The sequence below is a fragment of the Strix uralensis genome, chromosome 1, assembly GCF_047716275.1.
Source record: "Strix uralensis isolate ZFMK-TIS-50842 chromosome 1, bStrUra1, whole genome shotgun sequence".
NCBI lineage: Eukaryota > Metazoa > Chordata > Aves > Strigiformes > Strigidae > Strix > Strix uralensis.
In genome coordinates, this window is record NC_133972.1 from 70,408,020 (window position 1) to 70,546,219 (window position 138,200).

At 40.0% G+C, this 138,200-nt stretch overlaps 2 protein-coding genes and 2 long non-coding RNA genes across 7 annotated transcripts; 2 read left to right on the forward strand and 2 right to left on the reverse strand.

Annotated features, from left to right (window-relative positions):
• The first annotated feature begins 5,067 nt into the window (after positions 1–5,067).
• On the forward strand, positions 5,068–67,246 carry RECK (reversion inducing cysteine rich protein with kazal motifs). Of its 2 annotated transcripts, XM_074870249.1 has the most exons (21): positions 5,068–5,194; positions 9,056–9,114; positions 16,167–16,241; positions 19,842–19,878; positions 24,943–25,028; positions 27,321–27,368; positions 37,303–37,336; positions 38,206–38,403; positions 38,802–39,069; positions 40,443–40,622; positions 41,578–41,790; positions 42,540–42,676; positions 44,938–45,078; positions 48,553–48,741; positions 54,983–55,105; positions 55,624–55,795; positions 57,831–58,023; positions 60,144–60,354; positions 61,569–61,642; positions 65,018–65,173; positions 65,994–67,246. In XM_074870249.1, exons 1-21 carry the CDS (start codon positions 5,116–5,118, stop codon positions 66,207–66,209), a joined length of 2,889 nt encoding a protein of 962 aa, XP_074726350.1. In that variant the 5' UTR covers positions 5,068–5,115; the 3' UTR covers positions 66,210–67,246. The 2 variants fall into 2 exon arrangements, with proteins under 2 accessions (XP_074726350.1, XP_074726355.1); XM_074870254.1 differs by lacking the exons at positions 65,018–65,173; positions 65,994–67,246 and adding an exon at positions 64,215–64,357.
• An 18,119-nt stretch (positions 67,247–85,365) lies between these two features.
• On the reverse strand, positions 85,366–107,931 carry ADNP2 (ADNP homeobox 2). Of its 3 annotated transcripts, none has more exons than XM_074870226.1 (5): positions 107,338–107,929; positions 100,526–100,686; positions 98,813–98,932; positions 94,617–94,706; positions 85,366–90,780 (listed from the first exon to the last, which is right to left on the reverse strand). In XM_074870226.1, exons 3-5 carry the CDS (start codon positions 98,918–98,920, stop codon positions 87,703–87,705), a joined length of 3,276 nt encoding a protein of 1,091 aa, XP_074726327.1. In that variant the 5' UTR covers positions 98,921–98,932; positions 100,526–100,686; positions 107,338–107,929; the 3' UTR covers positions 85,366–87,702. The 3 variants fall into 3 exon arrangements, with proteins under 3 accessions (XP_074726327.1, XP_074726334.1, XP_074726342.1); XM_074870233.1 differs by lacking the exon at positions 107,338–107,929 and adding an exon at positions 100,909–103,486; XM_074870241.1 differs by lacking the exons at positions 98,813–98,932; positions 100,526–100,686 and having other exon boundaries at positions 107,338–107,931.
• A 12,165-nt stretch (positions 107,932–120,096) lies between these two features.
• On the forward strand, positions 120,097–121,936 carry LOC141953823 (uncharacterized). The gene is made up of 3 exons (XR_012632018.1): positions 120,097–120,129; positions 121,642–121,751; positions 121,875–121,936. It is a non-coding gene; the product is annotated as an uncharacterized LOC141953823 (long non-coding RNA).
• A 3,582-nt stretch (positions 121,937–125,518) lies between these two features.
• On the reverse strand, positions 125,519–131,884 carry LOC141944151 (uncharacterized). Its single transcript, XR_012629174.1, has 3 exons — positions 131,733–131,884; positions 131,568–131,623; positions 125,519–127,359 (listed from the first exon to the last, which is right to left on the reverse strand). It is a non-coding gene; the product is annotated as an uncharacterized LOC141944151 (long non-coding RNA).
• Between the last annotated feature and the right edge of the window lie 6,316 nt (positions 131,885–138,200).

The window sequence follows — 138,200 nt, forward strand, 5'->3', positions numbered from 1 at the left end:
TGTCCACATTTTGAAGGGATCAATTTTCTACCCCCCAAACCCCAGAATCTTCAAGTATAGTCTCCCTCATTGTCAATTTCTCAAACTGAAGAAAAACTTTTTTCCTTCTATCAATCCCTTAATTTTATTCCAGAAATCAAACTGAAATGATCTTCCATCCCATTAGTGAGCCTTTTAGATGAAGGTACTCCACACACTTGCTAGCAACCCTGGCCTACATATAGTAGTTCTGAAGGTAGCAAATTGCTACAGTTACATTAATACATAACTCCATTATAGAGAGTAAAAAGCATCTGACTAAATAGCATAAATGTAAATGTATCTTGGTGAGGTTTTTTTAAGCATTACTTCTGGCATCACCTACTTCAACATGGAAGAACATGGTAATTAGACTTTACTGACACAGTTTTTCTACGTCAAAGAGAATGAACGGTCTTGATGCTTCCATCAGACCATAACCTGTTTTTAAATTACCCATTTCATAAGCTTTGTTATCAAGAGTATATTTTACTTCACTCAGCATTCTCATTTGAAGAGAAGCAGACATGTCTCTAATCCCATAACTGATTTCAGGGGTTTAAAATTTAGACTGACAGGTGACTTTAGTTTCAGGCCATTTGCTCTGTTGCGAAAAGTTACACAACGTAAAGCAGAGCCAGATTTTTTTAATGGTACCTTTTATGAACATCAAAACTTGAGATCTATTTCAAATTCCTTTCCAAAACAATAGAATAGTTTCTTAACATATGCCCACTGATGATGACAGAATCTTATTTACTTCTTTATTACCTTCATAGCAAATTGTAATTAATTATATACTCCACATTTATTTAATCACTTTCAGTTGGCTATCCTTCCAGACTTGATGTATGCAACATTAATTATTTGCCTATGGCAAGATTTTATGAACTCTAATATGCACCACATGTTCAACTTGCTTAAAATTAATTGCAGACATTGTATTTAGCATTAATGTACATCTTTATTGGCTTTAATTTCACATCTGTGTTGCTTTATATACAACTTTCTTTATCAGTGTAACTGCACACTGCTTCTGATGTGTAATAGCAGCCTCCAAACCTTGCTTTTGTATTTGTGTTTTACCTTTTGATATAATTCCAGTTGTCTTGTTTAAAAAAAAAAAAAAAGTGACTTGAAAATAAATTAGTCTTTCTTATTCATTATTTGAAAAGTCAGCTGAAAATGCTGCCTGATACCTAACGGGAAAAAAAATACACAAAGTAGCTAAGGTTTGTCTGAACAGAAAGGTCTGCGTGTTTAAGAACAAAATCTCTTTGAAAGAGGCTTTGTTGTGACAATCCATCCTTAGCCTGAAGAAACAGACAACAGCCTCACTTACTAGCTAGCAGGTTGTTAGGGACAGTCCCACAACTGGTCCCACAATTCCTACCAGTTCGCATACAGACATGCTTGAGGTAGCTGTAAAGCCCTACCTAGTTCCAACAGAGAGATGAAAGAGAACAAGCCTCAGCACAGGAAAGCTATTCAACGTGCACTAAAAATCTGGCACTGGCTTATCATGCAGGTATCTAGTTGTTGATATACAGATTAGACAAATTAATGCTAATTAGGGTAAGTCTACATATGTTGTAAGTACCTTTCCAATTGTAAGGTGTAGCTATCCTAAGAATTACAGCAAAGCAATTTTTTTTAAATATTCATAGCTAAAATACAACGGGTTTAGAAATTACCGAGGAAAATGCTACTGGCTTCCAGTAATGAGATAAAAATAGAAGCAGAAGGTATACAGGTGAAAACAACCTCTCGTCTGATAAAGTACCGTGTTGAGAGGGGTAGCTCGGTATAACGGTTCTTGAAGATCTTAAAAGGTTGGGAAGTCAATTCATCTGGTGCACAGAATTTATGTACATCTCAAAACAGATATAATAATATTAAATGCAAATATAGGACAGTATGTTTTCAGTCCCAAAAGTAATCTGTTGAAACCTATTGAGATATGCCACACTGACAATATGGTTCTCTGGATTTAACAAAAATGTGGCAACATTCTACTTTCTGAGAGGATCCTGATCAAGTCAGATCTCTTTCAGTAAAATATATGTTTGAACCAGTAATTCAGACCATGACTACATCAGAATCTTCACCTATTGCTGAGGGAGACTTCAACATAAAATACGGAGTAATGTTCAAACCTTTTAACATTTCAGCAATTTTTAGGATAAGGAAGCAGGATCAAACACTACTCAGAATAAAATATAATGAACTAACCATTCGTTCTAATACAAAAAACGTAGCTGAATGAGCCAGTTTTATTATATTCTAAGCAACAAGGAATACAGCATATAGGATAAAGTATTCCTTTTCCCTTAGCAGTTGACAGAAGCAGCAAAAAACAAGATCCATTTGCAGAAGGGTTTCTTCCTTATCACCAGACTTAAAAAAGTCTGCTGTCAGTGTATTTGTAGCAAACTGCTTTACACTGAAGCATTTAATTATTTCAAGCCCCAACATTCCACTTCTCATTGTTAAACACTGGGTAGGAATCAATTTCAGATGGGTTCTGTTCTAAAAAAAAGATATGCATGGTTTAACTGGAAAACAGTAGTCTGCAGATTCAACATTCAAACTCCCAAGGAACAAAAGTCTTTGCTTTCCGGAGCAATTTGATTAAAATTTATACTGTCCTTACTGAAAGACAAATTTTAAAAGCTTATTTTGCTTCTTTAAAGGAAAGGAAATACTTTCAGTGGTCTCAGTCATTTCTTCCGGAGCTGAAGTGGTGACTTGGAGTGACAGTGCAGAGCCTTTAAATTCCCAGACATCCTAGCATCTTCTCTCTGCCAGTTTGCTTGTGGGATAAATTATTCCTGATAATTACTTCACATGTAAGTGGCATTCAGGGGAAGCAGACTGCACAGCAGTTCACCATCATCCAAAATCAAACGAAATTAAACCATTTAGCATAAGCGGGAAAAAATGCATCTAATCGGTTCAGGACCCTTGTATTTTCAGCGAAATGAAACCAGCCCACATAATTTAGCCATCTGGCTAATTTTGCTTTTGGATCTGCTGCCACCTCGTGGGTTCATGACGAATTTTAAGTCCCGACATAGCAGCCAGATAAAAAGTTAACAAAAGTTCACCTTGGGTTTTGGGGGAAAAGCCCAGCTATTTAACTGACATGTAAGTCCATTTACATATAAGTGTCTTTTCTGTCCTGGTGTGAAAAGTTTTTTTTTATAATCTGGTTACATTTGCCACTTTTCAGTTTCTTGAATTCACAATTACAGCAACAATTTTAATTTTTTAGACTTCAAATTGAAATACAACTAAATGTACCGTTACTTCTTTTGTCTTTGCTCCATAAAGAACTATTGCAATTTAATTATTCTATACAGGTGTATAGGCAGATAAATAAGATACAAAACTTTTTTGTCTCATTGGAGTGGTCTCCTGTAATACCTTGGGTTTTTTCCCAGACCATTTATGAATTCGATACTGGAATTAAAGAGCACTGGGTTCCTACAGATTCTCCAGGCTGTAGAAGACCATTAATAGCTTGGTAATTTGTCAGACTGTCTTTGGAGGAGTTCATTAGGATGACAGATTGGAAAAAAGATATAAGCAGTTTGTGAGACACCAAATTTTGTGAGTTCTTAGAAAATTTCCTGGTTTATTATTGCCAGAAAATCCAATAACGGGATGCCAAGATGCTCACGCAAGAAGTCTGAAGCTGTCAGAAGCTGGTCCATTCACCTTGGAATGGTCAGACTTTGAGGCAAAATAGGTCAGTAGCTATGAAATGAGCTGTAACTTAAGTTTGCTTTGACTTCATTGAATAGCTTACATTTAATTTCTCTCGAATTCTAAAACAAACAAAAAAAAAGGGGATAATTTGGTCTCTACAGGGAAAAGAAACTGAAGAAACTGCACTGGTGGCACTATGGTACAGAGGTTTCTTCAGTTACAGACTCTTTTTCTGATTGCCTGCACTGTGGACTGACTCTCCACAGGCTAGATTGCCTTCCTGCTGCCCGGAACGGGAACATCTCGCCACTGACCCAAGCTGCAGCGTAGATGCAGAAAACCAGCCGACACCACCACACAACCTGAACGAAAGGTTAAAGAGGAGCAGAAGTAGTAGCAGCCCGGCAGAGCATTCCAGGTTCCCTGCCCAAGCTGAAGGCCGTCACAGGCCACACCGCAAGCCAACAGGGGAGCTGCCCGGGCAGCGAGGAGGCACGCTGTCACGGGGAGGGCTGAGACGCCTTCCCGTCACCTTCAGCCTGGACACGAGGAGCCATCCCCAGCTGCACAGCGGCCTTCAAACCGTGTTAAAACCTGCCTGAGCGCTTCTGGTACCCTGACCTTGGAGCAAGCGGCCAAGAGCTCATGACGAATGAAGCCGTTGCAGCCATGATGGCCTCCTCATCTCTGCATCTGGGGGGTGTCCTGCCCGCCTCAGGGGTCATTCCCACTCGGCAACCTACGCTTTGTGCTGTCCAGTTCACTCCTCCCACACGGTCACTGCACAAAGCCTTTTCAAGCAGAAAAGTGTTGTAAGTGGGCTTTACAGTCAACACTCTAAAAATAATGGGTAGAAAGCTATTAATATCGCCAACATTATGTAATCGCGTGGAGGTCTCTGCCTCCTTCACAAAAATTGTCTCCTAAATACTGTTTCTCCTCAGCCTCTTGTAAGCCATTCCCGCCCGAGCCCTCTCCCCGGGCATGCCCGTGACTGCTCCGGGGGTTGGGGGGCAGGAAGGCTGCGGGCTCCCGGCGCGCCCAGCGAAGACGCCGCAGACCCGGTGGCCCCGCGGGGCCGGGCCAAAGCGGAGCTGGCGTGGCGGCGGCGGCGGCGGCGACAGGCCCCGCCCCTCCCCGAGCGGGGGGCGGGGCGCGGGCGGCGGCGCGGGACGCGGCTCCCCGCGGCGGCGGCTCTCGCCCGCTGGAATGTCCGCGGCGGCCAGGCGGGGGGCGGGGCCTGGCTGGGAGCCGCAGCCAATGGGGGCGGCGGCAGGCAGAGCGGGGCTGGGGGGGCGGCACCGGCGGCGGGGCCCGTCCGACGGGCGGGCGGGGGTCGCGGGGCGGAGCCGCGCGGCGGGTTCGCGGCCGGTTCGCGGCCGGGCCATGGCGGTAACGGCCGCTCGGTGGCCCTGGGCCCTGCTCTGCCTGGTGGCGGCTGCGCTGCACCTCCCGGGGGCGGCCGGTGAGTTGCGAGCCGCGGAGGGCGGGAGCGGGGGGAGGCGGCTCCGCGGGTCCCTCTCCGACAACATGGCGCAGGGGCGAGGCCGCCCGCGGGGTGCCGCAGCCTTGGGGCGGTGGCGTCGCCCGCGGGGATGGCGCCGTGTGTCTCTCCTGCCTCGGCGCCGCTGCGGGCGGGCGGCCTGGAGCCGGGGGAGAGGGGGGACGGCGCCCCGGCGCCCGGTGCCCCCCGCTGCCCCCCGCACCTGCCCCGCGGGCGCCGGAGGCCGGTGGGCGCGGGGCGGCAGCAGGTGGGGGCCGGGGGCGGCTCCCCGGGTGCCCGCGGGGCGCCGCCGGGAAGGGGCAGCGTCGCCTTCCTGCTGTCGGTCCCTCTTCCCGCTGCTGCTGCCTCGGTGTCCGGCCTTCCCGCCCCCCACCCCGCTTCCCCGCGGAGAGCACCCGCCTGAGTGCGAGGAGCGGCAACCGGCCAGAGGGGGCTGAGGTAGCGAGGAGTGGGGTGCAGGGGTACGGCCACCTTTCCCACACCCTGCCTGGCAGTGCCGTGGCGATACACCTCTTCCTTCACCCCACCGGGTTACGTGACTCGGGGCCGGGATGTGTCTTCGGCTGTGATGCTGGCAGTAGGTAAAGTCCCGAGATCGGGGTTTGAAAGGGAGAAGATCTGGTGTCTTGTTCCAGGTGGGTAACACCTGACTTCTGGATTGCCGGATGACGTGTCAGAACAGCCCTTATATTCCGGGGCTTGTATTCCTTCTGGTTTTGCTGATATTTTCAATAAGAAGAATGTTATTGAACAAGATACTGAATTTTTTAAGCAGTGAAGGCAAGACATTTAATAGAGAGGGTAGTGGTAAAATAGTTTCCTGCACTAAAGTTGTGATAGCAGGTAGCTTCTTGACAGGACCAAAAAAGAGTAATGAAAAAAGAAGGCAGCACAAGTACAGACATTGGGAAATAGCCTTTAATAAATAGATCACGTTGGTAATACTGTCATGGGAGTAGAAAATACAAAATAGGTTGTACTTCAAAGCTGAAGACTGCAATCGCTGAGGCATTTATGGGCATTTCGTTGTTGTTCTATAGTTCTGATTTCTAGGGGGGGACAGTTTTAGGAAGAAGGCAGTAAAAAGTAGTGGAATGAAATATGACATACTCTAGCCGAACTTTCCCTTGATAAACCTACTCACATCGCTGAGATAGGAGATCTTACCAAAGAAGGAAGTGTGGATATTTCATAGCTGGACATGAATAAAATTTTGAAATGAAACCTGGAAATTTTTTAGTAAAACTAGAGAAAGTGGGAATGAGAAAGTAAGGGGGACTGACTGAAGGATGTCGTAAGGCATTTCAGAAGAGGTTAACTGGAAAGAGAACTGAGGAATTGTGTTTGGAATGGATATTGTTAATAACTTCCATTTGTGACTTAAGCACTAAAGATCACTCTGAGCCAGCTTAATTTGCTTCTAATTCAAAATACCATCAATTGATTAGGATTGTGTATAAGAGGAATTAAACGACCATAAAGTTCAGTGTATTGTTACTTCATTATTACACTCTCTGGTATAATTGGTAAGACATGAACTCAGCAGCAGAAGTGATTGAGAAGGAGAACTATCGGTGTGTGTTAATTCATTACAGGAGGGCTGAGGGCCACTGAAAACTAGTGGATAAAAGACCACAGAGTATTAAATAATCTATGTGAGGAGTGTTTAATAAAGTGTTGCCTAAGATATTCATGAATTCATATTGTAGCGACATACGCAGTTAAACATTGTCACCTAAGCCAATGTAAATTCTCTTTATGGTGAAACAAAACAACAAAAAAGTGATTGAGTAGCCAGTATTTTTGTTTGTAAGTAAAGCCTATGTTTAAGTGCATTTGGTTGAATTTTTTTTACTTATGACAATTAATTTGCTGGGTATCTTTTCATTGTGAAACTGAACATTTTCTCCAGCGCTGTGTTAATGTGCTTGCAGTCTGATTGCATAGGCACTGAAATTTAGAAACATTTCCGAAAATAAGGGCAACTCTTGCCTTAAAAAAACCCGTTCTTAGAAGTTAATGGTTTTTTTATCATTTTATATATTTCTCATACCATGGCTTTATAACAGGATTAAGAAAGTGCAAAGCAGAGCTTTTAAGTGAAATAGTAACTGAAGTTTGAACATGGTGGAGCATACTAATGATGAAGTTGATTCTTGGCACAGACGACTGGCTTTCTGAACATAGCGCAGGATAACCTGCAAGATCTCATGTGTAGCCATCAAATCGGAAAGATTTTTAAGCCATCTGTGTCATATCTCAATCCTTTTCTGTGATACTAGAAAATTGGCAAAAGTCAATTTTACAGTTTATTTCATCGTGTTGTAAGCAGGATTTTGGTGCTGTCCTCATTTATTACAGGAAATTTGCTGCATTGTTTCTAATTATTAATGAAAACATTCACGAGTTACAAGTCCTACTTTGGTTTTTCTTCTTTCCTTTTCAGGAATGATAATAATGCATTAAAATGTAGCTCTGTGCTGTAGTAGCCATTTAAAATTGTGACTGTTTGAGACGCCCAAAAACCACTGAAAAGGTTGTCTTTTTCCCTCCAGTTCCTTGACATTTTCAAGCTGAAATTTTCTTTTCTTTTTTAATGTCCCTTCAGTATTGGAGAATTCTGGTTTTGATGGTGGTGAATTATTTTGGTTTTTAAATTGGATATCTTCTTGTAACAGCTTTCAGATGAAAACGTTAGTAAGTTGTGAAATTATCAAGGAATTCACACCCAAGATCCTTCTTATTGGTTCGGTCAAAATCTATTTAGTAACTAGGTATTGTGAAATGCAGCTTTATATATGTGGTATCATTGTACAGTATTGCTTTTATGTTGTATCAGTATGATATATGGTCCACATATGGTTGAGCAGAAATCTGTAATCATTAAATGATCCTCTGTATGAAGATGTACGTGGAAGTAAAAGCTTTGAAGAAAACCTCTGTCTGTTTTCTAATACACTGTTCCAAACACTGGCCAGTGAGGATGAAAATGACTATCAAGGAGTTGTGCAATTAATTTTACATTGGCCAAGCTTAACTCTGAATGAAGGAGATGTTTGAATGGTAGGGGGAACAAAGCACAGCAAAGTATAATGTTAAAAATGCTGCTTTAAACCTTGGTGTTTTGCGACTTCTCAGTGTTTCGGTTCTCATTTCTTTTTCTGTTGATGAGTTCATATCAGTGTTTGCTCTATGACTTCCATCTAGTCAGGCAAAACCACTCTTAATCATCCATCACTAGTGAAACAATTTACAGTTTTATTCCAAGTTTTTAAGAAGCCAGAGTTCAATGAGCAGCAGTGTTCACGGCTGTGTGAAAAGGGACTCCTGCTCTGATTTCCTTTTCTACCTGTTCCTGCACTTTCCAGATTCTGTGAGATTATTCCATTTACAAAAGCATATAGTCTGTATGGAGTTTTTTGGTGGGTTTTTTTGTTCACATATTATTTTTTTTAATTATTATTATTTCTGCTGGGTTAATAAATTAAATTGCCTCATGCAGGAATTTGGCAGGTGCCAAGCTAGTGCAAGTTAAGCAGCAGAAATGCAGCTAGAAGCAGAAGGAAGGACAGTGAGATCTCCTTTTGGTGGCAGTGAGTGTTCAGGGGTAATTCTGTGAGACTCGATGAACGGATCCGTGTCAGCTTCAGAACAAAACTTTTTCATGTCTTTTTTTGCCTTTGGGAAGGAAAGTTTCTCAGTCATCTGTGGACCAGACAAATCATCCTGATAGGCCATCAAGTAGGTGTTTCTGTTCAGAAGTGATAGTTAAGTTCTTCAGCTCTCTTAAATATCTTTTTCCCTCCCCCTGCTTTTCCATAGGCTTGTCTTGTTGTTACCATGCAAAGGACAACTTAATGTGCCGGGATGTCTGTGAACAGGTAAGCTTGTTTTAAATTTGGTTTATCACTCAGAGTTACAATCATGCCTTTAGACAATGATGTGGCAAGATTAGGGTTATAAGCAAGTGATTTTCTGTGTGAATGCCATGTATGAATCATGAGATGTAATATTATTGTTGTTTAAATGAGAACGTAAAGGTTTAAAACTGTAGTCCTCTTCCCTTTTGTAGTGGAAAGCAGGTTCTGTTGAGGTCAAGAAGAAATAAAGATACAAATCTGAGGTCAGGATTTGGTCAAGTGATAAGCATGTTAGGAAATGGAAGGGGTGAAGGTATTTTACCCAATTTCTGGATCTTGTGTGTTTCCAAGTTTGGAGAAATTTAAAATTAAGAAGATGATGTTGGTACTGTTCTTTCCTCCTGCCAGTTCTTGTTTCTTAGCTAAGCATCGGAGATACTCATGATGATATATGGCTTTGTGAATCCAGCAAAAATCTGCTTACTTACTCTGTTCGTAAGGTAATAACAAAGAGCTGTTTCTGCTAAATTCAAGCTTGGAAAATACTTTTCCACAACTTATGTTTAGATTTGTACCTTTGGATAGTATATTGTACAGCTTTTTGTGCCTGTATTTATATAAATTTATATAATAAAAATGTTACATCAGTAAAGCATGCATACACATATACACAGTTTTTATATTAAAACTGTATCCTTACATCATACCTGCCCTCCTTTTGTTGTCTTCATTACCTGCTTTGGGGCTATTCAAGCACTAAACCTGGTTATGATTAAGTTTGTATTTATCTGTGATTGTACTAACAAAACTTTTTAGTTTAAATTGCACTTCTCGCTCCCTGATGTATTTATAGAACACAATCAAATCCCCTTTTAGCTTTTCTGTTGTTAGGCCAAACAAGGAAAAGTCTTGCAGTCTCTTCGCATAAGATACTCTCTCAATTCCTATAATTATTCTTGCAGCCCTTCCAGCTTAAGTTTATCTCTTTGAATACATGTAAGCAAAACTGTACATGGTATTATAAACAAAAGTATAGCACTTAGTCTTAACAATTGTGTTAAAACATGTGTAAGTAAGAGAAAGATATCCATTCCTCTATATAAACAAATTTAATTGGCAGGTTTAGTAGCTGCGTTGAGAGGGCATTTGGAATAATCTGTCCAATTCTTTCTTCTGTTCCATTTGTTTGAAGTTCCCCATTTATCATGTGAATTCCTGTTAGCTCTTCGTGAAAGGCCTTGAGCTTTTTACTGTCAAATTTCATCCCATTTCTGTTATACCAGTTCTAATTATTGTGTAGAGTTTCCTGTGTTTTTTGTGAGATATTCTGATCTTCTCTCCTCTGGATGATCTCTCTCTACCCAGATAATCAGCATATTCAGAGTCTTTGTGGTGAGAAATCTAGAACAAGTCTAAAGTAGGACTGGTGCCCCTCAAATTGTTCTATAAGGAGCTGTCTTAGTTACCTCAGGCTGGTAGCATCGTTTTCTGAATGATCCTTTGATATAGGCCAACAGACTGGCTGAAGGGGATGTCTACTATTTTTCTACTGACTTTCACGTTCTGTAACATTTTGTGCAGCACGATTCAAATGCTTTGACTCTGTTGATTCCATTTTGGAATGTATTATTTGATACTTAGTGCCTTGTTTGTAGGATGAAGCCTTACATACATGGGGGGTGACTGTAAGGGGACAGAGTTGACTGAATGATTTGCCTTCTTCCATCTTTCCAAACACCTTTTCTAAAATATTTGCCATGTACTTGTGCTCTTGTTTGTACCATCCTGACATGATACTTCAATAATAATTAAAAAAAAAAATTTTCCTCTTAGACTTGGTAGTTTGAGCCATAAAACATTGAAGTTGCTTGCCAAAGATGACAGGGAAAGAGAGAGCAGGCTTGGGCCCCATATTGCTATTTAACTAATGCTTAGGGAATGCTGGTGACCAGGGTGCACAGACAGGAATTTGGGCATTAACACAGTGAGTTCTTGTGGAGAGGGCCTGCAGGAGTTGCAGATGACTTGTGTGCAGCTGTTAACGTCCAGCAGGATAGTCTCTGGGTGGGCCAGCCACTCATGACATGTTCAAGGCCTTGACCCAGAGGGAGCTCTTGAGGAAGAATGTGTCCATCCAAGTCTTGGGCTGCAGGGAAAGGATGGTGTCTCTCCTTGAGTCAGTGGCACTTAAACTGTGGGGAGTCATGCTCTGGTCAGCTTTCTGAACTGTCAGATCTAAAGAGGCTGAGGATAGTAGCGTTGTCTCAGTGTAAATGGGAGCTAGACAAGCTCTTTGTGGGGAACCTGCAAGGGCAATAGCCTGACTATGCATTGCATGGAAAGAAGGGTGGCCAGAGGCTATGCTTAGTGGAGACTGAAAGTTTATGACTCCTGGCAGCAGGAAGAAGTTGCTTGGCCTGTCTTGGAATGTGTACTTACAGAACAGATTTGGGGCCTTAGAACAGCTGAGGAGAAACAAGCTCCATCAGGGACCCATCTTGGCCTAATCAACCATGCCACCAGGAGAAGGACTCCCTTCTGCAGGGGATGGAGGCACTCATCTGCAGTCTAAGGTGCTTTGGTTTTTAGGGGCTCAGATCTAGGATGTTGCAGAAATTGCAAGGTTTTTTTGACCCTTGGACTGTTACCCATTGGCTGCTCATCTACATGGAGACTGGTGATATTATTGAGGGAGGCCTTGCATGGGTAAAATGTGACTATGGCCCAGGGTAAAGGGCACAGGAGACCCGGTGGTGTTCTCCTTGATCCTGCCAGTTAAGGAAAAAGGCTTGATTAAGGAATTCTGCTAACTAGTAATTCAGATTCTTTAAGTGACCCCATTGAAAAAGAAAACTTGGATTACAGATTTGTTTGACAACTAACATGATTCAAACATCTAATTATTTTGCATTCTTATTAAGTATTATTCCAAGCTTAGTTTCAGTATCATCTCCTTTTTGTGATTATTTGGTTCAGTCTGTCAAATACTGTAGCAAGGAATAAGCGGGCCTGTCTTTCTTTAATTGTCATTTTTTTCCCAAGTTTATTTCTGGGAAGTTTCATAATGATAAGGTTCCTGGCAGCATTCATCTTTCTATCACTCCAGAGATCTCTATCCAGATCCTCCTCCAAGCATAAGAACAGTCCATCCCAGTCCTCAGGAAAACACATTGCTGTTTCAAGAGGCTAGCTTGACTAGAGAGAGAAGTCACGAACAAGCTTCAGTGTAGAAAGGCAGTATAGAGAAGGTAGAAGCAGCGATAGGTTATAAAAGAGGAATTCAGAAAGTTTGCCCAGCCATGTAAGGTTATATTGGGAAAGACAAAGCTCAACTGGAGTTGAGACTCGCAGAGAATATCAGGGGCAACAAGACATACTGTGGCAGTAGTTAAAGGCTGAAGAAGGAAAAATGTGTGGCTGTTGCTGAATGCAACATGTACTTTAGTGTCAACAAACACAGATAAGGCAGAGGTACTGAATGCCTTCTTTCCCGAGTCTTTGTTTATAAGGTCTCCCAGGCCCCTGTACATAGAGTCAAGGTTCCAGGTGAAGTACTACCAGTAATAGGTGATGGTTGAGTCAAGAATTATGTGAGAAAATTTGACCCATACAAGTCCATGGGACTAAATAGACTGCATCAGCAGGTGCTGAGAGAGCTGGCTGGTGTTACTGCAAGGTTACTCTCTATCATCTTTGAAAGGTTGTGGAACTTGAGGGAGGTGCCCAATGACTGGAGAAGGACAAACATTGTACCCATCTTAAAAAAAAAAAAAAAAAAGGCAAACAAAAAAAAAAAACACTAAAGGATGGTTCCTAATCCAGCAAACTACAGACTAGTAATCTTCTCTTAAATCTCTGGGAAAAATCATGGACAGAATCTTCTCAGAACACATTTCTGATTATGGAAGGAGTAAATAATGCCTGGCAAACCTGATTGCCTTTGATAATAAAATTAGATTTCTGAACAAGGGGAAAGGAGTGGATGTCATTTGTGTTGACTTTAGCAAGAGTTTCAACACTGCCTCCCTCAATATTTTTGTATCCATTCTAAGATAATACAGTTTTGATGGATGGACAATTAGAAGAATAAAAAAAATTGGTTGGATAATCAGGCTCAGAGATTAATGGGTCCTACTCTGCCTGCAGGCTAGTAAGAAGTGGAATACCAAAGGGGTCTGTCCTAGGACCTGTCCTGTTTAACATCTTTATTAATGACCTGGAAGAGACGACAGATTCCATCTTGTTGAGTTTTCAGGCAATGAAAGGAAGGCTGGAAGGAAGAGCTGATAATCTTAATGGCGGTGCTGTCATCCAGAGGGACCTGGACAGATGGAAGGAATTGTCCACAGGAACTTTCTGAAATTCAACAAGAAAAAATGCAATGTCCTGCACCTGGGAAGAAAGAATCACTTGCAACAGTATGAGTTGGAGGTTGATTTGCTAGGCAGTACATTTGCTGAAAAAGGACCCAGGGGTACTGATATAGAGACAGCAAGCTGAACAGGAGCCTGCAGTGTGCCCCTGTAATAAAAAAGGCATCAACCGGAACATAGCCGGTAGGTCTAGAGAAATGATTCTCCACATTTAGTCAGCACTTGTTGACCCCATCTAGAATACTGTGTCCAGTTTTGTCCCCCCCTGTTAGAAGCAAGACATCAGTTAACTGGAACAAGTTAGCAGAGAGTCACCAAGGTGACTGGGGGGCTGGCGCACATGACCCCTCTAGAGAGGCTGAGGGAACTGCCTTTAGCCTGGGGAAGGAGGAGCACCTCGGAGAAGCCTTCTGATACCTGTAGTAAGATTGATCAGAAGACAGAGCCAGGCTCTTCACAGTGGTATGTAGCAGGAGGACTAGAGAAACTAGAGAGTTCCAGCTGGTTATAAGGAGGAAGTTTTCCACCATGAAAACAGAGAGGCTGTGCATTTTCCATCCTCAGAGGTTTTCACATCCTAACTGGATAACACCCTGAGCAACATGGTCTGGTCTCACAGTTGACCCTGCTTTGAGCAAAAGGTTGAAATAAATGATCTTCTGAATTGTTTTATTATTCTATGGCCCCAGAAGACCCCAAATACTACTACAGTTCTTTCTTGCTCTCATTTCTGAAACCAGTACTATTGTTCTCTTGTTTTTCTTTCCATGGGTTTATCGTGTTGCAAATTTAGAATAGAACTGTAGTGTGTTTCTCCTTCTGAAAGATCTGAAATGCATCCATGTTTCAGTTCCTGTAATTTCCAGTTTCATATCCCACATTAATAGGTATGTTTCCATCCCTTTTGTTGTCCAGTTTCTTGTTTTAATTTTTGAGTGTTTTACTTAATTGGACTGCTAAAGGAACAAGTTCCAAAAAGATGATTAATGTGGACCAGAAAACAATTTAAAATGTGCTGAGCTCAACTTATGTTAACACTGCCATGAAACTTTAAAAAACAAAAACAAAACAAGAAAAACACCAAAAAGATTGATGAGGTAAAGGCATCTTGTAATAAACTTCAAAAATTCTGCTACGGTTATAAGGAAATGAGATGAACAACACTACAAAATGGTCTGAAAGACACCTGGGGAAAAAAGATAAATTTACATGATTCAGAATTGTGCATGAAAGTCAGTAAGTTAAGGTAAGATTTCTTCCCAAGTATAGCTGTACAAAATAATTTAAGTTGAAAGAGTCATTTTGTCTAACCTCATGCTCAGAGAGGTGCTAACTTCAAAATTAAATCAGTTTGATCAGGATCTTGATAGTCAGGTTTTTAATATCCTCAGTCATGGGCTTTCCACAGCCTCTCTGGGGAATCCGTTCCAGCACTCAACTATTCTTATGGTGAAGATTTTTTTTTTTCCTTTGCATCTAGTCAGAATTTCTCTTGCTGCAACTTATTACTGTTGTAGCTTATCCTTCCACTGTGCAACTCTGAGAACAGTCTGACTTGCCTTTTCTATAATACATCTTCAGGTACTGGAAGACAGGAATTTAGATCCCTCTGCTCCCTCTTAACAGGTTGAACAGATCTTTTTACCTTGGTATGTTGTAAAGTCCAGCATCTTTTGTGGCCTTCTACTGGACTCTCTGCAGTTTATCAATAACGCTTCTTGCACAGAGGTGACACAGAACTGGGTTTGGTATTACAGATGTGGCCTCATCAGTGCCCAATAGAAGCGAATGGTCATCTTCCTTTAACGTGCTGGCGGTGCTGCTGCTAATGAAGTGCAGTGTGCTGTTAGCTTTCAGTGCTGCACCCATGCACTGATGACCCATGTTCAACTTGTCATCCACCAGGACCCACACTGTTTTCTGCAAAGCTGGCTTCTAGCCAGTGAGTACCCAGCCTGTACTGTTGCATGGTGTTATGCCCAGATCATTCTTCTTGCCTTTCTAATGGATATGATGTTTGTCTTTCTTCAGTCACCAGGAACCTCATCCAATCACTATGGTCTTTCAAAAACTGGTAGCAAAGCTGTCTTGCAGTGACAGTGGCTAGCTTCTCAACATCCTCAGTTGCATCACATCCAGTCTCATGAACTTCTGGATGTTCAGTTTGCTTAGCTGGTACCTAACTTGATCTTGCTCTGCTGTGGGTAGTATTGATTTCCCTGTTAGTTTTGATAGTCTCTTTTAACTAGTCTAGGTTTTGTTCATCTTTGTTCTACAAAAATTACTTGTTTCAGGGTTTTTTGGAAGGAGTTTAGTTGCCTGAGGTCATGTAACATGTAGCAGAAGGCTAATTATATAAGCAGAGTTGTAAAATATTTTGATATGCAGGGCAGAAATCCTCTGTTTTTTCACACTGCGTATTCAATAGAAACTTTTTGAAGTTTAGAACACTTGAAGTGTTTTAAGAGGAAATTCTCATTCACTTTAAATATAAAAATTCCTTCATCAAGAGTGCAACATATTTGAAAGACTATAGATATATAAAATAAAATCTTAACTTTGCATTGTTTATATATTAGCTGTTAGCCAAAATTGTTGAAGGGTAGGTAGTAGTGAAACAAAACCCAATGAAATCAATTGAAAAAAGTATTCAATGTGTAGTTACATTCTATGTTTTAAGGTGTGTTTTATTTCTAACAGATTTTGTCTTCTAAGAGTGATTCCCGTTTGAAGCACTTATTGCAGCGAGCACCTGAGTATTGTCCAGAATCAATGGTAAGGCTTGCTAGTTTTTAACTAAAGAAAACAAAACTTCTTATATTAACAAAGTTTTGCTTGCAAAAACCAGGTTTTAAAATTACTTGTACTTTATTTACTCTCTGAGTTAGTTTTGAGTTGGTAGAACTTGTGTGTATGTCTTCAAGACTTTTCTTGTAATGAGAACTAGAAAAATTCTTATCATGAAATTTGATTCTTAAAGTAGAATTATTTCTTTTTTAAAGCTATCATATATTATGCCATTTTGCTAGGTATCCTGGTTGTATAACCTATGAAATGCAATGAAAATCTGACCTATGTTGTAAAAAATTGTGCTGGGTGCTTGTCACTTGGGAGTTGAGGACAGCAACATAAATGAGATCATGTGTTCCAGCTTGTGTATGGGACAAAGCTGTGGGGTCTTGATTGGGCTGAGGCCAGGAGACCCTCATAGCTGCTCTGAATGGTTTTTGCCTGTATCTGACAAACTGAAGTAATGCTTTTATTGGATAGTAAGATTATGGTTTTCTAAAAGTTCTCTAGTGTACCACTAAAAGAATGAAGAACATAATCTGCTTCCTGTTTTAGAGATTATCTAATTGGGGAAGAGATAAACACTATCATTCAGGAGCATCTGAAAGGGGGGAAATGATTGATACCATGATTTTTTTAACTCCCAATTACCATCTTTGTAAATGGCAAATTTAGTGTCCAGTGTGTATCTTAAATTAATATTGCTGAACTGGTAATATTTATAAATTTTTGTAAAAGACATCTAGATATAAAATAGTTAACAGTTCAACTTAATACTGTATTTGCTGTTTTCAGATACCACTTGTCTTTGTTGGAGAGGTGTTCTAGTGTCATTCCACAGATGAGCGGATAGGTTATGAATTTAAGCAGATGGTCTGTTTTCTGGAGCATTGGTTACAGTGTGTTGTCTATATTCTTTCAGATAATATGATAGAAAGGGTATTGCCTGGTATTAAGTCGTACAGTAACTGCCAATACAAAAGGCAACTGTATCTTAGAATTATAGAATCATTTGGGTTGGAAAAGACCCTTGAGATCATTGAGTCCAACTGTTAACCTTCTCATGAAATAAAGGAAGTCAACTGAATCAATGGGGTGGAACTAGTAGAAGTAGCAGCTCTTTACTCTGTTCTTCTGAGCTGACTTTGACTCTTACCTAAGTGGGAAACTCCCACAGATGCAGGGGAGGACAGTTTTAGGTCATTAGATACAGATCCATTGCAACTTCAGAAAGTCATTAATTCCTGTCATGACAGAATCACTGCATGACAGTATGGGTTGCTGTTTCAGTGTGATTGAACTGAATTTTTTGTTTTAAAGAACATGTTCAACGCTCTCATTTAAAGGCCCCTGTGATGGGTTGACCCTGGCTGGACACCAGATGCCCACCAAGCTGATCTGTCACTCCCCTCCTCAACTGGAAAGGGGAGAGAAAATATGACGAAAGGCTCATGGGTCGAAATTAAGGACAGGGAGAGATCACTCGCCAATTACTGTCATGGGCAAAACAAACTCAACTCAGGGAAATTAATTTCAGTTATTGCCAATCAAAAGGTCAGAGTAGGATAATGAGAAATCTGAAAACACCTTCTGCCCACCCCTCCCTTCTTCCCGGGCAAAACTTCACTCCCAACTTCTCTACCTCCTCCCCCTGAGTGGCGCAGGGAGACAGGGAAAGGAGGGGTTGTGGTCAGTTCATCACCTGTTGTGTCTGCCACTTCTTCCTCCTCATGCTCTTCCACTGCTCCAATGTGTATCCTTCCCATGGGCTGCAGTTCTTCAAGAACTGCTCCAGTATGGGTCCTTTCTATGGGGTACAGTCCTTCAGGAACAAACTGCTCCTACGGGGCCACAAGTCCTGCCAGCAAACCTGCTCCAGCGTGGGCTCCTCTCCATGGTGTCACAGATCCTGCCAGAAGTCTGTTCCAATGTGGGCTCTCCACAGGCTGCATCTTCCTTCAGGACACATCCACCTGCTCTGGTGTGGAGTTCTCCATGGGCTGCAGGTGGATATCTGCTCCAGTGCCTGGAGCAACTTCTCCCCCTTCTTCACTGACCTTGGTGTCTGCAGTGTTTTCTCTCTCACATATTTTCACTCCTCTCTCCCAGCCACTGTTGCGCAGCGGTTTTTACCCTTCCTTAAATATGTTATCATAGAGGCACTACTAACATCGCTGATGGGCTCGGCCTTGGCCAGTGACAGGTCCCTCTTGGACCTGGCTGGCATTGACTCTGTCCAACGTGGGGGCAACTTCTGGCATCTTCTCACAGAAGCCACCCTGGCAGCTGCCCCACTACAAAAACCTTGTCATGTAAACCCAATATACCCCTTAAGACTTGTCATGTGCCTTATTACTCTCTGCAGAATTTTCCTCTGATTTCATCTAATTAAGGTTTTCCTAGTCCTTACTTAAAAAATTCTGAATTCAATAACACTGTACTAAAATGCATGTAATCCTTCAAGGTTTTTCTGTACTCTTGTCATTTTAAATAATATACCATCATCATATTGTCTAAGTGTTGTAAGATGCCAGTTGTAGGATGTTAAACATCTAGCATACAGCGTATAGCAACTGACATAGCTTTCAATTCTTCAGGCTTCTTACACAGGGCACCCGCTATAACTATGATATGTACTTGTTACTGATAGTTGAACTAAAATTCTTACCTTAGATGGAATTATTCTTCTGCTGCCTAAACCTCCTTCTTCCAGGACATTTGTAACTCTTATCGGGTGGGTAACATAAGTACCTGTGGCAGACCAGTGTCTGACCTGAGATTTCTTTTATACTAGACCCAGTGTAAAGAATCCCCCATAGTCAGCTTGGCTGGTAGTCTTGGTAAGAACAGTAATGAGAGAGATAGGGACAGCAACTCTTTGGTAAGCTCTTCACCTTTTTTTTTTTTTTTTTTTTCCCCTGCCAAAAAAAAAAAAATTTACAGAATTCTTCTCCCTAATACTGTCAGCCACGTAGGTCATTTAGCAGGACCTGTGCTTAGGACCAGAAGTGCTTTGCAGCTGGGGCGAGCCCAACAGATCCCTATTGTAACTTTTCCTGTAAACTTCATGTACACGTATCTTTCTTCCAGGTATCTATCTTTCCCTGAAGGTACATTTCTCTGGTCTCTGGGGTACCTTAAAACCTTTTTATGTTATTTTGTGTGTGGTTATATGCGTTGTCTGGGGTTTTTTTTAAGCTGGTGGAAAGAAGTGCTAGGGCAACAAGCTTCTCCACAGGTTTTGGTCCTAGATGAATGTTTGTCTAAACAGTTGCTACTTAGTTCTCTAAACACTGGTGGACAAAGTTGACTAGCTAGCATATTCCAGGTAATCACAATATGTTTTGCACCTACAAAAACACTGCTATTGATTCCATACTCTGCAGATGGCAGCCTTCTCGTCAAAGCAAGTGGTACTCAACTTATATCATGTAGTGCTTCTTCAAAAGATGTTTTGGACATAAGAATTCTTCCAATAGGATATTTAAAACCGAGGGCAAAAATGCTGAAAATGCTGGTTTGTGTCTGCTAGAAACTCTCTTATTCTATAGACTTACTTTTGCTTAATTGCGTTTTCCTTTTCAGGGAGAAGTGTGGGGCTGTATAAATTCTTCTTTGCCAGGTAAGAAATACTAGTTTACTATTGAATTGTGTTGCTTTTTTACCATATGCATGTTTTGATATTGTGTCTACCACCTGCACCTATAGATTTCATGCTAATTTAACTTTCATTATGCTTCCATTATAAACTGTATTTGGTGTTTCATTTCCTTTAGTCTAAACTGGATTACCTGTGCATTTTTTAACACTTCTTTTCGCAGTTAGAAAATGTTTAATATGTTTGTATGATTAAACATGTGTGCTTTTGACACATCCAAGAAATAAAGTTTCTTTCCTTTAAAGGTTCTCCATTACTTTTAGTTTCAGTATAGTTTAGCCTGATCTATGAAATCATGGATTATTGCAATTTTGCTCTGGACACAGTGTAATTTGGAAAAAAAATTAGTGACGGGGGAAATAGTAAGAACTAGACAAACAATTTAAGAAGTGCAGAGTCTCAGATCAAGAACCAACCAGCTTGGTACAGGTGGATTTAGAAAGTTAAAGCATAATCACAAATTAAAAGGAGATATCAAAAACAGATTAAATTGGACTTAACTAGTACTATTTTATTACATGTCACTTCTAAAAGACTTTGAGTGAAATTAGCATGCTATGGTTGAAAAAGCAGTAGTGAGGAAAGAGGAGGCTGTAACAGTTTTATAGCATCTGCTCAGACCTCCCCCCACACCCTGACTTCAGAGGCAAACTGTTGATTCCAGTGCACGCAAAGAGACTTGCTCTCATGTTTTGCTAGTTTTACTTAACTAATAATATCTTTTAGAGTTGCAGTGCTTCTGTCTCATCTAAAATTTTTAGTTGGAGACAATACGTAATCTTCATTACAGCTGTCATAACACAACACATGCTAAATAATTTGGGACTCTGCCTCATAATTTACTACTTGATATATCGTTTGTGTATTTCAGTTATAGTTTGTGTTTTCTCCTCTTCCATCCCCACAGCAACTTGATTTTACTGATCTGTGTTAACATTTTGAAATTGTTTGATTTGCCAGTAACTTTATCACAATAGTTACCTTAAAATGTAACTATTCTCACAGCTGCCACTTGAGCTACCATTCTTTTTCACATTTGTTTCCACTTTCTTAAACACATCATGATGGTCTTCTATTAACTCTCTTTTATGGCTCATCCTCACAACACAACTCTGTAAGTCATGTTTTATTGTCCTTGCCAAGGCAGTGCTGTAAGCCTTAAATACTTAAGACTAGATGTCCGGGAATGTAAGTATTCTCTGAAAGAAGATTATTTTTCCATGTTTTCTGAAGGCAGGTATCATTAGTTTGTCAGTGTTTGTTTATTAAATCCAGTAGGTCTACAGAACATGTATTATTTTTTGGGACTTGTCTAAGAAATCAGTTTCTTTATGACCATGCACACATGATACTGTTCAAAAAACTGCTTAGAAAAGATGACCAAGGGACCCCCAGGTGGGGGGGGGGGGTGTGAGGATAGCAAACCCAGCAACCTGTAAGTCTAGATAACTATGTTCTGATTTTAAACTTTATCCTTTTCTGTAAGTAGACTGTAGAAGACTTCAAAGAGACAACATTCTGACTTGGGCTTTCTTGCATCCTTCTTGACACATGCAACTCTTCAACATGAGAAGCCTAGCTGTTTTTCACTTTCTTCTTTTCCAATCTTCCTTTTTGTTTTCCTCCCCAGTTTCCTCAGGATCACAGTGATCCAGCATTTCTCAGATATTTTCAGAATGTAGAATGTTTCTCTCATCACAAAATAAATGTATCAGAGATGACATTCTAATTTTTCATGTTTATGCAGCATTTTACCTCTGTTTCTGACTTCAATACTCTTGTGGAAACTGCAGTAAAATGTTTATAATAAGGAAGGAAAATGTGTTTATACTTCAGAGATCTGTATTGTACTTCTATCAGTTAATTTGGTGAATAATCAGAACTATCGACTCCAGTCAATTAATTGTGCACTGAAGGTGTATTTTCATCTAGAAATGCATGCATTTTTAATTACCTTGACTACAAAATTAATTTATAAGTTGGTATATTAAAATTGTAGTTCAATGTTTTTTTTGAAGATGTAACATCAATTTTTTTCTACACAAGCTTGTCTGCTACTTGTAAACATCCTGGGGAGAGGGCCGTTTGCTGAGAAAATACTAACTCTGGCTGAAATTTAACAGCATTCTTAATTTGGCATATATTTGTAGCTTGCTTCACTCTTTTATCACAATTTAGTTCCAGTAAAAATATGCCTGAAAACCACAGGCTCTGTATTGCACAAAATATAGATGCTTGATTATTCAGTGGTGTTTCACTGGTGACTATTCAGTGGTGACATTGCCCCTAAAGCTGTACAGCTGTATTCGTCATGTGTTTCCCCTGGATATAGCTGGTTATTGCAACAGAGATTTCTGGAAATCTTGTGTTCTTCTTGCACATGATACTTCTTTTGTTTTTTAGATTGCTTATACCTTACAACATCAATCCTACTGATAAATATTCTACCAAACATTACTGTTTTGATTGAAAGGAGTGTCTGTATAGCTCCACATATGAAAATTAAGCAGAAACAATTGCTACATTATTTTAGGCCTAAAGTAGAATGTACTGAGTAGTTGATTTGGCAATTAACTGTACATATGTAGTTAAACATATGTGCATGACTTCCATGTAGACATGGCATTTACTTTTGGAATTAGTTTGAAACAATGCATCAGATTCCAAATTTTTGAACATTGATTATAACTACTGATGTGTGCATAACAACCATCTCTAACACTTTCAAAAAGATGCTCAATTTCTGTAAAACTAATTCCTTACCCCAATTATGGAAGTGGAAGGTGAGCTGAATTTGCAGTTGTTTGTGGTCTTCACAGCTGCTTTGGACTAGTTTGAATTGGAAAGGTGAGCCAATACTCTGAACAGATGTAAAGAGGGTTTGGACAGTCTCCAAAAAGACCCATAAATCACTGGCCTGCAGTGCTTCCAGAAGGTCTGGACCATTCAGGTGGTACTCAGCCGCTTCAAACTGACAGAATGCAGGCTGTTCTTCACCTTTGCCTCTGCTTTCACCACCCACTATGTAATTCTACTACCTCGTGTCCAGCATTAAGGTTTTAATTTGCATTTTAATAAATGTCATTAATATTTTAATTTGCTGGGAAAATACGTTAATTTAGCTAAAGATTTTGCTCCTCCTTTATAAATTTACTATTAGTGTGTTTTCTTAATTTGCCTATCGGAGTGTCATGGCAGACTGATACTGGTAAGACTTTTTATGCCACCTGTGTTTGTAAAGCCAACAAAGCATATTTTAAAGGCAGTTTTATTCATTATAATACCTATTGGTGATTGTTTTCTGTTAATTGCAATGATTTTTAATGATTGCTTTTTTCCAGTATTTTCTTAGCATTTGAATTTAAGCTCACTGGTCTAACTCCTACCTCTTTCACTTCCCTTTCTTAAAGCTGGACATCCCACGTGACTTTTCTGAATAGGCATTTCTACTGGGCTTAAGAACATTTTTTTTTTTAATTAAGTGGTTGATTCTTTTCCTTCATACTTCTTATTTCTACATAAAGGATATAATTTGTGCGTGTCCTAAAATACTGCTTTATTTTTAAAATATTCATAACAAAAATGAGTAGTTCGTTTGAGCTAAATAATTCCACCCCTTGCCCTAAGAAAAAGAGTGTAACAAATTTGTCACAGCTGCTGAGCAGCTGCATAGGTTAAACCTTCCCTTTAATTATTTCTGTCTTTAAAGTTATATGAGAAATAGATACAGGAATGCATTCTTCTTTTATTTGATTTCTGATGTCTTGAAAACATCAGAAAATCTGTATGTGTGAATAGATTAAGAGGATGAAACAACTTATGGCAGCAATTTGCTTTCCTATATAACTTTATGGGAAGAAATGAGGATAATGGGAATAGTGAAATAAATGGAAAAAGAAAGGCAGGGAGATGGGAAACTTTTGAAGATAATTCTGGGCATGCAGCTGTGTTATTGGGAGGGATAAACTACAGAGGAAGTGGTGTGGTTTAACTCCAGCAGGCAGCTAAGCACCATGCAGCCGCTCGCTCACTCCCCTGCCTATGGGATAGGGGGTAGAATCAGAAGGGTAAAAGTGAGAAAACTTGTGGGTTGAGATAAAAACAGTTTATAATTAATGGAGGGGGGGCGGGGGCAGAAAAAGGAGGGGAAAAAAAAAAAAAAAACAAAACACAAGAAAAACAAATGATGCAAAAGGAACAATTGCTCTCCACCAACTGATCGATGCTCAGCCAGTCCCCAAGCAATGGCAGCTCCTGCCAACCTCCCCCTCAGTTTTATTGCTGAGCATGACCCCATATGGTCTGGAATATCCCTTGGGTCAGTTGGGGTCAGCTGTCCCAGCTGTGTCCCCTCCCAACTTCTTGTGCACCCCCAGTCTCCTCACTGGCAGGGCAGTGTGAAAAGCAGAAAAGGCCTTGACTCTGTCTAAGCAGTGCTGAGCAATAACTAAGACATCCTTGTGTTATCAACCCAGTTTTCATCACAAATCCAAAACATAGCCCCATACTAGCTACTGTGAAGAAATTTAACTCCATACTGACCAAAACCAGTACAGGAAGCTTGAAGAAAAAGTAAGAAACATATTCTGGGTTGACAAAGTTGGTAGCAACATATGCTATTGAAACCCAACAAGATGATGTGTCTATAGGAGATAACATTGTTAATTTTAATGAGGTTTTTTCCCTGTTGGTTTCTGTTTGCTTATAGTTCAGATCAGATAAATTATCAAACTCTCATACTTCAGTGAATATATAAAATGGTTTGCATAAAGCATCTTTAAACTCAGTGTATAGAAGATACTTCATAATTGCCAAGTTCAGCATTTATTAAGGCACAGACTTGCTTTTTTCTGGCTTAAAGTTGATTTGGAATGACTTCATAAATTGTGATAAAGATGTAATCTGTAAATAGGCTTTTTGAATGAGAACAGGATTATCAAATTTGAAAAGTAGCTGACTCATGGGCAGGGAAGGGAAAATGATAGCATAGTTTCTACTGTAATATGTACTGTCATCTTATTTTCAAAGGAGTTCTGAAGAAGTCTGACGGGTGGGTTGGTTTAGGTTGCTGTGAGCTAGCTATTGCTGTGGAATGTCGGCAAGCGTGTAAACAGGTAAGGCTTTCTAATGGTTTTTCTCTGGTTAATGTCAAATGATGCTGTGTTGAATTCATTTATGTATTACTGTTTATGAACTTCAGACTTAATGCATTTTTTTACATCACATAAACTCGTCTTAAAATTGTAAAATATGACTAGATACTTCCCAGGAAGTACTACTGCTGATAAATGCCAGCAACCAAATTCCAAAAACCAAAACAGTAAGTTTTAAAGTGAATTTTCAGTAAAAAAGTAAAAGCTCAAGTCTACTGAGATGAGAACCTAGTTAAAAAGAAGTAGTGGGGTTTTGGAGGGGATTTTTTTGGGTATGTATTTTCAACTGTGCTGTAGGACTAGGCTGCTTGCTACGACTTGATGAGCCTGAAGAAGAAATTTTAAGACCTTAGGGTTAGCGGTGCCTTTTTTTGTACATTCTGATTCCACATTTAATTGCTCAGTAATGAAGATACCGTTTAGATGAAATGTTACTGTGTTTATAACTTTGACACCACAGAAGTTCCAGTGTGAGAGCCGGCAAGCTAGATGCAGTGATGTCCTAGCACCACTGCACTTGGCAAGTGGAGCTAATACACTTAGGTTTGCTTTGTAAACAGTAGGTGTGTGATTATAGCTGATGAGTTCTAGTTTGTTACTTCGTAGTGATTTATTGACTGAATCCATAAAGAATCTGAAGCTCTCTTTGGTTATGCTAAATTTAATTTTTTTTTTTTTTGTCACAATCTCTACATGAAAGTTGTTATTTTAAAATAATGCTGAGTGGAAGGCAATATGTGGCTGTTTCGAAGCTCTCCTTTTTTGCAGTGTATTGTTTAGTGATGCAACATTGTGGTTACAGCTCCAAATAGATTTTTGTGCCTCTTCAAAGATGTTTTTGTTCATCAGATGGAAGAAAGTTGGTTTTGGTGTTGCTATATCACTATTTTTGCCAAGTAACAATTTTAAGCGTAATATATGAATATAACAATAACATTTTTATTAAAAATCTGTGAAGCAGTTTGTGATTATTTTTTTTTTCCAAATATATGCTTGTGACTTTAAAAACTTTTTCAAAGTCAAAGACCATATAATTATTTATCATAATCCTGGTAACTCAGCTCTGGAGCACAGATGTACTTAATATTCACTGTAATATCTTGCATGTTACCTGTGTAATTTTAACCTTGGACCAGCAGCCTACTGCAAATTGTTGTAATGCAAAAAAAAAAAGATGCTACCTTCACTCAAAAGCATATAGTGTAAACTATTTGACAAGAGATGAGCAGTGAGTACACAAACTGAGTAGTGAAGAGAAGAAATGAGGAGTGAGTAAACAAACTGGGTACTTTCAATCTTCTGAGAAAAAGATACATGTGTCTGTTCCCAAATTTGCATTTCTTAGCAAAGTTTTCGAGCTTATACTAACATTTGTTTTCCAGACCTGATAAAAACATTTCTGTTTATTGCAGTGTCCTATGAAATTCTGTTAATTTAATCTTATGATTGTTGTATCATTTCTCATTGTTCTCGGAATCAGATGCTGTATTGTTTGATTGCAGACTGCTGTCTCAGAATCTTGGCTATATTTTATACTTTAGCTGACTCTGGTTGCTACATTTCATATGATTGTCATTTAAACTAAAATACAGATACTTCCCAAATGTTAGGGATAATGGGAAATAGGTTTTGGAGGCATTGTGGAGACAGTGATATGATAGGTTCAAGGTCAGATTTTACCCTGGTATTTAAATTACTGGAGGGGGAGATAACTAATGTTAATAGTAATAATAGTTTTGAATATCTCTCATATGAAAAAGGAGCAAGAGGTACTCTACAGAAGAAGGTGGTCTGCAGTTTGAAGGGAGAATTTTTGCGGCACAGTTTGACAATAGGAACTGTAGGACTGTAGGTACAAGAGGGAGGAGAAGGGAAAGAGGCACATAAGTAGGACTGAGCATGCAAAATAGGGAGATTTTTATGCTCAAGTTCTTCCATTTCCTAAATGTTTCCTGTATTCTACTCTATCTGGTAAACCTTTCACAAAACCACAGCTGCTTTCTGTGCTTCCAGTATCAACTACCTTGGTGCAGAAATACGAGGTTTTGGTTTTTAATTAAATGTAGTATTGACAGTCATGATTTCTGCTTTTCTTAAAGATTTACATGGATTCTTTAGGTTCTTAAAAAGGAACTTTCTAATAGATTGTGAATCCATGGTTATCACAGTTAATATAAAGGTAAAATCATCTTTATTTTGCAACATGATTTTATTATTTTCTACTACAAATAGAGAAATTTATCTGTCTTTCAGGCTTCTGCAAAGAATGATGTTTTAAAGGTCTGCAGGAAGGAATATGAGGTATGTGTATATGTGTCTGGATATATCTTACTAAAAAGCAACTGGTTTATAAATTCTTTTAGAAGTGTCTTATAGAAGAGGGAAAGTCCAGCCATCTTATAGTCATATTTCTGGATATACTCATTTTCATACAAATGTAAATTACCTCTCTCTACAGTTTTTGTAAAAGTATGATTGTTTTCTGTAAAAAGGTCTTTTTTTAGACTTGCATATATCTTAATTTGGATGAAAAAGATGCAACTTGCAATCAAAATGGAGACATGGATTCCAAAAAAGTTTGTTTCATAGGAGTTCTGATGAAAGTTGGTATTCATTATGAGCATTCATTCCATCAGAAACATTTTGGCTTCTATAGTGGGAGAGTCAGTTTAAAAGTGACCTAAAGAAACTCAAGAAAAATAACCTTTTAAGTATCCTGTCCTAATGTAAATCATTTCAAATGAATAATTTTTTGTAACATCAGTGAAACTATTAATGCTTGAAATTATTCTTACTGTTCTGCTCTTAAAATTAATCAGGATATTTTCAGAAATCTGCCCTTACCTATATTCTTTTTAACACAGTTTGTAGAAATGATACTCTGCTAGGACTTCTTTTCTTTCGATCCATTTCTTAATTAAAAGCCAGATTCCTTCTCCCCCCTTTCATCTGATTTCCTCCTGCCCTGAGTTAAGTAGTCCTACATAAATTCTGCTCATAATCAACAGTTCTCTGTTCTCTTGATTTGGGCAGAAGCGTAGCAGGTTTCCTGTCTTTCCAGGAAACATTAAATTCCCTTTTTTATTCCCCTTTAGTCCTTTTATTTAAACAATCTACAGAGTATTTTCCTAGATTCTTCACTGTTGAAGTTACAATAGCTTGTTCTCTTAAAAATTAATTTTCATTTTAAGTAGTTCTGTCTCTTCTCATGCTATGATATGCTATACTGTCAACATCTGTAAGCTTCTCCTCTATTATGCTGGTCTGTTTCCTTCTTTTTTTCTGGATTTCTGCATTGCTGTAGGAGGTTGGCCAATATGGGTTGAAGGAGAACGGGAGAGGAAAGGTAAGAGATTAAAGAATGACTACAAAATGGTGATAGTCATCTTATTTACTTTTCCTAGTTCTTCTTTTTCCAGTTTCTAACCTGGAATTTTGAAAAGTGGGTCCTTTGCTCTTATTCAAGAGCGATCTCGCTGTTATTGTACAGAAAACTTTAATTCTATCTGTGCAACACTAAAAAAGAAAGAGAGGGAGAAAAATTGTGGAAGAAGGTATCAGTCTTCTAGTTGGTGAAGAAGGAAAGAACTTTTGATGAGCACTAGGAGTAGTAGATACAGATACTGTGTTAGGGATAGAAATCAAGTATCTGACATGGTAGATCTTCAGTTATTACAGAATTTTGTATGACAATGGGTTTTCCTGTGTATCTAGGCTTACAGCTATCATGAAATATAATATTTACAATGCTCTGAAGAGACCATTGGTTATATAAAATTGAAGTAAGTTTTGCCTAAGATAGGAGATTCCAAAAACAGCTACTGGAGGGAACCTGCACTTTTTCACACCCTAGTCATTCTTTCTCCTTGTTTAAAAAAAAACAAAGAAAAATTCTTGGTGCCTTGGTGAATGTGTCCTGCTCCCTCTGTAGTCTGTAAGTAGTTTCTGTGTCTGTGACTGGTACCATACTTTGTACTCAGTTGGGTTGGCTGGGGAAGAAACTGAACTGGGAAGGGAGTGGCCATTTAAAACTGAAAGAGATGACCTAAAATCAGAAACAGCCTGTGAATCACATACATGCAATGTCATGCATGGTTATCACCGTGCTTGCCTTTTTAAGAATTCACAAATCATTCACTAAAAATGAGGATCTAATTCGAGAATTAGTTTACAGTATAGAACACAGTGCTTGTTCATCAGCTCTCAAGTCTGTTACTGAGGTATTGAATATATAAGTACATGATATGTAAGTAAAAACTTGCTGAATTAGGAATATAAAAGTCTAATTCCCTTTTTGTAAACACTCTCATAGCTTTCCAACTTTCATAGCTTACTTATATACTCACATACGGATTTCCCAGAGGATTTTCACAAGCTTCTTAGAATAGTTGACTGAACTGTGCATAGTTCTTTTCTGTAATCTTTTGAGATTAGGGAAGCAACTTCATGAGTTACCCTTCAACTTCCCACTAAGTTAGTGAACATGAAGAACAAGGTAAGTCTTCAAGCGTAGGGCATAGGGTTCAGAGCAGTGAAAAAAAACCCAAACGCCACGCAGGAGGTGTGACAAATTTTGAAGTTGCTAAGTGGAGTCTCAGGTTGTACAGTAGCAGAATCACTTTAGCATTGATGTGCCAGCTTTTCACAAGATTAATTGAAGATGTTTTTTGTGCTGATCATATGTTTCTGGATTACTTGTACTGTAAATATTTATGAAGCTTGTGATTCTTCTAATTGGGAGATTTTACACATTTTTAGAAATTAATCATGTTGTAATAAGCTATTCATTTTTGGTCAGTCCATTGAAGATCATGCATCCTATTAAAACACTTTTTATTTCCAAGTAGCACTGCATATACAAATTAAAAAATTTAATACAACTTGCTGAGTATTTTTGAGTGTCACTAAAATTTGTGTACTTCATTTGCCTTCTTTTGAAAGATTTTATTTTGGTAGTTCTTTTTCCCATCCTCTGCTTCTCATTTTGTCATCTTCATTTTTTCTCTGGTTCTATGCATCTCAATTCTTTTATCTTTCACTACTTTTTCCAGCTTTGTGCTATCCTGTTCATCTTCCTCTAAAAAGAAGGTAGGTAATAGTCAAAGGAAGAAGAAAAAAAGAAGTGGTGACTATATGGATTGTATGTAGGATTTTCTGATTTTCCTATTTTTAAAAGTTTTGTATGAAGTTGAGGTTCATGTCTGGAGGAGTAACTGAAAATAGTTTATAAAGTTTGAAATAAGCTGTGAAGACTTTATTATTGTGTTTAAGATCACTTTTCTTTCTTCTGTGCATGGAAAGGGTAGTGCTAAAATTTCCATTAGATTGCAGCTCTTGAGTCTCTACGCTGCATACTGTGAGTTCACTTCTCTGCATGTTAAGAACTTCAGCTCTTACTTCATGTGTACTAAATAAGACATTCAACTTTCTCTAGTTAATTGGCATTATGAGAGCTTTGCTGCAGCTGAGTTCTATTAACATCTGCCATACGGTCAAAATATAATTGGAAATGTTGCCAGTTATTTAGCTTCTGCTCTTAAAACCTTTTTTGACACATAGTAGTGAACACTTCTGGTGTCCCTGGACTGTTTAAAGGTATTTTTGCTCTCAGAGATTTGAGCACTGTTTAGCTTAATCTGATTTTGTTTCCTTACAGTTTTTAAATACAGAAGCTTCAAATGCAGTGCCGGCAGCTTCAAGTGCTGTAGTAGGGATTCAGAAAAGTATTCACTGTGCTGCGGTATTGGCTTGTTTTATCTTCTAGGGTCATATGATCCTGCTTTATGCTGAGGTCTCAGTGAATGCTGAGTACTAATTACCCCTTCTGAAAAAAACAGTCAGCAGTTTTTAGCTCTTATTTAATTGTTTGTGCAGATTACTTGGAGACAATAGATTATAACTCAAGGAGCTGTTCAGGACATCATTTAGGAAAAGGTTCCAAAAGAGTTTTAATGAACTCCTAAGGCACATGGCTGTGTGTGGCCTCTGGAAGTACTACTTAGCGAATGCACTGTGGACTCTGACCGTGTACTACACATTGTAGCTAATATTATTGTCATCTGCTGGTGCTTTTTGTCTCTATTCTCTGCTGTTCAAAGAAGGTTGATAGAACACTCAATGATCTTGCCAAAATGTAAGTTACTGTGATTTTGTTCGACCTTACTGTACAAGTGTTCTCACTTCTTGACTAGTTTACATAATTGAGGAAAAACTTGGCCTTATTAATTACTGCCAGTTTTTAAAGTTCTTAACAGATGTGCACCATCATTTGATAACTTCAGATGACTCCACTAAACCTTAGTATGTTACTGACTTTACCTTCTGTTGATAAATTTGAAGATTAAATGAAGCCAAGGAGAGATTAACAGGACTTTCATTGCTGTTCTCAGAATGAAGCGTTTTGTTTCCTAGTTTATATGTTAGCTGTAGGTAATACTTCTAAATTGAGATGGCCTTAATTGGATAGGATCTGTATTCAAATATTTAACATGGTTGGGTTGCCCAAGACAACAGTACTAAACTTTACTTTTCTGCCAGTTAGTAGAATACAGATAACATGATCATTTTGAGGAAGGAAGATAATCTTTGATTTTTACCAAAATACTCTGGTGTGAAAGAACAGCTTCACTGTCGCTTTTCATTCAAGACACAAGAGGCGGGCATTTAGAAAATATGCGCTTATAATATAAAAGCATGCCTTATAATGCAGAAGGCTTCTTCCTTTAGCAAAGTGTTCTGCTCTATTTGTGTTTGTGTGCATGCATTTTAGTTTTTGAGCCGTTACCTGCAGCTGATGAGCTCCAAAAAGAGCGAAACCAGTTAGGTCCTGCAGTACTGGCTAAAATCTTTCTTCAAGGAGCTTCTGGTGAGGAAGACTGGACAGTGTTCTCTGCTGGATAAACTTCAATAACCAAAAGATCTTTGAGACTGTTTTCTTTAAGGCATACACAGTTGTGCTGCCTGTGTCTGCCTGCTACTTTCCATTCCTTCTGCTTATAGTCTCACTGGCTTTAATCAGCAGTTTCAGCAACATTTGGTTTTAAAAAAAGAGACATCCAAAAGATGAGATTACTGCACAAGTAAAACAGATCATTATGTTTGTGTTTTATAAATTTCAGTATTGCCATCTTTGTTCAATTTATATTTTATTCACAAGTTGAAAGTGGAGTATCAGACTCTGTGTGTACACACTATTGCCTTTTTATCCTCATTTTCCCAGATCTTGATGACTTAGTTTTTCCTTAAAAGAGCACATCCTTTCCTGCTCTTTTGTTTTTTGTGGGTTTTGGTTTGTTTTTCCTTACCTGTATCTCTTTTTTATCTTTTGTTTTGTTTTCTCTGTCTTTCTCTTCTTCCGGTTCACTAGCAGATTCAGAAGAAAGCTTGAGTGGCCAGAAAAGCTGCTGATTTCTTAAATATGAGTGCTACTTTACTAGAGATGGGCATTAATCCTGTGTACTGTAATGAAGTTATGGTTAGTAATTCAAATCAGACTAACACTGTTACCAGCTTTATTGATGAGCAGGTGACTACACACTAATTTATTATTTTTTTTTTAAGATTCTCTCATGTCTGTATAGCTACACTGCCCACGTGTGTACCTGTACTTTCTGGGAAACTGAATGGTTATCCAGACCTACACAAAGAACAAAGTCAGCACTGTAACTAGCACTGTATTCTGTGGTGGCTACAGGCACTGCAGTTTCATGAAGTATGGTGAGTTGCTTCAACAACTCAGTGCAGCTGAAGTTCTTCCTGTTCCTTCCTGCAACTGCCCTTTTTCCACACACATTCCCTCCCCCAGCTAGCCATACAAATGTGCTTCTCTTTACCTTACTCTGCCTCTGTCATCTGGCAGGTCCTTCTAAAAGATTGTTCTGTTCTGTTCTAACTTAGCATTATACCTGTTGAAATCACTGATTTAAATTCCTGGGAGATAAGAAAAAGGAGTTTTCAGCAGGGTTACTGAGAAAAATCAGGTCATGAGAAGATGATTAAATGCCAGAGCTGGTGTAAAGCATACACAAGACTATGCAACTGGGAGCAGGGAGAGAAGAGTTGAAAACAAGGTGGAAAAGAGAAGTAAGACCACCTCCTCTTAACAGAAGCACAACCATTATTAACAGTGATTCAGAAGTCTGTGGAACTATAGTTTCAAAGTACAGAAGGAAGATTTATTATCTAGTTAGGGCATCCTGCCTGTATAAAATTGGTGTGTAAAATTGTTCTAAGAAGCTAATTTTGTCTCAACTTGAGCCCTTCTTTAGAGGAGGAACATTGGTAGACATCATAATGTTCTCAACATCCTTCTCTGTTTTGTGTGTAGTTATAAACTGCAATCTGAGCTCACAGGGCCAGTGACACTGTTATCCCTGAGCTGCTTTTTAATAACTCTTTTGCAACATTCAACTTTTAAATAACATGACCATTTTTAACTGAGTTTATAGCAGCATCACATCATGATTCTAAGTATTGCTTGTGCAAACAGTATGGTCAAATACTTAAGTATACCCATGACAGACAGACTTCAGCCTTTTCAGGGGCCTCTACTGTCCCAGTGCATTAATTAATAAAGTTACAGTGGTGTTTTCTACCTGGCTGGTTTGTATGCCGCATTCCAGTGCTTAATACAGAGTGGGTGTGGAGAAGTCTAATTTCAGCAGCTTCTGAGATCAGTCAGATTTGGGTCAGAGTGATGTTGTGTATGGTAATTCCTATCTGACAGTTGTTTCTTCTTTCATACATGGAAGGTCCCAAAGAAACCAGGTGGCCACATTGAAACAGTGACTTGATGACCATTGTCTGGCATTCATAAGAGAAGGATGTATGGTACTATGAAAATGACATGAGCCTTTAGGCAACAATATAAATCTGTTCTTTACAGATGTAGGATGGTGACTCTGTCTACGTGTTCTGTTTCCATGAGTTCTCTTGTCCCTCTGTGTTACACAGATGAATGGGTGACAGGATTTGCTTTGTGGGTAGTAAAGAGGGAAAATCTGAAGTGAATCAGATGAAAACTTGCTGCTGGGATGAGGAATGTTGCTGCAAATTCATTCTGAGTCTCAGAGAAATTATGCAGTATCTGTGCTTTTGGGAGAAAAGGTCTAAAATTTGGTAGAGGATATTAGAAGAATGAAAATAAAATGTCCGAACTGTTACTTCATGAGGTTTTGGGCATTGTTTTATGTAAGGCAGACTTTTGAATTTTTGTGTGAGGTGTTCTTGATAGACTTGTGCTTTTATTCATTATCACTAAAATTGTAAGTAGCTGGTGTTCATGGAAAACTAACTTATATTTTTAAGTTAGATTTGTGTTTATTCTCTTAGGGTCATTATTTCAGTGCCACATCTGCTATGGTTCACCCACGGTTTAAATTAATTTCTGACTGTAAATAGAAGTGATGCTGCTCACTACAGTATTTGGACTGTCCTCTTCAAAGTCTTGCATTTGACTGGTAACATATTTCACTACCTAAAAGTATATTATCCAAAAGATGATGTGATTGTGAGATTGTAGTAAACAGGATTGTGGCACTATGATTTACACTGCATAAAGAGTTTTATTGGCAAGTTGAAACTTGTGATTTAAATTACAACATAAAATCATTAATGACATGATACAAACTGAAAGATCAAGGCTTGAGGCTTTTCAAATCTAAGTTAAAATGTGAGTCTTCCACTTTTTGGTACAGTAAATAATTCTTTTGGGTCTTCAGATTTTCATCAGAACTGTCTGTGCAGGAATGCTAATTCATTTGAATGCTAATTCACGCATAGAGAGCCAATCTGTGTTTTGAAGTGCTTACTCTTAAATGAAAATGAAGAACAACATTTAAAAAGGAATCGTGTTTTTACTTGGGCACTTAGAAAACTTTCATGAGGAAAAAAAAAGATTAAAAAGGGAAAGTGGAATTGTAGAATTCTTTGATTCTCTAGTGGAATACACATGCTTAAGGAGTATAATTTCAAAGAAATAAGAAGTTGGGACTTTATAATTTACTGATTCTGGAGTCAGGATTTAAGACGTCTCTGAAGGTGAGTAGGTAAGGAAAAGGGTGCAGAAAGCTTGAGTTCTGTACCGGAGCTGTCTAGCAGAGATGAGACTGACTGCCTGTTTGTGCCGCTCCTGTGAACAGAGATATGTTCTGTATTTACCCTTCCCTATTCAGCATAACTGAAGCTGCTTGAGAGGAAATCCTCAGCATTCAAATGTTGTAGTTACTGGTATTTTTGAGTTAGCCCCTAGGAGATTTGATCACTTTGATATTTATTTTGGTTTTCTCTGTAATCCTACCTAGACTATAGGGAGGAAAATAAGGATACTGCAAAAACAGATTAATTGAAGTAAGTTATCTCTGAGAAAAAAGCAAGTAGAGAGTATGAATTGAAAAATAAACTCCTCCGCTCTGAACAATCTCTAAGACAAAAAGAAAAAAAAACATCACGGTGATCCCTAACACTTTTGTAATTTCTTGTCTTTAAAAATGTAACACTTCCATCTGTTTGCGGCAGTACAAATTTTCACAAAAGTACCTCAAAGATTATTGGGGATGCCCACTTCTCTGTAATGCAGTCAATACTAATAACTAACGTAGATGAAGAATCTAGTGAATTACTGAGCTTAAACTAGGTCTGCATTTTGAGGTATCTTCAACCGTAGAGGTAGTAGCACATCTGATATTGTGCTGTACTGAATCAGGTTTTTAATCTTGCACATTTGTGGATCAGTGTGACAGTGTTTCTGTTTTCTTCTCTAGATGCTGTGTAAAATACAAATTTGTTTAATGACGGGGATAGGGGAAACGAAGGAGATCAGGAACATTACAAAGATGGGAATTGTGTTTTGTCACTATGTTAATGTATTTGATCACTTTTGATGATCTAATACCATGACAAGTGTGGAAGTCAGGTGTGGAGAGAATTCAAATTTCTTTTTCACAATCATATAATTTTAAAGGCTTTGATAATTGGCAACTACATTTTGAAATTCCAACCTCATGACTTCATCTTTTCATGGAGTTCCAGAAAGCTTATGTGCAGCATCTATTCTTTTTAAGAAGAAATGTGCTTTTTCAGTGTGGGGAAGACTGTGGTTGTTTTGGGCAAGAGTTCAGTAGGCTTGAGGGAGGTGATTCTGTCCTTCTACTCCTCTCTGATGAGACCCCACCTGCAGTGCTGCATCCAGCTCTGGAGTCCTCAGCACAGGAAAAACATGGACTTGGAGAGTGTCCAGAGGAGGGTCATGAAAGTGATCAGAGTGATGGAACACCTCTCCTATGAGGGAAGGCTGAGAGAGTTGGAGTTGTTCAGCCTGGAGAAGAGAAGGCTGTGGAAACACCTTATAGCGGCCTTCCAGTACGAAAGCGGCCTTTATAAGAAAGATGGAGACAAACTTTTTAGTAGGGCCTGTTTCAATAGAATGAGGAGTAATGGTTTTAAACTAAAAGAGGGTAGTTTCAGACTAGATACGAGGAGGAAATTTTTTATGATGAGGGTGGTGAGACACTGAAACAAGTTGCCCAGAAAGGTGGTAGATGCCCCATCCCTGGAAACATTCAAGGCAGGGTTGGACGGGACTCTGAGCAACCTGATCTAGTGGAAGGTGTCCCTGCCCATGGCAGGAGCGTTGGAACTAGATGACCTTTAGAGGTCCCTTCCAACCTAAACCATTCTGATTCTGTGATTGCTCTGTGGATTAGAGTCCCCTGAAACAAAACAGCAGAGTGTACGTGTCTCCCTTCTTCTGTCATTTAATATGTTGTTTATGCTCCAGCTGTACCTTTTGGCTGCAGTTTGAGGGAGTTGATAGCACATTTTAGCTTTTAAGGTATATTGTTGTTCAGTGAGTTTGAGATTTTTCTATTTGCATGTATGCATCTGTGTAGAGTTCTCTTTTTTCCCCATAGAATCTTCAAACTTACTGTCATTTAAAAAAAAATTTGGGGACATCCTATTATAGCATGCTCTTTCTAAGTTAGTCCAGGAAAGTCTTCTTATGTACTTGCTTGAATATTTATCTATTTTATTGCGAGTGCACGCAGAACTCAGGTGGTGCCTGATGTTTTAATTTCCACTTTCAGTGGTTTTGTATCGTGTTTTTGTTTTAATCCAAGCTAATTGGAACAGGTAATAACAAAGTTAGATTTATTAGCTCATTACAAGAAATGACTGGACATTTAAATGTTTATTTGAAGTTTTCTGGCTTGTAACACTATTTTTGTTTTGATTTCAGAATGCTCTCTTTAGTTGTATTAACAGAAATGAAAGTAAGTATGTAATGAATAGTTTGTCTTTTTTGTTTTTCTTTTAAATCATTCTATCCTTTTTTCTCTAAAATGTAAGAAATTCAGTGAGTGTACATATACACAAATCACATGGATTTAGTTCCATAGAAGGAAAAACCACATGCATAAATTTTCTTGCTCAAGTGATAAGGGGATTGAGCTGTTCGTATAATCTATATCAATTTATAATTTGTGTATCTGTACTTGTTTTTTCTGTCCTATTTTGATGATTGCTTAGAAGGTCATTTTTTTCCTCTGCTTTGTTCATTTGATGAGTGTTAAGTAACAAAATTAAATGCATAGATGAAATCTTGCATCATGCAAATGTTTTGTTGCCTGATGTCTGTCTATATAAAATTAAATCAGTGTCTCAGAATTAATTCTAATAAAAGTATTTCTCAAGAACTGTATGTTTAATAACATATCAAAAATGACTGAATCACAATCCATCTGTCTTTTTTTGAATGAGTTTTAGGATACTACTCTTATTTATTTGTTTGCTATTAATATTTGTCTAATAATTCAATTATAGGACAAGTCTGGTTACCTTAAATAAGAACAAAATAGCTGAAGATAAAATTCATCTGACTCACTGGTGTCTTGAACTTGAGTTCAGCATGGCTTTAGGGACTTTTTTCTCCAGCCAAACAAACAAATGTAACTTGGCTAGTTACAGATATTCCCAGCCATTCTGTAGACAGAGGTTATTTTGATAGAGCATAGAAGAATTTCTTCATTTTTTTTTCACAGTAATACGTTGAGCATCATTGTGTGTGGTACAGACATGCTCATTTCTTCATTTCTCTGTGTAGAAACACTTAGATTTTCTGTTGTTTTTTTTGTTTCCCCAGTGGGGTCAGTCTGTTGCAGTTATGCAGGTCATCATACAAACTGTCGGGAATATTGTCAAGCAATTTTTCGGACAGACTCTTCTCCTGGTCCTTCACAAATTAAAGCAGTTGAAAATTACTGTGCATCTATTAGCCCTCAGCTTATACACTGTGTGAACAACTATACACAGTCATATCCAATGAGAAATCCTACAGATAGTAAGTATTCAAAAAATCCTTCTTTACTGAAGGTTATAAAAAAAAATTGAAAATGTTTGAGGATTGGATGCACTTTTTATCTAAAATGTGTTATTGTATAAACCTAGTGTATAAATTGTATTAATGTATTTCTATATTATAATTGTAATTATATGAATTTATATAATGCTAACTTTGTAGGTGCATTATTGATTTTTATTTATTTTTTTAATTCTACATATTGGTGTTGGGTTTTTTTCCAGAGTTTATTCTGTTTGCGTTTAAAAGAAGCAGTGTTATTTGAGATTACTGGGTGGGGGGAAGCCTCCTTATAGCACTTTTTCTCTGAGGTCTATTATGTCATGCATCTTGGTGGTTGTTGTATGTTTGATCATTAACTATTTTTAATTTTTTAACAGGTTTGTATTGCTGCGATAGAGCAGAAGACTATGCATGTCAGACTGCTTGTAAAAGAATTCTAATGTCAATGAAAACAGAGCTTGAAATTGTTGATGGACTTATAGAAGGCTGTAAAACAATGCCTCTCCCTCAGGATCCACTTTGGCAATGTTTTCTTGAGAGTTCAAGATCTGTTCACCCGGGAGTAACTGTGCACCCTCCACCTTCCACAGGCCTCGATGGAGCTAAGCTCCATTGCTGTTCTAAAGCAAATTCTTCCACATGTAGGTCAGTATCTCTCTACCCTTGTTTCCAATTGTGGAAATGCTTCAGAATTTGTCTTCTATCAGGCCTTTGCCTGCATGTTGCTATGTACGTCTAATAAAGTGTTCTGTGAATTTCTAGAAAAAATACAGGTTTAGATAATAAGACGGGTGTCACATTCTGTCCAATACTCGCTTTGTATCTCAAAAAATACTGTTCTATAAGAGGAATCACACTTTTCTTACACTTAGCACTGGCTTAGTATGGCACACACCCTAAGTTAATGAAACCTGTACCTTACTTGTGGTCATAATAGCCAATATTGCAACAAGATGAAGAGGCCTTAACCAGATGCTAAAGAGAGCCCAGGGGACAATGAACTGCATAAACTCTCAAGTATCTAGTTGCTGCATGTTAAAACCTTAGTAGTATTCCTTACTAGATGCTATTCAGATTTTTGTCAATGAAACATAACTTAGGTTATTTAATAAATAATGGAGCTAACTATTACAACATTTTAAAAAAATATGTTTTCAGCCAATAGTTGCATGTTTGCAAATAACTGATTGGAGCATTTTTAGTTTAGAGTGGTTATCTGTTCACTTTAAAAATAGATCATTATTGCATTTTAAATGCATTAGTATGTCAAAATAAGTTGCAGACATTGATTTTTGAGCTGTTGCTTCCTTTTATATGCTTTTATATCAGGGCAGTTGATACAGTATCTTTTGGTTGCTTGCTTTGACAATGAGTTCTAAAAATGGATCCTTCCCTCAAGTTTTCAATATGCAGTAGACTTTAACAGTACAGCGAAGTTCCATACCTTCAGCTGGGATGGGAACAGTTGTAGTTTGTAGGATACTGCTGCAAACAAAGTGGCTAGGGTATTTCTGACATCAGGAAACATCTCGAACACGAGCAACAAACAGTACACCTGTTTCAAACATCAGGGCAAAAGAAGAAATGTATTGCTTGCCACTCATTTCTGTAGGAGGAGGAGGTGTGATTTGAAGGATCGGATTAGTAGTTGTTCATTATCATGTCAATCTAGATTTATTACAAGTAAAATTAGCTGGGATAGTTCTCACCTCAGAGTCATTAGTTCGTGTTTCCAGCTATTAGATTTTTATTGGATATTGCAGTTTTATAATTTTGAAGTCTTTCAGTCTTACTAGCTTAAAGATTTGCTAGCATTGTTAAGCAAAACTGAAAACTTAGAAAACACCGAGGTGGGTTTATGTGCTTTGAGCACAACAGTCTCGCAGGGTGCTAACACAATCTTTTACAGTGAGTGTAGGCTGTTGTGATCAGCAAAGAAATTATAGGCTCTGCTATATCTGAATGACTGTTGTTCTTTTAATTTTATTTTCTTCATCTATATTTATTTTTTTTTTCAGAGAGCTCTGCACTAAACTTTATAGCACGAGCTGGGGCAATTCACAGAGCTGGCAAGAATTTGATCGCTTTTGTGAGTATAATGCAGTTGAAGTTTCCATGTTGACCTGTTTAGCAGATGTACGAGAACCTTGTCAGCTGGGCTGTAGAAATCTTACTTACTGCACTAATTTTAATAACAGGTAGGAGAGAGACACTGAATATTTTATAAAGGAATTCCTGTGCTTTGATTTAAAAAATAAAAGAAAATGTTTTTCAGTCTTATTTTGAGATTGTATGTAGCTGTCTTTCTGCGAATATTTCTTTAGATGATTTAAAAATAAACAGTTTTTCTTTAGAATAAACTTTTGAAAATGTATTTAACAACAGACATAACAAAACTTACAAGATAAAAGCTAGCCCATGAACTTGGAACATGTCATCATGTGTTAGCAGCATATTCCTCTGTCTTACTGTATAGTCAAAGAAGCCATGATTACTGGAATGTTCTGTATTATAAATGAGGTAAAAATGCTTGTCAAATTTACATGTTGGGCTTTTTCAGAATTCCTTTTCTTTCAGAGATATTTCTGTGGTTTTATACTCTATAGGGCAAAATGCATGATTCAAGAGTGATGCCTGAATTAGTAATTTCAAGGTTGCAAATTAAATAGCTTGAGTTTCAAAAAAGCATCTAAAATTTTGTTAGCTATTAGAGAGCTCTGGCTTTTCTTTGAAATAGTATACAGTGGCATGAGTGTTATATGAGTAGTAGAATCACATATGTGATAGATGCAGCCTAGGCAAATATAAATGATAAATCAACTTGCGTTAGTGATTCACCGTATTCGCACAGATATTTGGGATATCTAAGATACTTGCTTTTAAGTCAGCCTTCTTCAGGTTAGAAAAATCTAAGTGATATTTATCTAAGAGGTAGGAGTGAGAAGAGAGTTTCAGCCTTAAGTCTTGAAGAGCTTATTTTCCTTAAAGACAGAATTCAAATTGATTTTGATCTTGCTGTGGAAGGGATTAATTTCTTTTATACCACAAAAAGCAAGCAATATCAAGGTTGTAGAATTCTATGTGGTGAAAGGTAAAATGTGTGGTGTTTTCTTTTTCTTGTATACATGCTGTATCTTAACTTTTTCTTTTAAGACCAACAGAACTTTTTAGGAGCTGCAATACTCAGTCAGACCAGGGAGCCATGAATGACATGAAACTATGGGAAAAAGGGAGTATTAAGATGCCATTTATAAACATTCCCGTGCTTGATATTAAAAAATGCCAGCCAGAAATGTGGAAGGCAATTGCCTGCTCGCTGCAGATTAAACCGTGCCACAGCAAATCTAGAGGAAGTATTATCTGCAAGTAAGTACTGTGGGGAGGGAAAAAGCAGTTTAAAGGTTCTGCTGATGATTTTAATGAGAACTAAAAAGCTGCTGTAGTAGTACTGTTTGACTTGTTAGGAAAACATGGGAAGGCAAACATGGAAGGAATATGAGCTTGCATAGTTGCCATTGCCTGAATCTCCATCACTGTAAATGGAAGATTCTTGCCTGTTAATGAGATGGATATATATGCTTCCATTGTAAAGTTGATTTATTGTTGGAGTTTTTATAGACACTAGAGAGCCAAAAAACCTTTCCTCTTTTTTTGGTTTCGGGACCTTCTGGTGATTTTTCAGCTGACAAAGGTCTGAAAAAAATGAAGTTTATTTTTTGAAAAAATAAATTTTGAAAGTAGGTGATTGGGTATAAAGTTCAACCCCTAGTAGACATTAGTAAATCAAGGAAATGTTTGGTCTTCAAAGATACATGCATATGATGCCATAGAAAAGAAAGATCGCCAAGCCCAAAGTAGAGGAAGAGTAGTAGTGTAAGCAATAGTTCCTGTCTTTGTGTCACAAATTTGTTCCTCTCCCTGTATGTAAAATGTAACATATACATACATAAATGTATATAAAAAGTGTGTATATATATAAAAACACTCTGTTGTGAGGCAGAAGGGGAAGATTGTGGATTCAGGGAAGGGAAGAATGTGGAAAGACATCTTTTTCATACAAGACCTTTTATCTTCAAGTAGAGTTCATGAAGTTCTGTTTCTTTATTTATCTGAAGATCAGACTGTGTGGAAATACTGAAGAAATGTGGAGATCAGAATAAATTCCCTGAAGGCCACTCAGCTGAAAGTATTTGTGAGCTCTTATCTCCGACAGATGACTTGGAGAACTGTATCCCATTGGATACATACCTGAGTAAGTATCAACATACCTATGCAACAAAATTATAAACCGAGATACTTGGAATGCTTATCATTCTTTTAATAATTTTCATTATTTCTTTTAAAGAAAATTGTATTGAATTTGAGACATTTTATTTAGCGTACTAGAGGAAATTGGATTTTTTTCAAATTGTCATAGCTCATTACATTTATTCCTTCTTGTATTGGTTGTATGTGGCAAGGTTGTTTTGGTAGCGATGGAGGCTGCAGGGGCTGTGTGGGAAGATGTCAGGGACTGCACTGTGCCAGACACAGTCAGCTTGGCAGTGGGCCCACTATAGACCAAACCTGAGCCACTTAGCAAAGTTTGTAGTTCCTCTGTGAAAACATGTTTAAGAAAGGGCAAAAAGTGCCCGACAGGAGGAGAAGGGAACAGGAAGAGTGAGAAACAAGGGTAGCACCGAGGTCAGAGGAGCAGGAGGAGAGGAGGTGCTCCATGACAGAGCAGATATCCACAAGGCAGTGTGTGGAGGACCCCTATGCCACAGTGGGTGGGTATACCCTGGAGGAAGCTGTAGCCCGTGGAGGGCCTGTGCTGGAGCAGAGGAAAGGTGTGAGGAGGAGTGAGTGGCAGACAGAAACTGCTGTGTACTGACCATAGTCACCATCATCCCAATCACCCTTCCCAATCCCCACTGGATCACTTGGGGCAGAGGCAGAGAAATCTGGAGTGAAGGTGAGCCTGGGAAAGGGAGGGAGGAAGAAAAAAAACTGCTTTAACGTCTGTTTTTTTGTTCCCATTACCTGAATCGGTAATTAGATATTCATTTTAATTGCCAATAAATTTAGTTAATTTTCTCCAAGTCAAGTCAGTTTTGCCCATAATGATAATTCTTATGTAATCTCCCTGTCTTTGTCTCAGCCCATGATCTTTTCTGTTCCTGTTCTACCTATTTTCTACCCCCATTTCATTTGGGATGGAGGGGACTGAGTGGGAGTTTGGCTGTTAGCCAAGGCTAATTCACCACGCTTCTCTTTTGGGGACTTTGTTCATTCGGTGCAAGTACACTAATCTGTGCTATCTAATAATCTGGCTTGTTGAATTTCAATGATTTATACCTACTTGAAAACAGACTAGTTAATCTTACTTTAAGAAAACTCTGTTCTTCAAGAAGTCATCTCACATGCCAAAAAGGTACTGTAATAACATTTATTTAAGAACAAAAGCTGGATCATGCTTGGGAGGACTGATCTCAAATAAATGTCACTTAAACAATAGCACAATTTAGAGCACAATTTCTTGATGTACAAAATGACACTTTTGCCTGATGCATAAACTCTGTTCTTTTAACTGCAGTTAGAATAACCAAAAACCAAATCAACTCTTGGGGCAATAGAACATGAGTTTAGGAGGTATATGGAAGAACTAAACTTTTGTGATTCTGTTTTCTTCTAGTATATCTTATCCCTCAGTGTGGAATACAACTGTATTAGTAAAATTCCATCTTGGTTCTGGATTTCATTTAAATTAATCCTTTTACATTATTTTCCAAATCTGCTCTACCCTATTACTACTTCCTATTGCATATTTATCTCTGTAGAATTTAGACCTTTTTAGCCTTACAGGATTTAACTGGTTTATACCTTCTTGCAAATTAAATTTTGATATTTCTTTCTCAGAATCCCAGGAACTTTGAAAACAGTAAAATTTTGGTTATTAAGATCTGCAACTGAAAGCATGCCTCAACAAATAAATTGTTCCCAGAGAGACAATATATTGAAGCTTTGGGTGGTTCTTTCCATTTAGATGCTGCTTTTCCATATTGTCTTCCCTTTCCTTAATTTTGTCACAGCAGAACATTACAAGTGAGTTAAAGGGAAAACAGAAACAAAAGTTTTATCAATTGTAGCAAACTTGGTTAAACATCAAGTGTACTTTAAACCTCCCAATTTGTTAATCATTGACTATGAGACTTCTCTTGATTAAGCTGCCAGTCATTGTCAGTTTGTATTTTTGTCATATAGAGAAAATTACTGGGAAAGCAAGGTAGAGGAAATATATTTTGCTTGTGAAGAATCATCTGGCTGATTATTTCCAGGATTGAGGACTAAACTTTTGAAATAAGTTAACTACCTTGTCATGTTAAGCTTCTACAAGTATAGTTTAAAAAAATTAAAAATATTTCACAGAATTGTCAAAAATATGATTTTACTGAATGTGAGAAATGCCATACTTTACTGAAGAAAAATAGATTTCATTTAAATTAATATAGATGCTGTATATTCTCTTTTCAGGCCCAAGTTCTTTAGGTAACATTGTAGAAGATGTTACACATCCATGTAATCCGAATCCATGTGCAGCTAATCAGTTATGTGAGGTAAACAGAAAAGGATGTCAGTCTGGAGAACTGTGTCTTCCATATTTGTGTGTGCCAGGTAAGGGGTTTTGGACTGTCTACCTGAATTTTGCTGATAAACATATGTTACTGAAATTTTGTTGAAAGTTTTAAAGTGAATTGCTGATATCCCAAACGAACTATTCTCACAATTATCTTGTGTTTTCAAAAGCTGTAGCCTACCTTCTAGGTCTCTTCATTTTTCTATGTGTTTCCATTTTTATTGTCCACTGAAACATAACATCTTATTAGAAGATACATTACTTATTTTGTTTCAAAAGAAATAAATGTCCATACACAGTCTCTAAGCAGCCTTCCTGCTATTTAAAATTGCAAACATGCAATACTACAAATACAGTGCAGCTCACTGCTGCTGCAGACACCATGGCATGTATTGCCCTGTATTTCCTTACATTATTAGCCATATCCACATTATTTCCATACTGGTGAAGTAAATGGACATTATGTCTTCCCTTGAGATTAATGAAAATCAGGCTGTCCGTCATGGGAGGACATTTTAAGAGCTCTGAGAATCTGATCAAATGCAGGATGCCCTGGGATGTACATTTGCATTGGCAGCAATTCCAGTGTCCAAAGTTCAAGATGTTATCTTACATGGAATTGTCCCAAATCCTTCTTCGTAGGCCAGGTCAACTTCTCAAAATCTCTCCAGCAGCTCATAGGTAACTAGTTCCAGTCTGAGTAAATTCACAGAATCATCTAGGTTGGAAGGGACCTTGAAGATCATCTAGTCCAACCATTAACCTAGCACTGACAGATCCCAACTACACCATATCCCTCAGCGCTATGTCAACCCGCCTCTTGAGCACCTCCAGGGATGGGGACTCCACCACCTCCCTGGGCAGCCCATTCCAACACCTAACAACCCGTTCTGTAAAGAAATGCTTCCTAATATCCAGTCGAAACCTTCCCTACCAAAACTTGAGGCTATTACCTCTTGTCCTATCGCTCATTACTTGGTTAAAGAGACTCATCCCCAGCTCTCTGTAACCTCCTTTCAGGGAGTTGTAGAGGGCAATGAGGTCTCCCCTCAGTCTTCTCCAACACCCCCAGTTCCCTCAGCCGCTCCTCGTACGACATGTGCTCCAGACCCTTCACCAGCTTCGTTGCCCTTCTCTGGACACGCTCGAGTAATTCAATGTCCTTTTTGTAGTGAGGGGCCCAAAACTGAACACAGGAATCGAGGTGTGGCCTTACCAGTGCCGAGTACAGGGGTAAGATCACTTCCCTGTCCCTGCTGGCCACGTTATTTCTGATGCAAGCCAGGATGCCATTGGCCTTCTTGGCCACCTGGGCACACTGCTGGCTCATGTTCAGCCAGCTGTCAATCAACACCCCCAGGTCCCTCTCTGACTGGCAGCTCTCCAGCCACTCCTCCCCAAGCCTGTAGCGCTGCTGGGGGTTGTTGTGGCCCAAGTGCAGCACCTGGCATTTGGCCTTATTGAAACTCACACAGTTGGCCTTAGCCCATCGCTCCAGCCTGTCCAGGTCTCTCTGCAGAGCCTCCCTACCCTCGAGCAGATCAACACTCCGAAATTAATACCCAGACTTTTTCTTAAGAGCTTCACTGTTGCTTCTTCATTGGATTCAGAGTGCCCAGGTTTAGGGCTTGGGAAGGAAGTGACATGGCACATAATTGCTTTGCCTCTCTTTTCTTCTTTCTACTACTTGAGCTTGCAGCACTGATGCAGCATCTCTGCACTTCATCTTTAATGACTGACAGAGCTATGAGTTTGTTCATTCAAGAAAAAAGGCAGAATCACAAGGCACATTAGGTCTGTGTCCCTCCCAGATCTGTATGTAGACTTGTAGTTTGGAGGAAAATGACACGGACTTTGGAAAACAACAAAAATATGAATAATGGATCTTGTTCTGCCTTGTCCTTCCACAAGACACACGGTGCTGCTTCTCATTAATGATGATGTCTGGAGGTGCAACAGTACACAGTACACAGCTGACTATGTTTCTGCTGCTGCTCTGAGTGACACATAGGTGTGTGTCACATAGGAGTGAGAACATAAGTGTTGTCTAACTTCTGCATCATGCGCAAATGTGAGCTGAGAGGGAAGACAGTATGGGGAGGGAGCCTCGTATACAATGAGTTTCAGCTGTCTAACTTTGAAACGTTGAAATGGTAGGCTTGGATGGTGTTGGTAACAAGGGTCAAATCTACAAAGGAGGTGGGAGACTGTATGATGTCCAACTTCTACAGCCCCTTCATCTACCTTAGACACCAGTAGGGCTTGACACAATTTTTCGCCTTTCTTTAAAGCAAAAGGTGTCATTCAGTGACATGAGGGATCACCTGTGGTTCTTGAAGCAAAGAAGAAAGCTTGCATTTGGTGAATGCTTGAACACATGTTGTGACAGAGACAGAAACTGAGAGCGACACTGTTTTTTAAACTGAATTGCGTGAAGCAGCCTCCTTTCTAGAGCAAGTGATAGAGAACATTGCCATAACAGTCTCATGTTAGTTCCCTGAGCCTCTTTTGTTCCAGCAGTTCTGTGGATGATCAGCAGTTTCTCCAGTGATTTTTAATTACAAAGGGGAAAACTGGGGTTTGCTTCACTCGTACATGTCCTACGCTTGTGCTCTCCTAAAAGCGAGGGTAGACTTCAGCTCATTTTTTGGGAGTCTAGGGACATTGAATTGGTTATGTCTCTCTGACCCTCACAAAATATTTTTGTTCTGAAAAGCTGAGCATTATTATTATAGAGGTTGTATTGTCTTCACTTGCTGCAAAAGTCATGCAAAGTGATGTGAAAACAAGCTCACCTAGAGCTTTTGAAGAGATAGTTTACTTTCTCTAAACATCGGAAGATGACTTTTATGTTTGAATTCAGTCTTTTTATTGGTTGAAAGTTCTGGGGGATTTGTTGCAGTTCATCTCTTCTAGGGTAATTTTAATCTACTATTTCTTTTATTATTTTTTTCCTTGCAATTTTTAAAACCATTTTTCTTCTTTTCCGTTCTTTTTTTTTTAAACCCAGTTTTCCTGCTTTTTCTCTTTCTCCTTTCTTCACGTCTACCTGTAAGAGTCCTTCAGTGTTCACATAAGAGGTACCAGTAGGGAAGGAAGACACAATAAAATATGTGAAAGCGGGGAAATGACTGGACTTTGATTGTGAGACCCTTCAATTCAGGTTCTGTATTGGAGAGAGTGAAGCGTGTGTGGTATTGGTCATATCACATACATTTCCTACTACTATAGAACTGTGAAAAATGAAATTACTTGAGAACCATTGGAATTACCAGTGTTTTTCTCTACAGTGATATTTCTACAGGTACTTCAGAACATTATATCAAGCAGCTATCTTCTATTTCTGCTACTTGTTGCCTCAAGAAATGTGTGAATTTGTCTAAAGGGTGAGAGCAAGGCTGCTTTAGGAACACCTTAGCTTTTTCACAAGTCAAAGAGTAGTAGTTATTTTTGGTAGTGGCTCTTGCCAAAGTATTAACTAAATATGAGCTAAAATTTCTCCTTGTATATAGGTTGCAAACTGGGAGAAGCCTCAGATTTTATTGTCCGACAAGGTACACTTATTCAGGTTCCATCCTCAGCTGGTGATGTTGGTTGTTACAAGATTTGTACCTGTGGACACAGCGGATTGCTAGAAAACTGCATGGAAATGCGTTGTGTTGACCTCCAAAAATCATGCATTGTTGGAGGACAAAGAAAAAGTAAGTATTAGAACAGTAATTATATCTTTATATAGCACCTGCTCCTTAATTGATGAATTTTGAAGTACGTATGAAGACCCAGAGGATCTGAATGCAGAGTTTATCAGAAAATACAAAAGTTAGTGTTTGCATCCCTGTATATAATACTTGTTTAACTCTTACATATGCTGGAGGGTTCCATTATTTAAATCAGTGCTGAACTGTGTCTGTCTCAACCAATGAAAGTCCTATGTGAAGTGTGTCCTTAGGACATCATTTTTCAACCTAGAGGTCACTGACTTGCCTCGCATCTCCTGTATTTCATGGTACTTGATAATAGGTAGCTTCCTTTCTGGTAGAAGAACTTGCTGGTGGGAACTCTGGGGAGCCAGTAGGCAGCAGGGATGAAGCAACAACAGCAAAACAAATTGATCTGCTTTAAGCATGCTGTAGTTGTGAGGTTTAAGCACAGTACAACTGACTATAAATGGCTGCCTGTTTCCTGGATTCCAACTTTGCAGGTACTCTCAGTCTACTTTTAACAGCATTGGATATCCGGTGACCAAGGGAGGTGTCTGGGGAAGATTATGAGAAAAGGCAGGGGATTTAATCATACTTTCCATGGATATTCTCCCAGAATCTGTTCTGTGCTTCAGACCACAGACACCTTGAGCAGGGGATGGTTTCTTTACTAGTTCCTAATAGTTGGGGGAGTTTTGGTTTGGTTTGTGGGTTTTTTTCCTTCCATGGATTTTAAATATGTGTTTAAAAAAATCAGAAACTTTTATCCTATAACCTCTGGCAAGAAATTCCATATGTTATGTGTGCTTAAATACCCTTCTTTTTTTGGTAGGGTTTGCAAGGGATTTGTGTTAATTTGAGCCTTGATAGTTTGTTTCATCTGGTTTCTCTTGGTTCATGAGATTCATCCTAGTTCTTATATTGAAAAAGCTGATGAATGATTGTTAGCTATTTGCCTCCTCTTTCACACTTCATATTCCCCTCATACTCAGGTTTTTTTCTCCAAGCCAGTTCCTATTCTATTTAATAATTCCTTATATGAAAACAGTTGTACACTTTTGATCATACTTATTACCCTACTGTGTATCTTTTTCTAGTTTTTACATTTTCTTTTGAAATGGGAACTGGAACTTCATGCACTATTCACAATGCAGGTGCCCAATCAACTGTGTGTAATAGCAAAATGATGTTCCTTTCATAATTATTCTGAACATTATATTTTTTTGGCTGCTAATTCTATTGAGGTCATGCTTTCACAGAGCTGTCTATTGTAACACTACGGTCCAGCTCTTAAGTGGAAATAGCTCACAGGTCATCATCTGAATTGTTAGGGAATCGCTTTATGTTCAGGACAATGAATTTCCTCTGCCATATCCTTTCCTAGTTGCTCAGTGTGGTGAGATTTTTCTTGCAGTTCTTCATTATTTGGTCATTCGTGCCTTAATGTTATTGATAGACTTTGTCATGTAAATACTTGCACTTGTTTTTTTGGATCACCTATAAATACATTGAAACAGAACAGCCACTGCACAGATCATGGAGACTCCTCCAGTGACCTCCCTTCATTATCCATTTATTCTGTTTCAGAGTTATTTATCCATGTGAGTGCCTTTTTTCCTATCTCTACATTTTTTCTTGAAAGTCTATATTAAAGAGCTAGTAAATGTCTGTTGGTTATTGAAGTGTATCAACCTGATTTTCTGTTGTCCACATGCTTATTGACTCCTTCAGATAATCCTAAAAGATTTGTTTTGTGACTTGCACAAAAACTGTGATTCCTTCCCCCGATGTATCGTATTTAGGTATGTGTCCACTGATGCAAAGTTCTATATTTTTACCACATTTTAGTTGCACAAAATTAAGTTTACCTATCTTCAGTATCCACAGAACACTTTTCTAAAAAGCGTATATATTTTAGCCACTTGCATTGGTATCCAAATTCTGGGGAAGTTTAAAGCAAGAGGTTACAAATAAATTCGCTTATATTAGCGGGTATTTCACAACTGAGTTCATTTGGAAATTTTTGGTGAATACCTTCTGGTTTTGCAGAGTCGTTAGCATTTGTCTGTCCAAGAGCTGCTTCTGAGGCAGGTTCTCTAACACATTGCCTGTGAAGAAGGTACTCAGTTTAGACTTTTATCCTACTTACTGATTCATCCAGCTTAAAGTTTGTTAGCATTCACACACGTATTCGGAGTAGGAAGCATACACACAAAGAGGGTAAAAATAGGATTTAATAAAAGTATAGAATAAATAATAAGTTTTGCACAGTCCCAAAATTCTCTTCCCTTGGAATCACATAATAAATCTGATATCCGTTTAGCCAGTTATACTGTTTTAGTTCACGTGGCATTCTGAAGAGGGAGTTTCTTTTACTGAATGATGTTGGTAGGTTTCACACCAAGGACAACAGTTTTTAAAAAGTGTTTAAAAGACTGTTCTGCTAATGTGTACAAACATGTTAGAAATACATATCTGTCATCTGCAGACTGTCCTCTGCACTTGGATTTTTTTTTTTTTAAACCTTCATAGCTTGCAGTTAAGTATCACAAGGTGGCCTATGCCTTTCAGCAAAAAACCATTCTTTTTTAAATTAAATTAATATTAAGTAAGTATTATAGTTTAACATATTAATCACTGGCACTAACATACACTTTAAAATGAACATGTAAGCATATACATTATGATAACAAAGATACATTGAATACCGTGGTTCTTTATAGCAATAATAAAATACAATAATTGTAATGAAAAGGAATATAATTTAAAAAAAGAGAGAGAAATAAAACCCAAGAAAAGACAAGTGATGCACAGTGCAGTTGCTTACCATCTGCTGACTGATGCCAGAGCAGCAATTTCCTGCCCCCCCCAACCAACTCCCCCCAGTTTATACACTGAGCATGATGTCCTGTGGTCTGGAATATCCCTTTGGCTAGTTCGGGTCAGCTGTCCTGGCCATGCTCACTCCCAGCCTCTTGTGCACCTCCTTGCTGGCAGAGCATAGGAAACTGAAAAATCTGTAACTATGGATAAGCGCTACTTAGCAACAATTAAAACATCAGTGTGTTATCAACATTAATCTCGCACTAAATCCAAAACACAGCACTACACTAGTTAGTAGGAAGAAAATTAATTCTGTCCCAGCTGAAACCAGGACAAAAGTCTTTCTCCTGCTGATTTCCTTCTGCTAGGTAACTGTAAGATAACACTTCTTTGCTTTAACAATAAAAGAATGCTAACTATCTCTTTCTTGATTTAGGTTTAAATTATGAATTTTCTAAAATAACTTTACTGTTACAGTTCAGAGATTAGATGGCATGGGTAACAAGCGTTAATTCGCTTCTACCTAATCTGACAAAGTAGTTGAAAAAGATGTGAGAAGTGGTGCTGTTTAAAAAATTATATTGATTTATTTTCAGATTTATTCATTGCTTCAGAGCTTTAAAGGTGTACTTCTGTCATGCAAACCATCTCTATGCTCTTTGAAAAAAAAAAAAAATAAAAAGCTACTACTAAGATAGGGAAAATCTTACAAAAAGTCTTGAATACAAAATGGAGTCTGTGCTGAGCTGTAACCGGTCTGGAGCTGATGTTGTTGAATCAGTTGGCAAGCAAAAGACTTTCTGCTAGTGAACAGTTACATATTTCAGCACTGGACATTTAGTGTCTGTAAATCACTGCTTTTAATATAATGTCAGACTGAAGTCCAAGCATAATTAAAGCAAGTAAGAGATACCTAATAAGTCCAAAACAAGTGAGTCATTTTTTTACCATGTAATAAGAAAGAGTTATTTTCACATTAGGTAAATCTTAAGAAGCAAGGCACTTCTTGTAGTTGCATTTGTCACAAACATAATTTTCTGATTGTGAACCAAACCCTGAAATCATGAAAGAGTATATAATTGGGATATTTCTCTCTTAAAAGATACCAAGCAGAGCTAAATAATCAATTGTACAATTATTTTCATCACTCAGGAAAGTCTGCCTGTAATGTTCCATGCATTTACAGCTTGTAAATTTTTTTTTGTTCATCCAAAGAGGATACAAGTCAGCCAAACATACTTAAAACTTATTTTTCTATTGCCAAATTGGTACTATTTGTTCATGGAAGCAGAACACTGAAAACGTCTTAACATTAATGATATATTTGATGGGCAGTTATAGAAAGTATCTGGTGGAAGTAGATGCTTTTAAAATACAGTCATTAGCAAATATATTATTTAAATGGTGACTGAAACCTTTTACGGACCATTCTGTCCAAAGAAACTTGTACTTTTTCAGATTATTGGTGAAAATAATCACAAAAATGTCTGAAGCTGTATTTGTGTTTTATGTTTGCACAGTGTATGTCTGTCACTTGTTGCAGTAACTGTAACAACAATATGTGTATGTGGTAGGCATGCAGTAAGTGCTGTCCATTTTAAAAAAAAAAAAAAAGCACCCAACCACCACAAAACCAAAACCAGACAGCTTCCTCTCTTTTGCCATCATTACTCATTAAGTATGTGTGGTGATTAAGACTCTAGGTATTATATAATAAAAGATAAAAATAGCTACATTCCAAATTTGTTAGATGATGTATTGAAAATAACTAATTAAAAATTTATGGTCACCATATGAACTTTTTGTAGTGACTATTTTTAATTGGTTTATATGTCAGTTGCAAAAAGCCAGGGTTTAGTCATAAACTCTGAACTGTGATTTTTAAAACCATTCTCTATAAACCAAACAACGCTGAATGCTTTATCTGATGCTGGAGTTTTTTGTGTTGTGAATTGACTCCAGTTAATGAAACGACTACTGATGAAGAGGACAGTGTGCTGTGCATACTCTTTGATAGTGAAAGCCAATAGTCTTTGAAAGTTTTCAAGTGGATCCTAAGTTAGCTACTCTTTACTCTGAAGAATCACCTAAGAGATCCTGTGTTTAGCATTACATTTAAGCCTTGGAAACTTTTCTTCTTCCCTGCTAACGAATTCCTTCTTCCTTGAGTAGTACTGTGGTTTAAACTGATTTTTGAGCTACAGAGGTTTTCTCTTCCATCCCCTCTTGTTCTGCCATCATTTGTCTAGGAGTACCTCTTCTGAATTGCTCAAATGCTGAGGATTTTCCCTGTGCCTTTGTAATATTTTAAAAAAATTTTAATCCTTAATCTCAACCCTTTGAAAAGAGATTAGAGAGAATTGCCATATTTTGTAAGGCACAGTTAATCTTATGTTTTCCTGAAGAGCTGTGTATTTGTTGGTAGTCTTTAATAACCGATTTGGTTATGGATAGATTGGCTGTCACCAACAAGAATTGATTTTACATAAAACATACAACACAGTGAAGGGCAGTCACGTGGACAGTTCACAAAACCAAACTGGAATTGCTAAATTGAAGAAAAATTCCATAATTTGCAGTTTGATTCTTAGATTCAGGTGTGAAAAAGTTACTGATTTATAAAATGCGAAAATTAGGCAGATTGCTTCATCCTTAAAAGGCAGCTGTGATGGCGCGAGTTGCATCATTAAGGGCTCCTTTCCAAAAACCAATGGGTGAACATAGACCTCTGTATTTGTGTGAGTCTTGTGCTGAATCTAGAGCTGGGTTTCTGTTCGGCTTTGCTACAGTCTTTCTTGTTCCCTGCTTTGGACAAAGGTGCATTGTAAGTTGTGCTGCTTGTTGAGGCTGAAATTACGGCTATAATGGATGCTGCAAAACAATAAAGACTGGAATGAAGCATTGGCACATTTTACCTCTTGACAAAAAGTACACACAAAGGAAAGAAATGAGCACTACAGAGGAGTTTTGCATTATGTATGAGAGCATGGCTGATACTTTAGCAGTCTTCATTTAGGAGAAGAATGTATCTTTACAAAAGCTTTACCTTTAAAAAAATATGGAGCTTGCTAACCAGAATTTATCTACCACTTCTGTTTTCTGAGTGTATTTCTTTTTGCAGCTTTAAATTGTTCTTAAAAAAAAAAAAAAAGAAAACCTTTTACAGGCTTTGAAAGGATGAAGTACTTGCTTCCTTGTTTAACTAATTAATCAAAACCACATGTGAACAGACTTTTTCTTTAAATCAGTAAAGCAGAACTTGAAATCCAGAAAAGATAGACATTTCAGCAGGAAAATAAACTGAAAAAGGGAAATTACAGGAACAATTAATAATGAAAATATCTATGTAATACATATGAGTATATAGTCTTCTGGTATATTTGCATTAATTGTATGCGTTTACTTAATTTCTTTTAAGGCCATGGAACGTCTTTTAATATAGATTGTAATGTCTGTTCATGTTTTGCTGGAAACTTGATATGTTCTACACGTCAGTGTCTAACTGAGCATAGTTCAGAAGATGAACGTCGGAAGTTTACAGGTAACTTTCCAAACTATGGAAACTGTAAGCTTAATGTTCTTAGAGTGAGGATTAGCTTCTAAATTCTTTCTACAATGTTAATGGAAAATACCTGATAATTTGTTACTAATATGTTCTTTTAACTATTTATTTTTCTCATGTCCAACCTGCACTTCAGAAAAAAACATGTACCTTGAAAAAAAAAAAAAGTACTGAAAAAGGAAATCTCAGGTAATACATAAAAATAGGTAGAGACAAGGTAATGCCACTGGGGACAAGAGATAAGGAGTTTGGGGGGAAGAAATGGAGAAAGCTGCCTAGAATCAGCAAGGGGATAGGGCAGGAACTTCCCTTCCTGCTACTTATAAGTGCATATGTGCTACAGCATTGCTAAATTACAGGAGGGAGGGAGTGGCTTGAAGATATGGTACATCTTTGCATTTGCTGGAAGGCAAAGATACCTTAGTGACCCCTTGTGTATCTTCTGTCATAGAAAATAAGTGTGCACCAAATTCCTGTTTTGTGTGTTGCTTTTACAGGTTTACCATGTAACTGTGTAGACCAGTTTGTACCAGTATGTGGTCAAAATGGACGCACGTATCCAAGTGCCTGTATAGCTCGTTGTGTTGGGCTCCAGGACACTCAATTTGAATTTGGATCATGTATTTCCAAGGATCCTTGTAACCCTAACCCTTGTAATAAAAATCAGAGGTAAAAGCAGAATATGTTTTAAGCTTTCCTTTGGCATCTTCTACTCTTAAAGCAGATATATTTTTTTTCTTTGAATGGGTTGTATATTGTAGTAACATTCTCCTTTGGGGATACTCAATAAAAATAACTATTTGAAGTTGGTACTTTTTATTTATCATAGTAATGGACTGTAATTACTGGTTCCATTTATGTAGTGCTACATCATTTAAATTTATTATGCAGATCTCAGTGTTAGCAATAAAAGAGAATTGATGTATACTTTCAAAAGTGGGAGAATCAAATTTTGTTGAAATGGCTGTGGCACTTTGAAAATATTTTGTTTCACACCTTCTAGTAGTTTAAAAAAAACCCCACACCTGAATTCAAGACTTGGAGTCAGTCTTGCTTGTCCAGTTAATGATCTGTGCTTTTTATGTCTAAAATAGGAAAGTATCGATCACTCTGGAACACTTGAGTTTCTCTTAATTAGATTGATGTCTTGTGAAAACTATGTCTGTATACAATCCTTGTTTTTTCAATGTCAGAAAAAGCAAAATCTGTATAGACAAACATATTAAAACAAAAATATGCTCTGTACTAGTGTCAGGAGAAAAAAAAAATGACCTTTCTTACAGAAATCAAAGTCTGTGGTTCATAATGTTGGTCTCTGTCTTCAATTTTCTCAGTGTTGTGCAATACTGCAGTTTCCTTTGAATTTGTACATTTTTCTATTTTGAAAGAAAGCCACCATAAGAAGTTGTGTAATACTGTGCTTTATTATAGCAATTGTATTTTTTTCCTTTTTCTGCTCTTTAAATGCCTTGATGCAGAAAACTTCAGAGAAAACACTGTAGTTTTGTAGCAGTAATAGCCATTATGGCATTGAAAATCGGAATTTCAAAGCTGCATTGTGGATATATACTTTTTACCTTTTATATTTTCAATTTTGAAAGTATAGAGAGGTTTTTCACTTTTACAGAATAACCATTAAGCTTAGAACATCAACTTGTAATTTCAGTAAAGGACTGGTTTTTCTGGTTCAGTTTGATAATGTAGCGTAAACTGAACATGCTCATTTTAAAACATCTCTGAAGCACTTAAGGATCTATTTAAGATCTTACGTTCCACTCGTAAAGTGTTTAAATCTCAGAATTTCTGAGTCTTCCGTAATATGAAAGGAATATGTGTAATGCATAGGACAGCAGGACTCGGAGAGAATAAGGACGTTTTGTACATAATCCAGTGGTAGCATTGTTGTCATTTATAGGAGGAGATTGTTAAAAAAGCCATTTGACCTTTCATCAGTCCATTCATCAAACTCTCTTGGCTGGCATTTCTCTAACAGGGCATATGGCAAATACTCTGCGGCCAAGACCGCGGAAGATACATTTTTAATATAAAGAAGAAAGAATTTCTGCTGTTTATTGCTCTTTACTTATCTGTGAAGGCTTGAGAGGGATGATGTGCCAAAAAAGGAAATTGTGTCACTACTAGATTTTCCCGTTTGTTTGCAGTCATCCCCAAGATTGGATGTAATATAATATACTGAACCTACAAAGCTAGAATCCAACTTGGTATTTTTAATTGAAACCGTATAATCTTGTAGGTCTTGTTTCCACTACCTTCTCAAGGAAGGCTGAGGCTAGACCTTTGCAATATAATCTTTTTCTCTTGCAGTTCATTTTTTGCATGTTTTCTACAGTTTTCTTAAATATGCATTTACAAAATGAAGCTTGGGAGTAGGTAAGTTTATCCAGGTCTTTTTTGAAAATGCATTGAAAAATACTTGGTAAAAGATAAATTTTGGTGGAAACTGTAGTTGTGTTCACATACATTTACTAAACATGGTGTGAACCAGTTCCAGGTTTGTGATGAGACCTGAAATCAGCTATTCAGAATGTTTTATCACTTTTATTTTCTACATCTGCTGTACCATAGTTAGCTCTAAAGCTCGCTGGAGAAAATTTCACTGAAAATATTTTCCCTGAATATATTGAGACTTTAAAAAGAAAAAAAACCCTATGACATGTTATAAAATTATTATTACTTTATGCAGGTGCATACCAAAGAAACAAGTTTGCTTGACTAGTTTTGGAAAATTCGAATGTAGCCAGCATGAATGTGTGCCAAGGCAGTTAAATTGTGACCAGACACGGGATCCTGTTTGTGACACAGACAATGTGGAATACAGTAACTTGTGTACTTTGTACCAAAAAGGAAAAAGTTTAGCATACCGAGGACCATGCCAGGTAGGAAGTGGTTCTAGCAATAAATATCAAATCTTCTTTGTTCTTTAATGTTTGACTTTGCAATATTCTGGGGTTTATAGCTTACAAAATGTTTTTGTTGAAAGTAATCCCTTAAAAATGTAATTTTAACTAGTATAAAAAATGCTCTTGCGAAATTATATTCAGAATTTTGTCAGTGTTTCTCTGCTTTAATTAACAGTTGTCTCAAAACGAATCAAAAGCTTTACTTATGCTTTCTTGGGAGTAATAATTTGATATTTATATTAAGTCTTCCTATATTTTTCACTATTAAAGCTTGCACTGAGGTATCTATGCAGTAAGTAGTGCAGTTCCTTGGTTAGTTAAATGCTAGTTTTTACCAGTCTGAACTTGTTTTAAATAAAAACTAATGCCTGGTCATAGCAAGTCTTTAGTGTTTTGTGTGATTGTGACCCAGGTTTACCAAGTTGATTGTTCAGGATCTATTTACACCTAAGTTTTGTTGGAGACTAGGCAGTCTGTAATATCTTCTTTAGTTAGTCTGGATTGGATTAGTTTTCCTGTTAATCCTTGTGAAGGATTAGGATTAGGTTTAGTTCTTCCATCCCACCGCTCCCTGCGGTTTTGGTAGACAAGCTGTTTCTATCGCTTTACAAGAAAAGTTGGGAGCTACTCTTCTCAAAGTTGCTGGCTTTACCGTTGATAGGCTGTCCATCTCCAGGTTTTTCTCAAATGATGAAGATTCTTGGTCTCAACTGATGGATATTATTAGAAGTACAGAACATTTTTTCAGGCTTTTTCTGTATTATAAATGCTATTGCTCTTTTAACCCACTTTTAGTTTCTGCCTTTCTGTCTTTATGCCTTCTTTTTCTTGCCCTTTTTCAGCAACCTTGTTAAGTACAGATAATTCTTCTCATTGCACATCAGATATCTCATGAAATACTCAGAGAATGTTCAGCCCTTGAACAGTAAGAATCAAAGGAATATTGCATGGCTGGTTTGTTTTTTTCTCTAGCAGTTATATGTCTAGTTGTATCTACGTTCACAAAGTTTTTGACACTAGTAGCTTTAAGTTTTCACTCTTGCTTTTATAAGTAAGATGACTGCAAGATATAACACTACTTGGGATGCTCACATTTACTTTATCTGTTTTCTTGTTAGCTTAGGTGTGTAACATAGAAACTGTAATTGTCTTGCTGTTTTAGAGGATATACAGTGATCACATAGCTATGATGACTTACTTGAAGTACTAGTTAGTTATTTAAAAACATTTAGACCTTAGCAACAAATTATGATTTTGTGTCATTTCACAAGACTTTGGACAAAACTATTAGTCATACCTTGTCTGTGAAGAGTCAACAATTCTGTTTGCTTCCGTGTTCAGAAGTTTAAGTTTATTGGCATCTGACCTCTTGATTGTGTCGGACTAATGTACATGCACAGACAGGATAGGAAGAAACTATATTACAATTTTTTTTGATTTTTACATGTGTCTGAATCAACACACTTAGAAATGTTTTTTTGAGAGAGAAAATGGACACAAATGTATTTTTACAGATGTAAAGGTCTCAACAATAAATATATTTTTGACAGAGGTCTCTAGTAATGGATTTTATTCTTTTGAAGTTAATATATACATTTAGCTTCTCAACGTGTTAAACACATGAGCACACACTAAATTTTAAGAACACAAAACCGACTGAGATTAATAAAGTCATTAAAATATTAGATATTACAATCAAAAATATTTTATTATATTAATTTTATTAATAAAATCTTTCTTGCATGATAAAATTATAATACTCAAATCTAATAAGTAAATTAATTTAAATTACACGGTCATTTTATTTAAGCATTAGCACAGAACAAAAATTGTTGTTTCCCAAAACACGTCTTACTGTGTACATTTCTCAGATTCCAACTTACATTTTTGTCACCTTCTTTAAGTATTTACTCCTTGCATTTATTACCCATTCATAAACTGGCAGGCTATTTACTCTAGATTTCCTGCTTTTTTTTGAATGTTTGACAATATTAGCAGCAAAGTCCCATTAACTTTGGTTTTCCCAATGTTAAAACTACTCTGAAGTTTCTGTAGCATGAATAAATGGATCTTCGAAACGTTTCTGTGTGTTTCAGCCGTTTTGCAAATCAGTGGAACCTGTGTGTGGACATAACGGAGAAACCTACAGCAGCGTCTGTGCTGCCTATTCCGACCGTGTGGCTGTTGACTATTACGGACACTGTCAGGCTGTAGGTGTTCTCTCAGACTACAGTTTTCATACAGAGTGTGCCTTTGTTAAATGTCCCCAGCTTTCTGCAACGGGCTGCAAACCAGTTATTGCACCAGGTATGTTAATTCACTGTTGAAGTTTACTGCAGGGAGGAGAGAGTCCAGGCTGTGTGTAAAAATAGGAGTATATTTGTAACAAAACTTATACCTTAAAATGTAAGAGAAGGGATGAAGTAGAGATCTTTACTTACAGCTAGAAGCAGCCAGTTTTGGGACTCAGCTGAGTGATTCTGAAGTGGAAAGGCCTTGGCTTTAGGAGTCATGCTCCTTCAGTCTTTAGAAACTTGCAGCTGTCTCCATAGGACTGGTTTGGGAGAAACAAATGCGGTCTGTGGTGTCCAGGGTAAAATGTCGTTGGGAATCAGATGAGTAATTTTTCGGAAGTGGCAGTACAGATACCACGCTGGAATGCTAAACTGTCATCAGAGTTCCCAGAAGAACAAATACAATATTTAATTAGAAGACAGAATAAGATACCATATGTATTCACAGTACTGTGAAAGAGGAAGGCAGTCCAGAATAGTTTTGCAGTTGTGCTGTTTTGAACTGTCTTTTACTGTTTTCACAAATACTTCCTTTATGAAACAGTAAGTAATCACAGGTAATACACAGAGCAAGGAAAGCTCAGTTTTTAAAAAGAAACCGTTTAATGCATTTTTTTCATTCATTGGTTTGAAAAGGGTCTTTGTGCTTTGGTATTACATTTAATATTGTAAAAGTCATTCTGTGAATGTGAATTGTATATAATAAATTGGGGGGCGAGTTAAATATTCATGGGTAGAAAGTTGAAATTTTTCCTTTTTCCCCCTTTTCTATAAAGATTCTAAGCTCCAACATGGTATAACTGCATAAATTAATGTTTGCAGTGTACGTAATAGCTTGTCATGTCCTAGCTATTTCAGCTCCTGAAATTCATCGTTTCTGTAGTTGCATATGCGTGCATCCGTACAAAACCTTGGGCTTGTGGTACTCAAAGTGCCTGTGGTTTGTAGCTTACAATAATGTATCATCTTGAAACAAATGAAAATTCATCTTGTTGCTTAATGTTTATAGTAGTAAATGTGTGTTGAAAGGTGTCTGCTTTTGCCTTATATGTGTTTTCAACATTAAAAATAATCTTAGAAATCATGCAATTCTGCTATCAAATTGAAATATTTGCTTTGGTAGTTTTGCTATTTTCATTCTCAGTTAACGTTCAACTTTTGACCTCTGCTTACTTAAAAGTGAAAAGACTATTTGCTTTTATTTCTGAGATTTTTTTATTCACATAGGAGCCTGCTGTCCACTATGTGCTGGAATGCTGAGAATCCTGTATGACAAAGACAAGCTGGATACTTTTGCAAGGGTAAACGGTTTAATCATGCCTTATGTTAAATGGTACATCGAAAAGTCAAGTTACTGTATACTCTCCTGAAAAGTTTATACATTATAAAACCAATTACTTTTCAGTAGGTAGTGTGTGATTTGAGGGTTTTTTTATAGTGTTTATACTTTCCTTTATTTCTTAATATGAGGTATAGAAAATTAATTAAAATGCAAAGCGAAACAGAATTAGAGTAGGCACAAACAAGCACATTCAGGTTTGCAGTTTAAATGACTTGTAATAGTAAAGACAAATGCTATGGGAACTGCATCTATCTTATGGTAGTAATACAGTGTATATTTGTTATTTATGGTCTTTTTGTTGAGCTTATTTTGCTAGGTCATTATTTTCTAATGTGGGTGACCTAGTTCTGACATTGTCTTATGTTTAAATTGGATTGTTATACACTCTTTGGGTTATCTAGACAGCTCTCACTGATTTTGTTGCTCATCAGCTACAATGTTGGATTTTAATTTAACATCTCCATAAGTTAGACACCAGCATCCTTCACTGCTGCTCTTTGAAAACCTCCAGTGTATGGATCTTCTGATTGTGATTGTCTATCGCTGAACACAACATACTAGGCCCAGACTCCCCATGTGGTGTATAAAAGGACTGCACTTTATTGACCCCTGCTTTTATGTGTCAGAGCAGAGCGCTTGATTTTTGGCACGACATCACAACAAAATAAAGTAATATGGCAATCATGTCTGGTGAAGCAAAAACAATTCATGTTTGCATCGGCACATGGTTTTAATTTTTTTAAATATAAAGAAAGAAAGAGAATTTCACCTAAACAGTATAAAATTACATTAACCTGTTTATATGGTTAGAAGTAGAGATAATTAACTATTATTATAAAACCACAGAAAAACTTAGCTTGAACATGACCCCTGGAGATAGTCTAGTCCAACCCCTTGCTCTGAGTGAGGTTAACTCCAGTCAGATCAGCTTGGCCAGCTGAGTTTTTAAAAACTCCAGGAGTGCAGATTCCAGAGCTAAATGCTGCTGGACTCTCTCCAGCTCGTCAGTGTAGCCTGGGGAGGGGGGCCAAGGCGTAAATAAAGGGGGATGATGACTTCTACTGGCTCTGTTCTTGCTGTTGCAGCCCAGTGTGTGGTTGGCCTTCATCTCAACGATGTGGTGCTGATTGATGTTCTATTGATTTCCTCTCAGAGATTTTGTGTTTGTGCCGTGTGTGTGTGCATTGACCAATTTTGCTGAGTAACAGTGACTGTTAGGTCATGACTGCATCCTGGAATGTCTTCCAGTTGTCATCACTAATGGTACCAGCAACACAGTGACTGCAGCTTATCAGTTCATACATTACAACATGTGACTGTGAAGAAGATTTTTTCTTTGAGTTAGAAGAAGGCTTTCTAGTTAAAGAAATTTATTGGAGTTACTCAAGTAGTTGGTGATAACTATTCTCACCTACTAACTACCCTAATACCTGGATTAGGGTACTTAGTAGTTGTTTTTTTCCTTCTTTTTTCTCTTCTCTCTTTTTTTACCTTTGTCACCACAGTCTTGCTGACTTTCTCTTCTTTTGCTCACCTAATGCCACAATACAGAGTCTTCAAGTTTTCTTATATATATAAATATATATGTCTCTTTACATTTTAAATATGCGATCTCTCGAACATTCAAGTCAGCATTCTCTTAGCACATACTAGAAATTATGGAAGTCTGACTGAAACTCTCTCCTTTGGAAACTTCAATCAGGGGCCATTCCATAAGCCCCCAGAGATGATCTCTAACTGGTTACAACCATCTGGAGACTCTGCGTGGTGTGGCACTACCCTGAGCATAAAGACCTAGAAGCTCTGGGCCTTCATTAGTGCAGTGCAAGTCAGAGGCCAGCTAATATGTCCTCATAATACCATAGAAAATGCCCAACTGTATATTTGATAGATTTGATACTTTTGTCATCCATGTGAAATTGTTAATAATGTTTATCTCCTCTGATTCTATCAATAAAAATAGAGGATTCCTGGGTGGCTCTTGCTTTTGACAGTGTGCATATACATATAGTGTATACATCCATAGTACTGGAGATGGTTAAGTCTCAGATGGAATCATTGCTAGAAATGCCACCATACACTTTAACCAACCCAAGAGGGCAAAGAATCGTAGTGTATGCCTATTTGAGTTCAGACAGGTGGCTCATATGAGAAAAAACTGCTTCAATTACTGAAGAGTTCTATAAATCTGACCTTTTTTTTTCTCCCCCCACCCCTCTGGCCTTTTTTGTAAAGATAGCAGGATACAAAGTCAGCATCTACACAGAGTAAAGAAACATTAGAGATCTGCTAAAATTCTAATCTACTAGATTTATAATCTAAAAAATTAAAATCCAAGTTTGAGGCTATTAGTCATCCTTAAAGTATCTGTGTGCTTCTGTTTTAAGACTGAACAGGGTTTGCTGATCAGTCAGCATGTCAGATTACATTTTAATGGGGCTATGATAAGGAAATCCCTCAAAGATCTGGTAAAAGAAGTGTTGTGTGACACCTTGCAAACTTGATTCATGTAGTCTACTTGGATTTCCCAGATTTCCATTTGTTAAGGTCCTGTACCAGCGGTCTCAAAAGAAACAAAGCTGCAGTAGGATAAGAAGGATGGATTTCTTGCAGCTAAAGCTAGAAAACAGAACACAACAGAATGACCAGAAGTCACAACTGAAGTATTTGTGTTGGTGTCTATACTGTTCAACACATCCTGGAAAAAAGGTGAAAAACCTTTAAGGTGTGGCAGTCCTTAAATAGACTGAGCATCTACAATCAAATTACTGTTTATCAGATACAGACAGCAGAACAGAGATAAGAGTTTTAAGAGAAAAATATTTACCTGGTAGTTATGTGGTGGTCTTGAAATGTCACAGGTTCCCATATATACAGACATATATCTGTCTTCACAAAGCCATAGCTCTTCATTTCTGGTGGCTCTTGGAAAAGGTTCTGTGATGGTGAAGGAGTGCCAGATGGTAGGGCTGCTCTGCTGCCTGTTTCCCAGCATGGAAGTACAAGCAGCTGTAACAGATAACCATTTGTCACAACACATATCAAAACCATGGTTAAGAAGTAAATCATTTTTTCCCCTTCTTCCTTTCAATTTTTTTTCTGCTTTTTGGGGGGTTGGTTTTCAGGTTTTTTTTAGAATCATAAAGTCATTTTTGAGTGATGTTTTAGAATCATAGAATCATTGAATAATGAGGGGGTTTTTTTGCTAGAGATTAGAACTGAGTAGTTTAATGGCTGAAACAAATTTCCTGGCATGACATCAAGTTATTAAAACTGAAGAGGAGAAATTTAATTTTGCATAATATCATCCATGAAATTCTTTGTTTTCTTCCAGGTAACAAATAAAAAGCCTATAACAGTACTTGACATACTTGAAAAAATACGCCTGCATGTCTCAGTGCCACAGTGTGATGTGTTTGGATACTTAAGCATAGAATCTGAAATTGTGATTCTCATCATTCCTGTGGATCAGAACCCTAAACCACTCCAGGTAGACTATGTTATTATTTTGTTTACTCAGCATGGATTTACTTTATTTTTATATGTGTACACTTTTCTGTTTTCAATATAGCAGTTTTAAAATTGTGCATTTTCCTGTGTACTGAATACATGGGGATTTCTCTAGTGACTCAAATCTGAATAGCCAGTATTATGGATGGTAAAATGTGTCTTCAGAATCCTGCTGTTCTGCTGAGAGGCTTTTGAGTGTGGGTAATTAGAGGGGAGAGGTGAAGGAAGGCCAAGGATAGAGTAGTATGATTTTTGTTTTTTAAATTAATAAATGCAGAAACCTCAACCTTCTGTGGCTAAAATAACAGAAAATATAAACTGATGAAAATAAATAAATTCGTGAATGACCTCTTAATATTAATTGTATATTAAATGCATACTTGCGTATGAAATGGTATTCCTTTGTCTCCATTGTCAGGGTTAAAAGTAGACTGAAGTATATGTGTTATTAGGACGAAGCACATCTTACATACTGATATCATATTAATAATACATTGTGTGCATCTTGATGTTAAGCAGCAGATCCTCCAAAGAGGATCGATCACCCACGATAACTTGTATGTAGCTTCCTTCCTTCCCTTTTGCTGCTACTCAGGGCTTCCACAGTAGTTTTTTTAGTACCAAAGTCTACAATAAGAGCTCCAATATTTTTTCTAAGAAATACTCCCAAAATTATATAAGTCTTATGTGCTGATGGGAATAACTCATATTTTCTTTCCTGAATTTTGCTATCTAGCAACATTTTTGCATTGGCATTTTACATGGCAAGAAGAGAAATAATAACTTTTTTTTTTTCTTAGATTGAAGCCTGCAATAAAGAAGCAGAAAAGATAGAGTCACTGATAAATTCAGACAGTCCAACATTAGCATCACACGTGCCGCTGTCAGCTCTAATTGCATCTCAAGTACAAGTTTCATTTAGCATTTCTTCTCCTTCTGTTAAAGTGGTGCCTGTTCTGCACTCTCTGTTCTTAAGCCTTTTATTCACCTTGTCAGCATTAATATATTATATATAACTGCTTAGAAAATATGCATGAGTATTGCGGCGTTTTATATTGTGAAGGACATTCAGAATTGTTGATCACTTAACCAGAAGACAAAAATTGTAGAAGATTTGATGAACTAATATTTTTCAATGAAGAACTAAAAGTATTTGGATAGTGTGAGAAGATGATTCTTTTATTCATTACTGGTCAGATGACTGTTTCAGCACTATTAGATTGTTTTCCATTGATCTTGGAAACATAAAAATACTCTGGAAGGTTCTGACATTATGGATTTATGATTTTTGTGAGAAGGGATCTTATAGGGGTTTTTTTCAGCAATGAACAAAACAGTGTTTTGAGTTTATTGAAGAATGTTAATTTTATATTATTCAGATGCGTATCGGTGACAATGAAAAGCATGCACCTATTTTAAACATCATTTTTGAAAGAAACAAATTGCTGCTACTTAATTACCTTACCAAAAATTTAAGAGTTTATTCTCATGTAAATATGCTTTCATATTTTATTATGAAGAAAACTAACTAGCCCTGGGCCTATTTCAGTAGATGTCTTTACTTGGACTAGTGAAGATTTGCAGGACATTGGGCTCAATGCTTGTAAAATGACAATCAAAGCTCTATACCTAGTACCTGACTTCAATGAAGAAATATGTTCTTTTTATAGTTTTGTACATTTCAGAATCTCATATTGAATGCAAAATTATAAAGAAACTCAGTATCTATATTTAAGTGCCATTTAAAATATTGCAGTATTTGCATGTTATCTAATGAAATTTATACTTTAAATGTTTATACAAACAGTATGTTTTATTACTTATTGTATTTTATGCAGCTGACCTTAGTCTACATGAAGTATTTTATATCAGTATTATGATAGCCAACTTTTGAAGTATATACAGAAAAACTTATTTTTGCCAAAATGCTGAACTTTGAAAGAAAGCACTGAAAACTTTTTGAACATGTATGTTGTTGTAGCATGTTTGTAGCAATTATTTTCTGCTAAATCTTTTAAATGCAAAAGTATTAAAGCTTTTTATTTTAATAAAACACTGTCATCGGTCCTTGTATATGAACACATGTAATTTTATAGAATTCTACAATACAGCGTATAGTTTTCTTTCTCTCTCAAATCAACACTTTAAACTAACTGCAATTACATACATTTGTGACTCACACAGCTGAATGTTTCCAAATAAAGTACATTTCAAGGGGGGGTTGGGAGTGTGGTTTTTTCACCAAGTCTGTGTCACACATCAGTTTATGCTATGAGTGTCAGACTTGATTAACTATAGCAGAACAACATAGATGTCTTTCTGGGACCCTCTCGGGTAAGGTTACAGTCATCCTCGGTTTTGATTTGGAAGAGAATTCTCTCATCTACAGCTGGAAATCTGCACAAATGTTAAGGACGGAATTACTACCTTATCTGTACCTAAACTTTAAGGCTCAACCTCCTCCAAAGCAAAATGAGTGACTAGATGTGTATCCTTGCAAGCCAACAGAGTTTCTTTAAAACCTCCATCAGTTGCTCTTCTAAGCATAAGTTGGTTGTCTCTTAATGAGTGAAGAGCACTTTTAAGTGCAGTTGTGCTCTATATATAGTTTCTGAGTACTTTTGGTAGATGAGTACAAATGCAGATAATCTTTGTAAGTGTTCTTGCCAAATAACTTCAGGAAGATTCATGCACATAATCATCGAAGTCTAGATACAAAAAACTTGTTGAATACGTTGGTAATCCATCTATTTCTGAAATTTCTTCTGTGGATTCTTTATAAAATTGGACATGAGTATAATGAATGTATTTGAAAAGGGGTTTTTTGAACTGAAAGGGCTCAGATCTCCCCAGAAACTGCAAACAATTCAGCTGTTTTATTGAATTCCTTGTTTTTTCTAAATCATTAGCAAGCATCTCTTCAACATGTAGCCCGTTAGCTTGCCTAGCATTTAGGTGAAGCAATCTGATGCCTACTAAAATGAAAGGAATTATAAATGTCTTAAGGAAAAATATATATGCATGCCACACAGGAAAAATTAGTTAAGTGCTTAAAAGCATACCTTTTGTGGAACAATATATAGTGGGGGTTTTTTAACACCTGTGAAGATTTTCTTCAATGAAAGACAATACCAAAAAAGTTGCCTCAATTTGTATAATGAATCTGGAAAAAGCAGGATTTTAGCCCAGAGATTTTTGAGTTCACATGTAAGTGTCCAGTACTTGCTAGAGTGAAGATTTTGAGTGTTTATGTTAAATATGTACAGAACCATTGAGATTTCGTATAATCCTAAATTCTTGAACATAAGTCCAGCATCTAAAGTGTACAGGGATGAAACTTAAGTATTTTCTAGGTTTTCTCAAGACCTTGGACTACCTCAAAGGAATGAAGAAACTACTTACAGGTTTGGAATTCAATTGAACCAGGAGAAAAGATGGAAGAAACCAAGCCCAGTTTTACTTGTAAGTTACGAAATTCAAACCTAATGGGAACAAATTTGATAGAGGTTTCAGAGTTTTCTGTATAAGTGCTAATGATGTTCTGTCACCATCTGTGTGGAAATCTGGGTTCACTTAAGAAGGAATGGAGACAGCACAAGGGCACTTCAAAGCAGCACAAGCCTGTTTGTTGCTTTTATAACAGGACTAAGCTGAAACATTTACAAAACATTGTTTTCTTGTCTGCTGAAAACCAGAGTTAATGTCAATAATTGGCTCCAGAGAGATGCTTCAGTTCTGTTTCAGTTTGTTTAGTCTGGCTCTTCTCAACAGGGTGGCAGCAAAGCAGAGATGCCAGCAGTGCCTGTTTGTACACCCCTAGGAGTGGATCAACCATGGGGGCAAATATCAGAGCAAATAATAGCAAGAGATTTCTGGCTTACACTTTCTGCTGAGTTTTGAGTCCAGCAGGAGCTGGGATCTCTGAATTTCAGAGAAGGTAACAGTCCGTTCTGTGAGAGGGCATGAAATCAGCACTTAGAACCGCAGTGTCACTTCAGAGCCCCGCTCTTCTTTTATGCTCTAGTTTTATGCTACTTTACCCAGTGCCATAACTTGAAGATTTGCATGTATGTATCTTGATTGAAAGGTAAAGTGTTATTTATAATCCTTACTGAGTTTTATGATGCTTCCAGGTCTTCCTTTCACACACAAAGAAGTATTTTTCAATACCATCACTGTGTCCAGGAAGCCCTGGGAGCATTTGCATGAGCAAACATAAATACGTGAGGGCTTTGTAAGACTGAGGCCTAGATGTTTCATATCTGAAGTCTGGACTGTAAGGTGACCCTCTAGTCAAATGAATCTCAAAAATGAAAAAGCAACATTGGGAAAAAAGATTTACCTGTGTTGTGGTTTAACCCCAGCTGGCAATTAAGTACTACACAGCTGCTCATTCACTCCCCCCCTATTCCATGGGATGGGGGAGAGAATTGGGAGGGGAAAAAAAAGTAAAACTCATGGGTTGAGTTTAATAGGACAGAAAAAGAAGAGATAATAATGATAATATAATATACAAAGCAAGTGATACACAATACAACTGCTCACCACTGACCGATGCCGAGCCAATCCCTGAGCCGTGGTGTCCCCCAGCCAAATCCCCCCCGTTTATATACTGAGCATGACATCACCCAGTATGGAATACCCCTTTGGCTCGTTTTGGTCAGCTCTCCTGGCTGTGTCCCCTCCCAGCCTCTTGTGCACGCCCAGCCTCTGCTGGCAGGGCAGTAAGAAAAGCTGAAAAGTCTTTGACTTGGTATAAACACTGCTTAGCAACAACTAAAACATCAGTGTGTTACCAACATTATTCTCATTCTAAATCCAAAACACAGAACTACACCAGCTACTAGGAAGAAAATTAATTTTATTCCAGCGGAAACCAGGACAACCTGCCACAGTTCTGCTAGACTTGACTACAATTTCCTGCATATTCTTTGAACTGATGTTTTTATAGAGTGAGACCAGTAGCTCCAGCTGTTCCATGTGGAGTACAAATGAAGGTAACAACCGCAGGTAACAACTTGACCTCCTAGCAGCAGCTGTACCTACTGCTTCTGAGGCATTCTGCCTTCCATGTAAATGGTTGTGCACTGCTTGTTTTGTGCTCTTTCTCCCACTCCTCTCTGGGCTACAAGCTTTTGCCGAGACCGCTGCATGAGCCAAAGAGACTCTGATCTTAAAAACAAACCAAAACTCTCTTTAAGAAAAGCATTTCCAAGCCCTAGCAGGTTGGTTCGTCTCAAGTTATCACAGTACAATAAAAAGGCTACACTTCTAGCGTGAAGTAGTACATCAACTTTTGCTAATTAATACCATGCAGCTGAAGGTTTCTGTTACTATATTTGAAGCTGATCAATTCTATACAAATTCAATGCTGTCAACATTTGCATTATTGGAGGCTGATTGTGTATGACCAATATGATATTTAAAGCAAATGGGATTACTTTGAAAATTGAGGAGACATCAATTGTCCAAAGCCTTTCTTAATTTTAAAGGGCTTTGTATAAATGAAAAAAAGTATGTGCATTTCATCTCAGTATAAGAAAGAAACTTTTTACAGTGAGAACAACCTCCCCAGGGACACGGTGGAGTCCCTACACTGGTGGTTTTCAAAATGCTACTGGACAGGGTGCTAGATCAAGCATTGAAAGGTTGGACCAGATGATTTTCTGAGGTTCCTTCCAACCTGGGCTGTTCTGTGCTTCTATGATTAAAGAAATACTCTCAGTTGCAATCATGGACATTTCTGGCTTATAAAATAATTTTCAGATATTATCTTATGAACACTGTTGGGATTCATTTATCATTGTTTTCAAGATGACATATAAAATAACTTTAGACAGCCTTTTTCACAATGTATACATTAAACCCTTTAGAATATATTTAAATACTTTACACTGATACAAGTTGAAATTATGAACAATAAAACAGGCTTCTGCAAGCATAAAATAGCAACAGCTTTTATGATCAATGTTCTTCTAGTTGGACTCTCTGGTGCTATTAGGGGGGAGAAAAAATAATCAAACCTTTATATTCGTCCATTATTCTCAAACTACTGACTACTGGTATTTAGAAAGATCCATGTATTTTAAGTACATCTAGTTTTAGCAGATCACTGCTACAAAATCCTATGCACTGACACCCCTCCTTCTGCATTCTTCAACATGAACGAGGTTATGGTCAAAAACATGTTCATGCTAGACGTTTTGAAGGAGACTTACCCAAAGGGCAATAGTAAAGTGTTTAAAAAGTAAAAGCTCTTGTAAAAGAGTGGGGTTTTTTCCTTGAAGTTCCTAGGACATAAAGGAGAATAAAAAATAAAGGATAGCCTTTCCTGAAGATGTGAGAACTCATGAAATAATGCAGTAACCTTAACCTTAAATTTTTCATTAGATTATCAGAACTGTGCTCTTCAACATACATATATGAGCACAGTTCTGATTATTATGTATAGGCATACATAACGTATCTATGAACCTATAAATGACTTTCCAATTTTTGTATTAACAGATACCTGTTAATCAGATCTCAGTCCATTCTTAAAACAGAATAAATCTATTCTTCCCCCAAAGTGTTCTCTGATTTGCTTAAAGCTGGTTTCTGCTTCCTTTGACCAGGTCCACCTGAGCCAAAGGGTTCTGTAACTCTGATAGTAGTTAATAATCCTATAGATTCTTGCTGTAAAGAGCCACCCTTGTGTTTTGGCAAATGCTTTTTGTTGTGTTTGGCAAGGTTTCTCAGTTTACTTCTTTGCGTTTGGATCTCAGCATCAGCTGCAATATATGCAAAGGTTTTCAATCTGTTTTTTCAGTTCTGATTCTCCTTCTAAACTACTATTCTTCTAAAGCACTTCTGAATAATCCTAGAGGGTTCAATGATTTAATTAGCAGTTAGGATACACAGCAGAACAGGAGTTTTTTTGCAAAGCCTTCTCACAGTGCTAGTGTGGCGGGTTTCAAATTAAAGCCTGCTCTTCAACTGGGTGGCCTACAATTCTGCACTGTTCACTGACAGTGGCATGAGTGGACAGGTTATTACTACTGTTTGGTGCATAGATTTACTTTTTAATCAATTTTTGAAGTGCAGCAGCAGGAGTAATGTCAGTAAATTTACATAAAGATATAGTCACATGCACATATATTCATACATGCACATATATACACACAGATATATACACATATATGTGTATAAATATATTTATCTCACAGTACCCTGTATCAGGCTCAGTATCAGCCTCTTCAGGAAAAGCACATTTGGCCATTGTAGAGAATTTAGCAATTTTTTTTAGTAAAGAATCCAAATTTAGGGAGTTAATACTTTTAAGTTTGGATTTCAAGTACAAACAGCAATCAAAGGTGCAGGATCAAACTGATTTATGTAATTTATACACGATGTTGTCTAGTTATAAGTGTGCAAAAATGCTAAAAAGATGTCTCTAGATCACTCTAGATCAAGTGCACCCATCAGCAGCAGTTCATTTTCCTCTGAGTTAGCAACACTCCAGTCCCTCCTGGTCAGGGCAGTAAGAGCAGCTTCCGAGTACCAGTGCGAGTGCTGGCTAGTCAGGAGCAGCTACCAACCACCAGCAGAAGTTCAGCTCCTCTGGCATAAGAAAGTAAGTTTAAATATTTGCAGCCATTAATTCCGTGCAGAAACTGAGCTGCTGCCGGTGAGGCTGTGGTTGTCTCGTGATTAGCAGTGGCTGTGTGCACTACCAGCTCAGCCGAGTGCTGACTTCCTCCAGATCAGCAGTAGGCACATGACTTGGTCAGAATACAAGATACAGTGAGCAGCCAGTCTGGTTTTTATGCTGGAAAACAAATGCTGTCATGAACACATTCTCTGTGCATGTGTTAAATCTGTCAGGTTGTGCATTTTGCTTTTTTTAACAGATTTGAAGTGGCAATGTAAACTCTGGATCAACATCTCAGGGCTGTAGTGGTTTTTTAAGTACTGCTCGTCCCCATAATACTGGATTTACTTACTGTGTCTCTGAATCTCAGCTTTAGGAGCTCACTCAAGACCCAGATGAATCGAAGAAGATGTGACAAATGCAAATACACATTGCAAAACCAGAAAAAATAACACTATGTTATTTTTAACTCAGTTTAGCTAAGTCAGGTTAGAATAGCCATGAAGACAATGTAACTTCGGTTTTAACTTTTCCAAACAATATGGAGAGGAAGTGTGTCTTTGATCTCTGAATACTTCTAGTACAGTCTAAGACAACATGGATCCTTAATTCCATGGCTGTGCTACACAGGTTTTATCAACAGTAGCAGCCTCTACAGTTCTGAGCATGGAAACTGTCAGTGTCTGATCAAGTAACTATAATGGCAGATAGAACATTGTATTAAAAAAATTTAGTGTTGGATAGAATATTGTATTAAAAAAATTATCAGATGTGGGCTTCTCTGTGCAATGGAAAACTGGTAGGTTTAGATTCCCTGTTTTCATAAATCTCATTTGACTGAAACGTCTTTTTCCTAAAGGCACCGGATACCACCGCAAAACCGTAAGCTGGCATTTACAAAGCTTTTATAAATGAGTTTTCTGTAGTTTGCTTTTTTTTTTTTTTACTCCCCAAAAGAAAAATGTTATTTGGAATTGCTGATTATTTCTTCAGCTTATGGTTAACATGGAGTTATGCACTTGGCACTACATAAATTATATGCCATGTCCCTTAATTGCTCCTCCTTGTTGCTGTGTGCTTTGCTGCAGCATAGCGAAGACTATGGGCACAGCTGGAAAAGTTTGGAGAGTTCCTCATAGGGTTCATTACAGTAATTTTAAGAATATGAAAATAGATGGGTAACTCTTTTTTCATATTCTTGGAAGCTTTCCACAATTTCTACCATCATATAACTTCCCACCATCATTTCCCGCTTATTTTTGGCTTTTTCCATTAGTTGCAGTAGCTGTGACTTGAACATTTACTTGCCAGTACAAATGAACCTTTCTCACACAAATTTTGTACTTCAAAAATTACAAAAAACTTTGGCTCTATGGTTTTTCCAGCAATTTGTAAAGAACAGGTTTTTCTAAACAGAAATAATAAGTTTTTGATGTTCTCTTCAGCAGAGTGCACTCTGATGAAAATACAACTGTGTGTGCTCCATTACTTTGTCTCATGGGAATTAACCTGACGTTACAGCATAAATGATGGTTTCCCCTATGTATCTGGCAGGTATGAGCACTACTTTTTTAATTGGTGCACACTACTGTGTATGGAAATATTTTACTACCACAGCAGCTCTTTTCCTGTATCCCATTAAATTAATTTGAAAATTGCAGAATATTTAACTAGAAGTAAAATACCTATCTTACCTCCAAACTGCAATGTAAGCTTCTGTGTTAGCATTGCTAATATATCTGTGGTTGCATGGCACAGCATATTCCACTGTTGAATCCCACATAGCACGTCATGAATTAAGTTCTCCAAGTCTTTTGGGTTGTTTTTTTTTTTTTTTTCCTCCAAATGAAACAACTGCTGTGGTTTCACAACTTTCTGTTTGAATTCTGATGCCAGATGTAGACTTCCCCTGCTTATGATGCACTGTAACAAAAAGGAATTCAGTTAGCTATCCAAACTCTCTTCCAGTGTTTATCTCAACCCAGCCAGCAATTCATAATGTTCTTAGAACATGGTGTTGCAGTAACAGATACCTACTTCTGTGTAGTACAAGGTTTGCTCTCATTATTTTACAACTAATGATGACCACCATGGAATTAACAGGCTATATAGAGTTGTGACTCTCTCTAAGCACCCCAATCACAATCTATCATCTCACACATGTTCAGCTCTTCAGTCAAAGCCAGTGAAATTATGGTCTTTAATCATATCATGAAATGTACTAATTATGAAATATTGTCTTTCTAGCTTTAGAAGGTTGCAACAGAAGAAACTGTACAGACAGAAAGTCAGAGGAAGGAGAACCATGTAACAGAATGCTTATTACAAAGGCTAACAGAAAAGATGGAAACTGTTTCTATCCATATGTGATGTAATGGGGATGCAGCATCACCAGTAGCTCAAGCATGGACTTTTCAGCCCTGCTCGGGGAGCGGGAAGAATGAGGCAGCACTGATCACAACAGCAGAAGTTTGTAGCTTTAGTAACAGGGCAGGCAAGCTGTGGCACACAAGAGGGAGCTAAGTTACAAGTCTCCCAGGTTAGTTAGTTTTGATGACAAAACAGCTAACAACAGAGTCTTGATTCCAACAGTGATGAATTAAGTTACTCCATTATTTTGTCATTACTTTTCTTTCATTATGATGGTTGCCATTTTGCAAGCCTGAGGTGGACTTCTCTTTTTAATCACCAAATGCTTTCTAGTAGCACAGCTGCCCCTGAAGCTGGGCTAACCTGCCTACCATTTAGCTGTTCCAGCCATAGAGGTCTGTGGCTGAACTAGCCATCTATAGTTCCTGTATTTTCCATGGAGAGAAATAAGCATTTTTCAGGATGAGGCATCTGATGTATTTTAAATATGTGTTGTAGGGAAAGAAAGATTGCACTCTAGGAATGCCTGTCTGGTCAGAAGAGACCTGCTCTCACCGACCTAAGGAACAGCGCACAGGGGTTATCTCCTCAACAGTGGTACATGTAACCAAGGATGCTTTTCACTATTCTTAGAACAATTTTTAGCCAGGTTTAAGCATACTCAAAATTAGGCAAGGGTCTGATTACAATCTGGTAATATGCATCCGTCATGTTCATGGAGCAAAGTTTCTCTTGGCAAGCATTTAAAAAACTTCAGAAGCAAACAACATGGGTGTGGGCAAGGGCCAGAGACTCAGAAATTCTCTTTGATCTATTCACATCCTTGTTACTGTATCAAGGATATGTGTCATACAGAAGCACTGCTTGAAGCACAAAACGTTACTGTTACTGTGACTCTTCTTTCTCTGGTGGTGTAACTCATGATCCATTATACCTCATATTCATTTTCTGTTATGCAGTTAGAAGCAGCACACTCACATTTGCACTCAAGTAAATAGAACAGAAAATACCCACATTAATAAGCAGACTGAGTTAACATCACTAGAACAAATTCTGGAAATCAACTAATTATTCAGTACTTGTTCTCAATGCTATAATAACATTTCCAAAACCGAGTAGTTTACCTGAGTTTCCTTTGTACAACAGTGTTGTACGTCAGACGTGAACTGATCCAGATGAAGAGAAAGGCACTGACAGCATGCATATAGCAACTGTGTCATCCCACGATGCTCTGATTTTTAACAGTAGATGTTTCATACCAGACCATAGCAGGAACATCTAATTCTTAGTAAATGCATGAGCAGCTGCTGATGATCTCTGCTAAAGTTTTACTGCCTACTGCAATAGACTTTTAATTACATTATTATTGATAAACGCCAGTGTTCCAAGGACACATTCATAATCTGGTAAGGGATGTGAAGGGCAGTCAGAAAGGTTTCTACAAGTACATAAAGAGCAAAATGAAGACTAGGGAGAATGTGGCCCCACTGCTAAACATTGCAGGGGGGCTGGTGGCACAGGACACGGATGAGGCCGAGGTACTCAAAGCCACCTTCACCTCAGACTTTACTGGTAAGACTGGGCTTCAGAAGTCCCAGGTGCCCGAGACCAGAGGGGAGGTCTGTAGCAGGGGAGGCATACGCCTCCTTGGTGGGGGAGGACCCGGTTAGGGTGCATTTAAACACAGTGGATGTTCATAAGCCCATGGGCCTGGAGGGGTTGAACTGCAGGGAGCTGGCAGATCTGTGTGATGAGGGGGCTGGAGCATCTCACATATAAGGAAAGGGTGAGAAAGCGCGGACTGTTCAGCCTGGAGAAGAGATGGCTCGAGGGGATTGCATCAACCTGTATGGATGCCTGAAGGGAGGCAAGGGAGATGCAGGAGCCAGGCTCATATCAGCAGAGCCTGCTGATAGGACAAGCGGCCATGGGCACAAATGAGAAACCTCAAATTCCATCTGAACACAAGAAAACACTTATACTGTGAGATTGGTCAAACACTGGCACAGGTTGCCCAGAGAGGCTGAATGTATCTGCCATCCCTGAAGACACTCCACATGTGAGTGGCCCCACTTTGAGCAGAGGGTTGGATTAGATGATCTGAAGAGGTCTCTTCCCACCTCAACCACTCTGTGATTCTGTAATAAATCTCTGAGTAGCTGAAAAGTAGCACTATACTATATGCTAACAGTTTTGCTGGTCTCCTCGCTTATTTTGGTTTTTTTCAATGTGGTTATTTCCAGTATTTGAAGCTCTAATCCATGCTGTACTTTTTTTTTGAAGTTAATTCCAGCTCAACAACTCCACTGCAGCAACACATAGCACACACAAATACCTTTGAAATGTTTTACTCTGTGCATCCAACCCACCTGTAGCCATTCCACAGCGCTGTGCTGCATCCACCAGGCAGGTATTTGACACCTTAGAAAAAAAATAGCACTGACTCAGCAAGAAGGTTGAATTTCACCACTCCCTACTTGTCAGAATAAAAGTGGCTAAACATCCAGCAGCCCTCTTGACTTGAACAAAAGCTCTGTGTATTACTTGGGGAATTCAAGCCACAAATTAGTAACAATAGTTCTGTGGTTGAAAAGAGTCAATTGAGTTGAAAATGTATTATATATATATACTATGTACTTCTCAAAGATACATATTTTTCCTCATATATTAAGGCCTTTCCTGCATTGTGAAATGAAAGGTCATGCCCCAAATTCACAAGTTAGCGAAAGACTCATGGCCATAACCCAGATGTCTCTGCTTTGAACATTTAACACCCAGATCACTTATCTAGGGTTCAGGGTGTTCACTTTTGACTATTTGTGTTAAAGCTTTGGATTTATTTTTTTAAAGTTTGTATTTATTTATGGATTCAAAATGCTAATCTTTTAATACAGAAATCCTCTAGTCTCCAAAACATGTATCAATTTCACAGGTTCAAAATCACTGCTGTTATGTCTTCAGTAACTCAAAAGACTTTTCATAGATTGTATTACTTGATGATTTTTTACAAGACAGATCTGTATGTGCTAAGGGTCATTTTAGAAATGCTTCTGTGGACTGTAACAGGAACTGAAAGCGGTTCAGAAGTTGTATGAGGTGTTTGGCTCAGATTTGTGTTTGCTGAAGGCAGTGTACCAAAGTTTCTGAGAAGGAATATAACGTTCCTTAAATTAAATACAGAAATAGCTAAGTACAGTGTGGGCAACATTTATTTTGATAGACTCAGGGGGACAGCATGCTCTTGTGGTTTTAAAACAAAACTTCAACCCTACGATTAAAAATATAAACACTGTGGCCAGGGTTGTGTTCCCCACAGAAATCCCGTAGGTGGCATCACTGTGTAAGTTTAATTACATTTCAGCTGCTTTTCATTCAGAAAGAATGCAACTGGTTTGGGATTTTTTTTTTTTTTTTGCATTTTTTTAAAAAGCTACAGCCTTACTACAGCTCAGCTCTATCTTCCATGTCACTTCATTCTCAAAATCAAATCTGCACAGGCCTGATAAGTCTCTCTCGTTTTACATAAATTTACTTTCTCCTGCAGATGCCCATTGGGAAGTATTCAGGACTGCACAAATATAATTCTCCAGCACCTAAACTGGCATATCGCTTTTGAATGGTTTTTGAGAAGAATACCTGACATCAAGGACATATATATGGACGTACTAAATTGTTGGCATGGAATAGAGCCAAATCCATAATGATAATTTTTGTCACTAGCAATCTACAAAGTTCATTTAACTGGGCATTTCAAGAGGCTAATCAGACACAGACACATACACACACACTCTCTCAAGGTTTCAACCCTTGTGGGCAAAGAAGTGAGTATTTTTAAGTTTTTTTAAGAAAACCCTGGTTGTTCAAGGAACTTGTGTGCACAGACATGAAAATACCACAAATTAGAGTGAATTCAGCATTATTGCCTTAATTCAGAAGAGGGAAAACTAGCAAATGAGGAAAACAAGTTATAGCTGGACATGCCATCAGAGAAGGCCAGAAAGGACAAGAGAAACTAAACCTTCCACAGCATGATTGGCAATGTCACAAGCTGCTGGACCATCCATCTATCATTCAGAAAAGACATTATATCACAGAATCATCTAGGTTGGAAAAGATATATTACTAGTACATTAACATCTGAATAACAACCAGTAGATGTCAGCACCATTTTCTCTCCTGTATCGGGGGCCTCTGCAAGGGGAGGACTGGGAAGATTGGTGAGGAGCCAAGGTGCACGGGGTCCAGGTTCACGAAGCGAACATCCTACCCCTGCAAACAATCATCAGGGCACAGTGTCCCTCGCTCCAGTTATGGCAACACTGAATTGTTTGATGTGCAACCACCTGGGTACAATGTATATAATCTGCTGTTGAAAAGAAAAAGCATTTAAATTGAGGCAGGGACATCCCTGAGTTGAGCCTCAACTGGACGGATGCCTGACCCGACCCTCTGCTTCTCCCTTGCAGCCCTCCATGTGGTTTCTGGGGCTCCCTGCACTGGTTGCAGCGTGAGTGGATTGTGCTTGCTCTGAAACCCCCCAGCTACATGCACACTGAGTCTCAGATTAAAACAGCACCCAGTATTATTCCCACCCGTTCTTCAGGTCTCTCCTCGCAAGGACCTCTGTCCCAACTTCTGGAGGCCTCAGACTGCACACCTCCAGTGCTACAGACTGCAGCTCAGATCCCTCACAGACATGGGGATGGTGAGGGGACACTGACTTGTCATACAACCACAAATAGGATTATTTTTTTTTAGTGGTATAGAGGGAAGAAAAAAAAAAAAAAAAATCACCTTTGCAGGGTTTATCACCCTGCTCAGAGCTTGTCACCAAGGTAGTATTTCCAGCACAGCTTACCCCTCCTATCTCAGCTGGGTCTGCTTGTAGGTTTGTGAATTCCTTTGTCTAAAACTGCCTTTGTAAGTCTTTGTCCTTCTAATTCCTTTACAAATCCACCTCCTTCCACCCACAAAGAAGAAACAGGGCTGGCCCCACCAGCTAAATGTCTCCTAATAGTAAAGTCACTGTAATCAAAAGTTTTTATGGCTGCAGATTTCCAAAAGAGAAATCTGTATTTCTCAGCATGATGCAAATACTCCATCTACAGCATGAAAATCTGGCCAGCAAAAACACAAGTAGATGTAACAGAGATCAGCCACAAAGTAGAACAAAGCAAAAGTTTTATGCAAATAACAGAGATTGGGCAGACAGTTCCCACTCTCTTCCACCTACTCCAAAACCAGATACAAAGTGAATAGAAAGTGTGAAACCCACACCAATACTTTCAGGTATTTCTGTGAGCAGTTGACCTCATTGCCCCAGAGGTACATGTGGCTTAGGGCAACAGCAACAGTAGGAAGGACACAAAAGCATCTGCTCTGAGAAAATGCCTTTTTTTTTAAATACATCTTTTTGCTAAGTTCTGCTCCCCTAGGACCCTTGAACTATTAAGAGGTTTTTACTACTGTTGTTGTTCTGGGTCACCCCCTCATCCCCCAAACTAAAGCATTCAGAATTGTATGTGCAATTTTTTAAATATTTCTATTAGAATATTTTAACATTTTCTATTTTATAAATATTTCACATTTTATTTCTGAGAATAATAATATTCTGGAATAATTTTTATTACAAAACCTCTGATCTGAGCTTTCTAATACACCCGACAAAGAACAGAAATGGTACCAGAAGAATCCAGTGGCAGAGGTCTTCCTTGCAAGAAACCCCAGACCCCTCGGGTACAGCGGCACCAGCCAGCTCCGCTTCGTGCCTCAGAGGGGCTCTGGAGAGGCTCCACCATGGCACTAACCACTCCCACAGCCCCCAGGCATCAAGGGACCCCAGAGCCTCTTCTCACTCCTCACTTCTGCAGGAACCTGCTCAAACCTGCCTCCAGTCACGACCATGTGCAGCAAGACCCAGGCGCTTCCGAATGCATCCCAGAAAACGAGTGCGAGGCGCAGCCCCCTACCCTCACAATCTGACCTTTTGGGAATTCGCTCGCAGTAGCCATCCCTCGCACAGCTTTTAACAGGGAGTTCCCATTCCACTGCAAAGCACCACTCCTGCTGAGGCAAAATGCACCCACATGTCCCAACCACAGCAAGCGCCCTGCCTTCGTTAGCAGGACTCACAGCCTGGCACCAGGCTACATCTTTTCGCAGGAATTGGCGGGTAATTGTCCCTCCACAGACTGCCCAGCACTGCGCCATGCTTACTACTGTCTCATTTGTCTCCTTACTTTCTGGCACCCAGGCTCAGACACCCTCTGCAGATTCCCAGAGGCACGTACCAGCACCCGGAATGGCTGGAGGGAGGCCTCCAGTGGCCAGGTGGTGGGTGGCACTGCCACGCGGTCCGACAGCAACCCTGCAAAGATGGTGGAAGCAGCAGCTCTGTTGGTAGGAGAGGCCCTCGCCTGCCCGCACCAGGAGGAAGGGCTCATGCCCCCACCAGCACTGCTGCCGGGAACCCTTGTCCACCAAAACGCAGGAAGCCAGGTCCTGAACCGGGTGGCTGCCCCCTTTCTACCAGGTGCAGCCACCTCATATACCTCCCCTCAGGTGAAGTGTTCATCTCAGAACTGGCTTTCTGCCCAAACCGCACTCGTAGCTCCCAAATCTCACAGCCCTGATCCCACACTGAATGCACAGGTGGTCACATTTCACCCTCTGTTTGTGTCAAGGTTACCACTGGCCTTGAGCAGAAGCAGCAGCAGCCAAGGTGAATCTGTGCTGGCTAACTTTTATGCATGCGTGTTTATAAATCATGATGTTGCTGTATTAAATCCCAGCACTCAAGTTCTTCAAATACAATACTGGCTCTTCTCTACACCAATGCTGCCTGACAGCTTTTCTCCCATTAACAAGTTTGGTTAATAAACTTGCACTTTTCACACCATTAACAACATTAATAAGATCAGTCTCAACAGCTACTTTAAAATGAGCTCTTATTCCAAAATAATCAAGCCAAGACAGAGCACATTTGGCTGTACTGTTCACGCTCTGCCTTCCACCTCTACTACCGCACAGTGCTACATGTAGGATCGTTGCTGACCAACCCACCTTACGCTTTTAGCTCTGTTGAAGATCACGTGCAGCCACCGTAGGACCACGTGCATGTTGAGGACCACATGCATGGCCACACATACTGTCAATGTTTTCAAAGGTAACTACCGCTGTTGGGGTAAGTGATGTCTGCGCAACCCTAATTCTCTCCTCAGATCAGGAGAAGAGACTGTTCCGAGAGCTCTGAAAATCTTTTAATTCAGTCCTCGGTCTCTAGCATAACGTGTGGTGCCAGTCCTGTGGCAGATGGATGACGCTGCGTGTATTTGCTATGCAAGATGACTTAATAAATGGTGTTGTTATGGGCACTTGTCCTTCATGACCTAGAAATTACTTCACAATCTGTGTTCCTGAACTTACGTGACAAAGACAGTATCTCACAGAAGCTCCAACAGCATCCTTTCTGAAAAGGTGATGCTGCTGGCGTACCACGTGCGGGACAATACAGCTAACAAGCCCCATCCACAAGAGACAGTCTTCCACATCTCCGTGGAGACTGGAAACTGCCAGGGGAGCTTTTCATCCCTTTCACTGTTGTTCTGCAAAGAACAACTAAAAATCTACAGTGCTTCTCTGTAATCTCTCTTCTGCTACTCATTTATTATTACTACTTGACTGTGCTTGAGTTGGTGTCTTGACATTTTTCCATCCATCCTAACTGTGCATTCTTCTGCAGTTGCTCATACAACAGCCATTCTAACGCCAGTTAGATGTAGGCCAGGCGAGAACCAGTGAGCAGCAAAGGCTCCAGCCATCGCACCAGGAAGACTGCCGCACCCCAAGGCTCGCTGTAGCCCTTTCATTCCCTGTAGATCTATGCACTATGGCGTGCCAAGTACAGCCGAGTTACCTAAAGCTACAGATGTCTCCCTTAGCAAGTCTGTCTCATACTCACACAGCAAATGGACAGCAATAGTGCTTTACAGACTTCTCGCTTCATTCAAAATTTAGTATATTTTCCACTTCAAAATGGATTGTAAGCCAAAATGACATTGACTCTGACAATCCAATTAAATCAGATCTTTCTCCAGAAATGTCCATGCCCGATGGCTTTCAATCATGCCAGCTGTTCCATACTTAGCTTACTTGGGCAGCTCAATGCATAAAATACCTACCAGTCTCGGTGTCTTTAAGGTCCTCACCCACATTGCATGCTAGGATGGCAAGAAAGGCTTTTACTCCCATTTAACGGACAAGGAGCCAGTAAAATAAGGAGCTTAGTAAAATAAGAGCAATACTTGGAAAGGTATTTGAGGCCTCTACCTTTCCCCAATTTTATTATAAGGTGCTCTTCAACATACTACTAGATAAAACACTGTGTTAATAAATAGCCGTGGAATTAGAAGACAGGCGCCAAGCCCATGCTCGTGTTCCTGGTATCCGCAGACCTACACTCTCCTCAAACAAACAAGGCAGTACTGTAAGCATACCCCACATACGCCCCCTCTAACTCAGCATGTTAAACTTGGACAGATTTGAAGCAAAAAGAACTGTCATACATGTTTTGGGATCCAGTACCCAAGTCAAAAGAGAAACTGTCACAACTGCAGCTTGCCTGTCAAGTCAGAACAGCTGAAATGAGAAATGAGATACATAAGCACTAAAGCAAAGTGTTAAGACTTTAAATGCAGCACCACAGAGTTCGCTTCGTTCATGAACACCCTCCATTTGTCCTTTTCCCGTACATTTTGCAGAGGAAGCAGTGAAAATTCTGACCTTTAAAACAAGCCATGCACATTTTCTGAAGGTTTTTTTGGTCTTTTTTTCCCTTGCTATTAGACTGCAGCTTTTTTCTCTATCTGTACTTTAGCATCAAGGATCTTTCTCAGAAAAATGTGCCCATGGGTTGAGTTTGACAAATGTATGTCTGAAAATCGTACAGCCAGCTGCAGTAGAATTACAGTTTTATAGAGATAATTATTGGAAATTGCACACCCCAAATTATATTTAACAGCTACTTAAATAAGCCCCTAAGCTTTCCTGAACAACTTAAAGCAGTAGAAGGAAAAAAAGAAGTTTGATGCGATGGTGAGCTGTAGTATTCTAGACAAGAATACAGTACTGAAAACCAATCACAAAGGTGTTTTGGTTTTTGTCCCCTTCCAAAACGTCAGTTTAGCAAACAACATTAACTTCAGTCCCAGCACATGAATATATATATCTATATATATTCATGAGTATAGAGAAGAAACATGATCAAGTTACATTATAATAATAATCCTTCCTACTACATATTCAAATAATGAAGTTATCACACTATTTCACAAGCACAATTTTCCTGCTCAAAAACTCAAGAAACCACAACAAAGTATTCCTCAAACACAGAGACTTCTCCAGACCAATACACTTCAGAAGCAGAGTACATGTGTAGGTTTTTTTTATTCCCATAAGGAACAAGAACTTGCTACAATAACGCTGCAAACCAAACAGTATTCTTCCCAACTGGACTTCTTTTACAGTGGACCAGAGCTTCATCCACATGCCTTCAGCACTTGCATTCAGGAAGTCTGCCGCAGAGGGCAGCTCCTCTGGTAGATTTGTTTTGCCCAACAGCAGAGACCAGGAGTGTTAGGCTCTGTCCTTAGAAGAGTGCCAGAGGCGCCTTTACCATACTGCCCACACACCTAGACAGTGGCAGCAGTATCTTTCCAGACCAACACTTTCTAACCGAATGACTTCACAGGTGAGAAGCCTAGAGCAAAAGCCTAATTTAGTTAAAGCTACTGACTTAACTTGGCTGTTTTCAGGCTCCTTGGCTCTCCTGAAAACCATGACCATACTCTGTCACAGTCACTACTTTTTCACGTTTCAAAATTAATCTGTTGTTTCTACAGTCCTCATCTAATGAGAGGAGGAGCATCTAGTTATAGCAAATTAGAACCAAGATTGAAGAACATCAGCCTGTAGGAAACTATACGGCTATCTGAGATAACAGAAGATATTACTATAATGCACTAAGATCTGCCTAAAGCATCTGGATCCAAGTTCAAGGTCTTACTTTCCTTTTTTGTCTAACAGCTGGTTTGCACCAAAAGAAACTTTCACATCAAGTTCCCTGAATATATTAAAGGGGGGGAATAAGTAATCATTTGCACACACACCTAAGAGAAAGTTAGAAAGCTGGTTTATTTGAAACTGTGAAATCAAAGTCCAATAAATAAAACACTTAACATCACCGCTGGACACTATGTAGGGAAAACTCTGGCAGGACTGGACTGCTCCCTTGGTGCCCCAAGCATGGATGAACCCCGAAATGACTTCCCAGCTCCCCACTCCAAGCCACCCTCAAGAACAATCTTTAACAGTCCATGGCAAGCCTTCCCCAGATGCACGCTGCCAAATTCCTCCCTGCTGGAGTTTCACCGATACCAGCAGAACGACCCCAAAGATGACAGGGTTCACAGTATCAAGGTTTTAGGAGGGAAAAGAGTGCCTAGATTTCACAGCTTCTACAGTGTCCCTCTTCCTCGCTCAGAGCCCTTCAAACTGGTTCATGAACTGTGCTAGGCCCTAATATAATCTTTTTTAATAAGCTATTATTAGGCTGTAAGAATACACTGCTTCTTCCTCACTGTCACTCTTTAGGGTGGGGCATGCAGTCAATCCCATAAATGGTACTTATGTTTGTTCAACACTGTTATTAAATTACTAGATTTTTCCAAATAGGAGATTCTCTTAGTTTAAGTAACTGTATATTACATAGACATTAAAATTATTTGAAGTGATCAATATGAAAATATCAAGATTGTATCCAAAATAGAATTTCAAACAGCTTATAGAACCTCAGGTGGACAGTCACCAAACTCTGCTAAAAATGTCATGCCCTTTTAGAAACAGCACAAAAAAAGTTCTGTATCTGCTTTAAAAACTACTGCGCAGGGCAAAAGTATGCTCACTGCTTCAAAAAATAGAAATAAGCTTGGGCATATCACCCTTTTCTTGTAACACTGGCACAACTGACAGAAGAGCCTGCTCTATTTTTTCTTCTGGGAAAGAAGGGTGGGGAGAGAGGGATGAAGAAAAAATAATGCATATTATAGGTTATTTATTATGTAACTGGCTGTTAACAAATATTGGAGGCACTGTTTGACAAGCCAGACAAAAACCAAGCATACCCAGAAAGACAAGGCCTCAATGTGGCCACCTGTACTAGTTTGCTCTTCAAATCAAGTGAACCTTCCCAACAGCTTTTCTGTAATCTGTAATAGGGAAGCTAGTTCATATTGAACAAGATTGTCTGTTTGGGTTTTATACTATACTTATGCTCTCTATAGGACAATAAAAAACAATCACTACCTAAATATCATCAGTTCAGGTACTCAACAGTTTTAAAATCTTGATGCTACCAACTGATCCAGTTTCAGTTTCTACAATGCAAAGGTCTTCAAGCCATCTAAGTAAGTTGCTGGGGAGGAAGCACTGCTCAGTTACTACCTCACGCAACAGCAATTTAAAATGAAAATCAGATTTTTCACCAAACTCCGGTGATATTTGGACAAGGCTTCTAACGGTAAGTGATGTGCACAGAAGTCATATACTCCACACATCAAAGCAATCTGCCACTCTCCAAAGCAGTTTTGCTTTCTGAAAGAGAAAAGAAACCAAATGCAGCTACCATGCTTTGAACAATAGGTATTTAAACAACCAGGCTTCAACACCAACAAAGAGTAAACGCTTCTGGTTAGCAAGATCTATTTAACGGGTAAGAACACAACCATTTCAAGTCAGTTAATTATAACACTTCAACAGGCACCCACCCCCAAGTCCCTCAATCCCCACCATGATGATACTAGTTTGATACTAGAAATCACCAGACTTAACTGGCACAGATATTTTGACTGGGGGGGGGAAGAGATTGCCATGTATTTTATTGCTACCAGTGCACTGGGAATTTGAAGGGGCAATGGATGTAATGGCTACAATTGGTTCTTCAGTAGATAAAAATAGGGTTAACAAAATTAGGACTTAAAACCACAAATAATCAAATAGATGTTTTTCACATAGTTTACCTCAGTATTTTAACCAACATTATACATTTTATTGTTTAGAAAAGATGACGACATTGCAGAAAAATAAAATAAAATTTGTTTTTAACAGGACAAATGTTTTACATGGTGGTATAAAAAGTATAATAGGAGCCCGGAGGGGAAGAAAGGGAAACAGAACAAAAAAAAAAAAAAAAGAAACAAACCTCAAAAAAATCACTACTCCAGAAAAAGTAAAAAGCTAAAACAAATTCCAGATGTGTAAGTCTGAAGGTTTTAGCTTTTTCAAATACACAACTACGTGTGCCTTTCACAATAACAGTCACAGCTGAACAAGACTTTTTGTACTACTGCACCCTTCAACAGGCCAGTCCGCAAGTTAAAACAAATAATACAATAAACTGCTAAATCGGTAAGTATGCAATTATGGATTGCTTTTAGCTGTTATAAAAAGCTTGTTTACATATCTAATGGTTCATCTTTTATATTCAAGCTGTGCTTGACATTTTTTAGTTCAGACATACTGAAACCCAGCAGCACAGATGGTTTGTCATTACTTATCGCCTTTAAGCATATATTCCTCCTTTTTCCAAAGAATGATGCAACATCAATTTTCCACGCATACAGCAGCGAGGAAAGTAAGTCCATCTCTTTTTTAGAAGGATATGGCCTCTCATGAAAGTAGTCTGTCAAAAACTGGGTTTGAGCCTCATACGAGCTGTGATCATACTGTTTAGGATCTACTGCTAGAATGCGAAGTTCCTCACTAGAAGGGAGCTTCTTCATCTCAGTCCTACTATTAATCTTTTGTCGTTTGAAAGGCACTACCCCTAAATTCATTTCTCTTTCTGGAGTTAGAGCTATGCCAGTACTTAAGCTCAGAGGCTGCTGTTCCTTGTTCCTTTGGTCTTCTGCAGCAAAGCAGGAATCCGATTGCTTTCTTTTCAGTATCACAGAATCGTGCTTTTCACCATTCAAGAACAGTAGCTCTTTCTTCTCAGTACGCTCAAGCTGCATCTTCACACTTGAGTTGCTGTCTTTGGGAGCACTTCTACAACGGAGCAAGTGTACAGCAATAGCTGTTAGAGTCATATTTCCAGTGTACACACCACAACAGTGGATGCACTTGAAAGCAGGAGACTTTAGAATTGTATGTACAGTTGGCATTATATGATGCCGCTCTTTCAAATGCATTTCATAGGTTTCTTTACTAACAAACGTACCAAAGCAAAAGGGACAGGTTAACACTTTTCTGTTGCATTTGTTATTCACTTCTGCTGTCTGAGGTTTCACTTTGATGTAAACAGGGACAAGTGTCCTTGAATTTAGTCCCGCAAGCACTGCCAAATGTATTTCTCTTTCACCAATGTCTTCTTTTGGTAACACTGTACTGAAATCAAAGTGTGGAAACACAAGGTCACCCTGAGCATCATTACCTAGTTGAAACCCTCTGTTGCTATAATCTGCATGTAACTGCTTTTTCCCATTGTGTGTTTTATTGTGCTCCACGAGGCTTTTTAAGTCATGGAAAGTAACTGTGCAAAACAAGCAAGCTAAGCCATGCATTAAGAGATGTTTCATGAGCTCTTCCTCACAGAGAAAACACTTACAAGAGAAACAACGGACAGTCTTTTCTGTCATCCACCTCAGAAAGGGTGCGCAAGCTGCAAGCTTGTCAGGTTCCGCGGTATTCTCCATTTTTACCTCATTATGCTTGTGGGCCACCTCCATGTGCACCCGGTAGACATTTGATGGGAAAAGCTCATTGCAAACAGGGCAAGTCTTCCACTGCTTAGCCTGCCTGGTAGCCTGACTTGTTTCAGGCCCAGGTGGGGAGGCTTGCAACGATACATTCTGAGACGTTAAAACCATTGGAGGAGATGGTGCGCTAGCCGGTGAGTGGGACAGCTGAGTTACTGTCCCAGACTGCATTAGCTGGATGGGCACTTGTGGTGGCGTCACGGTTGCTACTCCACCACCAGGAGGTACAGGCAAAGTAACTGACACCGGGGCAAGAGTGTACGTAGGTATCCCATTAACCTGCCTACCGGTTGGAATCAACTGCCTAAGTATAGAACCTGTAGTCAAAAAAGTTGCATTTTGAGAAACTGCAGGTTGAACTGGCTGATTTACTGGGATAACTGCTGGGGCAACAGGTTGATTAAGCTGAAGAAACCTAGGTCTGACCGGCTGCCTGACAGGAACAACCCCAGAGGCAACAGGCTGGTTCAGCTGGAGAACACCCGGCGCAACTGTCTGCGTCACGGGAAGGACGCCGGGACCAACGGGTCTACTCACGTTCCCAAGCGACTGGTTGACAGAGAGGACTCCTGGTGCAACCGGCTGATTCACAGGGAGGACTCCTGGTGCAACCGGCTGATTCACAGGGAGGACTCCTGGTGCAACCGGTTGACTCACAGGGAGGACTCCTGGTGCAACCGGTTGACTCACAGGGCTGACGGGCTGAGTAACAGGCAGCGTTCCAGCTGCAACTGGACCATTTATAGTACCAATGGGTTGATTAATAGGGAAGAGCCCAGGCCTGACAGGTTGATTAAGAGGAAGAACTGTGGGGGCCACCGTTCTATTTACGGTCCCAACAGAATGATTAAGAGGAATAGGTCCAGCCCTCACAGGTTGATTAAGGGGAAGCCTGTGGGAAACAATGATAGGCTGGGAAGGCAACGGCTGAATATTAACATTGTTTTGACCTACAGGAAGATTACTAGATACAAGAGTAACGTGCGACGGGGCGACAACCAGAGCAGAAGTTGTATGTGGAAGGCTACCAGAGGCACTTGGGACGGTCAGTGATCTGACTGTGTTTTGAACTGCTTTTGGCTGCACCACACTCTGGTTTTGATTATTCTGTGGAAATGCAAGCTGGATGCAAGCCGGAGATGTGACGGAAGCTGGTGGGGCAGTGGCAGGCCCTGCAGATGGAGCAGCCACTGCCACACCTTGGAGAGGCTTTGGAGCAATATGCATTTGTTTCACGAGTCCTGGTTTCTTAATATGTTCTGAAATCACAGACCGAAGTTTGTTCTCCAGGTCTCGGTGTGTTTCAGCTGTCAAAACATGATACATTAAAGAATCTTGGCTGTTTGCAGAAGCATTACATTTTTTACAGTAGTGCTCAACAGAATTCTCTTTACTTTCATCAGGTTTCTGGCCAAAATATGTACTTATTAAGTTTTGGAAATGGTTCATCAGCACATGTTTCTTCATATTGTAATACAATGTGTCTGTAAATTGACATTTTAGACATGTAAAGTTTATAATATCACTCCTGAATTGTTTCATGCCATCCAAAATGCTGACGGTATAGTTCTGTATTCTTTTATTAGATGAATGAAACATCCGGATATGTTTTCCCACTATTTTGGGATCAGAAGCAAATGCACATTTTGGGCAAGGAACCACCAGCTCTTGGTCCATTTCATCCTCGTGGTAACGGTGCAAGTGATTCTTGAATGAAGTAAGCAATTTTGACGAGAACTTGCATAAGCTACAGCAGTACGGCTTTGTTCTGTATCTCTGCAAACAAAACAAAAACATCCACTTAGAAACTGCCAGTTCCTAAATCCCTGTTATCTGTTTGACAGTAAGTCTGTACTATCACCTGTCAAAAATGCCTTCATGGGGTGTATAGCATGTATCTTCTCAGTTTCTTCTGTTTTTGAAAAGCAGATTTAAAGATGACATACTTAAGGGGAGAAACATTTGTGCCCTTCTGGCTTCTTCATAATTTACTAAGAAGCCTTAAGTGAGTTACTTTCTACTCCAGTTCATAAGAAGTAATTCTGAAGCCCATTTTTAAAGATGGGAATTACAGAACAAGCTAAGAAGAATTTGTATGCCACTGTACATAGGAGGTGAAGCCTTAGCAATTAGGAATAGCAACCCTTTTAAAATATGACACTTTTAAAGCTTTATGTAGTTCACCCATCTAATGAAGAAAAAGATAGAATGGGTGGGGATTTTTGTGTATTTCAATCCCCTACCCTTCACTGAAAGCTCTCCAAAAGTACCTCTCCCAACAAAGCCACAAAAGACTAATTTTTTAAGAACATTCTTTTGGAGCCAGATTAATAATAGAAAGGAATAAAGCCCTTTTTTGTGATAAAGCAGCAATGACCTCTTCATATTATCTCAACATACTAGATATCCCATCACAGTAATTAAGAAATTTTACCTAGCACACTCATTATAGAGCATATAGATTCTTCCCAGATAAATATTTTAACTGTATAAAAATAAACCTATCTTCCACTAAACAGTGGTTTGCTCCCTCAATTACGTGTCACTTGACAGCATTACTTTTCATATCCATATGGACATTATTTGTTCTTTCAAAAAAAAACAAAACAAAACAAAAAACCTGTCAACCATTTTTTCTTACCAACTTCCTAGAAAGTCAACCACAGCTCCTGCCAAAAACTACAGAATCAGTCACAGCAACATCCAGGTGACAAATCTGCACTCTCAAACATGCAGTGGAAAACTTGTCTGTTCCCTCAGATGTGTTTTTCCACCTTAGTGACTTCTGCCCCTTATGAAACACCATCCAAAGGGAACAAGCTGTTCCACCACTACAGCACCCAGCCTAGCTAGATCACCCACATACAGGTCACAGACATGTTATGAAGAACTGTAGCAAAAATCTCTGCCAGTATTTTTTTGTCATTTCATACAGACATGAAGGTGTCATCTAATAGCAGTACTAGAAGAGGCTCCTGAGGATAACCAAAATCTAACCTGTAAATTCAAACAACTGCATCAGATAAAGTCGCTGCCTGTCTAAGGCTGCTGAGGAGTACACTGTGAAGGTATCAGTGAATTATCCTCTATTTCTACTCTTTAGGTGTCCGGTCAGCTGCTAGTAAACAGCACCACAGCAAATTAGAAGACCCTTCAATCTTACTATATACTCAGCATACTGAGTAGAGAAAGGTCACTACTGAACTCATGAAGACACTACCGAACTAACGAAGCATACAGAGCATTACTAAAACCTGCACCTCACTAGCCTTACTTCTGAAGAAGTCAGGTGACAACAAGAGGTGACTGCTTATTTTAATTGGTTGTCCAAGGCCTAGAAAATCTTATATGCTTTTAAATACTGGGCCTATCTATACATTCTTTTATTCCCTGCCACCACCACCCCCCCACTCCCACGTTTCTGGTTTGGGTCTTTCTGTCCCCATAAACTTACACCATAGTGTAATGCACTGTCAACATTTCCTTGCTGTTAAGTCTGAATAATTGTTAGGTGCAGTGAGAATACTCTACAAGTGGTCCAAGTGTTGAATTCATTTACTATTCCATAGAAACAATGTTTTTACTTCTTATACAAACAAGCACTGCAGTATACCATTAAGGAACCACCCCAGTACCTGCACACTGGTAAGTCTAGGAAAAACAATGTTCCATTTCTTCTTATATAATTTATTTTTTGATGGAGGTAAAAATAAGACTTCAGCAAAAGAAAAAATTAGTTCTGTACCTCAAGTTCTACCAAATTAGGACAAATCCTAAAGTCCCACTACTCAGCTCAAAAAAAAAAAACCCAGCCATGAAAAAAAAAAAAATCAGAAAAAATTCTGTTTCAGCAGAAGTATATGCAAGTCTACTACTTTGAAGTTTTCTATATGAAAGAGAGCTCTTCCACAGACACCTTAGAAAATTATTTCATCAGCATGTTCTCCTTGCATCTAAGCTGCTTTTTTATGTTTGTAAGTGCTATTACAGTCTACTAATGGCATCTCAGTTTTATAGAAAATTTGACAAAATAAGAATTCTAAGCCACTTAGGAAAAATTACACACCTTGGAGATTGACCAACACAACCCTAATCTACAAATGGAACCCAAAAAGGCTTATTGGAGGCATTTAGAAAAAATTAGTCCCACTCCAAAGAACATACCCCAAAATGCAGTAACACTTTCCATTGTGTTTCATGTCTGGGGAGGAGGGAGAACCTTCCCTGTTCATCTAACACTGAAGATCTCCCAACATTCAACTTCTTTAGTCAGAAGGTGGAGGAAGAGGCAAAAAACACAAAAATCAGCAAGGCTAGAGCTCAGATAACATGCTGACTGGAGCCAGGAGACCTGATAAAAGAAGTTTTCCATGTGCATAAAGAAGAAAAAGAAGGAGGAACTAAAGAAAAAAAGAGAGACCTTCATAACCATCAACAGGATTTATTCCATTCACCTAAACTAAAGGTAGTTTTGACTGAAGGTGACTTTAAGCCTTCTCTGAAGTGGCACTAAGGCTAGAAGCAATCTGTCTCTGTGGACCTAGCCAAACAAGTCACTCTCATCCACAAATTCATGTGACTCTCTCATCCACAAATTCACGTGAACAGATGAACCTCCGGTCTTAAATGTGTGAACCTAAGTTCAGGAAAGGACTGGGACACAAGACAGATGAAGGTCCTGAAGGGCAGGAGGGGTCACTTTCTACTAAATGACAGTTTGGCAAAGACTGAGTGGCTTTGTTTGGTCAGGCTGGATGTTGAGGGATTTGTTTAAAAATGCAATTATTGCACTTGGCAGCCTCCATCTGTTTTAAAGACAGTAAAGGCAGATAAACTAATCCTGGCAAATCACCCCTACACTATTCTAAACCATTACCTTTTGATTCAGCGTGAAAAGAGCAGACCCACTGCTGATTACATATTGTTGACAGGCCTTCATCGTGGAAGCAATGAAGAGGCCTAAGACTCTTGAGCAAGACTGAGAAGAGGTTACCTTTTCTTTTGGATACACTCCTATGCTCTACATAATACCTTAGAAACTTGCTAGAATATAAAATTATAGAAATCCTTTGGTTTGGTTCATCTCAACCCTGCCTTTTTTATAGATTCTAGCTTCACGCAAGATTCCAACTATATAAAACTAAAAGCTGTTTCACATACACAAGTCTAACTGGATTATGTTCTCCAATGCAACCCTATTCCAAGCCGCTAATGACAGTTTCAGATTAATCCACTCACACCTATGCAATCACATTTTCACCCTTCCAATGAAACAAGCATCACACTGTATACAAGAGCATGTTAAGACTACACATGAGATTAGGCTAAAAAGGCAGAACATTAGTGTGACATCTTCAATACTGACATTCAAGGCTGTATCCTTAAAGACAGTGAACGGCATATACAGTCCTTATAACCAGCTGCATTACAGGGAAGAACACAGAGGAAATGAAAGATTATTCCCTAACAGTACTTAGAAAACAGATGTTAAAGCTATTTTTTTTTCCTATAAGAAAAGGTGTATTTCAACTTTCCCAGGACTTCTGTAAATGGTAAAATTCAGCAACTCCACATGCACATCTACCCAGAATTTCTAACACAAATATACATACCTTCCTTTTGCCCACAGACTCCCAAGGAGAGACATCACTCCATGAAGTGTTACAAAAGTGTTTTTCACCTGGGTCAAAACTTTTAAGATTCTAAAAGAAAAAAGAAAACAAGAAATAATCTGCTTTTGCAGACTCTTCTGAACACAAAAATAGTCTCAGTACAGACCAAGGAAAAAGAAAAAAGGAAAAACCACACAAAGAGAGGCTGGATGGAAAGTCCATACAGTATTTGGATACAGGTCTCAAAACAGATTTCAAAGAAATTATTTCTCTGACCCCTCTTTGATTTATTTTACCTCAAATACTTGTTCATATGACTCCCTTGTAATATAGTAGGAATTCTGATCACTTCATAGTTACTGAAAATAATACAGGAGTGAAAATATTTACACTTTAATTCCATTGCTTCTAGCCAAGTTCACAGTGAACACTGAAAGATATTTTCTCCCTCAACTTTCCTCCTCCTAAATCTGTAATATTTCACTATTTACTTCCATTTATTAACTTACCACTATGGTTTACTTTACAACAGGTTTTAGTATTAAATCTTCATAGTATTGCTATGCTTTTAACTTGGAAAAACGAAGACATTCCCAAAAGCTTATTTCACAAGCAGCAGTAACTTTCCTCAAGCTGTAAAAGCAACAATATTATCACATCTGGAACAACCATGTCAGGGTAAACAACTTTGCTTATAGCATTCTTCTAATTAAATCCATCAGAGCAGTTTATGCTCCTCAAGCCAAAGTCAGCTACTACTCTAAAAATCTGAAGTTGCTCTCGAATCTTTTGAGGGCTACACACAGCCAAACACAAACTTAATGAAAAAAATAACTAGATTCCTGTTCGCTAGGCATTTCTTAAGACCCTAGGCTAGCTTCAACACCACACTAGAGCATCTTAGATCAAACACAGGCTCCAAATCCAGGCTTAACCCACAGAAAACCAGTGCTTTTCCCCTCACATTTTCCTTCCCTTTCACCAACCACTCATCACTCAAAATTCTGCATGATGCTTAGAGAGGGCAGGATGTGTTCACCTCTGCACCAAACCCCACTGCAGATTAAATCATCTTCAAGAGAAATGGATTCATAAATCTAATAGTTTGCAATCAAAAAAACTGCAATATTTAAGTGACATTTACAAGCAACACAGGATATACTGAGGAACAAAAAGAAGCAAAGCCTCTAGCAGTCAAATATACAACCCTACTTAATGCAGGCTCTGTCTGCACTAGGCTCCTGTCCACACTGTGCAAGTGTGAGCATCCCTGTGTAACAGATTATAGCGAGCCAGAAGGTCATGCCAGTGATTATTTGATTTAAATTAAATATTCAAGAATTTAGAAAAATGTAGCTAAGTTTGCAATAAGCTTTCTAGCTTTTTCAACCTTCAAGTTTCCCCAAGGAGATTCCTGAAGAGCTCAGGGCAACAATAAAACAACCCCTTCCATTCTAATCAAGGTCTAGGTACTGAGTCATCTATTTGCCCTTCAGCCAAACCTTCTTAAAAAAACACCTTAGAAAGAACCCTTGCATGGAACAAGAGAAATCCCACAGCCTTAGAGAACACGATGCTTTTCTTTCCTATGCCTGATAGAGAAAACAAAGAGACTTAAGGTTTACTAACAATTCTTCAGCTGAACACACTGGAGTGAACTACACACTCTTAAAGAGGTTTTCTTGAAGTTTATGGCCTACCCCAAACATGTTCTACTTTTGGTTGCAGTACTCTCCAGGAGATGCTCCTAGACTTGAATGCCAGATTCCCACAAGCCAAATGTGTGATAGTAAGTCTAGGTAATATTGCTGAAACAGCTATTTCCTACAGAGAACTATTCACTGATAAAGAAAGATAACCATTCTTATCATGTAATTAGTCAGTGCTGCAAACGGCTATTCTAAACTCTTGCTTTAAACAGAGATCCACGTTGATATCCCAGAAGCAAGCTTTGATCAGCTAATTTGTTATGCCCTTCCCACATTTCTCACTTGAGGAGGGCAGGAAAACAGAAGGGAAAGGTAGCAAGAAGGGAATAAAAACCCTCTGAGATGCCTGATTAATCCTGATGCATACATAGTGGGTATTTCTAAGTTTAAAAGGAAAACATTTTAAAACTAAGAACTGTTCTCCCTCCTGTATTAAAACCACCACTGTTTTCCAGAACAAAAAGATAAAATGCTCAAGAGTTTAAATGAAGACTTAAAAGATCACAATATGTTAAAGCTAAAACAAGTTTACTAAAGGAAAGTCTCTGACATTAGTGTACTTAGAAGTACTACTTTGAGAATCAAACTAGTAATCTAGCACAAAAAGCTCATGTTTTCTTCCTAGTAGAGATCAGTTAAGAACTTTTAGCCTAAATCCTAATCCATTTGGTCTCCAACCTACAAAGAGATACTGGTTGTATGTGAAATTCCTTCACCTTCCTCACAAACTACTGTCCATAATCATGCCTTATTAGAACAGTTTAAGACCAATTTTAAGACCAGATGGCAAGTCAAGTCTGTGTTGTATCATATCATATCATTTCACAGCATTTCCTAAATTGTCCAGCCTCCTCACAAGGACAATGTCCAAAAATCAATCTTAATATCTGAGAAAAAAGAGACAAACCTTAAGTTACTTCTCACCTATTAAGACATCACACACCCTATTCCACCAAAAAGAAATACCATCATCATATGAGGCAAGTACAAATCAAGTTATAAAAATGATTCTTCTTGCTGCTAAAGTTATAAGAAAACCAGTCCCGGATTACTTGGAAAAAACAAACTGAAGTTATAAACTTGGCTGAGGGAGAATCATTTGCAAAAAACTAAAATGGTATTTTCTTGGCCCACATCTCAGAGAGCTTTTTCTAGAATGGGAATGTTTGCTGGGTTCCCCACCACCACCACACATATTAAAAATGAAACAAAACCAAACACACACCACCACCACCTCCAAAAAACAACCAACCAAACATGAACACTTTATTCCTCATTCAACATTAAACACCATGCTACAATCAAAAAGTTAAACTGCAATCAATTTCATAGCAAAAAAATTAGCATCATCAAAACATTTCTACCTCAAAGGGTCAAGACAGAACAGCTTCTGACTTCAGAGGTTTAATTACAAAACATTATAGAACACAACAGTAAGCAGTAAGAAAATGGAAATTACTAGACAAATACACTTTCCCTGAGCTGTTATGACATTCGTTTAGATATATCAAACATTATTCAACTGCAATAACCAAGAATGTTCCATAATTACTTATGCATGTAGATCTTAAGCATTTTTTCCCCGATCATTTACTTATACAGTTTCAGAAAAAAACACCACAAAAGACACAATAGCACCCACACAGACAGTTAACTTACTTTAGTACTATCATACAAAATTAATCCAAACTTTTGACTATGGTCAATGTGAAGTCACAAACACCCTAAAAGCCAAGAAAGCCTGTGTACCAGCTGGCTGAAATGCATGACTGTTTAGACACCAAGTTGCACTACTGCATTTGCACTTTTTTCTGATATTAGGCTTGCCAAGCTGATGGTGTGAATTCCGCCTGCTTGCTGCACAATACCTTCTCCTGAAAGTGGCAACAATGGTGCTAGGTTCGTATTGATCACCCCAGTACACCTGCACATACTTTCTAAGAGGCAGAACTGAACTACAACTGAGTTAAGACAAGTTTGGTATTTCTCCCTAGACAAAGTTTAAAAGGCCTGCAGCAAGGTTACTGGGTCTAATTGCTTGTCCGTTTTCAGAAATACTGACGATTTGTATATCCTTCAGAGGTTTGCCCTTGATATGTGATGCCTTTGAGTAGGCTCAAGTCTTCATCTGCTTGTGACTTTAAAAGAATCACAAAAAAGTTGCTGTGTAGTACACAAATATCATTTCATTAGACTGGTGTTTTTCCTAAAGCTGTACTGTTTCCTTTTGTTGAACTATTACTAGCAGAGAATATGCAGCACCATCTATAACACATCTTGTTAAGAAATAAGAGTTTCTTTCAATGTTACATACTAAAACACTAAATTCCACCCCTGGCATATGAATAGTTAGTCATGAGTAATCCATCAAGTAAAGACCTCACCATAAAGATCTACAGCAGTGGAGTATCATATATACACTAAAAACTGGAATGGTTGTCAAGGGTCTAAGTTTCAGATTGGTTTACATTATTTCAAATGCTTTACCTTCAACAATTCCCTGCAGCTGTCAAGCCCAAGATCCACAAGAATGCCCTTCACCTTTTTTCGAGCCTTCCTGATATTATCAAGATTTTGAACAGGAATTTGAAACATTTTGCAGCTTTCCTGAAAAAGAAATACAAAAAAGTGATGGAATACTTGAACACAGGCACTTGCACTTAACAATATTAAAACAAAAACTGAAGTCTGAAAAATGTATTCTTAAATATGAAAATCCAAACGCCTTAAGCCAGAGAACTGGTCTCAATAATTCCCAGTAAATCATTTGCTTCCTCATAAAGGAAACAGAATCTGATTTGGGGGGAAAAAAAATCCTTTACATCTCTATCTAAACAAAATTCCAAGTTTTTCTTTCAGATCTTGGTGTCTATACTGTGTTTTGTGGGGCTTTTTTGTAAGAGAACATGAACATCTGAATTTTACTAAGTTCTACTCAGAAAATTACTATAATCTCACTTAGGAAGGAGGACTTCAACACTTTTCAACTTGAATGTTAGTGTCAAGATAAGAAGCCTCTCTGATAATTTGGTTTGTTGTCATGCATGAACATGCTTAAAATATGATTGCTAGTAAAATCTAAATTCCCCACAAAAGTTTCTGCTGTTGTAAGCTGATATGGACCTTGGCATAAAACAAGCTACTACAATATTAATGCAGTAGAAATAAAACGTAATTAACGTATGGCACTGATAGCTAAATATGCTGAATTGGGACAAATTTTTTTAATACCCATATGCTTTTAGTTCTCGTCCTCTTACTCTCCTAAGGAGTGTATATAGCTCTATCACCTTCCCCTACTCCAGAATCTGGATTTATACCCTATCCTGTTCCCTCCAGCAAGCTGCAATAGCTGGACTCCAACATACAGAGGAGGATGACAACTAAAGCAAGATTATGGAAAGACAGATTATCTGCTGCAGGTCATCTGCCTGAAGGGTTGTTGTGCAGTGTGGGTGCCCACCTGTCTAGAACAAACCACCAGGAAGGGTCCAGTGCTTCCCCAACAGCTAGGCCTTTAGCACTCCCTGTGCAGCTGGGCTATGGGCACACCAGTTGCTTATCTTCAGCTCCCAGTACATCATAAGGTATCCCCATGGGTTTAGCTTTAGAAGTATGTGCCTTTATCACCTCCTCCCTAGATTACAGCAAAATGCAATTTAGACTGAGATTTAAGAAACTTAAATGGGCACAGAATGCAACAGAACTACCCTGCACTTAAAAAGGTCACTGGGAGCTTCACAGGTATTCCTTTGTTCTTAAATAGCTGGCAGAGGACCCAACAGAGTTTAAAAGATTTCAGTCCTTACTGCTAAACAATTCATCCATCCAGGACAAGCTCTAACAAGAAAGAAAAAAAAAAAAGAAAAAAAATCAAGAAAATCCCCAAATAGTACTTCAGCCTTAATGGTCCTGAATGTCTTGAAAAGCTATACTTCTCAAAAAAAAAAACCAAACCAAGACCACTGTCAACATGAAATCTCTGCCTTGGAAAGGCAAGACTTCCCTGTAAACAGTTGCAAAAAAGCCCCTCCCATATAAGACAAGTTACAAAAGGGGGGAAAAAAGAAAAAAAAACAAAGAAAAAAATGTTTTCTATTTTGTATGTCATCACTCAGGAAGACAAAAAAACAAACCTTAATTTATGTACAAAACATACAAAAAATTGAAGCTTTTTTAATTAAAATTCAAACAACTCACATGCTATTCTCCTCTTCTTCTCTCCCCAAAGGAAAGGCGTGTAGAGAGAAATGGAGAGGGAGCCCCATTTGACAGATGCTAGTCTTGTTTTCTAATATTTTTTATCAGTAAGAAGTCTGGAAGACATTCTGATATCATTGGGGTAGGTGTGGAACAGGAACCTATACAGAATGGAATAAATCAGAGTAACTAGTCTGGCATTCTATCAAAATCCAAGGAATAAAATTAAGACATAAAATCCTCTTTTTAAAGTGAAGTGAAGCAGGAATTTGTATCCTCTCTGGTTAAAGCTTTATGATCAGTCCCTCCATGACAGCAGGTTGTATGCACCAACCCCGTGGTCCACTGCAGGTAACAACAGAGCTGACAGGATGTCAACATACTCAGATCAGCCAGAAGATGTGGTTCAATACGTTAGGCTCCACTGGAAACAGCTTCTCCATCTCATTCCTTTAACTGATACACTGATGCTACTGAAGAAGGTGAAGCATACATTTCTTGAGGCATGTCTATCTCACAAAAAAAGAAAGATTACTCTGCAAATGGTCTATAGTATGTAACATCCACGTATCTCAAGAGTTTTCTTAACCAGTCATCTTTCTGAAATGGAAGCCACTAATTTAGGAGGAAGAAGAAAAACAAAACAAAACACTTGAATATAAATTACTTATTTTCCAGTTTTCAGGTAGTCGGTCTTCAATCCAAAAAGATGTATATTTCTATATGATGTGCAAGGTTATTCAGCTGGTATTTAAACAAACTGCTTGGGAGCACGACTATGTTACTCATCTAACATTCTCTGTATCCATTAGACCAGCAATGCTCCATCATACAGGTCACAAAATTTCAACCTTCTAAGCTTATTCCCTCAAGCCCTCAGTTTAATTGCCCGATTACTATACAGTTTATTATCCATACCTCTTTTACTACTACTTTATTTCTCTTGTATTCTGGACATTTGTCAAGCCTTAGCTTGCACTTTTGTTTCCAGGCATAGGTACAGTCAGTCTTTTGCTGGAACACATCCCATTCTTAACCAGCAAATTCAACATGAAAGCACTGCTGTAAAATTAAACCTGAGTTATTCTAGCCAAAGAGTCTTGATCCTTTTACCGCGTTGGCTACCTGAAAGACAAATTTATCTTAAACTACTTTTAATTGTAGTTTCAAAAAAAACCCCAAACCTTAAAATCCACTGAGTTTTCACATATAGTACCTTTTCATAAACAGAACCAAGGCAAGTTAATAGCAAAATAAAAGAATAATTGTAGCAGCGGATGTCCCAAACTAAAAAGGTTCTAAAAAGGTCATTCAACCCCTGCTCAGGCATTTTATCCACCAATCTCTTCCTGGATTTCCTGTTCATTTAGGTAACACCTCCCTAACCATACAGCATGTAAGGAGTTGCATGTAACACTATGTAACACTTATGTAACAGCATGTAACACTAAAGGTTCCCTCAATTTCTACAACATTTATAATCATATAGTATAACATTCAGCTACGTTCAGCTTCTCAACAAAGACCACAAAAGTAACTCTGCCCTTCCAGTAGTAGTGTACTATTTTAATACTATTCTAAACAAGGTAACAGTCTGGACAGTATCTTACTAATCAATGACAAATACCAAGTAACTATGCTCGACTATTTCTCTGCATTAAAAAAAAGCAGAAATACTAACGTTTCACCTCTTCAAAGTGAGAAGCCACAAAATGAAAAGTTTTTATTTGCCTTCCTTTTAGTCTACTACTTAGAACAACACTCATTCACCTCAAAAGAGACCTCAGGAGAACACCCAGTCCAGGCTCCTATTCAAAGCAGGCTCAACAATGAATTTCAACCGGGGCACATGGCACGCTGGCCAGCCAGGTCTTGAAAATCTCCACAGACAGAAGTTTAACAGCCTCTCCGGGCAAGCGTTTCCAGTGATGGACTAGTGCTCACAATGAAAAGATTTTTCTTTACATCATTTCAGCACCATTTCAGTTCGTGTTCCTAAGGAAACTAGGCATATGTAATCAAATTAAATATCAAGCTGCTATGGAGCTCGAGGAAGGAAGATGCATGAATGTGCCTTCCACATACATGCAAATATATCCAGTAAAATCAGACAGTAAACTAGATAATCAGGCATTTCCAAAGATTTCGTAAAAACAGGCAGCTAGAGAGAAACCCTATGAGAAGATCCACAGAGAAAAAGGCCACAATGTAACTGTTTTTAGACACCAGATAATCTACACAGAAACCAGATCTCCAGAAGCGTTCCTAGGAAGCTGGTCTTCACTAGTCTCTTGCCCACAGAACTGCTTATAGTAGGGAAATTATGAAAGGCTTACGGAATTTTGTCCCTTCATATCACCTGCCTTGGAAATTCAATCATTCTTAGTTTTCATCCTTTATCTAGTAAACTGTCATTAGTAACTGTGGAAGAGATTTTTATAGACACTTTCAGGTTTTGGGATATTTGGGTGGGAAATATTCTTAATGGTTTGTTCACCAGCTTGTATTTCAGCAGTTATCAAAGTTGACAAAGCATCAATAAAAAATTCTTTATTTTCATTTTAGTAAACTCATTAGAAATTGTTTTCTCAACTAATACTGAATTATCAACAACTGCTTCATTCCTGAAAATGAAATGAGAACGTATGATCTACTAATTCTCAGAATATAAAGAACACTGGATAGAAAAGACAGCAGCTAGGACGACGGGCATGCTGAGGAACTGCCTAGAAGGATACGAGTTCAGCTTGGTCATGCTGAATTGGCTTGGATGGGCACACGCTTTGCTGGGTAAAAAACTGGCTGGATGGCTGGGCACAAAGAGTTGTGGTGAATGGAGTTAAACCCGGTTGGCGGCCGGTCACGAGTGGTGTCCCCTAGGGCTCAGTTTTGGGGCCACTCCTGTTTAACATCTTTATTGATGATCTAGACGAGGGGATCGAGTGCACCCTCAGTAAGTTTGCAGATGACACCGAGTTGGGTGGGAGCGTTGATCTGCTCGAGGGTAGGGAGGCTCTGCAGAGAGACCTGGACAGGCTGGAGCGATGGGCTAAGGCCAACTGCATGAGTTTCAATAAGGCCAAATGCCAGGTGCTGCACTTGGGCCACAACAACCCCCAGCAGTGCTACAGGCTTGGGGAGGAGTGGCTGGAGAGCTGCCAGTCAGAGAGGGACCTGGGGGTGTTGATTGACAGCCGGCTGAACATGAGCCAGCAGTGTGCCCAGGTGGCCAAGAAGGCCAATGGCATCCTGGCTTGTATCAGCAACAGTGTGGCCAGCAGCGACAGGGAAGTGATCTTGTGCCTGTACTTGGCACTGGTGAGGCCGCACCTCGATTACTGGGTTCAGTTTTGGGCCCCTCACTACAAAAAGGACATTGAATTACTCGAGCGTGTCCAGAGAAGGGCAACAAAGCTGGTGAAGGGTCTGGAGCACATGTCGTACGAGGAGCGGCTGAGGGAACTGGGGTTGTTTAGTCTGGAGAAGAGGAGGCTGAGGGGAGACCTCATCGCCCTCTACAACTACCTGAAAGGAGGTTGCAGAGAGCTGGGGATGAGTCTCTTGAACCAAGTAACAAGCAATAGGACAAGAGGTAATGGCCTCAAGTTGCACCAGGGAAGGTTTAGACTGGATATTAGGAAGCATTTCTTTACAGAACGGGTGGTTAGGCGTTAGAATGGGCTGCCCAGGGCAGTGGTGGAGTCCCCATCCCTGGGGGTGTTTAAGAGTCGGGCTGACATAGCGCTGAGGGATGTGGTATAGTTGGGAACTGTCAGTGCTAGGTTAATGGTTGGACTAGATGATCTTCAAGGTCTTTTCCAACCTAGATGATTCAGTGAATTTTACTCTCATCAATTTTGTTTTGTTTCCAATAAGCTTATAAGCTCTCCAAAAAGTCATACTTGGATATCTGCTCAACCATGTGCTACATGGGCAGTTCCACTCCCTGGACTCTGTGCCTTCTGAGAGACCTAACTGCATTTATGAGTACATTGGCACCATCAAAACTTATCCAGTCTTTGGAGGGAGAGGGAAGAAATGCATATTGCTTCCTATCAACATCTCTAGGTGTTTTAAGAGCTTTGAAAGATTTGACTCCTGGAAAGAAAAACAGTCAGTTGATTAGAATGGACACTATTCTTGTTTATTACTTCATTTGTTGTAAATTAAAAGAGATTAATAAAACTTACTAGGAGTAGTTATGGTCAACAAAATAATGCTACTTTATCTTCTTAAATTCCAACTTCTATTCAAGTGCAACATGATAGAAATCTTAGGTAAAAAAAATAAACATTTTTTTAGCGCAACTAAACCAGAAGCATTTACAGGTCTTGAATTATAGCTAAACCAGAAACATTTACGGGTCTTGAATTACAGATCTCAGTTACAATAATTTTTCTCTTTTCCTGGCTAAAACACACATAGCCATTAGAAGTCATTTAATCCAACACAAAGATGGCCATCATTCAGTAGTCGCTAATGCAGTAAGAAGCATTAAGGTCTGTGATCACAGAGATAAAGATACAGCACAACAACCTGCATCTTACCTAAAAACAAATTTAGATCACTAACTTTAGCTACTGTGGTTTAACTAACTATCATGATGCTTCATTAACACACAATCAAGCCTCTGTTATCCAAGACTAGTTAGAAGAGAAGGTGGGACCACACCATTCTAAGTCATGGAGCCTTCCCAGAGCACTGGGACTCACACAGAGCTTGACTCCCTTGGGGATCAGCATTAGCCAGAAACTGAACCCAGCAGGACCCAAGCTCATTCCAGATGACTTGAGCATCTACATGAAGCCTACTCAAATCCCACAGGACTCACCAGACCCGTGTGTTTGAGCGCAGAAGAGTCACACACCGAGCCCAGCTCCTCTAGGGAGAAGTACAGATGTGTTTGTGCTGCCCTAGTCAGCCTAGTATGACTCAAAAGACATTTCACACAGACGCACAGAACAGTTCACAGCACAGATAACCCACAACCTGAATAATTCAGCACGGGGACAGAACTGGAAAAAATAAGGCTGCGCTACAGGTTTCAGCAGAAAGATGGAAGTTTTTCAACACAAGCCAGCCCCACCGGCGTTCAACAAGACTTGACCGAAATCAATGAGTTCCCAGTGGTAAAACATAAGGAATCACAAAACTTTGTACGCTCTTCACTGTGTCTCAAGATTTGCTATAATGTGGGGGGTGCTGTTTTTTACAAAACTTTCATGAAATGAACTATTAGAATTACAGGTCTTATTACAGCTTATAATATAGCATATTTATTACACACGGTTTGTCTAAATATTGCCCTAAAGAAAGTCCCTTTTCTTGTTTAAACTTAAACTGGAAGTTTATTAAAAAGAGCACTAAAATTTCTAGAATATAGATTGGATGGGGGACCCCAAAAGTCAGTCTTTACAAGTATTTCACTGTAAGCCTTTAAAACTTTTAAGGGTTCAAACATGTATTTTTGATGATAGAAAACTGTTAAGGGTAACAACCAATTTCCCCTCAATGGTTTACCTGTCAGAACTTGAGTATTTATCAGCTGAAAGGAAGCTGTTCATGATTCTGACAGTACAGAACCATGAATCACTTCAGCAAACGTGAAACAGCTATCTTTTATTCAATTTACAAATCAGGACAAAAAGCATTTCCCACTACTTGCTCAAGCACAAGGCAGTCATATTCAAATGGTTTTAATGATTTGCACTGTACGGGTTATGTCTGTTTACATGACTCAAACTTCTTTATTTTTTCAAAAATGTATGCATTGCTTAAGTCCCATAAGAATATTTAATGTAATTTTGCATGCCATTAACATTTTACTTCTAATTTTGCATGCACACTATTCCCGTGCACATTACAGTTTTCCATAAACTGTTTCAAATCCCCACGTTGCCTAGAAGTAATTAAGATTTTTCATCCACAGACCACCTGTTAAGTTGGTCCCTTAGATACTCTATCGCTTAAGTACTGGCAGAAATTAGAAAAAAAGAAAAGCGGTCCTAAACAGCTGTTTAGTAAACAGTCGTCGTAAAGCTGCGAGTCTTCCCCGTGTTAAAACGCCTCATTAGGCTAATTGCTGCTTCCAATCACGGGCAAACCCGGAAGTCCCTCCTCCCCTCGCGTGCGCGGCGGGCAGGGGACCGGGGGACTGCTCCCAGCCAGCCCACGCGGGCCGCCCTCGGCGGAACACGGCGGACGCCGCCGCGGCGCGGCCAAGCCAGCCGGGGCGGGAGAGCCCCGCCGGACACCGCCCTGCCCCGCCCGCCCCCCGTGAGCGCGGCAGCGAGCACCGGCCCTGCCCGGCGGCCCCCACAGGCCGGTCGGTGGTCGCAGGGGAGCTGACAGCCCCGGGGCCGGCACCCGCGGGCCTGACAGGAGCCGCCCCCGCCCGGAGCCGTCCGGCCACCGCGGGGGGCTTCAAGCAGAAGCGCCCGCAGGTGCGTCCCAGGCAGGGACGCTCGGAAGCTCCGCTGCTGCGAAGGAGCGGCGCCCCCCCGGCAGCGATCCGGCCCCCCACGCCTCCCCGCAGCACGGCTCGGAGCCCCGACCCTCCCCCTCAGCGAAGCCCATCAGCCCCTCGGCGAGGCGGGGTCTGGGCTCCCCGCACCCCGCCGAGGCGAGCCCGGAGGCGAACACCGAAGCCGGCGCTTCACTGACAGCCGCCGGCACACCGCCTCGCCCCCGGGACTACAGCGCCTCTGCCTGCGGAGGCCGCCCTGCCCGCACCGGGCACCGCCGCCCCGCCTCCCCGCGCCCCTCGGGGCGGGCCGCCTGCGGGCGCCACCGGCTCGCCCCGCTGCACCTACCCGGCCGGGCTGCAGGGGGAGCCCGCCGCCTCTCTGCGCCTCGCCGCCGCTCCTGCCGCCGCCGCTGCTGCTGCTGCCGCCGCCTGCCGGGTCGCGGGCCCGCGCCGCAGCCTCTGCCTCCCGCTCCTCACAGCGCTGGCCCCGCCGCCGCCGTCTCGGCCGCCGCGCCCCTCCCGCGCCGCGCCGTGCCCGCCGCCCCGCCCCGCGGCTCCTCCTCCGCCACCGCCTCCTGCTGCTGCTGCCGCGCTCACTCCGCGCACCGCGAGGGCGGCGGCGGCAGCAGCGGTGGCGGCGGCGGCATCATGGCTGGAGCCCGGGACCGACCTCGGCTCAGCCCCCGCGCGCAGCACCCGCCGCCCCGCGCCCGCCCTTCAGCCTCCGCCCGCTCCTCATCCAGAGCCAGAAAGAGAAAATGGCGCTCGATTTATCCGAGGAAGTGACGTCAGGGCTCATTTGCATGCCAAGCAGCCAGCCAATGGGAAGAGACTTGGTCCTAAGCTCCCATTGGCTCCCCAGAGGAGCTGGGCGCGGTTGGGGGCGGGGCCTCAGATGGGGGCCCCCCCCCGGCCCCGGGGTTCACCTGCGACCTTGGCCCCTGCCCCTCCCGCCTGCGCCCTCCAAGGGGCACCACCACTGGGGGCTCTCGCGAGAGCTGGGGGCGTGACGTCATCGTGGAGTGGGAGGAGCCTGATGACACCGTGCCATGACGTGAGATCAGCACGTGACCGCCCAGCAGTGCTGTCCTCCAGTGCAGGGAATGGGGGCTGGAGGCCCCTCCCACCGCCACCAGCCAATAGGGCAGGGCGAGGCCTGGCGGCCAGGCTTCCCATTGGAGGACGCCCCGCCTGGCACCTCCGCGCGTGGCTCACACCTTCCCACCCTGGGGCTCCCCTAGGGCTCCCCTGGCGCCCATGTCGGGGCTAGGCCTGGGGCTCCGGTAGGCCGGGGCTCCCGGGCAGGGATCCGCAGGAGCTGCAGTGAGGGTCCTGGGCAGAGGAGCCCCACCTGACACCCCTCCTTCCGTTGAGGTCGCCTGGGCGCACAATGGTATCCCGCCCATGGCGCTGGAAGTGCACCGCGGCCCGACACCACCTGCCTCTCTGTAGGTCGGTTCCTTGAGCGCTGCCTGCCAGACGTTACTCGTGCTGTGATGGCAGATGGTTTGTGATGAACACAAGATGGAAACAGAATGGATACCCTGTGCCAGCAGGTAACAACCTGCAAGGACCAAGAAAACGGCCACACCACAAGGACCAAGGCAATGGCCACATCAGCAGCGTGGGTGGCTCCACTGTGGGGATGCCTGGTGTGGCTCTGGCCGGAGTCGGCAGGAGGCAGGTTGTGGCAGGAGGTGCACTGCAGTGGAGGTGCGTGGGGCTGTGATGGATCCTATCCTCGGCACACCCCCCCAGAACCTGCTCCCTGCTATCCCTGCTGTCTTCCTGGCTCACATTTTAGTCTTCCCCTTCCCCACAAGGTTGTCCCGGCTTTGCTCAGGCCTTCTCCAAAGTGTTTGCAAACTATTGACTTCATCTAGAGTTTCTTTAACCGTTCATTGTGTGAATGAAATGCTTATCACATGACAGCCAAGGGGAATTCTGCCATTGGCCTTGGTAGCCATGCGATTTCACTGTTTGTCTACACACAGCTCATCCGCTGGCCTGTGTGTTGGCCAACTCCTATCAAAGCCTGTGAAGGCCACAGCAGTAGACTGACTGGTATCTTGTCAAAAAGTAATATTCACATTGGCAGAAAATTATTCTGGTTTTTTACAGTAGTGGCCAACAAAAATTATTTACCTTTGTAGTCAACACTCTAATAAGTACATTGATACATAATTAGTTCTATAGTTTTTGTGTGATAACTTCCTGTTATTAAAAAATTGTATGATATAAATTCATTAGCCATGTACTTTCTGTACCATTGTCTCTGCAGTAAGGGTGTAGGTAAGTCAAGACTCAAAAACATTAATGGAAAAAGGGCAGCCATCTATGAAAGACAAACTATTCGTAGTAGATATACGACCACAATATAAAACATCATTATTACGCAGTGTGAGGAGAGATATGTGCCAGTTAGTTAAAATGTAGCATTTAAAATAATGTTATTAGCTGCTGTCTAATAATTCATACAGTAAAATAATTAAATATGGCTCGGCCAAAATGGAAACACCCAATAGCTCCCACATAATCAGCAACATTAAGCTTCTGTTGCAGCAAAGCATCACCAAATAATTGCAGAGTGTTTCAAACAGTGGATATGTTAAAAAGATTAACCGAAAGATTAAGAGAAAATAGTTGTGAAAGGGTCTTTCACAGATGAACATTACAGCAAAACTGTGGAATATCTCCTGATTGTCACAGAACCACAGAGTGGTTGAGGTGCGAAGGGACCTCTGGATCCAACCCCACTTGCTCAAGCAAGGCCACCTAGAGCCAGTTGCCCAGGATCATGTCCAGACGGCTTTTGAAATTAGCCAGTGTTTTCTGTCACGGTAGTAAAAACAGGAGCTACTTTATAAAGTGCATAAATTAAATGTACCTACATAACTTATAAGTTGGAGTTAGTGCTCATTCACTTGGGAAAGGAGGTTACATTTTCACATCGTGGGACCAGCATTAAATTGTACACATTGGAAGTAGGTTCGTTCATCTCCAGCACAGGCTTAAGACTTTCCAAAGTGAAACCTGTGACTAGACTTCGAAGTCCTCCTCTTGTAAAAAACAAATACAATAGCAACATGCAAAAATAATTTAAGAGGAGGACTTGGAAGAATAAAAATTATAAGGGAGGAGCAATGTATGTATTCATTTTTCCCGTAAATCAACAATTTCAAAATATAAGATTAAATGGGTTTGAGGACCACACAACAAAGAAAAGTCAGAAACACACAATGTAAAAGAAGATTAAAAAGTAAAAAGATCAGGTTTTTTTTCTCAGATAAAAATAATAGCTTTGATCAACTAAATCCAATGGGATTAGTCCTTTGCACTGGAAATGTATTTCAAGACAAGTACTTCTCTAACTAGGAGACATCAAGAAATTTGGCAATTGTGTTTTAATTACATGTAGCTTTGCTGTCATATGGGAGTTAAATATTGGTTTAGTTAACATTTTAAGTAACACTTAACGGTAACATATTAAGTAATATTTTGCTTATACTGTTGGACAGTTCAGGTCTGGAGGAAGTGACAACAGCAAGAGAGTGTTTTGCCACTCACAGTGACTTGTGAGTGCCTTAGACCTGTCTTCTCCTTCCTGTGGACAAGATTCACAACTTCAGTGCTTTCCTATTAGCTCTCTCCAAGCAGAACAGCAGGAGCAAAGAGCACCTACCTGCAGGTCTACAGCCAACAGTTGGGTTGGCAGAAGGGACTCCTCAGACTCTACAGAGAAGTCAGGAGAATTAACTTCCATAGCTGCCTTCCAGGTCCTGGAGGAAGATCCCAAACCACTACTGACCTAGATGGCCTTTCTGGGGAAGTGCAAGAGGATGGAGGAGAGCTCTGTCTTTTTACATTCAGCTAATATGTTTTCCCTTCAACTCTTCAGTACGTTTTCTACATCAACTTATATTAATGCATAGTAGCAAAATTCTCCTTGCTTTTGAAGCAGATGCTGCAGCACATACCAGTCTCAGTGATCATCTTCAAAACCGCCTGTTGAATATTTTCATGGGCCTATTCTAGAAGTTTAAAAATCAATGTAATTACTTTACAAAATCTCTTCCCAACAAACAGAAGTTACAAGTTCTCCCTTTGCATAGTCCATATGTTTAGTTTGTCAGAAAAGAAGTGTTTCATTGGTCATCATGTTGCCATGATTCTGGAGAAACAGAAGACCTGGGAAGAGTTTCCAAAGGAGCCGTGCGCCAGTCTCCCACTCCATTTTTCTGCTCCCTGCAGGAGACCTTCTCTAATCCATCCTTCCTAAGCAACAGTACCCTACAGTTACGACTTCTTAATTATTTAGTTCAAACAAAACTATTAAGGGCTAAAGTACTTTTCACTTAAGTCCAGTTAAAATAGCAGGATATCTACTGTGCTCAGGGTTTGGTGATGCAAGCTGGCACAGCCTGTTCCCTTAGATCAGCCCCAAATTCCACTGAAGTCTAGAAGACCTCTTACTGAATGCGATGGATTTTCAAGCAAGTTTTTATTAAGAACGAAGGAGCTTGTCTTCCAAGAAAGAGAAAAGGAAGTCAAGAAAAAAAGCACAAAGAAAAGGCAAAGCACAATGCCCGCCAAGCAGATGTTAGGCAAAAAGTAACCATATTCAAAAAGTCTGGTTGTTTTTACAGCTTAAAGCACACTGCTGAGTCAGTGCTGGAGAAATTAAAAGGATGACAAAGTTAAAAACCTTGAGTATCATTGTAAAATAAAAAATGGATAGAGAAGCTCTTTCCAGGGAGGCTATTCTCTCATTTACCATAATAAAACTTTTTAATCACAACTTGCTGTTTTCACTCTCTGCTGTGAGACACTGTCATAGCTAGGTGGCACAAGACTTTCTTGAGAACTCTTTAAAACCCAAGCTCTCATTTGGAAAGTACACAATGGTCTTAATTTCTGTGCTGAAATGAGACACATCAATTACAGTAATATAAACATGTGCCAATCTCTAGCCTCAGTCTTCATTAGGTAATACTAACAAAACCAATAGATCATGTCATATGCCAAAATACAATATCTAGGCCGAATTAGCTTGTCCTTGATATTTATCCCTAAATCAGTTGTATTAGTTTGGATACTTAATGAAATTGCCTCTCCTCGTATTCTATATGAATATTTTTTTATATGAGCATAATGTAAAGATTTCCAGAGGAATAATTTATCACAACTACTTGTTAATTATAGCTGAAGCAAGATCACTTTCTTTACTAAACATAACAATGTTTATCAAGATGTTTTTACCTACAAAATTTGATTTAAAATTACTGTTAAACTATGTGACTTATTTGGCTAAAAGAAAGATGGGTCTTAAAAATCCAGGTTATATTGTAGAGAATAATTAATAATTCAGACAAACTAAGAAGTAAAGGTAACCAGAAAAAACAATTAATCTTTCCAAGTCCATCCACTAATTAGTATCTCAGGCAATAATTCACACTCAAAATTAATCAAATTAATTTTAGAAATAATCTGATATTTCTGAATTTCCAGTATCATCAGCAAATTTTCAGTTTCATTCACATTAGAAGCACTTTAGCCAAATTTGACAAAAGTATGTCTAGAAAGATTAAATATATCTGGTCAAAAAAAATAATCATAAAGTGTGCACGGTAATGCAGGAAATCAGTTCCTCAGCAGGTGCAAGTATTTCTACTTTGAGAATTCCATTGGGAAACAAAATTCAGTCTATTTTTCATAATTTCTAAAGTCTGGAAATGCAATCAAGAAAATGTTAGAAAAAAACAATCACCACTGCTTTTTCCAACACTTTGCACATACAATTCTGGTAGTTTATTTATCAGACGTTCCCTATCTTTAGAAGAGGAATTAAAAACCTGTTATAACAATGTATTAGGTGTTGCTAATCACTGCCTTTTTGATGTCTAACATCCCTTCAAGTTTGGTCCAGTTTTCCCTAGGTTGTTCTGGAAGTATATGGGTGTACATCTACCAACATCGAGGGGAGCTGAATAACTCTGTAGGACTACATATTCAGTTCACACAGTAAGGCTAAAAAGGCTAATGAAATCTTCTAGATCTTCAACATTCTATTTTGAATTTTATTAAACTGAAGAATATATTCAAAGAATGAGCTATATTTTTCTCACCTGTACTTTCTCCTTAAGTTTTATCAGCAAATAAGTTTCCTATAGTGCTTGATGTCACATGGAATTTGCGTCGTAAGTATTTACACATGTAGATTTTTATTAACCTACTCAGCCTTTCTGTTATGTTCCACTAAAGACAGTGTTTCCATCAAGCAAACATTCTGAGAAAGCTATAAGACAGTATCATATAGATTCTTTCTATATTATGTACATATTATGAATTAAGTGGTTTTCTTTGTTTAGAAATAATGTTTACCAAATTCTTAGGTTAACTGTAATCTGTGTATGTATTTATTTATTTAGCCACAGTAGTTAGGGTGTAGTCTTTAAGGAAATGCAACGTTGCAGGAGGTGTACCCCATCTCAGCTCAGCATGGTGTGCTGGACGTTTGATGGGAGATAAGATAAAACAAAACATAAAATAGTTGATGTTTAACAGAGCTGCAGACTAATCAATAAGAGAACAATTAGGGACTTGTTGTCACTAGATTTAACATTAAGTGGAATTTTTTACATTACGTAACCAAACAGGTAATATGTCTAGTCCTTGGCCAGGCGTAAAATCAACATATTTCAGCTAATTCCAAGAAGCTGGGCTGACTTTGACCAGTCCCAACCCAATGTTTGTGGAGTTCTTTGAATAAATTACAGCTTCATTTTTCTGGTTAGTATGCTGCATACCTACTTGAAATAATTAAGTGAATATTTAAATATTTGTTCTTATGCTATTCAAATAAAAAGGAATTTTCCCATTCATTTAAAAGGTAATAGCTTTTTGTTAATAGCAAAACAATTAACAATTCAAAAATAATGCTATGAGTGTTCATGGTCAATCTCAAAAAGTTTTCAATTCCTTTTTAAAAACATAATAATCCCACTTGAATATTTCTAGGGCTGAAACCTCTTTGCCCTCTGCACAAGAGAACAGATATTTAAATTTGCAATTATAGTGCTTTAGCTACATAACACCCGGAACAATCCCTCCCCTTGTATAGATTCAGAGGTTTAATGAAGTGTTGCTGGGGATAAAAAAAAAAAAAAAAAAAAAAACAACAAAACACCACACAACAAAACCAATCAAAAAACAGAAATAAATTGAATCATATCAGTCTCTGTAGACAGTTTAGCCTGTGCCCACCACTGATGACTGACAGACTTGCTCTTGGAAATGAGATGTTTCAGCTGGGTAAGTGAAAAAATGGTTGTTCTGCTGATCCCTCTCCCAAAGTTGACATATAAATCTAAGTCACAATACCTAAAATTTTAAGAGATTATTCCATTATACAACTTTTCAGATGCCTTGTCTTGACATATTCCTAAAGCAGACAGAAACATTTACCTTATATTTTGTGAGAGATTATGTTGAGTGTGAGAGGTACACAGGTCAGCTGATAGCACAGCGAGGAGGTTACTTTTTGGTGGCTGGTCTTGACTAGAAATATCTGGGTTGGAAAAAGAATAGATTGGTTCTGTCAGTGTATCAAAGCAAATTCTGAATAATTCGGTTGCATACAATTTCTTTTCTTCAAATTCTAATTATTTTTTGAAAAGAAGACAGATAAAGAGGCCAGTTTAAATGATATTCTAAAACTGACTTATCAAGAGTAGGGTCTTCATGTTATCTTATCCTATAGTTTGCCATATAATGCGATTTGGCTAGAGAGGTCCAAATGAAGGCTGCTGGAATCTCAGGAAAATTGTAAAGGTCACAGACGGTAGCAGATTCATGGCCAACAAAAAACTATTCAAGAAAGGTGGAAAAAATGTGAGATTTTTGTGAAGCTGAGCTTAATACAGCTGAACAGATTTGACTGGATTCAGTGCCAGCAAAGGAGGAGCAGCATGGTGATGGTTAGGAAGCACGTATTTCTTTAGAGCACAGCACCTAGGGGTGACTGTGAGGAGGTTAGTTCTGATCATGATTTTAATACCAGGAATGTGCTTGGAGCTGCTAATATGAATGCCCTCCAGACATATCGTTTGTTCAGCCTCCTCACAGATCTCTGGAGTTCTCATCCTACCTGGCTGCTTAGGAACTTCTCCTTGAAGGAGCTGTTTCACATCTAGCTAACAGACTCTGGATCTATTTCTAAGCTTAATCCAACTATCAAAGTCCTGTTTACAAGCAGGTATCAAAGCTGCCGGTCCCAAAGTGGCTGGTACAGTTGGTTGAACAACTGTCAGTGAGATAATTAGTGTCATGTTGATAAATACTTCACATTGAGAATGTCTGGGCTAAAGGACTGTTCTTCCTGATTCCCGATCAGAAGAAGGGGTATCAATATCCTAGATGAGAAAAAGTCTAGATGAGCATGAGACAAAGATAAAACAGGTGGGTTTGAGTTCCACCATGACTTATGACAACTGACCCAAAGGTGCTTGCCTCACCCCTTCAGCCGAGTCTGTGCTTAATTTCTTCTGTGTAAAACATGGAGACAGGTAGCATTTCTTCAACAAATGTGTTCCAAAAGAGAGAATCCAAAAGAGAATCACTTAGTGGACTGGATAGTTGCTGAGTTCATTCCTGCAGTCCCAGGGGCCTTTGTGAAGTCTGTAACCGTTCTGCTTTTTGTGACCTTGCATGGAAGTATGGTTATGGAAGCCAACCCAGTATCATATGTGAGGCACTTGTGTATCTAGAGTGAAATCCATGATGATGACATTGGCATCACTGTGGTGAAAGGCACACTTTGAACTTAACTCAATATGGATGTTACTCCAGGCTTAATGTAACACAAGGTCAGACACAGAAGAGTAGAGTTCAAGATCATTGCAGCCAAGCTGGACATCCCTTGACACCTATATAAATGTGAAGAAAGGAGTGGAAAGAATAATGCAAGTAAAGAGGAACAAATAGTTTTGGGAATAGATGGACTAATGAAGTATGCTTTCTTATGGACAGTATTTTATCATTGGGTTTCAGTGTCTAATAAGGTAAAAGCATCCCTCACAGCTTTCTCCACAGCTGGGACTCGCAGAACACCTTGCTCTTATTTGGATTTTCTAGTGCCTAGTAAGCTCCGAGCACATGCTGCAGTATTTTCTGTAATGGGAGTCCTACCAGCCCTCTTGCCTCTGATGGGGTCCCTAAAGATTTACTGTTAAATAAAAAAGGTGATGTTGCTTACAGCTAAAAGGGATTGGAAAACAAAAAAATGTATCTTTGTATCAGGGCCCTGAATGCCTCAATAGACTCTTAACCTCTTCCCCCACCTTCCCTTGAGGGTTTTGGTTGCCTGCACCCAAGGCCAGCTCTCACATAGCCCAGGTGTGTACCCAGGGTTCAACTGCTGAGAGAGCTGGGAGAAGCCTCTAAGCTCAGGTCCTAACCTCCACAAGGCTGTAGGTATACTTCTTTCAGGAATCATACCTTGCTGACTTGCTCTTCTGGCTTGACCTCAGACCTGCCTCATCCCTATGGACCTGTCTGGCAACCACTGGAGCACAGCTGCCTGTGCCTACCATCATGAGTCCTGCTCTGGTCATCTTGCTCAAGTGCTGTGAGACCATGTCCTTTTGGAGACCCCTGCCTGCCTGCCTGCCTTGCTGTCCCCCTCGGCTCCTGGCTCCTCTTGCTCTGTGGAGCTGCCCTGCTCTGGCTGTGTTCTGACCCTCAGCTCAGACACCTCAGCTGTGACAGGCTTGTCCTTGCCAGGGTCTGTGATGGAGAAAATATGTGAACCAAGCTCAAGACAAAAAATGCAGGACCTGAGGGCAGGACACTCATTTTCCACTGCTGCCATCCTTTTGTAGCAGAGCTTCTGAACAAGGAAAGACATCTACCAGAAGTGAGGCACCTTCTAGTGTGTCATGGACCACCTTCTAGTGTGTTGTGGTTTGAGCCCAGAGGGCTACTGAGCACCACGATGCCCCTTCCCCCTCAGGGATGGGAAGGAGAAAATAAAGCAAAAGGCTCAGGAGTGGAGATAAGGATAGAGAGGGATGATTCACACATTAGGGTTACAGGTAAAAGATAGACTCATTAGGGGAAGAAAAAACAGCATCACTTTAATTCAAACACTATCAACAACAGCAATTAACAGACAGAGGGGGACAGTGAGAAGCATTACCACATCTTAAAAACATCCCCTCCCACCCCTCTCCAGCTCAGTTCTGCTCCAGATCTCTCTACCTCCTTCCCCCCAGTGGCACAGAGGGCAGGGGATGGAGTTACAGTCAGTCTGCCGCTTTTTCCTCCTTGGAAGGAGAGGGGAACTGCACACATTCTTCTCCTGCTCCATGTGGCTCCCCTCTCACGGGAGACAGTCCTCCACGAACTTTCTCCAGTGTGAGTTCTTCCCACAGGATGCACCCATTCCCATGCTGCTCCGACATGGATCCATCCTGTGAGTTGCAGTCCTCCCAGTGCTGAACTACAACAGCGGGAGTTTCTTCCCTCAGAATCCCATCCTCCTTTAAGCACAGCTGCCTGCTCTAGTGTGGGGTCCTCACAGGCCACAGGTGGATCTCTGCTCCACCGGTGACCTCCATGGGTGGCAGGGAGCGTGGCCCTGCCGTCTCACCACGGGATACAGGGGGGTTCTCTGCTCCGGCGTATCTCTCCCCCTTCCTCCTCCTTCCTTCCACTGACCTCAGTGTTTGCATAGGTGTCCTTCTTGTAACTTCTCCTCCCAACTCCCACTCCTCCTCCCAGGTTCAGCTTCTTAAATATGTTATTGCAGAGGTGCAGCCAATGTCACTAATTGGCTTGGCTTTGGCCAGAGGCGGGTCCAACTTGGAGCCAGGGGAGCTTCGAGAAGCTTCTCACAGGGGACCACCACTGTAGCCCCCTCCCCCGCTACCAAAAACCCCACCACACAAACCCAGCACAGTGTTTCCAACCACAGAGGAAAACAGATACATTCTGCAGATACCTATTGGGCCTATCATAAAATCTCTGGAGAGTCCGGTGTTCAGGGAGTGCTCCTCTATCCCTCAACATGACAGGTAGTTTTCCTAACTCATCTTGGCCACTTTTAGATTTCTTTTTATCACTCAGATCTCTGCATTATCTGCTCCCAAACTGGCTCATCCAGCTCAGGTAGAGACCCACACATTAGTCGTTCAGGTACGGTGCTCTGAATCATGTTCCAGATTCCGAGTGAAAAGGCTTGACATGTCTTGGAGGGAGAGGGCTATTAAGGTACCAATTTCAAATCGCCCTTAACTTCAGCCAAAGGATTTCAACAAACAGGATTTATTTGCAAGATCTAAGAAAGACAACAAAGACACAAATCTTATAAATACCGTAACTAAAGGAAAACATGCTTTATCTGCCTCCACTCAGAAGAAAACTGAAAGGTCTCTCTTCTTCTCCTTCTAGCCAGCTGACAACACCAGGGACCAGCCTTTTACCTAATCCATATGGTCTGTGACTGGGTCCCCTTGCATTTCCTCTCCTCCACTGACAGAACAGACTATTTTTAGACTCACAAGGTCCAGCCACATTCTCTTCATCCTCCCAGAGATTATGGAACTATAATAATGCTTGGGAGGTAATTGTAATGCTTTTAACACTTTTCCCTTACATAATTGACAGCCTTCCCCTTTTTGGAAATGCTCACGTCCCTTTGGCATGGTTAAAAGCGGTTAATAGCTATCTGGACAGTATAGGTGGTCAGTCAGCAGTTTCCCTAGTGCTTAGATAAGCTACAAGCAAATCACTAACCCACTGAGAAGATAATGTCCTTTTGCTCTGCATGGGACCCAGTGAAGTTCACTGGGAGAAGCTTGTTTAACCCCAGAACCATCTACATAACATAAAACATATAATTTGATAAATACACTTTACATAACCACAAGCGAGGAAGGCAGCCCTGTAGCCCTTTCCCCTGAGTGAGACTGTGGCAAGGCAATACACATGGAGAGGTGTATGGTCCGGACAAGTGCCTCCAAGTCTTTCCCACTCACCTCAGTCTTCCTGCTTCCTATGTCTTGTGTTGCACCACTGCTGCTTCTATGTTATAAGCCCTCACGCTTTTAACACCCTCTGACCTGACAGTCTCCCCTGCATCCCATTCCCCTGTACTTGACTCTAGTAGCAGCCACTTCCTTCCGTGGGCTCAGTCCTGTTCCTCACTTCAGGATCTGACCTGCCTGCGTGTTGGGTAAGAAGGGTCCAAAGGGCCTGTAAAGGCTCATTTCTCATCCTGCTTTTGTATTCACTCACCACGTGGTTTTTGAGTCAGCAGTTTCTGTCCACGTCCTCCTGAAAATGAGACACTTCTCTCCAGGGTAGAATTTTAAACCTTGGGCTGATCAGGCTCCTACAAAAAACACAGAAAGGCCTGGACTCCTCAAAAGGGGATCCAGATGCGATGGGTGTCCATGAGCAAGGGACTCTGTACAGCTATCCAATAAACCTTGTTTTGATTTACGGTAGGCTATTCTGTCAGTAGACAGAACCACTGCACTTAGCATGGTCTCCCTTACACACTTTGAAATGTCACAATATTTCACAGCCACCCACACTGCCACTACCACCTTTGTGTCTGGTCTTCAACACAGAAATGTGCTGTGTGCATTAATTATAGACATAGTTACAAAAGACATGGCTGCATATAATACAGGGTTCATATAACAGCTTTGACCAGGAGCTGAATAATGCTCAAGAAATTCTGTCCCACAGTGGGCTAACAAACTGCTTAGGAGAGACCCAGACATTATCTGGTCAGTTATTAGCAAACTCAGGTTTGTAGTATGTCAAGTGCTTCCACAGTGGGACCAGTCAGTCCCTCATTATTTAGAGACAAATCTCAAACATTCTTTTTATTTAATGGATTTTAAAAATCTCCAGAGGACTGCAGAAGATATGAACCTAAATAACCATAACCATTTCAAGAGGACAAAAAGAAGTGGCAGTCCCTAATTCCAGACCATGTGCCCATGAAGCGTAACCTAAGGGTGCAGAGTTGCTGACTGGCTTATCAGTCAGGACGTTGTGAACAGCAGGCAGCCTGTCACAGGCTGCTAAGGAAGCTGAGATGCTGAAGGAAGAAACAGGAATGGCAAAGGTTGGTTTTCATTTGTTTTTAATTGTTTCCATAGATTCTGCACCTCCCGTGCTTGTACATACATTTTGTAAGGCAATTGTTTTCTTCACACATACCATAACCTTAAAACCTAAGAGTCATTTCAGGGAATGGGTGGGAGTTACAGTGCTCAGTTCTTCCGTGATGCCAATCCCTGTAACTGTGATATGTGACCGCTGATGTGTTCCCCCAGGCATTCAGCCAGTGAAAGGGTGCTCTTCTACTTAGCTGCATAGGAAACTGGAAGGGAAGAGCGCTCTGTGGAGGAACTATCATCTAAGGGTACCAGGTGTTTCCTGGCTGCAGCTGACCATTGGGGAAAGTAAATAAATTCTGAGGGGCCACTTGCTATTTGTGACAGAGTTGCATCGTTGGGCTAAGTATCAGAAGTTCTTCAAAATGAAGGATGCCAAATCTATGAATAGAAAACAATGCTTCAGGTTACTTGGTCTTCTATCACAATTACTTCAATATGCACCATGTCATTATGGATCTAAAATCTTTCTTGTATTGTCAGCTGGGTCACGAAGCCAGCAAGCTGTCTATAGCTATAAACTGTGTTGTTTTTTCGTATTTGTCCCTGCTAGCATGAGCCGGTTCAGAGATCAGTCCAGTGCAAATACATGTCCAGTCAGGCATGCATTTGGATGGTCTAATCAGCTTTAAGCCTGCACAGAAATAAACGTCTCTGTTAGCACCTTTCAGCAATAATGCAGCAATGCTATTCTAACCACCTAGGCAGTTGGACTGTTTTTTCATCAATATTAAGCTTTAGAGATAAATGTTTATCCTGACTTCACTGAAGTCTGCTCTTGCCCATAGAAAATAAAAACATACAAGTACTGTGTATCAAGATTAAGAAACTAATTTTAAAATATTTTAATTACTTAGAAGCTGTACTTTAAAAGGCCCAGACCTTTTAAAGAGAAATAGGTTGGCTTCTCTTTCCAGCTTTGTAAGCACTCTTGCAGCTTGCCTGTCTCCCTTTCCAAATGTTTTCCTAAATAAAGATCCCAGTGCATCCTGACAGATAGTGATTGCCCACACTTTTCCATGCTGGAATAACTATTCACTGTCTTGTGGAATAGTATTGGCACAGCAGTGGGATAGCTGCATAGGAAAGGGTGCAGAAAAGTAAGTTGGTTTCTAGGTAACACAAATGTATCTGTTGATAGGGACTTGTAAGTATCACTAACCACCTGCTGAGCCAAGAGCAGCTTTTGCATTTGCCCTGGTAGTCAGATAGTTTGTAACTTAGTGTACATAAATGGATCAACATTTTTTATCCTGTCTTGAATTAGATTTTGAGTGCTACTAATAATCAGTTCCAAAGTGCATACACTCAACACATGCATAAATATATGTATGTGTGTATGTCTATGAATAACAGGGCACTTTGTGGACAGCTACAGTGTGACGCTGGCAACCTGCCGGCTGAGAGTCTCTGCCTCAAAATCAGAATGAAAAGTAACATTGTGGTGGAATTTGTTACAGCTTGTCTGACTAAGAGGATGAAGTGGATGAGCAATAGACCGCTATCAGAAGCCCATCAATTGCAAGCCCTTGCCCTCATGTGGAATTTCAGTCATCCAGATATTTTCTAGGTCAGTAAAACAGGACTGTGCAAGCAGTCCATGAGTTTTCTAGGCACATGACAATTTATGGAAATGCAAATGCTAGATAAGCTGACCAGGTAATGAGCTACTTGACCTGCTTCTCACAAACAGGGAGGAAATGATGGCAAATATGGCTGTAGACAGCAATCTGGGTTGCTGTGACCACCAGACGATCAAACTGAGGATTTGGAGAAAGGCTAGGAAGGTAAGCAGCAGAGTTGGGGCTTGGACTCTGGGGGAGTTGACATTGGCTTATTCAGGGTACAAAAGAAGCAGGGTAGGTAGGGCTCCCTGCTTTGACATTGAACTGAAAGGCAAAAAGAGAGCATACAGAGCAGAAACAATGGCAGGCAGAAAAGGAAAAGTGTAAGTGCAAGGGTATTCTGGATGAAATCAGGAAGGCCAAAGCCAAGCTGGAACTAAAACTTTAAAGGGATAAAAAAGTCAACAAGAAGATTTTCTACAAGTGTATTAGCAGCAGGGAGGTCAAGGGAAAATATGGGTCCCTTGGTGAATGGTGCATACAGCTTATTGGTAGGCAGCATGGAAAAGGCTGAAGTGCTCAATGTCTTTTAACCTCACTCTTCCCAAGCGAAGTCTCCTCTCAGACCTATGTACATACCAGCACAGTTCAGGAGGGTGAGGAACAGCAAAACTGCTGCTACTTAGAAAAGCTAGATGTCAAATCTGTGGCGCTAGGTAGGGTATGCCCCAGGTGCAAGAAAGCTAGGTTGACTTAGCCTGGTGAAGGGGAGCCTGAGGGACAATCTAATAGCAGTTTAGAGCTACTTCAAGGTTAATTACAAAAATGACAGGACCAAACACTTCTCAATAGTGGCAGAGAGTAAAATGAAGGACAATGGCCACAAGTTGCAGGTCAGGATGTTCGTATTGATCATTAAGAAACACTTTCTTTATATAAAGGTGTCCCAACCCTGGAACTGGCCCAGGGAGTTTGTGGCACCCCCATCCTTAGATGTTTCTGAGGCCTGAACATGCAGAGCCATGGCTGGCCTAATTGTCAGTAGTCCATGTTTATTCTCTGATTGCAATTAAAAATGAACACATGATACAGAACAAGCAGCTGAACATGAGCCAGCAGTGTGCCCAGGTGGCCAAGAAAGCCCACGGCATCCTAGGTTGTATTAGAAATAGTGTGACCAGCAGAAGGAGGGAGGTGATAGTCCCCCTGTACTCTGCGCTGGTGAGGCCACACCTTGAGTATTGTGTCCAGTTTTGGGCACCTCAATACAAGAGGGATATCGAGGTGCTGGAGTGAGTGCAGAGGAGGGCAACGAAGCTGGTGAAGGACCTGGAGAATAAATCCTATGAGGAGAGATTGAAGGAACTGGGACTGTTTAGTTTGAGAAGGAGAAGGCTAAGGGGAGACCTCATCACTCTCTACAAATACCTGAAAGGACATTGCAGAGAGGTTGGTGCTGGTCTCTTCTCACAGGTGATTAGTGACAGAACAAGAGGGAATGGCTTTTAAACTGCAACAGGGGAGGTTTAGACTGGACGTTAGGAAAAAAATTTTCACAGAAAGCGTGGTCAGACAGTGGAATAAGCTGCCCCGGGAGGTGGTGGAGTCACCATCCCTGGATGTGTTTAAGGGTGGTTTAGATGAGATGCTGGGGGATATGGTGTAGGGGAGAACTTTGTAGAGTAGGGCTGATGGTTGGACTCGATGATCCCAAGGGTCTTTTCCAACCTGAAAGATTCTGTGATTCTGTGAACAGGTCCCTTGGAAGAATGTATCTGAACTTTGTGCTCACTTTGAACAGCTCAAGAACTTCACCTGAGAAAGATGGAATTAATGACTGAAGTGTTGCTGTTGGGGAACAAGTGTTGTTGTTGTTGGAACAGGCACTTTCAAGAAATTCTCTTTCAATCTCTACCACTTTTGGAAGATTTGGTGTTTCTATAATCACTTGTTTAAGAAGTTATGCTTCTTTGCAGCCCAATCTAATTGTTGATACTGTATAGCACTGAGGATTCATATACAAGGCCAACAGAGTTCAAAAGACTTTGCCATGCATTTTTCTAGGTTCATGACTCCACATACAACGTCTCCATTGCTCTCAGAGTTTGGAGCAGGGGAATGTTTTTCTGTTAGGAGAGCATTACTTTAATTTATCTCTATCAGCCTTGGGACAGTGGAAAACAATTGCCCACTTCATAATTCCTCTTGTTGTAAAATTAAAAAGACAGTAGATACTACCTGGGAATAGTATAACACAATTGTCACAATTTGAATGTTACTGAACATAGATGAACTTTTCCATATAGAAAGTGGGGAAAGAATTAGAGCTTGCTGTGTACCTAAGGTTAATCTTCCTGCACCTGTAGGAATTTTGGACGTTACCACTAACAGCAAATGCAAAACATGAGTTTAACTGAAAATTTAATTTCCCAAATCAGTCAAAACTGTCTCCATTTGGGGGAAAAAAAAAAAAAAAAGTTAATTATCTTCCTTTTTTTTTTTTTTTTTCCCTTTCTCTGGTGGTTTATTAAGCCACCAATGGACACAGTAGACAACAGGACTTCAGCCCTCACCCCTTCTACTTCTCTGGGACATACAAGCACCCAATACACCACAACAAACTCCAGAGCAGACAGTGAGGCTCTTCTGGCCTCCTCGTGTTCCTGTAGTCTGCATGCAGTGAAATACCTCAGAAGAAGACATGCTACCTGTCACCGCTTCCCACAGCCTGTGCACCACTGACTCCGGCGGGAGAGCTCCTGTCCCCGCTGTGAGCCGGCTCACACTTACAGCAAGTGTTACTTTGTTTATTTTACAGAAATTCACATGGTTAAAATGACATTCATAATAAGTATTTTGGAACTTAGCTTCTCAAATGTAAATGTGCAACTGACTTCCTCTTTTTTTAAAGATACATATACATAGCCTGGTAATTGCAGAGCAACGTACAAATAATAACATGGCCCGATGATGACATTCATTATTTTAGTCATATACACACTCATCTTAAGACCTGTTAGGTTTAATATTTTAAACTGTCTTATTTAATATGGGCCAAACGAACCCTATAGCAGGACAGTGCCAGGATTGCAGTTGCAGGTTTCCCCCTTGGCCCATTCTCCATTAAGTAAAAATGGTATTATCTTGGGTCTCATTCTGCCTCACATGAACAAGATTATCCACTCCTTCCATAATGAAACTCCTGTTGGCTCACCTTCTGTCCTATATCCACCTCTGATTTCACTCATTTTATTTTATTCCCTTTCAAACAGAAAGAAGTCAGATTTGTTTTGTTGTTGTTTATTTTCTGATCAGTTCCTACTTCAACCATTTCAGGTACTGTTAGGCTGAAAGAGGTAGGATGCAAATAGCAGTAGAATAGGAGAAAGAAAATCAAGGGATGGATCAGTTTTCTAATCCTGTTGCTATGAAACTCCAGTCTGCTCTTCTGTAAATGGAGCTTTCTAGGTACATCTATAGAGCACAACACAGCAGGGTTTTCTGATAGTCAGCAACTACTCATATGTGTATTAAAAAGCTGCAAAGCACTTTTCTAAGGTTTTTGTGTTGTCAGCCACTAACCTAGAGAGTCTCAATCCAAGCAGTGGCAGACCTCAGGGATATGTTAAGGGTAAGGGGGGAAAATTCATGTAGTTAATGTATTCATTTTCTATGAAGAGCTATCACTCTTTCCACCCCATATCTTGCATATCTGGAAAAACAGCATAAGTGAGTTAAGCACTGCAGGAGATACAGACATGCCAACAATCAGTTTGATTAAGCAATGCCAATTTTATTGTGGTGAAGCAAGCCTTTTATAATGCTAGCGAGAATCACATGATACAATCACATGGTATAATTCTTTCTGATTGGACAGTTAGCTTTGCACATGCTCCTTAAGCTCTTTCTTCTGATTGGATGAAAACTGCCACATTGACACTGTACAAACTTCCTTCTCTGCCCAAACCCACACCCTGAAGTTGTTTAACTTCCTGTGTTCTCTTCATTCTTTCCAGGTTATGTCCTTGCCGATGCTGAGGCTTTACCAGTCTTGCTCATATGCAGGATTGCTCACACATCCATTTTCTCGCAGGGACTCCTTCTGAATCCCCACATATCCCTCTTTTTGTTTTTGAGCAATCCAAACTCCTTACAAGTTTTTCTGCAACGATTGTCCAATACAGGAAATTAAGCATGGCAAAATAATAGCAAGCACAATAATCACAATAATTACAATGATTACTCCTTTTAACAATTCTTTTAACCATCCTGTAATTCCCAAGGAGTCAAAGCATTCAGATAAGGCATTCCTTCAAGATCTTCACATCCACGCCCTTGTGCTAAAAGCAGAAATCAATGGCAGCTCTATTTTGTAACATAGCATGTCTAACACTATCAGCATCAGTTAAAAGACCACTTAAAGCTAAAGAAGTAGCATTAGTTTGTTTGCTAAGCCAAAACTGCAGTGGGTTCGGCCATGTATCCACAGGTATTTCTACCAAGCACGTAGAGAACGGATTTTCAGGGCTTGCAGTGGCGTTTGGTTGTGAGACCACCCATCCTTCACCCTGAGGCAGGTTCCAATACAGGCCGAACACACCAAGCAGGAATCCAGCGAGAACCGGCATCTGTGAAAACACAAACATAACCCTTGCTCCAAGTTAATATCTCATTCGGTTTCTGTTTCATCTTTCTTAACTTCCTTTTTCCAGGGTCGCACCCATCAACTCGGAACCCATCTAGTGCCGGTATCGGTAATAACGCAGGCATAGCCTCGACCCGTCATTTTTAGTTCCACAGGTCCTTTCCACTCTTCTATAGCAACATCTTTGTACTGAGCAAAAGCACCATCTCCACACCAGCTTATACCGAATTTCAGACCCATACTATGTATTACTACTGGTGGTTCCTCCCTATCACCTGTGAGCCATAAGTAATTTAACACATACACCGCTTTTGCAAGTCATTCTGCAACAGCCAAGACCTCTCCCCCTTTTTGTTTTTGCAAAAGCGCTTTTAAAGTTTTGATGCGCTCTCTCGACTATGGCTTGCCCCTTGGGGGGAATGTGGTCTACCTGTGATGTGACGTATACCCCAGAGTTGACAAAAAAGAGCAAATTTTTGAGAGGTATAGGCTGGTCCATTATCAGTTTCACGGGTCAATTGAACTAATTTCCCATATTCTCTGGTGCATTCTGCGCCACCGCGACGGTAACTTCTCACCGCTTAGTACTTTTTCGCAGTTCAGTGTTGCAGCTGTCTGCTGTTTTTGCCTGCTACCTTGGCACAACTCAGCAGTTTCTTATCTATCTTCCAAGGCCTGTTCTTCATCAAAGCCTAGCTGTTTCTCAGAGGCTGTGTAAGGCTGACAGGCGAACACCTCCCACAAAGCACAAAACAGGGCAAGGCTCTACGGAATTTAAAGTTATTTGTGTTTTTGTCTGTGTATGGGACATTTGAGAAGGGCTGTAGGGATGGCCATTTGAGAACAGAAATAATTTGAGCAAAGTTGTGTAGAGCCTTTCTAAACACATGACAGGTACAAACCTAGTTGTCATTAGTGTTCCTGAGAAGAAGCAACTGCTGGAATCTCTTTACTGGATCATCACCTACCTGGAAAAAAAAAAAAATAGCCAAAACCAATTAGGAGTGGAGAGGGCAGGTCCGTGGGTTCTACTGAACTTAAGTTACTTGTATTCACAGTCTTCTGAGTTGCCCAAGCATGATAGTTCAGCGTGCCTCAGCTACACATTTATTGCTCTGCTTTAAAACTACTGAACTGAGGCCAATGGAGAGCATTAGCAGTGTTATCTGTAGCTCATCAGACAGAATTGACACTTCCATTAAAAAGAGATAATGATAGACAGATATATCAATAAAAGTAATTAATTTTAAGAATAATACACTTAACACACTAATCCTGCAGATTACTGCAGTTCTCACTTTCAGATGACCAGCCACCATACTCAGAATGTAACTATCAGGAGCAGGCTGGGAAGTTACACTATGTTGATTTTTCTTTTTAATGGAAGACTGTTTTGAAGACAAAATTGTTGTATCAATATACTTCTCCATAAGGTAAACCATGCATTAAAGCCTTTCTTTCCATTAATGTACTCCGGATTTGTCACCTAAAGGAACTTTGTTGTCTCATAACTCAAGGTGAAGTGTCAAAGGCCATAACACAGACATGGGCCACCTGAATGTTAGGCCTTCAACGTCTGCATGTTCTGCATAATATTTATTCTAACATTTCTGCAATTAAGATGGTTAGCTGTAGTACGGTATACCGACTGTATTTTAGTAAGTATACGACTATATGACAGCTGTGTGACTAATCTGGTGGCTTGCCTATCTGATCTGGCAGCCGTCTGCGATGGAGTGACTGTATCAGTGGACAAGGGAAGAGCAACTGACGTCATCTACCTTGACTTCTGTAGGGCCTTTAACGTGATCCCACACAACATCCTTGTCTCTAAATTGGAGACATATGGATTCAATGGATAAGAAAGTGGCTGGATGGTAACATCCAAAGAGTTGCAGTAAATGGCTCAATGTCCAAATGGAGATCAGTAACAAGTGCTGTCCCTCAGGGGTCAGTATTGGGACCGATACTGTTCAATATCTTTATTAATTACATTGACACTGGGACTGAGTGCAAGTTTGCAGATGACACCAAGCTGAGTGGTGCAGCTGATACACTGGAGGGAAGGGATGCCACACAGAGGGTCCCTGACAGGCTGAAGAAGTGAGCCCATGGGAACCTCATGAAGTTCAACAAGGTCAAGTGCAAAGTCCTGCACCTGGGTCCAGACAATCACCAGTATCAGTACAGACCCAGGAATGAATGGATTGAGAGCAACCCCATGGAGAAGGACTTGGGGATGCTAGTGGATGAAAAACTGGACATGAACTGACAATGTGTGCTCACAGCCCAGAAAGCCAATTGTATCCTGGACTGCATAGAAAGAAGCCTGGCCAGCAGGTTGAGGGAGGTGATTCTCCCTTTCTAATCCACTATCATGAGACCGCACCTGGAGTACTGCATCCAACTTTGGGGCCCACAACATAAGAAAGACATGGACCTGTTGGAGCAGGTCCAGAGAAGGGCCATAAAAATTATGAGAGCTGGAACACCTTACCTATGAAGAAAGGCTGAGAGGCTTGGGGCTGTTCAGCCTGAAGAAGAGAAGGCTGCGAGAGAACTTATTGCAGCCTTTTGATATTTATAAAGAGAGCTTATAAGAAAGACAAAGAGAGACTGTTTTTCAGGGTCTGTAGAATACAGTGGGAGAGGCGAGGGGAGGAGAGGCGAGGAGAGGAGAGGCGAGGCGAGGCGAGGCGAGGCGAGGCGAGGCGAGGAGAGGAGAGGAGAGGAGAGGCGAGGAGAGGCGAGGAGAGGCGAGGAGAGGCGAGGAGAGGAGAGGAGAGGAGAGGAGAGGAGAGGAGAGGAGAGGAGAGGAGAGGAGAGGAGAGGAGAGGAGAGGAGAGGAGAGGAGAGGAGAGGAGAGGAGAGGAGAGGAGGGGAGGGGAGGGGAGGGGAGGGGAGAGGAGAGGAGAGGAGAGGAGAGGAGAGGAGAGGAGAGGAGAGGAGAGGAGAGGAGAGGAGAGGAGAGGAGAGGAGAGGAGAGGAGAGGAGAGGAGAGGAGAGGAGAGGAGAGGAGAGGAGAGGAGAGGAGAGGAGAGGAGAGGAGAGGAGAGGAGAGGAGAGGAGAGGAGGGGAGGGGAGGGGAGGGGAGGGGAGGGGAGGGGAGGGGAGGGGAGAGGGAAGAGAGGGAAAAGAAAGAGGGACAAGAGGGAAAAGAGGGAAAAGAGGGAAAAGGAAAGAGGAAAGAGGAAATAAAAAAGAGAAAAGAGAAAAAAGAAAGGAGAAGTGAAAAGAGAAGAGTTGAAAGGGACCTACAATGATCACTGAGTCCAACAGCCTGACAACTTCAGGGCTGACCAAAAGTTAAAGCATGGTATTAACGGTGTTGTCCAAATGCCTCTTCAACACTGACAGGCATGGGGCTTTGAAAACCTCTCTAGGAAACCTGTTCCAGGGTCTGAGCACCCTCTCGGTAATGAAATGTTTCTTCCTTTCAAGCTCCTCTGAGGGACACAACATTGAGCCATTCCCACTCGTCCCGTCACTGCATCCCAGGGAGAAGTGATCAGCACCTCCCTCTCCACTTCCCCTCCTCAGGAAGCTGTAGGGAGCAGTGAGGTCACCCCTCAGCCTCCTGTTCTCCAAACTAAACAAACCCAGTGTCCTCAGCCTCTCTGCAGAGGACATTCCTGTCAGCCCCTTCCCCAGCTTTGTTGCCCTCCTCTGGATACATTCAAATACCTCAACACCCTTTTAAAATAGTGGGGCCCAGAACTGCACACAATACTCAACATGAGGCTGCACCAGCGCTAAATACAGCGGGATAATCACCTCTCTTAACCAGCTGGTTACGCTGTGTTTGATGCACCCTGGGATGCAGTTTCCCCTCTTGGCTGCCAGGGCACACCGCTGACTCATGTTGAGCCTCCTGTCAACCAGCACCCCCAGATCCCTTTCTACAGGGCTGCTCTCTGGCCACTCCTCACCCAGTTTATACCTGTGCCCAGTGTTACTCTCTCCCAGGTGCAGAATCCAGCATTTGTTTTTGTTCAGATTCATGCCACTGATGATTGCCCAATGCTCCAGTCTACCTAGATCCTTCTGCAAGGCCACTTGCCCCTCAGGTGAGTCAACAGCACCTCCCAGTTCAGTATGATCAGCAAACTTGCTAATGGTGCATTCAACTCCTGCATCCGGTTCACTGATACAAATGTTGAACAGAACTGGCCCTAGAATTGAGCCCTGAGGAACAGCACTGGTGACCGGTTGCCAGCCAGATGTAGCCCCATTCACTGCAACCCTTTGAGTCCTGCCACTTGGCCAGTTCTTCAACCAGCACACCATGAATCCCCTCATCCCACAGCTGGACAACTTGTCCAGAAAGACGCTGGGAGGAACAGTATCAAAAGCCTTACTAAAACCCAGAAAAACTACCTCCACTGCCTTCTCTTTATCTGCTAGGTGGGTGACCTTATCCTAGAAGGATAACAAATTAGTTAGACAGGACTTTACCTTTGTGAACCCTTGTTGACTGTGCCTGATGATTGCACTGTTCTTTAAATATAATGATAGGACAAGATATAATGGTTTTAAAGGGAGAGTGGATTGAGATTAGATATAAGGAAGAAATTCTTTATTATGAGGGTGGTGAGACACTGGAACATGTTGCTCATGGAAGCTGCAGATGCCCCATCATTGGAAGTGTTCAAGATTAGGTTGGACAGAGCTTTGAGCAACTTGATCTAGTGAAAGATGTCCTTGCCCTTGGCAGGGGGGTGGGACTAAATGATCTTTAAAGGTCCCTTCCAACCCAAACCATTCTATGCTTTTACGTAATAAAAACTGTATTCATACCCAACAAGTAATGTGGTAAATGTCCTGACTGATAGCTAAAAGAAGACATTCCTAAACAATTCTGTCTCATGCCACATGACTACATCGTTCTCTAAATATACACTGTCTACTGTTATAATAGAGACAGAGATACTGTTAGAAAAACTTTTAAAAGCTCTATCAGTTTGATTTAAAGTGTTAGTTGACAGGTGTACACTCTTGTAAAAATTAAACAACAATCTAATGAAGAAATAGCACCTCTTTTCTCATGCTGTCCCCAGTCCTTTCATACATTTTTGGAATCATACTTGTAAAACTTCATGGTATGTTTACTATATCTAACTTCAGTCTGCAAAGCAGTCACAGCTAAGTCAAGCACATCCCACACTGCTTCACTGACCTTGCAGTAGCAGCAGGTCCCACAGATGCCACAGGATACCACACCATGCCAGGGATCTGAAACAGAGCTTCTGTAGATTAAACAAATCTTGAACTTGTTTTTATATATATATATATATATATACACACATAGATAGATAGATATAATGAGATAGCCCTTACTAACCCAATGTGAACTCTGTTTGAGCTGCAGTTAGTCAGAGAATTTTTTCCGTTTTTTAAACAGGCTGCATGGTAGGTGAATGAAAGCAGTGGTTTGAAGTGCAGTCTCCTTTTTCTCTTCTAGTATACAGCCATATATCATCAACTCTTCCATAATGTCTGTCTTCCCTTGAAATTGCTGACCTGCCTGAGGAGAGAAAATAAAAATAAATACTGTTAAAGCCAGTCATCTGTAAAGATAAGGTGGGAATGTAGCCTCAAAAACAAAAAGGGGGAAAAAAGGGTTATGTGAAACAATGCTATTTGGGCACTATCAAACAAAACTTTTCTACAGGTAAGAATGATCCAGGAGATGGCACATATTCAAATATCAAAAACGCTAGGACCTGGAGATTGGAAACGAACCCAACAGTAGCAGACACAGCGTTGTTTTACAGTTCTGTTCTGCCTCTGCTCATCTTGTCTCACTTCACTGGGATTGCTGCATCACATCCCACTCTTAAACCTACTGGAAATTTCCCCAGAAAGATCAAAAAGCCAAAGTGGTGGCATAGTTCTTAAAGCTGAAAGGCAAAACCTGTGGAGGAAAAGTAAAAGCAAGTCTGACCGCTTGTACTTGCAAATTGCAATGTTTATTTACCATGACAAGTGTCTTATGAATCTGCCAGCAAACAGCCTATCAACATAAATAAAAAGTAAGAATTCGATAAGGGATGCACTCAGCATAGTGATTTTTAAAGATTTCCATCCCACAGATCTCAACACATCAGGCAAATAATTACCAGGAGTCATACACCAAGGGGTAAATGGTAGCCTGAGTGTCTGGAACTGACCAAGTGATAGGCATTAATTTATATTTGAGCAGAAGTGTTGACTCCCGCTAACTGCTGCTGCTGTGACAGAAATAGAAATGCACGTAATGTCAAGCTCTTAAACAAAGCAATCAGAGGTACCGATGAGGAAGTCAAAGTTCAGGCATCCAAATCGGAGTGGTGCACAGAGAGCGGCTGGATGTCTTCTGTTAGCCTTTGAATGCTGGTGAGTACACAGAGCTTGTCCCAGTCTGCTCCCCCACAGTTTTTTCTGCTGTTCTTTGTTACAAATTGCCAAAAATACAATTATTTTTTTAAGGTCTAATTTCCAGTGGAAAATTTGCAAACAGAGGTGAGTTTGGGAGAGGAAAGACTGAAAGACATTTCCCCTTTTCTTGCAGTACATTTCAGAGGTGACAAGAAAAATGCTTGAACTGACTTTCCATTGACCAAATATGCACAGTCTTGCTGCTTATCAGCTGCTGGAATCATGTTCTTCAACAAAGACTCTTTGAACTAACTAAACTGCTAAATTTAGATTTCAGTTTTGCAGCAAGGTCTATGTTAGCAGGCTGCAGTAGCTCTGCAGCAGCCCCACAGCCTGCCCCGCCTCACCTCCCTTCCCCTGGCAGAGGTGGGGGTCTCCCGCAAGTCGGGAGCCAGACCCCATTCCCACCTGGGAAAGGGGAGCTTCAGTGTAGTCGTAGCTCTCAGACAGGGCTGAAATGTGAGTACAGATAAGGTGAATAATTGCATCCAGCCTGGAGACCACTCTTGGGCATTTTCCGCGGGACATGGTACTTCCTTGCTTCTACCCCAAAATCTTCTGTAACGAAACTGTGTCCTGGGCAGCGTTTCCCCTCTTCTATGCCAAACCTCATTGCTTTTTGATGGCAGATGAAGAGGGCTCCCACTTGTACTGTAAGCCTTCATAGCATACTAAAGGGGCATATGGTGGTGTTGCTCTCAGTTTCAGATGTTTTGGGTCTGTTGAGTCCTGCTCGACAGCTGAGGTGACTGCTGCCAGGGGGGAAGCAGGGCTGCAAAGGTAAAAAAGCCCCCATGGATCTCCTGTTCAGGGCTTGCCCATGTGTGTGGTGGCACACAGGTGCTTGGTGCAGCACCTTGCAGCCCAGCATAACTGTATTTGTGTGTCTGCTCTGAGCTCCACCATCCACTGTCACACCCTGCGTTCTTACCAAGTTTCTTTCCCTGTGTTTGAGGTTCTGCCCAGTGACAGAGACCACGCAACATGAGTCAGCACCAGTGATGAACGATTTGACTCTCATGCCTCTCAATGAGGAGGTGGTATCTGAGTGTATCACTGCTTACTGTTTTGCTTTTTTATATTCATTTAAGTTATTAAATATTTATTTATTTAAGGAGGTGCATGCTCACAGCTGTAATAACCATGTGGAATCTACCAAGCTGTGGTGGTTTGACCTTGGCTAAATGCCAGGTACCCACCAAGTCGCTCTGTCACTTCCCCCTCCCTTCCCCCTTTTTTCTCAACAGGGCAAGGAGGGGAAAGAAAATAAGATAGGAAGAAAAACCAACCCTAGTGGGTAAAACAAAAGCAGTTTTAATATAAGCAAAGCAAATCAAAGGTCCACGCATGGAAGCAAAAAGAAACAGATTTATTCTCTATTTCCCATTAACAGGCGATGTCGGGCCTTCTCAGGAAGCAGGGCTCTGACACACGTAGTGGTTGTCTCGGAGGACCAAGGGTGACCCTGCCCCCTCCCTCCTTTTTCCCAGCTTTATACTGAGCAGACATCATATGGTATGGAATATCCCTTTGGTCAGTTCGGGTCAGCTGTCCTGGTTGTGTCCCCTCCCAAGATCTTGCCCACCCCGTCCCACTGGGGGGCGAAAATGTCGGAAAGAGCCTTGGTGCTGTGTAAGCACTACTCAGCAGTAGCCACAACACCAGTGTGCTATCAACACCCTGCCAGCTCCCGACATAAAACACAGCACCATGAGGGCTGCTATAGGGGAAAACCAATTCCGGCTCAGCCAGACCCAGTACACAAGCAAAACTAGCACTGCTAGCAACAGGCACACCAGCCTGCATGTCAGCTCTTCAAATCTGTTGTGCTGCCTAGGGAAAGAAAATACGTGAAGTAAACATTTTGGTGGCTTGCTATATATATATATGAACTGTGAAAAGTTAGAGAGAGTTCAGCTTCCTCCCCAGAAAAATTGTCCATCAATGCAGCTATTTGGAGTCCATTAACTGACAACCTCCATCTTCGTGTATTGTGAGTAATCATTAAAGCCTAGCTTGATCATCACTCAGGAAAAATGACATGGTTTCCAGCCAAGCACTCGGGTAAGGCAGATTTACTGTGTGAGCAGCACTTACTCTGTGAATGAAGATGCCTCATCTTCAACATACTTTTCTCATTGATTTTTGCCTGTTTGAAAACCTCAGGCTAGGACAAAAATGTCAGGCACTCCCTTTGGTGCTCAGTTCAGCATTTAAGAAGTACAAGATTTCTCTAGCATAGCTGACCCTTTCTTTCCATTGGCCTATCAAACAAAAGACATGGTTTTCTCTCCATACCATGGGATTTATGCTGGATAGGTATTTTATTGCTTTAGTTCCAGATACTTTCTAGCCATAAATTTGTAGTGGATGGGGATTTTTGGTATCTGTCCAGATGTTCCCTGGAGTTCAGGAGTTGGTCAAGGACTGGGTTAGGTACTTCTGCATTGTAGCATTTTTGTTTTGAAATGTCCGCTTTCCCTCTGAGAACACCATGCTCTGGAAGACCTGCATGTATTTGGCCAGTCTTGGCTCCTCATTTAGCAAGTAACATAGGCTTAATATTAAGATGATAATTTATTTCAGTGTTATTAATTGTTCACAGTATAGGGCACAGAGCATCTCTCTTACAAGATGAGACTGAGAGCTCGGATTGTTCAGCCTTGAGAAGAGAGGGCTCAGGGGGACCTAGCAGTATTTATAAATATCTAGTAGGAGGTGCAGAGAAGACAGAGTCTGACTCTTCTCCATGCTGCCAAGTGACAGTAAAGGCAACAGGTAGAAACTGAAACGCAGGAAATCTTGTCTCAAGAAACGAAAACCCTTTTCTGCTTGGGGATGGTTGAACACTGGAGCAAGTTGCTGAGTGAGGTTTTGGAGTCTTCCTCTTTGGAGATATTTCAACCCCGACAGGACGTGGCCCTGGGCAACCTGCAGTAACTGACCTTGTTGTGAGCAGGAGGTTTGGATTAGACAGCCCCTGGAAGTCCCTGTCCACCTCAACTGCTCTGTGATTTTGTGGTTGCCACTGAGGCTTGTCATCAGGCCAACATGAGAAGAAACCAAGCTCCATTGTGCCGGCTTTTCTTTTGTCAGGAGCCAGCCTGTGTTCCTAGGAGACTCTTTTTGGTCTAACTGCAGGCAAATATGTATTAAGCTGCCTAGAGTCCAGCAGTAACAGCTCCTCCTTCCTTGCTGTTTGTTTGAAGCTTCTCCTCAATCATGATGATATTCAATTACAAGTTAGCAATGTCAATAAAGTTAGTAAGGTCTTGTGAACCACAGCTGTGGACTGTTGCAAAATCCTGAACCAAAGTTTTCCACTGAGGAAGTAAACAGTAGAAATAGAGAAGCCTCCTTCTGAGACACACACCAGTGGAGACACTCACAGGCTTCTCGGTCTAGCACCAAAGCAAGCACCTAGCACCCTTGAAACCCTCATGTCAAAGAGAGCAAATACTGACTTCTGGCTCTAGTGTGGGGGCCTGGAACAGACATATATGCATTGCTTTATTTGGAAAGCCACTAACACACCAGCAGTAACAAAAAGTTTATAAATCTTGCAACTGCGGATGGTTCAATGAAAGGCTACAAATATTGCTTGAACCTGCAGAATGAAACAATCATCACTTGAAATGATGCCAGGTTGTCCCAGGCAACTTGCTGAAAACCGTGACAGCCCATGGATCCCAGCTGCAGAACTTGTCTCCTTTATAACACACCACAGATCTCAACGCATCTGCTGTAGCACTGCCATTTTACTACGCCCATTCCCACAGCTTTGTTTTCTCTCTCTTACTTTCCTTACCTATTTCTCAGAGCCAGAGAGAGAGTAATTAACTGAAATTAACTACAAGTGTTCTCCATTAGAATTTGTTTCTCAGTTAGTTTGAGAAAAGCCCACCAGGTAAGATGGACTACCTGAAGCACACGCTACCAAAAAAAGTCAGAATTACCACAACAGACAAATATTTCTGCATTTTTATTCTCAGTTTGAAGTGGGATGCTTTGTTGGTTAGGTGTTTATGAGAATGACTGGTCTTTCACCATAGTAGATTTTAAAGTACAAATGAGCGCAGTGCAGTAATGTGCTATCAGCAGTGACTGAATGCAAGAAAAACATGCAAGCAACTGATTCCTAGTTAATGATTCTCTTTTGGTTTGATAGGGCACATTCTATAGAGCTTTGAAATCTTTAAAACTAAACCTTTTTGTCTTCACTTATCCTCTTGCAGAGTTAGATATAGGACAAAATGGCAACATATTGGGCAGTATACCAATTTCTTTCCCTTTGCTGAGCTTTTATTCTGCATTTCTTGGTTTCACGTATGCAAGCAAGGCTTAAGGGCAGATTGCATTTCATGACAAATAAGTAATTCCTTGGACAGAAAATCAGATTTTGCTGAGATGTACATCTTGGTTTTCTCATTTCCCTGGCATGATGCCAGTGGCTTTTCTGACTCACATGAGTAAGGGGACTGTCACTCTCCTTGAGTTACATGTTTTGGTGAAGGTTAGTAAACTACTTGCTGTCAGCCTGTCTGCAGCACAGCAGTGTTACTCAGCAATTCTGCTGGAGAGACACTTCTGTTTTGGAAAGACACAAAATGCATAAACACTTTCACAGCAAGGTCTTGAGAAGGGTCAGAGAAATCAAACTGATTGGCTAAAATGAAACAGAGGAAATATGTGCCTCCATTTTCACTTCAAAATTAGCACCTTATAGGACCAGGTCTTCAGGAAAATAACCAGATTGGGGGGATAACAGGCTTTTCTTTACTTTCAGTCTGAAACTCAAGATATGAACAATACGCTTGCAGGGTCCCAGAGAGTCTGGGAAGATTTGGCTTGACAGTCACAGGAAACAGTGAAAGCTCCTGTGTTTTTTAAAACTGTTATTGACTAATCACATTGTTTCAAACATGAGTGGTGTAGCACATGCTCACAGGGGCACCAATCACTTAAATTCAGCTGCATGTCTGATTCTGCCAGTGTTAAATAATCACTCCCAGCTGCATATTCCTAACCAGGATTAACAGCTGAATACAGTACTGCAGCAAGTAGCTGCCATTAAAGGTAGGGGGCCAGGTCTGAAGGCCCCACAAAAATCCTTCCCCATCTGTGGTTATATAATACATAAAAACTAAATCAAGGAAATCTGCAAGCGATTATAGTTCATGTTGCTCAGACAGAGTGTAACACTCACTCATCGTCTTTTACGGCTATGGAAGTGTTGCATTACTATTACACTGCTAGAAAACTTCCCGCTGTGCTTCCCTGGGAAGGCAGTGGAGGCTGCGGCTGAGCACTAATGGGGGGAGGCTGGGGACGGGGTCGCAGCGGCTCCCACCCACCCACTCTGGTGACATTTTCCAGGTATCCCCTGGGCTGT

Excerpts from the sequence above, each read along its gene's own strand:
- RECK (XM_074870249.1), top strand. The coding sequence starts at position 5,116 with ATGGCGGTAACGGCCGCTCGGTGGCCCTGGGCCCTGCTCTGCCTGGTG. Across the intron at positions 5,195-9,055 it reads GCACCTCCCGGGGGCGGCCG|GCTTGTCTTGTTGTTACCAT; the intron begins GTGAGTTGCGAG and ends GCTTTTCCATAG. Across the intron at positions 55,106-55,623 it reads TGAACGTCGGAAGTTTACAG|GTTTACCATGTAACTGTGTA; the intron begins GTAACTTTCCAA and ends TTGCTTTTACAG.
- ADNP2 (XM_074870226.1), bottom strand. The coding sequence starts at position 98,920 with ATGTTTCAAATTCCTGTTCAAAATCTTGATAATATCAGGAAGGCTCGA. Across the intron at positions 94,707-98,812 it reads GCTGCAGGGAATTGTTGAAG|AATCTTAAAAGTTTTGACCC; the intron begins GTAAAGCATTTG and ends TTTTTCTTTTAG. Across the intron at positions 90,781-94,616 it reads AGTCTGTGGGCAAAAGGAAG|AGATACAGAACAAAGCCGTA; the intron begins GTATGTATATTT and ends TTTTGTTTGCAG.